General features: G+C 41.3%; 1 protein-coding gene across 2 annotated transcripts; it reads right to left on the reverse strand.

Moving 5' to 3' along the window:
* Positions 1 to 30,517: 30,517 nt before the first annotated feature.
* Positions 30,518 to 106,763, reverse strand: ELOVL5 (ELOVL fatty acid elongase 5). Of its 2 annotated transcripts, XM_054569489.1 has the most exons (9): positions 106,580 to 106,763; positions 60,970 to 61,080; positions 59,033 to 59,098; positions 55,670 to 55,857; positions 39,272 to 39,349; positions 38,232 to 38,403; positions 36,460 to 36,584; positions 34,075 to 34,209; positions 30,518 to 32,683 (listed from the first exon to the last, which is right to left on the reverse strand). In XM_054569489.1, exons 3-9 carry the CDS (start codon positions 59,088 to 59,090, stop codon positions 32,540 to 32,542), a joined length of 900 nt encoding a protein of 299 aa, XP_054425464.1. In that variant the 5' UTR covers positions 59,091 to 59,098; positions 60,970 to 61,080; positions 106,580 to 106,763; the 3' UTR covers positions 30,518 to 32,539. The 2 variants fall into 2 exon arrangements, with proteins under 2 accessions (XP_054425464.1, XP_054425463.1); XM_054569488.1 differs by lacking the exon at positions 60,970 to 61,080.
* Between the last annotated feature and the right edge of the window lie 37,416 nt (positions 106,764 to 144,179).

The raw sequence follows: 144,179 nt of genomic DNA on the forward strand, positions 1-144,179 counted from the left end.
GAGGGGATAGTGATGCGATGTAGCAAATGTTTATAGAACATCACTCAGATTGCCATCTGAGGAAGAGACTGTCAGGAGGGCAAGAACGGGGCGGGAAGAGAAGACGCCAGGAGAGGAAGTTCACGGAAGCCTAGAGAACAAAGAGGTTCCAGGAGGAGGGAGTGTCTGCTCTTGCCAAACGCTCTAGTCCATCCAGTAAGATAAGGACAGAGAATAGATCACTGGCTTTGGGAAGAATTTGGTCTTTGGTGATCTCAGTAAGAACCATTTGAGTAGAGGGGTGGGTTTGGGAGGCCAGTTGAAGTGGATTGAGAGAAAATGGGAGAGAGTGAGAATGTGAACAAAGCAACTTTTTGAGTTGAGCAGAGTCTAGTCTAGTGCCTAGATTAAAAGTCAAGATCCCTAATGAAGAATTTACTTTTCTCAAGCATTGATGGGAGTTAATTACTTCAAAACATATTTTAAAAGATAACTATGTTACAATATTAACAAATTCTGAGGTTGACAATAACCTGACTGGTAGTAATGGCAGTCAGCATTTGGATTAGGAGATCAGGGCTGCTGAGAGAGTTGTCCCCAGTCTCTGTCTCCTTCAAGGAGACATCAGGACTAGAGAAGAAAAGACCAGGTTCTGAGAATAGGTTTGGGGAAGATACTTCCCTGCCCTCAGACCTCTTACCAAAGCTTCAGGGCAGGCTAGGAGTGTGACAGGAATGACTGGGCCCTAAAGCTGGTGGCAAGGGGGCCATCTTAATTAGATTGGGTGAAATCCTCTTATGTAGAGAAGAAAGGAGGTAACACTATGTCTTTTTGACCAGAAATGCCTAAGAGAGCCAGGAAAAGACATTGAAAATGAATATATTTTTATTAGAATTGTGGGCTTAAGAGTACTTTGAAAAATGTCAGTTAATAATCAGTGTAATGGTTTTTAAAAAATCAGCGTTTCAGACATAGGTCAAGACTACAAGGCAGTATTTTTCTGGAAAAGCACTCACCCTACCCAATTCCCATGCCTGGCCCAAACCTCTTGCAGAGTCTGTAGAAGCAGCTTTCTCCAAGAGAGAAGTGCTGGCAGGCGCCATTGCTCTTTTGTTGAACCTCATTCAGCGGCAATTTCTCACAAGCAGCTGGCCTTGGCCCACACTGCAAACTTTCCTAGACTTTCCTATAGGTCCATAAATACCACAAAGTAACAACTAGCCTCAGTGTGCTCTGTATCTTTTGCTAAGAGTCACCAAACCCAGAAGTAGTGGCAGATGGCCTGCGTGTGCAGCATAGCCTCTCTCAGGTGCCTCCAAGCCCAACAAAAGCAGCTACCAACAACAGATCACTCTGTAGCCTGTACTAGGTGGCCCCAGGCCAGGTACAGTTAATGGCTAACCTTGGCTTGCGCCAGATTCTCTCCGAAGAGGCCAGCAAAATCAACACATTTGGTGGCTGGATTCAGACCACACCGGAATACCACCGAATTTGTGCCACAAATGACATGCCCAAAAGATGTACTTGGCAAGCACCAGACACCATCTAAAACAAATCCCACTCCATGGAGTCAGCCTATGCAAAACCGCTTGTCCCTTGAAGTCACAGAGAGTGCTTACAGCCAGTCAACCTGAAGGTGAATCTCACCCTCTGACATACCAACAGCAATCAAGGCTCAACTATAACAGGAGAGAACACACGACTCACACAAGGGACACCGCTAGAGTACCTGGCTCAGGTAAAGAAGGAGATTGCACCGCTAGGTCCCACAGGACACCTACTACATAAGGCCACTCTGCTAAGACTGGGAGACATTGCAGATCTACCTGATACATAGAAATAAACCAGGGAGGCAGCTAAAAGAAAAGGAAAAAGAAACCTGTCCCAATGAAAAGAACAGAACAAAACTCCACAAAAAGAACTAAACAAAATTGAGGCAAACAATCTACCCAATGCAGAGTTCAAAACACTGGTTATAAAAATGCTCAATGAACTTAGGGGAAAAAATAGATTATCTTAGTAAGAACTTAAACAAAGAGAAAATACAAAAAAAAGCAAGAAACATAAAAAAGTTAGAAATAAAGAATACAATAACTAAAATGAAGAATATACTAGATGGAGCCCTGGCTGAATAGCTAAGTTGGTTAAAACATCATCCCAATATGCCAAGGTTGTAGGTTCAATCCCTGGTCAGGGCACATACAAGAAGCAACAATTGAATGCATAAATAACTGGAAAAACAAATGGATGCTTCCTTCTCTCTCTCTCCCTCTCTCTTTAAAATTAAATAAATAAAAAAATAAATAAATCTTATTAATAAAAAAGAATACACTAGATGGAATCAACAGTAAATTTGATGAAGTAGAGAATTAAATCAGCAACTTGGAAGACAAGGTAGTGGAAAATACCCAATTGGGACAGCAAAAAGAAAAAAGAATTTAAAAAAAAAAATGAGGATTGTTTAGGGGACCTCTGGGACAATATCAAGCACACAGACATTTATATCATAAAGTACTACCAAAAGGAGAAGAATAAGAGCAAGGAAATGAAAACCTATTTGAAGAAAAATGATTGAAAACTTCCCTAACCTGGCAAAGGAAGTAAACATACAAGTCCAGGAAGTGCAACGAGTCCCAAACAAGGTGAATTTAAAGAGGTCCACATCAACACACATTATTATTAAAATGCCAAAGGTTAAAGACAAAGAGAATGGTAAAAACCATAAGAGAATAGCAATTAGTTACCTACAAGAGAGCTCTCAGAAGACTGTTAGCTGATTGCTCAACAAAAACTTTGCAGGCCAAGGGAATTGGCATAAAATATTCAAAGGATGAAAAGTAAGTACCTACGATCAAGCCTACTCTACCCAGCAAGGCTATCATTTAGAACTGAAGGAGAGACAACGATTCTCCCATACAAGAAAAAACTGAAGGAGTTTGTCACCACCAAACCAGTATTGCAGGAAAGGTTAAAGGATCTTCTTTAAGAAGAACAAGGAAAACTAAAAATATGAAAAAGAAAATATTGCAAAAAAAATTGTCACTGGTAAAGGCAAACATATATTGTGATAAAAAACAGTGAATCAACCAACACTAAAGCTAGTACAAAGGTTAAAAGGCAAGAGTAGGAAGATCATGTGCAATTATAACAGTAAATTAAGGAATACACATAAACACAAACAAAAAATTATGACAAAAGCATAAACGTGGAGGGGGTGAGTATAAATGGTAGTTATTTTAGAATGTGTGCAAACTTAAGCAACCATTAACTTAAAATAGACTGCTATAAACAGAGCTTGGTATATTAGAAGCATATGGTAACCACAAACAATCTGCAAGGGAGATACAAGAAATAAAGAGAAAGGAATCCAAATATAACACTGCAGAAAGCCATCAACATAAGAGTAGAGAGCAAGAGAATAAAAAAGGAGCAAAGAAGAAAAACAATCAGAAAACAATAAAATGGCAATAACTGCATACCTACCAATAATCAAATGTAAATGGGTTAAATTCTCCAATTAGAAGATGAATGGATAAAAAAGGTGGACATATATTCAATGGACTATTACTTGGCCATTAAACAAAAAAATCTTACCATTTGCAACAACATGGATGGACTTGGAGTGTTATGCTAAGTGAAATAATTCAGAGAAAGACAAATATCATATGATTTCACTTATATGTGGAATCTAAAAAACAAACAAACAGAACAGAAACCAACTCATAGAGGACAAACTGATGGTTGTCAGATGGGAGGAGAGTCTGGGGGATGAGTGAAAACAGTGAAGGGGTTAAGAAGGACAAACTGGTAGTTTCAAAATAGTCATGGGAATGTAAAGCACAGAATGGAGAATATAGTCAATAATATTGTAATAACTATATATGGTGCCAGGTGGATGCAAGACTTATTGGGGGATCACCTTCTAAGTTATATAAATGTGTAACCACTATGCTGTACCCCTGAAATTAACATAATATTGAATATTAACTGTAACTGAAAAATTAAAATTAAAAAAACACATGGATACTGATGAAAATGTATATACTGAGGTGCTTAGGTGGAGCCTACAAGATGTTTTTTTCCACGGTGGGAGGGATTGGAATTAAGAGATTTCTAGGTAGTTCATGAGAGACTTGGTGTCACACAAAACAGATTTCAAAGGCTTGGCACACTGTTTCATGTTTTGTCTCCAAAGGACTATATCATATGAACTACATCATTATGTTGTTCTGACTTTCCCTAAGTGTGTTTATGTTTTTGTTATCCCAATAACATTTTACCCGATTCTTTAAAAAAACATTTTTCATGAGCCTACAATGCACAAGGGACTGCCCTAGGCTGTGGGTATACAGATTCACCTCATTCTCTGCCCTCACTGGCCATAGGCTCCTGTGGGGCAAACAGCTCATCACTTAACTCACCTGTGATAAATGTCATGCAACAGAAACTCAAGCAGCAAGGAGGAGCTACAGGAATTTGAGACTTAAGCTGGAGGTCTGGGAAGACTGCCCTGATTGTGGTAGATTAAAGATGGCTGCAAATTCTTTGCCCATCCCCCCACGGAGAGGTGGGGTCTATTTATCCTCCCTCTGAAGGTCCTGTGACTTGTTTTGAGCAATCGAGGGCAGCAGAAGTGAGACTGTGTAACTGATAAAGCTGGGCCCTAAGAGATCCACAGGTTCTGCCTTTGTTGTTAGGGATGTTTTTCCCCTACATGCCAGCTGTCATATAAGAAGTCTGCTTGCCCAAAGACCACCACGTTGTGCAGAAGCAAAAGTTAGCATGTGGACAGAAAGAAGCCACATGGAAGGGTGCCCATGCACCAGCCATGTGAGTAAAGCCCTCCGGCACCTGCCCGCTCTGGCCAGCCCAGCCACCGGATGAATGCAACTGAGTCAATGGCCCCAGCTGCCCCCACGCAGAGTAGCTGAGCTGTGCCTGAATTCTTGTCTCATAGAATCACGAGCAAATAAAATCAATGTTGTTTTGAACCACTGTGTTTTGAATAGGTTTTTTTTAATATTGCGAGAGCTAACCAAAACATTGAGGAAGTAGTCCTTGACTAAAATAGAAGTGATGTTGGAGCTTTTAGCACATGAACAATATTTGCAACATTGCATCATGTTAGTGATTTTCAAATTGTGCTTTATAGAACCATTTTTGGACCCCTAGCAGGAGTGGGGAACGTAGAAGGGGCCTGGTAGTTTGCAGCTGGATGGGAGTGAAAGGCAGTAGATGAAGTAGTATTTACTCAAGCAATGGAAACTTGCTTTCTCTGAGACTCAGGAGTGTAGTCATGGCGGGATGAATTTGTAACATTTGCGCAAAAAGATTTGAGAGTTGGTCATAAGGGAGTAAATAAACAAACATCAAAGCTTTCTCTAACTTTGTATCACCAGCCTATTTATAAACTTACAAACTTCTCTCCCTTCTGGTGTGTCTCCGGTCTCTGGTATTCATGTCTTCAACTCAAATTCCCTGGTGCTGCGATCCATCTACCTCCAGAAGCCCACCTGCAGGGGGACGCTCCGTTGCGCACCTACAGAAGGATTTCCTGGAAGAACTGAACCTCTGCTTCAACTGCTTCACCAGCCACACCACCTGCAAGATCTTGATCCCTCCAGAAAGGAGGGCCTTGCAGGTGGTGTGGCTGGTGAAACCACTGGCTAGCCAGCCCTTCTCTCTTCACCTTTCTCAGGAAGGGGACTTATAATGAGAAGAGAGGGCAGTCTGCGCACATAGCAACCACGCCCATGTCTTGCATAATTCCTGCGTCCTGTATCCCATTTTAAACATCAAAACCACTTCATGAAAAAGGAAGTATTGTCTCTGTGTCATACATGTGAAACCTGAGGCTCAGAACATGTAAGAACCTTGTCTGCATGCTCACTGTGAGTACGTGTCAGTGCTGGGGGTGCCGCTGAAGAGGGGAAGGGACCTCCCACGCGTGCTCCAAATCGTTGGGTAAGAAAGCACTTGCCTGAGTTCTTTGGGCAGCCTGGCTAGTGGTGGACATGCATACTCTCAAATAAGGTCTTGGTTTAGGAAGTGAGAAGATGAGTTAGTACTTGAAATTCTGCTGTCTTGGCACACATACATAGTCTTCTCTGAAATGGTAAATCTATTTATTGATGGAAGTTATCCGTTCATAAATAGCACATGTTTTGCATGTGGCATTGATCCAAAGGTCTTCATTATGAGTCAGAAGGCATAGTTCTATTTCCCATATGAGTTGGAACTCTGTGAAAAATTGCTGTATTATTCATCATTTTTGGACCTCAATTTCTGTTTCCTTCACTGGGCTGAGAATTCAAGGGCAGGGAGTGTTCTGGTCTTTGTATTATTAGCATCTGGGTCAGGGCCCAAAAATATTTGAGGGCAAAAAGAAATAGGAAGGAGAAGAAAGAAGGAAGGGACTTATCACATAATACCAGTCATGGGGTCAGCGATATGAATTAAAACAATTTATAGGGTTTGTGGAGAGGCATGAGGTCAGTCTGGGCGGCAAGCTTTTGAGGAGAGAGTGGGTTATCAAGGGCCTCTTTTGCCTAATGGCACAGGAAATTAAATTGATGTGTGCATATAATGAATGAAGGCCTTGGCAACTCTCCCCTTCTCTTGCCCCTCCCAGAGCAGCTGATACCACAAGATGACAATGCGCCGGAATGACAGGACGGCTGCCACCATCGATGCTCTCTGGCGGCTTCCTATGTAGCTACCTTGGTGGAGAGCAACATGAATGGAGAGGTTGGAGGGGCCCCTAACACCAATGTGAAATTGAGACTTCGTTTTGTGCCACCAACCTCACCCAGTATATGTTCTTTGGTGTCCTCTATGCTTTTGACCTTTGCAGAGCCAGCTGCCATTTTAGGATTGAAACTGGCACAATCAGCAGCAGAGGGCAAAGGAGTCATGCTAATAAGTTCTCCAATTCTGCTTCTTGCAGACTGTTGCAGCTCTAAAGGAGAAGGCATTATTTTTAGAATTCCTCCTTGCTTTCATCCTGTGCCCTGAATGATCTAGCATCTCCCTTCACATTAACCTGGTTTCCTCTCCAATTCCTCCTGGGGAAGCAAGTGCTTTCAACCCAGACAGGGATTACATGACTTTAAAAAAATTTTTCTTTTTCTTTTCAGCCTGCCTTCCTCTTCTCTAACCTTTCCACCTACTGTCTCCTCCACCCATCCTGACAATAACATCATCTACATTCAATTTCCAGGGCCATGGCCTGTTTGGGAGGTAGTAACCTTGTAAGATAAATCTTTAGTGATGTTTAAAGTTTCCCCTGACCTATGTGCTCAGTGGTTTGGGCATCATCCCGCAAAGTAAAATGTTGCCCGTTGATCCCTGGTCAGGGCACATGCCTGTGATACAAGCTTGGTCCTAGGTCAGGGCAGGTGCATGAGAGAGGCAGCCCACAGCTGTTTCTCTTTCACATTGATATTTCTCTCTCTCTTCTCCCCCTCCCCCGCTTCCCCTCTCTCCAAAAATAAATAAATAATATCTTCAAAAAATAATTATGTTTAAAGTTCAGTTTAACTCTACCGGTGTCCCAAAAGGGCAGCTTCTTTGGATCTTCAAACAGATGATAGCATTATTCAGCTTATGTCATTAAAATGCAGCTCCTGAGGGAAAGGAATAAGGGAAGCACATGGCTCAGCATGTAGGGAGTTTATTTAGTGCTTCCTGTCTTTCACAGGGTAGACAGATAGAGTCACTGTTAATGCACAAATATACAAAGTGCTGGTAAAATGTACCTTCATTCTGTGGTTTGCTTTCGCTAAATTATCCTTTACTAATCCTTAAAAATATTCCCGGCAGAAAATTATAATTTTTTCCATTGAGTTCAAAATCTATGAGCATCTTTCAGATGTTTCCTTAAGAAAGAAATAATGCACAGCTAATTACCTTTGGGGATATTTGGGTCTCAAACAAAAGAACATGCTCTGTGTGTATAGTAAATAGCTCCTAACATTGACTTATCTGATTACATGTATTATTTGTTTTTTTTTTAAGATGTTGATATGGTAACCAGCAAAGGAGCCAAAAATGATGTTTGAGGTTGAATGCAAAATCTGAAGTGAATTTGAACTTGTAAGGATATGGCTGCATCGGGTGACCTGCCTAAATTGGGTATGTTTTTCAAGTTGTGCTGGGTCTGTTTATGGCGGCTCTTGAATTATAATGATTAAAATTTTTAATAAACATAACTTGTCCTTTAATTCTCTAGGACAGGTTTTTTTTTTTTGTTTTGGGTTTTTTTTTTAGATTTATTTATTCATTTTTAGAGAGGGGAAAGGAGGGATAAAGAGGGGGAGAAACATCAATGCATGGTTGCTTGTTATTCGCCTGTACTGGGGACCTGTACAGGCATGTGCCCTAGACTGGGAATTGAACTGGTGACCCTTCGGTTCCCAGGCCAGTACTCAATCTACTGAGCCACACCAGCCAGGGCTAGAACAGGTTTTTAAGAAAACATGAATTTGACAGAAAAACCTTACTGTTCATTCTTTACAAAGTTCCAAGTAGTCAAATCACAAAAAAACATTTCTCAGTTTCTTAGGTATGGCTCAATTGAATAAAAATTGGCATTTGAGATCTAAAGAACACGTGTTGGACTTTGAAATACAAATGCCTTTGGGTAGGAGCACAGAGGAAGGGGGTGATGGGAGACAGAGGGAGAGGCTTCTCTCCTATGACCACATTGACCCCCCCCCAAAAGTGCCTTGTGTACAGCTTTTAAGGTCACAGGTTGACATTATGGTTGTTAGGGCTTTGATGCAAACAAGTTGAGGAAGCCGGTCTGAAATAGAGTGTGAAGCATCAGCAGTGAGGTCTTAGGATATATAGCGAAGGTCATCTAAACTTTTCTTTGTTCTCTCTCCCACTGAAATACGTCCATGCTGTCATGTTAAAGAAGAAGGAAATATTTGTTGAGAATACATTCATCATAAATGTGCCACGTCAATAAAGAGAATGTTGGAATAGTGTATGACAGAATGTACTGGTTCTTTTGATCACAAATGCCTTTTATTGTCCTTTACTAAGCCTAAAGCTTGTCCAAACAAGATTAAGCTCTCCCCTCCTCCCCCTCCACACAAACACATCAACCTCTTCACTCCTCTAGTAAACCCCAAATAAATCTGATCCGATCTGCTTGAAATGATTCTTTCCATTGTTCCCACTGTGCTCAGGGTCTGGTCAGATAGCCCAGCCTGAGCTAGACCCTGGCACTTCTGCACACTCTGCTCCTCCCTCCTCTCCCTGCCCCATCCCCTACACCTCAGCAATATTGACACTGAAGTCCTGGAATCTGCCCTATTCCCTCTTTGCACCACTGAGCCTTTGTTTTTCCTGTTCCCTCTACCTCCATGTCTGCCTAACCCTGACCCACCCTTCCACATTCAGCTCAGATGTCCTCCCCTCCTCAAAACATTCCGGGCTGGATTCTTGCTCAGGTCAGGACTGGCCCCTACTTGCACGTTTACTCCCCTGCTGTCTGTCCATGGGTCTCTCATGGGATGACACCAATGAAAACCCTTCATCTTTTTCTTTTTACTGTTTCCGTCATCATAGCACAGAACATGTTCCATAACAAGTGTCCAATGTACATTGGATGAATATTCCAATCAGAGTTTATTTCTAAGCTTGTGCTTAGCACACATTAACTTACTTGTGTGCCTAAGTGGGTAAGGACAAATATACCTTAGTTTGCTTAGCTAAGAGTATTTCCTGATAGTTGTTTGGCAACTTGAAAATTAGTGAAGGGAATGAATAACAATAGCTACTGAACAGATTGCCTTAGATTATCTTCTGTGAATCATTTATTCAACCTATAAATGGTTTCAATTATTCTTCTGCACATATATTAAAACATCCCTTTTTGTTCCAAGTGCTATAATTTTAACTCCAAAATTTATCTTCTTCCACCCTGTACACTCAACTCTCTCTCTCTCTCTCCCTCCCCCACCCCCAGAGCTACTTTACCAGATTTTTTCTTTATTACACTCCTTTAGGAGAAATGTCAACACATTTCCAAAGTCATAATTGCTCTTGTAAAGGAAAGCTATAGCAAATGATAAGGAGAGCCATTCAGTTGCTAAATGAGATTCCCCTTTGACCTCTTCAATCGAACCAAGAAATTAGGTACAAAAACCATCTTAAGAAGGGAAAATTTGGAATGTTCTCCCAACACCCTTAAGCTTCTCGCACACGGTAATATGGATCTGTGTCCAGTACGTCGGTCCTGCAAGTCAGCTGGCAGAGGGAGTTATTTCAGAAAGATCCTCTCCAGAAGCTTATTTATATACTCTCTTTGAGGTAAGGAGTCCAGTGACTCTTGAACTGGAGACTTGAAGTCCCTAATTTTTGCTGTCACATGGAAAAAAATTACTCTTGATAATTTCCTATGTAATTTATTGAAAAGCAACAAAAGTGGCTGACAAAATTATTTGCCGGCCTTTTGGCCTGTTTCGGTAAACACTAAATGAAATGTTTTAAGCATAAAGCTTCAAAGTCGAATTAGAAAACATTAAAAATGCATGTCTCAATATTAAGCATAGTTTGCTCTTCAAATGGACATGAAGGACTATTGGAACATTTTACCCAGCAATTTTGTATTTCAAAAATAAGGTTATTGATCTATAGAATCTCATTCCACAAGGTGTCATGAGAAAGAGCATTGAAGGAAGAGACTTAAGATTTAGTTGTAGTTTTAGTTCCTGCCCCTGTGATCTTGGCCAAGTCATTTCAACATGAACATGGTGTTCCACGGTCGCTTAATAAAAGAGTTTGACTTTTGGTCCTCTTATATCATTGATGATCCACGTTAAGTTATTCCATATCCAGATAAAGGAGGCCCAATGTTTTTGGCTACACCAACTACCATTTAAGCAAATAGTGTTTTCTTGTCTTAATGGGGGAGGAAGCTATATGTACATCTTGCCTTCTTCCACCCTGGAGAAAGCAGATGAGTTCCAATCAGCAGCCGCCAGCTGCCCCATGTGCCCACTGTCTGTTCCAGGTCTGCAGGTTGAAAAGCTCTGGGAGGCAACGGGGCCATGTCACCTCGACCAAAAATGGCAAAGTGGGAGAGCAGTCCGATGTGCCAAGAGTTTCATAACGCATCCTTGGGCAGGAGAAGGGGGTGAGTGAAAAATGGTTCACAGTGAAAACCTCCTTCAGGTTATTTGTTCTGTAAATAGAGCCCGAGGCCCTTCAAGTGGCCTCCACCTACCTGCCCCTGCTTCCTTCTACTTATCCCCACTCCTCCTCTGCAGCTTTTGTTCCCTTCCCACTAGTGCAGCTGGCTCCTTGCTGATTCATATACAAGATTATGTACCTAAGTTACTTACCACCACCTCAACCCTTCTACTTGTGTAGTCCCTGTGGCCAGGACATTGATTGGTTCAAGAGTGCCCCCAGCTTCATGGCTAAGTGAAGTGTTCCCAAGCCTCAAGGAGAAATCTTAACTGGTGTGAACCAGTCATTTGCTCCCATTGTCCCACTGCCCTCTCCAGCGATTGGTTTAGGTATGGGCATGTACTGCAGTACTGGCCAATGGCAGGAAGTTGGTTGAAAGACTTCCCGGAAAACACATCTTGTCATGTCTGCATGCAATGCCTTAAATGTCACATCTATCTTTGGAAAGGGAACAAGATAAGCTGACAGGCCGAGTCAGCCTGACTGGGTAGAGACGTAGAGAGAATCACCTGGGTCCTTGGAGATGTAGCTGAGTTGCTTGATAAGCCCTGGAATTGAGTTCTCTATCTCTTCAATTTTTGTTATGTGAGATAATTTTTTTTCTTCCTGTTTGAGTCAGAAGTCAAAAGCATCTTAATATGGCTCCTGCTGGCACACTGGATAGGCCATGAGAAAACGCTTGGCTTTAGAACTACAGAGATCTGGTTTCAAATCTCAGTTCCTCCATTTACACATTATTGCTGAGGAACAGATTACTTCAGAACTTAGCAACTTAAAAAAACAAACAAAACACCAACGTACGATCTCTCAGTTTTGTGGGTTGCAGATTTGGGGTGGCTTGGATGGCAGTTTTGGGTTAGAGTCTCCCCCCTCATGAGATTGGAAACAAGTATGGGCATGTAAAGGTTTAACTGGGGCTGGTGCGTCTGCTTCTCAGGGGGCCCACTCACATGGCTGGTGGGAGGCCTTCGTGCATTTCCCCCTGGCCTGCTTGACGGTCCTCTGTTTTAAATGAAGTTTTTATTACTGTTTAGGTAAGGCAAGGCCAACGGATCAGGAGATGACTGCCAATGAAAAGATAGTTTGTTATACTCACAGGTCCCAAGAGGAAAGGGCACGCTCCACCACGGGGGCCACACGGGAAGCATCGGCGCGGTCGGGAGGCAGAGTGTGGGGGGAAATGGGGGCAAGAGCATTTATTGTTTCCTCATGAAGGAACAGGTGAAGCAGGGTAAGCAGGCTTGGGACTGCGTAGTTTGAATGATTTCAGTGGGCTCTGGAGCGTAGGGACTGTCCCTGTTGTCTAGTTCCTGGCTGTGGGGCGATTAGGAACTAGGGGACAATGGGGTTCTGTTAATGAGGAAGAAGGGGAGAATGGATGGCAGCCAGCTCTGTCTCAGCATTCACCTGCTCGGCTCCCAGAGGAGCCCACACAGCGTACCCAGGCCAAGTTCACATCGAGTGCTAAACCAACCACACGGCGGGTGAAGGGCCAAGCAAAGGACACCGGGAGACTATCTACCATAGCGTTTCTTGCTGGCTGACAACGGGCGTTTTATGCAAAGGGCAAACTCTGGGTTAGAGCTTGTTTCCTTCCTTCTGCAGGACTTCTGAGAAATTTGTCTCGCTTAGGTATGCAATGACTTCCCAAGACAAGGATAGACATGCTGCTTTCCCATGCTCATTTGACTGCAGAAGCTTTTACAGATTTTTCTTGGAGTATCTCTCTGAACTAAGTTCCATGGTACTTTCCCCCCATCAAAGGAATAAAGATGATTTATTTTTAATTATCAATGTTATTTATTTAAAATTAAAAAAAATCTCGTTACAGTTTACATTCAATATTATTCTGTTTTAGAGCTCCATGGAACTTTTGCCAGGAAAACTATACAGTATCAACAATCAGTATGTTTTCTGAGCCCCCGTAAGTGGAAAAAGCAAGGGCAATATTTGGGAATCAATGGGCTTGTCTTATTTTTTTCTCAAAGAAATGAGAACAGGTTACACCAGGTGAGTCAGGACTTGGGGCGTGGTGCCGGCCTGCTTTTCAGTGACAGCGTGAACTTGGCGAGCCCCTTGCCCTCTCTGGAGTCTCCTATTCTTATTTGCAAAATGAGATCTGTAGGGGATCACCAGGCTGCACCCCAACAAACTTAAATTCTGCAACTTCACACCTCCTGGAAACGTGAAGAAGGGATGTCTGGATAAATCTTCGCTAGTAGGAGACAAAGGATATAAAGAAAAATATTTAAGATAAATAAGAGCCATGGCTGGTGTGGCTCAGTGGACTGGCCTCCGGTCTGCGAACCAAAGGGTCGCCGATTCCATTCCCAGTCAGGGCACAGGCCTGGGTTGGGGGACAGGTCCCCAGTAGGGGACCCACAAGAAGCAACCAGACATGGATGTTTCTCTCCCTCCCTTTCTCCCTCCCTTCTACTCTCTCTAAAAATAAATAGAATCTTTATAAGAAAAATTAATAGCCACACCATTTAAAAAGCAAGAGTGTATGGGAGAAAGGTTTAAAAAAAATTCGTTTCTTCACCCATAGGCAATAGTAAGTCAGTGAAAGCTGTGGGAAGTGGCCCCAGCTTTTTCTCCCTTGGGATTTTTGTTTGGAAGCTTTGGCCGGGGGACGGGGGGGTGCGGGGAGGCGCGGGGAGGGGAGGGAAAGCAAGAGTATATTAACATTAGGTAGGTTGGTCCTGTAGGGCCTTGCTTGACTTTCAGTAGTGAAAGGTGGTGCTGGGAGCCCCAAGAATGGCCTTATTGCACAGCCCCCAAAAGTGAAGGAATTGGCAGGAACCCGGTGAGGTGAGGGCAGTCTTGCCTTGGTTTAGTGGCTTCTGGATGTGAACAAAAGGAACAAGACATTTGCATCCCAGCTGAGAGTGGGTTCGTGTCCAAGGGAGGCCGACGCATCCCCCCCCCGCCCCCCGCGCCCGAGGGTCAATAATGCGGAAGAACATGATTCAAGTACAGGGATCCAAGTGAAGGGTTGCACTGAGGTTTCTCAGCCTTGGCGCTCTCTTGGCTTTGGTCCAGATCATTCTTTGTTGTGGGAAGCTGTCCCTTGCATTGTAGAAAGGATAGCAGCATCCCTTCCCCCTGTGGTGACAAACAAAAATGTCCCCAGGCATTGCCGAATGTCCCAGGAGAGGCAAAATTGTCCCAGTTGAGCACCACTGGTATAGACTGAGAGCGCGGGAGAGGGGAAGCAGGGAGCCGGCAGGTGGAGCTCACGAGCCTGGAAAGAGTCTCAGGCCGCAGGCGCAGGGCAGGACGGACCCTTTTTTGGAGCGTTTTGCTGGCGCTCCTGGATTGGCAGGGAGCCAGCAGGATGGATGGACTGGTTTGCAAACGGTCTCTAACTTGTTTGTGGCAGCCCACAGGTTAAGAGAGCTCAAGCATAATTTGTTCAGGGATTGCACTCTGGCTCGTGTTCATTTGTTATGCAGGCTTTGAAAGGAATTCACCTGAGCAGGTGATATGCTTGTTAGCAGAATAAACAACTTGGGACCTATATCTTGTTTCACTTTATCTAGGTTAACTGCCAGTCCTTCTGAACCCTAATTTGTAGAGAAAGGAGAAAAGGACTGAGGAGAGATGCCTGCACAAGCTTGTAACAGATGAGTTTATGCAAATTTGACAAGATGCATCCCCACCACCACCCTGCCGCGGATGCGGATGAATTAGAAAAGGGTGTGGCAGGGGGCGGGGAGGAGCGCTAGTCAGGAGCGGGGCTGGCAGAGCAGGTGGCACCTCACCTGCAGCCCTGGCCCCACCTTCACCGTGAGCACCTGCCAAGGCCCTAGGGAAGGTCAAGCTCGGTCTCCCTCATTGCATCTTACATATCACAGGAGACAAAGGTTTATACTTACAAACCGTGGGGGTCGGGTGTACCGCTGGAGAGCCTCTAGCTAGGAGAGGTCCTGAACTTTCTTACCAGCAAAGTTTGAATTTTAAGACAACTTGTGGTCAGAAACAAAGGCACTAGATTCTGTGGAAATGAGTGAAAGGTGGTTTAGAATATTCTAAGGGAGGAAAAGTAAAATAGACCGCTAGGAGAGGTTATACCTGGTTGCTTCTGTGTGCCTGGTCAGAGGGCCCTATATTCATGTATAAATTGAGGACGTAGGTGATAAGAGAGAAGCAGAGAGAAACAAGAGAACTGCACTTCTGCGAGGCAGGGCAGACAGACCTCTGAATTCAGTCCTAAGTTTCAATCCTGAGAGGTCCTGCCAGACCGCTAGTTTAGGAGGTGCTGCTCCCCAGAGCAAATCACGATTTGTCGCGTGGATTCCTGTGAACTTCCTTTATGACCCCGGAACACCAGCAGTGTTCACCCCCTTCCTAGATGGCCTCGGTGTCATCCTGTCAAGGGGCAGAGAATGAGATTCCAAATCAAGAAAACTCTCACGAAGCGCAGATGTTTCCCTGCTATAGATGGAGACCCTGAAGAAGAGTGAGGCGAAACCCTGACATTAGCAGGGCCTGGGCAAGAGGAGCAATGGAGGCCCACACGTCTAATGGCCAACAGTTAAATACAGTTTCTTCATCCTTTTACTTGGGTAAATGTATCTTCATAGGAACAAAGCTGGGGGGGGGGGGAGTAAACTCTATCGTTTTTATATAAGTGCAAGTTGACAAAAATTTTAAAAATAACTGGATTTCATTATTATTGTGCATTCGTGGGTGTTTTGTTAACTAGCTGACATGTTTAAATGAGCAATAAAATACATACACAATTCATGTATTCATAAAATTAATGTTCCTTGCTTTCATTTCAATACAATTACTGATTATGTTGTTATATTTCACATAAATTGTGTCTTATTGATGCTAATGCCAAACTGATTACCTTTCTTAAATCGTAGTTGTTTCTTTTTAAATTTCAATTTAGAGAAATATTGCTCTGTAGAGGCAGCAGCAATTAAAATTGTCAATACAGTTCTTAATGTAAAACTTCACTTTGGAAATGGACCATGAATTTTATGTATCAAACATTGTGATTATGTATCAAACATGGATCACTTAGGGTACATTGCTGTCACAGACAGTGTTACAACTATTTTAATTTCACCCTAAATCACTATTTTTTATACCATGATTTCAAAACCTCTTAAAACAGTATCTTTTAAAAATCTAGATCCACACAATATTGTAAAGAGGTGATGTCATATTTCATGTATACTGTGTGCGCACCTACACATACATATATTTAAGAGTGACATGAACTGTGTAAATACTGTGATAATTCATGAGTAACCCCAGAACCACAAATCGGAACCAGAATCTTCTGCAGTCGGGCCCTGGGAGAGGCGTTTTGCAAAGCTCATTATCTTTCCTCCCTCTGGGAGCTTCTGCTCTCAGCCTCCCTTGCTCTCCAAGGAAGTGTCTGCATCTCCTGTGAACACCAGCACACCCTGCCGCCCTTCCCGCCTTTGGGTGCGGTTGCCTTTTTTTTGGAGAGCACAGGGCAAAAGACAGGATTCTTTGGGAAGTGAATGATGTTAGTCACCAGCAGACAGGTATTCGGGGCTGCATGTTGGACTGAGCCAAGGTTGAGTGCCATGTGCTAGGGGGCCTTCTAAAGTGGGTCCAGGACCCCCTGTTTGGTTCTAGGGCCAGTTCTGCACTATTTGCTAAACAACCACATAAATAGTACTGTTGTTTGTGAGTAAATGATGCCCCCCACCCCCCAAAACAGACCTGCTCATATCCTGATCTCCAGTACCCGTGAATGTGACCTTATTTGAAAAAAGGGTCTTTGCAAATGTGTTACATTAGGCATCTTAAGGACAGGGGATTCTGGATTATCTGGGTGAGCCCTGAGTACAATGACAAGTGTCCCAACCAGAGACAAATAGAGGAAAGACAGAGCAAGAAGTAGAGAAGATCATGTGAACATGGAGGCAGAGATTAGAATTCTGTGGCCACAAGCAAAGGAATGCTGGCAGCCATCAGAAGGTGGGAGGGGCAAGAAAGGGTTCTCCCCTAGAGTCTTCAGAGGGAGCGCTGCCTTGCCGATACCCTGATTTTAGACCTCTAGTCCCCAGACCTCCGACAGAATAAATTTCTGCTGTTTTTAAGCCACCAAATTTGTGGTAATTTGTTATGGCAGTCTTTTGGAAATTAGGGCTAATTACAATAATTACTAACAATGTTAAGCATTTATTAAACTTGATTATGTGCCAGGCACTCTGCTAAGCTCTTTTTATAAGTATTTTCTTCTTTAAACCTCACAATAGCTGCATGAAATAGGTGCCGTTCTTATCCCCATTTTATAGATGAGCAAAGTGTGGTTCAAACAGGCAAAGTAGCCTGCCCAAGGCTATGGCTAATAAGCTGGGATTTGAACCCAGGTCTGCCTGACTTCAAAGATTTCCTTTAAGCACCCAGAAGCTTACCTGCCTAGTCATACATCCAGTTCAACAGAGACAAACCCCATGTTTGGTGGTTTCTAGCTGAATGTTACATGTTCTTTGTCCCCTAGCTTAAAAAGAGGCCTAATTCTTTCAGTAACCTCTCTCCCAACCCTCAGCAATTTACCACCACCTCAGAAGGGAGATATAAATTACAATTGACCATTCTTCTGACTCAGTAGATCATGGGAACACTGTTTCTGTCAGAAAGAAACATTTTAGGAACACAAAAATCACGCAGCGTTCTTTGCATTTATTTAGCCTCTGGGTCATTTCGGGTTTTTTGTGTGTTTTTTTTTTTTTTTTTTTTGCAGATGTTGCCAAGATGAGTCAGAAATCTGGAGAAACTATTTGTCCTTGGGGAAGGACAGTGGTCAGGATGGGTTTTTGTTTCTTTTTGCTGATTTTCAATTTGTGTGAAGACTAGCTCACCGTCCTGGGAGAAATGGTTAGAAAGAAAAGTTTGTTTTCTCAGGACTTAAAATACATTCTCTGAGGTCACTAAGTTACCAGAATATCAACTGGACACTGGTGGTGGCATGATTTAGGCTGTAAGCATTTCTTTCCTTTTCTACTTTTCCTCTCTTTGGGGGAAAAAAATTATTTATTTATAATTAAAAAAATTGTTCAATGACAGCTTACATTCCATGATATAATAGTTTCAGGCTTACAGCATAATGGTTAGGCATTTATACAACTGATGAAGTGATCCCCCTATAAGTGTACCCACTTGGTACCATACATAGGTTATTACAACATTGTTGACTATTTTTGTTTTGTTGTATTTTATATCCCTGTGACTATTTTGTAACGGCCAACTTGTACCTCTTAACCTGGAAGGGATTATTCTTATCTGATAACAAGCCCCAAAACTGTGTGTGGCGGGGGGAGGAAGGGTCTGGATGTGCTGGTTACCTTTAATTTTTCTACTCTTTATTTCTCTTCTTTCAAACAAAATGTACTCCATTTTACAGGAGGAAACATTGAGTCTTGGTGAATCAAAGGATTTTCTTCAGGACAATTCAGCCAGGCAGGCTTCATTACAAATGCTGTGCCTGTACTCTCAAGAAATCATTCCATTTAGCCAAAACGAGAGCTGTTATACAATGAGTTTGGAGGCTAATTTTAAAGCAAGTCATGTGTCCCTCCTGTTGCTCTGACCCAAATATGAGACAGGGACTCAAAGGTGCATGCAGAGAAAACCAGTCAGTCAGGAAGCCCGAAAGGAGCAATTTGATTGATTACCGGAATGCAAGCCTCCTTTTTCAGCCATTGCAAGGCGTCTGCACTTGGGACTCACTTGCTGTTCCAGTTAGGGCACTGCCCAGGAGGCCTCAGTCCGGAGGCAGGCCTGGGGACTGACCTTGGCCATTGTTCTCCCTGTGCCCAGATTTCCAGGGCAGTAAAGAGATGCTAATCTAACTTCTGTCACAAAGATGGCTTTGTGCTGTGCTGCCCGAGGAGAGCCAATAAGGTTTGAGACCAGGACCAAAACCATTCTCTTGTTCTCTTCAGGGGCTGATGATGACAGTGAAGGACAACCGGGGCTGCTGACAGCCCTTAAGGCGGCAGGCCTGAGAAGGCTTAGCGCAGACAGAAGGCACTGGCCTCATAAAATGGAAGTTTGCCCCTGCTTCACTTTTCTGATCTACTTCTTCCCTGGGAGCCTCCGTCTCTCACTTTGCTAAATGAAAACCTGCTCCCAGAAAAGAGTGGTTGGTTCCTTCACGCCATGGACGACGGGCAAACATCATCCTTGGAGCATTTGCGTTTTGAAGACTTGAAGGAAAAGTAATAGGTGTTTGTGCATTTTCAGCTGGCAGCGAAGTTAGGTAAGAGGGGTGGGGCCTGCCCTGGTGGGGCAAGGAGTGCCAGCGGGTAGAAGGGAACTTTTGGGTGAAAGCAAGAGAGGCGTTTCAGAAAGAAAGTTAGAGCCATGAATACGGGTCCCGTGGCAGATGAAGGGGACAGTGGGAGCTGAGGAGGCAGCAAGCCGAAAACCGTGAGCTGAAAACTCACTTTGGAAGTTGTATGCCTTTTCCTTCAAGTAAAAGATTCAGGAAAAGACAGTATGTATATGTAAAATTCACACTTATCCATCCATCCATCCAAATGAAATTGCATTTACCATGTATGTTGCAGGTATCAGATAGATAGCCAGGGACCAGATACATAATGTTACTCAATGCACAGAACCATGGAATTTTCTATGCAACTAGTGGGTAAGCTAACAATAAACATATTATTTCCAGTGGTTGTAAGTTTTCTAAACAAAACAAAACAAAACAAATCAGGGCAAGGAGATAAGCGAGTAGCGTGATGAAACTGAAAGGTGGTTGGGGCGGGGGAGAGCTTTGAATAAGGTCAGTAGGAAAGGCTTCCCATGTAGGATTACCAGATTGAGCAAATAAAAACACAAGACCCTAGTTAAATTTGAGTTTCAGATAAACAATGAATATGTTTTTAGTATAAGCATGTCTCATGCAATATTTGGGACCAAAGTGTACTAAAAAATATTTGTCATTTACCTGAAATTCAGACATAACTGAGTGTGCTACATCTTATCTTGTAACTCCTATGGGTTTCCCTGTACCCCCTCAACCTCCAGTGAATGGGATGCAGGAGAATTCCTGCAGAATAAACAGGAAGTGCAAAGCTTCCCAGGCAGAAATGAGCTTGGCTTGTTCAGGAAGAAGCCCTGTGTGGCTGGTAGAGAGGGAGTGGGGTTGATAGTAGATACATCCCCATAGCGATGGGCAGTGGCCAGATGTAAAGAGTTTGCATTTTGTTCTGACCTGTGGAATTTTAAGGCACACCCTCAGCACTGCAATTACTCATTTCCATGAATATTCCAGTTTAGTATCAATTCCCCCAAAGCAGGTCCACTAATACTGCTTTAAAACCAGAGGTGAGGATGGGAGAGTAGGTGCCCCTGCCCTGGAGGAAATTGAACAGGGTTTTCCCTGAATTCATTTGACCTTCTTCCCCTCTTTCCATCCTCTTCACTGTTACCTTCAGTTTTCCTAGCACTGGACAGAGCCTTTCATTGTACCCAAAGAAATGAGTTTAAAATGCTACTGGGAGAGGACACTTAGGGACACAGATTCTTACTAGTGTATAAATGACTACTAGGAAGTATTTTCAAAGTGAGGAAGAGGAAAGCACACATAGGTCAAGAAAAGTCTGGGACAACAAAAAAATGAAATTTGGGGTGCTGATGTTAAGTGTTGGCAACTTGACCAGTTTGCCTAGCTGTGACTCTAAAGCTGAATGTTGGCTAAATAGAACTGATAACCAATTCTTTTCCCCACCCACTTGTTCTGTGTTCTGTGTTGAGATGGGAGAAGAATCTCTCATGGAATAGAGATGCAGAACCAAGCTGGCTGCAAACTGATACTGCCAGATGGCAGAGCAATCAAAATATTTAGCTGTAAAGCCCACGCCGTGTTTGGGGAGAGGCTGAACTTACATTCCCGCTGCAGACCTTAGTGGGCTCTCATCTGACGGTGTTTCCTGGCTCCTCTCCGCCATTTGCCTCAGTGACTCACAGAGTGACGCACAGCGGGCCACCCACAGTTCGCTCCTTGTGAAGACTTATCTAGCGGAACCAGCCTGCTCTCCAGCTTTCTAGCAAAAGATCTCCTATGTCGAAAAAGGAGTCTTGATTTATTTCTGAGAGAATGGCCCTGCCTTACTTTCCACGTATTGTGGGGTTTTCTGAACCCAATGCTAATTTTGTGAGGTAAACAGAAAAAGCAACTATACCCTCTGTTATATAGATGGGGAAACTGACTGTGAGGGTTGTTGCCCCAGGTTTCAAGAGGCAGAGCATGAACTTGGACCTTTCATCTGTCTTTTCTAACACACCAGGTGTTGTCAATTCATTTCAAAATTAATGATTGTGCAAGACTACACAGCTGCTTGCTGCCCTCTAAAATCAAATTGTTCTTTTTTCTGTAAGAGCAGTTTAGAAACCAAGAACAGCATAAACAAGGCGAAAGAAGGTTCCTCCTCTTGAAAAGTATTTACAAAAGAGAGGTTGAATCATTAATAGACTGATTCTTTCAAAAAAAGTAATGACCCTCCCCATTATACAAATAATAAATGTGCAGAAACTTTGGAAGAGTTAGAAAAACACAAAGGGAAAAATAAAAATCACTTGTAATTCTTCCACTCAGATATAATTGCTGTTGACATTTTGATATGTGCCCTTCCTTTTTCATATACATGCATGAGCATATTTTAACAAATTGGAAAAAATGTGGTATAAACTGATAACTTGCTTTTTCATTTAATGATACTGCCATGGCCATTTTTGTAAATCATTAATAGGTTTCACAGCATGTTTGAACAATAACATACTATCTGTTAAAAAAAAAAAAAGAGCCAAAGTGAAAGGCAAGAAACATTTGAGATTTAAAAAAAAAAAAAATCTAGTTGGGAAGCATTGATTCAAGCAGAAGCCCAAGTACTGTTCCAATTAGGAGGTGAAGGCAAAGGGGTGCTTGTAAGAAAAGGAAGGGGAGCACTTACATCAGGAGAAGGAAGGAATTTCTTTGGGCGCAGATAAGCTAACGTAGTGATGCTAATGCTAAAGAATGTTTTTAATTTTCGGTCCAGTAGTCATCAGTTCAGTAGTTATAATATCTGCTTTCTTGTTATCATTGCAAACAGTTCTTTGGGACACAGTTTTGCTTAGGTCCAGGCCAAGTGTTATTTTGTCCAGTTTTAACATTCCAGAGAATTGAGGCCTACGATGTGCAAGGCAGTTCTTCTGGGCTGGCAGCTCTGGCTGCATCATAAAGTGGCTCTGTTTATATTATTTTTTACATATCTTATGTATGATGTCCCTAATTTATGTCACCTATTGGGGCTTTTAAATTGTTACAATTATTTAAAATACACCACCGCAACATGTTTAGTGATGTTTCCACCCAGTGAGTTGTCCAAGCCTTAGCTTGAGAAAAGTTAAAAAGAGGGAAGAAGCAGAGAACATTAATAGGCATTAGTTTGCTTTTCATCTGTTGAAGGGAGAGAAGCGAGGCTGCTGATGTCAAGTGTCTCCTCCGTAAAGGTCACTTCATTCCCGTGTGCTCTTAATTCCATTCCTTTAACCTGGCTTTTGGACTATTCGTCTCCCGCCCCCCCCCCCCCGCCCCCCAGCTCCTGCCGCCCCTCCGCGCCCGGCCACGCTTTCAGCTGCAGTCCTCTGCAGTCTCCGCCGCCACCTGGGAACCCACCTCAGAATGTTTTCTGTGGCTCACTCAGGGCCTGAAGCGTTATTTCTAAGAGAAGGACTCGAAGAATCCTTGTTATGATAGCTGAAGTTGTGCTTACAAAGCACGTAGTTTGCAAACTACTGCACCATTTTGCTTGTGGGTATGTTGCACACCCATCTGTAACTGCCCCGGAAGTGATAGTAAGTCAAGGTCATTAACGATGGTGTGACCTCTGGGTTTCTTTAATTTATTAACTGGACTAAGCTGCTATCCCTCCATACCTTTCTCATTAGGCACTTTCAGTTTCTTTGTTTTAATAAAAACTAGCAAAATTGGGATGTTCATTATTCTCGGGCTATAAGCCAAGAAACAAATAAAAGAGGTCAAAAAATCAAATAAGGCTCAACTGAGTGCCTTAAAAAAACATCTGATTTGTTGCAGGAGTCCAAGAATAGTTCCTGATGCTGTCTTCCACTTTCACAATTATGTCCGTCTTCAGTTCTAAGTCTGAATGGCAGAGAGTGGCAGAATTTATTCGTTGGTCATAAGCTCACTAATTCTTAACGTGGGTGAGATTTGACTGCTCACCATCATATACTCCATTCCAATATATCTGGGTCCACTTTTCTGAGATGATTGATGTCTTATTAATAAAGTCACAACTATTAAAAAAAGAGTGGTCCTGTGTGTGACAAGGTTACAGCTGCACCCACCCTGCAAGGGAGGGTGTGGGTGGGGGACACGTGCACTTGTCATCTCACGTTCATTCATAAATTCATCTGTTCAAGTATTTGAGACTTTCTTATCTGCCAGGCCAGAGGAGAAGTCCTTGTTTCCCAGGAGGAAAACGTTACTAAGAAAAATAAAGCCAAGTAAGAGAATAGGGTATGTGGGGGAAGGACGCCGTATCGGGGTGATACTTTAGATCTGGTAGTTAGGGAGAGCCTCTTTAGGGAGGTGGCGTTTAAGTGGGGGGACAAGTCATGGAAATAACTCTCTGGGGAGGAGCTGCAGGGACAGAGGCCTCAAGACGGGGAAGGCTCCATGTGAGAGCCTGCAGAGGTGCGGGCCGGGCCGCCGTGGGGGGCCTACAGGTCATGGAAAGATTTAGGATTTTACCTGCTGTAGCAGTTGTCTAGAGGTGGCCCCAAGGCAGAGGGAGGCTAGTGGCCCAAGGGGTCCATGCTCTTTCCCAAGTACCCATTCATTACGGACTCTAAGTCTCTGAACCCTGCCGCGACCGCCATGGGTCCCAACAAACTGGAAGCATGAAGGGATTCTGGGGAGAGGTTCTGGGTCCTGTAAAATGGTCACAGCTGCCAGGCCCATCCTCTTGGTGATTTCACAATTCAGATGAGCTGTTCTGGCATCCTAGGTCTTCTAGCATGAGATTTTTAATGGAAGCTGACTTCATTCCTGCTATGCACCACCGCACATCACCATCAACTGGTACGTGGGGATTATAATGCCTTCTGAGTCCCTCCTGTAGACATGTGATCTAGGTGCGTTTTCTTCAATCTTAGAGAATCATGATGAGTTTTAGAAGGTGGGGAAACTTGATGAGGTCATATCGTGTTATAGTCAGTTCAGGCTGCTATATAACGAAGTACCATACACTACGTGTCTTATAAACAATGAGAATTTATTTTGCACAGTTATGAGATCAGAGTGCCAGCCTGGCCCGGTTCTGGTGAGGCTCTCCTCCGGGCTGCAGGCAGCCGACTCCTCACTGTATCCTCACATGGCAGAGAGCAGGGCGAAGAAGCAAGCTCTTATGACTCTCTTAAAGACACTAATCCCATTCACTGAGGGCTTCACGCTCATGGCTGCCTCCGAACCTAATTACCTCCCCCAAACCCATCTCCTAATACCGTCACGTGGCAGGGGCAGGGTTTCAACATATGAATTTGGAGGGGATGTGAAGATTTAGTCCATGACATGTGGTTTTTGACTGATGGTGGGATTTAAACTCAGATTTAGCTGGCTGGAAAGCCTTTCTTATTCTGTATCACGTTGTATGATCCTTCCCGAGTACTTCCATTTATTCATCAAAACATTTAGTGATAATCCGCCGCGGGTTTTGTGCTGTGCAGAGTATGCATTAGGGACGTAGACACAAATAAGAGATAATTCCTGCACTCAAGTGTCTTAGAATTGAGTGGGCTGTCTAGAATTCTACATTTCCCAGAATGGAGTGAGGTTATAATGCACAGAGACCTCACCCCCCAAACCCCCTGCCTGCGTTTTAGACTTTCTGAAATGGAAACCTGCCTTACTCTTCTCATTAAGGACTCTTGCCAGCTGCCAGGCAGGACCGGCCATTGACACCATGAAAAGCATCCATTGATCCACTGTCCTCGGCTGACAATACTACTGTTCATGGTTGGATTTCACTTATATTTGGATCCTTAGTTGTCACTAAAAATTTTTCAGAGAGTTTCCTGGCTGGTGTGGCTCAGTAGATTGAGCGTCGGCCTGCAAACCAAAGGGTTGCAGGGTTTGATTCCCAGTCAGGCCACATGCCTGGGTTGCAGGCCAGGTCTTCAGTTGGAGGTGTGCAAAAGGCAACCAGACGTTAATGTTTCTCTCCCTTTCTCCCTCCTTTCCCCTCTCTCTAAAAATAAAATCTTTAAAAATTTTTTTCAGAGAGATCACCCCATGACAGCAAATTAACACAAGTTATGAATATAGGAGCCTGCCCATCATGCATGGGCAATGCAACTGAGGGCAGCAGCAATTGTCAAGTCCCTGAGTGCTCGCAGTCGTTAGAGCCAAGTGCAGGACTCACACATGCGTGGTGAGGGACTGTCATTCAGGTGGAAAACAATCGCTCTACCAACAGCTTCCAGATGACTCCCTAGAGAAGGTGTGAAACTCCCAATGATCTTATTCAGAAAGTATTAACTACCAACTTAAAACACACAGAAAAAAACTCCAGTATCCTTCCGTATGCTTCCAAATAGTGTTATCAACAGTGCCTAAGATTATTCTCAATGTCAGTACCCTGGTTGTTTACTTCAGAATAAGTCCTAGAATTTGTAACTATTTTGTCTTTCTTCCAGAATGAGGTTATCTTTTCATTGTTGTCTCCCCAGCAACTGGCAAAGTGCCCAGGACAGGGTATGCCCACATCCTAGAATCAAAGCAGGGGTTGGGGGAAGCAGCGCATTTCTGAGATGCTGTATACCTTACCTGTGGCCCAAATGATTTGGAATGATCTTTCTTTAGTGTTTGGGAGGAGCTTAGGTTAAAAACTTTTATTGTAATGCTGAAAAAAAATAAGTTCTATGTAGTTGTCTAAATTACAGTTGCCTCAATTTATCCAATTAAAAAAAAACTGAATTCCCTTGCCAAAAGCTCATATTAACTGAGCTTCAACCAAAAATAATTTTGGTGGAATAATTTGTGTTGAACAATAGAATTTAAAATCCGATGCAAAAGTGATCAATGTGCACCTTCTTCCTTGCTTACTTACTAATTTGGTCTTTCTTAATAAATGACTGTTACTGGAGAGTACTGTGCTAAACACTTTATATTGCATTTCTGCATTTAACCTCAGACATATGAGCTAAACATGCATATTTCTCTTTACAGTTGAGGAAACTGAGGTTCAGAAAAGTGAGGTTAACTTGCTTTCAGGGCCACAGTAAATATTGGGTTGACCAAATGATGGCTCTAGTGGTACTTAGTTGTCTTTAACTTCATTTGAAACAATTTTGTTAAGATTGTATTGTGACAGCTGTCGAATCAGCTTGCATTTAAAAAAAATAAAAATTCGTGAATTTTCGTGTAGCCATTTTAATATTGAAGATGTAAGGAAATACGCAACATTCCTGCCATATTATGCTTTATTATTTCAGGAAAGGTAAAAATGCAACTGAAACGTGTAAGATTTGTGCAGTGTATGGAGAAGGTGCTGTGACTGATCAGAAGTGTCCAAAGTAGTTTACAAAACTTCTTGGTACCATTGACATTTTGGCCAAATAATTCTTTGCTGTTGGGTGGTCTTGTGCATTGGAAGATGTTAAGCAGCACTCTTGGCCTCTACCCACTAGAAGCCAATAGTGGGAGGTAGCCACCATACTCAAAATATCCAAGTTAGTCAAGTTATTGGTGAAAATGAAAAATATGTTTATTTTACAGAGAAAACTTAACAGACTTTTTGGCCAACTCAGTAGCAAGCCTTTATTCTAACAAGTGTGCTATGTCACCTCCAAACATACACAGACCCTTTAAGGAGATCAGAGTGCTATCTGTGCCCTAAGACACATATCCTATCACACCCAGTTCTAAAATAAGTGTGGAATGTAGGGTCTACTTGGGGCCATAACAATTTCCCCCTTCTGGTGTCCTTTTCAGAAAGGCACTGTATTCTTAAGATTTGTATTCTCATTTTTCTCTTCTAAGGACATGTGTGCCTTTTGGCCTTGGTCTTCAATTACACTTTTCCCAGGACTCCTAGGGCAGAGGGCTGGAGCCCTGCTCCAAGACAGTGAACAAGACAGGGAGCGGGCAGGTGGGTGAGCAACCCCTGGTCACGTGGCTTTCCAAAGGACTGACAAACATAGCATTTTATGAAAGCACAGGAAGGATGAGGCTGTGGGGACCTGGTGTTGATGCTTTGTTACACAGAGCTACCTGTCTGATTGGGAACACTGTCAAGGGGGAAGGTATACAGTTTGCCTTGAGAAGTACTGGCTAACCAAACCATGGCAAAAAACAGCCTGGGAACTGCCTCCCTTTGGGTTTGTACCATAAATAGATTGGAAAAGAGAGAAGATGAAGTTCCTAAAACACTGTCAAATTCATCAATCAAGGGAAAGCCACATTTATATCCGTTATTTGAACAAAGAACACCAGTAGTAACGTGTGTTGATAATAATCACCTATGAATTTATTGTTTACAAACCAATGCAGAACCCCACCTATGATACATTCCTTCATGTGTTGTATTCCAACTTTTCAGACTTCAAATGCCATGTCTGGTCAGGAGGGATTTTTCCGAAGGGCTGAGGTCCCCTTTGAATCTGCCTGACAGCTGATTCCTGTCGATTTATAACTAAGACGTAAGCCCCAAGTCTAAGTACAGTCACCTTCTTGTCCCCCCTTCGCAGGAGGGCACCTGGGCAGGAGGCATAGCTAAGGACCAGTCTTGAGGCACAATTACTACTTTCCCCGGGAACTCCAGGCAACATTCTACTCATTTCATCAATAAGAACACCCAAATTCTACTCTCTTCCCTTCTAATTTTGAAATAAGCAGTTTCCTCCCTCCATTGAGTAGTTCAGTGATGTGTGCTGTCTCACTGGCTCAGCCTTCAACTCATTTGCTCATGCCTTCATCTGTACCTGGAATGCCGTCTCCCAGGCAACCTTCGGTCACCAACTACTGAAATGCAGACTGGCTTTGAGGGCTCCGATGAAGCCTACTCCTTCACAGAGCTCTTCTTCATCACCTTGCTAGACGAGTCCTCTCCCCAGACTCACAGTTGGTTTATATCAATCATATGGCGAGTTCCCACAAACCACCCTGTGTCGAAGTTGTCTGTGTGTATGTCTGATTCCAATCTAGCAAAGGCTCCTGTGGGGACTGAAGTCATTTCCCACAGATGCCCGTTTGTGCGATACACCTGGCTCAGTCCTCTCTATCAAGCACCTTCCCAGCGGAGCGGGCAACATCCCTAAAGGTCTGGTCAACTCGAGAACATAAGCGGGCAACAGGAGGCAGTATGCACCACTCAGGAGAGTCTGGACGATCTGCCACCACTACATCATCAGCTCCCGGGTCCCACTCTGCTTGTTCCTACAACTTCCAGTCTGGAGCCTAAGGTGTCTTCCAGGACCCTGGACCACAGGCCTGGTGCAGATATCCTACACAAACCATGGCAAAAATCAGCCTGGGAACTTCCTCCCTTTGGGTTTGTGCCATAAATAGATTGGAAAAGAGAGAAGATGAAGTTCCTAAAAATGTCAAGGATGACAAAAATGTGTTTTAACTATGTCTGGAATGAGAACTAGAGGCTTGTGGTGCAATGCCATGGGAGCAGAAGACAAAGGCACATACTATCTTCTCCACTGGGGACGATATTCTCCAAATTAAGAGTAAAGCGAAAAGGCGGGTCAGTATTTGAAGTTCCAGACCGATGAGGGGATAGGAGGGAGACATCTGCTTAAAATGATTTCAGATGAAATATACCCAGGCACTAAAACAACCTGTGGGTGTGACTTGCTGTCAGAACTCTGGAGAAACAATGAACAACTGAGGACCAGAGACTGAAAACACAGCCCTATTTCCAAAGGGGAAATAAAGTAGAATGTGGAAACTCCAGAATGGTGAGTTTACTGTAAAACTCGGGCCAAATCTGGAATATAGGTGGTGAACATTTGACTCCTAACAACTGCTGGTTTCAACTCTTGAATCAACAAATAAAGTGTCATACCAAACTAACTTCCTTCCCTTTCTGATAGCATTACTACAGCAGCCAGCCAATGAAATCACAGTGAAATGATAGCTGGTAGTTTGGAGGTGAATTGAGCAGAACACAATCTCGAGGGTAACAGCTACCACTTTAATAGTTGGCTCTGTGCTAGATGTGGTTCAAGGGCTTTTCATATCTTTAAAAATCTTTTTAATCTATCTAATTATCCATAACAACCCTATAATGTAGGTACTAACATTGTTCTGAAGGTCATCCAGGTAGGATTCTCACCAGGCAATGTGGCCCCAACTTCTGCTTCTCACGTGAATGGCAAGGCTGAGAAACAGGGGAAATGGGAACACCCCTCTTCCACGCAGGGGGGCGAACTTGCCCTCTCAGTTCCACACAGGAGAGGGAATTGTGGCCACACATCTCTCCTTGCTCTGCCCTAGTACCTACTCACTTCCCTGAGGGCAGGAGGGTGACCTCTGAGAGCCAAGGCTGAGAGATGCCACTGAGCACACCTTCTTGACATGGTAAGGTCATTAGAGCAGAATCTGGCATTAAAAGGGTAGCTTGTAGTTTAAGAGGATAAATTCCAGGGCTGATATTCAAAACATGTTAATCGCCAGTTCATCACCAGCCCAGCATCAGCACAGAGGCAGGCTGCAAGCCACTGATGTGGCTTGTACCAGCCCTATTATGCTTATGTAAATGGGGTTATTGGCCTGGGTATTTAGGGAGCCCTACTGTGATCTTAGCATCACCCATCTTCTCAGTAGGAGACGCGCTATTTTGATTTCTTTTAGTTTGACTTCTGTGTCCTGTTTTTTCAATTGTTCTGGACTTAAAGAGGAAAAAGACAGGCTATGATTAATCATCACTAACAAAGTTCAACAGTCTTTTGTACTTTTCAGATAACATCCCAAACACTAACTGCAGTTTCTGATGACATTGTAAAGGTGATACTGACAAACTAAAAGGCATCAACAGCCAGGATCAAGCCTACACTAGGGTTCTAGGGCTGTATGGTGCACAGGTGCTAGAAGAAGGGGGCCATTCATGTCATCACTCCTACTGTGGACATGGACAGACCGGACAGTCTGCAATGCGGTGGCCGGATGGGGCCAGGATCTGGGACAGGAAACAGACTGCCAAAAAAGTGCCAGAGCTTTGGGACCAAGGTAGGACCTCATTACTTTAGAGCATAGAGTCAGCAAATTAGGTGTTCTGCCTGGCTCTCTACATTAAAATCTGTGAACCTGTGATCTAGACTTAGGAAAGTAACTCTAACAGCCTGAAGTATGGGGAGAGGGAGGAGGGAGAGAAGGAAGAAAGGAGAATGGAGCATTCTTAGAGCCAGGACCTTTTGTGGAGGAACTGGAAAAAGGCAGAGAGGAAGGAATTAGGGTGCACCACCACCATGCCTTACTGTATGGAGATCCCTCCTCATGTGAACTGAGCAACAACATAATCTTTCAAACTTTATTTACATCTATTTGGTGATTCCCTAGAAGGTGAAGATAATGGATTGTTCTGTCTTTCATAGTTTGCAGCACAAAAACAATGTAAAATGGTAGCACAAGTAATCAAAGATGTTTTAATGATTAATGTTTGGACATTATTTAACAGTATGGGTATATCCAGATGAGCTAAAGCACACTCTGACAGCACACTACTGAATGTTATAGTTTCTGTATTGAAATATGTGAAGACTTCTGCAAACCAGTACCTAGGAAGACATATGTTTACAAATATACACATTCTAGATTTGATAAGGTAAATGTAAACAGATGCTGTGACTCCTTCCAAACAGAAAACCCACAAGACTAATAAGAGAACCAATTGGCTCCCTATAATATGAATGTGCAAAATTAAAGCATGATATTTACATAAATATCAAACCAACAATTAGTTTATACATTGTCAATGACTTTCTAAGATGTGTCATGAGTGGTTCAACGAATATTTTTCCTCCAGTGGAGAAGGTATTTAGAGACTAAATTCTGACACTTTAAAATGACACACACAAATAATAGTCCTTATCTGTTTGACTACTGCCTCACAAGTGTGAGACATGATTTCATAAGTAGTCTATTATTTTTAAACAAGCGATTCTAAACAAATTTTTATATTCTAAGCAGAAAAAGTATAGGTGCTATTAGATTTACATTATATAAATGATCTCTATCCAATTTCCCAGTTCTCTTATGCTGTAGCTATCTGTTTAATTTTACCTTAAATTTTTTTTTTAAAGGAAGGTCCTTTTCCCCCCCTTTGTTAATTTTGGTAAGCTAGGCACATTTTAAAAGGAAGTTTGTGTCAAAACAGATAGCAGTACAGAAATCAATCCACAACATTTGGACCCTGGCAACCACTGCTCATCTATGGGTCTCTGTCAAATAGTAAATAATCCTCCCTCTCGAAAAGTGTATCTCCTCTCTCTCATGAGTGGAAAGCAAAATGGGCTTTGTTTCCCGTATAAAAACACTTAGCAATTCAGAAATTAAAAATGGCCTACTCATCCTACACACTTCCTAAAATCTTGAAGATAAAGAATATATATTTAAGTTTCCTCAAGACTGCTTTAGAGACCCCCCCCTTTTTACATTATTAATAGTGGCACTCAAAATAAAAAAATAAGATCTGTTAAAAAGTTAAACCAACTGTTTGTTCCAGTAGATTGGAGTCTGCCTGATTTAAAGCCAATATTACAAAACTGAAGGTGCCATTTCTGATTTCACATGTACAAGTCACCTGAAATTATGTGTCACACACTAGTTTCATAAATCATGGTCTTTGATTTTTCTAATCAGAGCTATTGAAAACAAATAAAAACTTGAAACATACCCTAATTTAAACTAATAAGCTTTGGGCCCTGCTTTTTTAATTTTAAGGCATGTGTGTTTCTCTACTGTAACATTGTATAAATTTACAATCACATGCATGATCTACAGTAAAAAAAAAGTTTGGATTACAGTGTTTTTATATTGTGAATCACAATTCAGCACCTATCATGTTATAACTAATAAGGCAACAGCAGTGTTGTATACTACGATAACACTCCCTCTGCAGTGTAGTGCAGGGGTCGGTGAGAGCCCAGAAATGTTAAAAATCTTATGCCTACTTGTCTAATCTGTATACATTTTCTATGGGTTTTGAACTGATGAAAGAGGTCCTACATGAATCACACTATTGTAGGCCAGACGAGTTACAGCAGCTGTTAACGTGCATCGGGCACAACTCATATTGTGCTTACAATCAGACGACGTGGTTTGGAGGTTTGTGACTCTTCAACCTCAATCCTTCCTCTGCTTTCTCGGCTTCACATTGTTTCCCAGGGACGAAAAGCTGTTGGTGTGCCCGTTCGCAGCAGCCACGGACCCGTTCTGGTGGTCTTTCAGGTGCTCTTTCCTCCGGGAAGGCCCCTTCTTGTTGTAAGTCTGAAACACAGCAGGGCAGATGGCAGCACGGGACTGGAGGGGGCTGTGTCTCTAATGCTAACGGAAGTCTCCCCTCAGGACCCAGTGCTATCCACGAGGCGCTTTCGTAGGGGAGCAACCATGACATAAACTTTTGTTTGTTTTGTTTCTGTGGGTTTTTTTGTGTTTTGTTTTGTTATTTTGGCAACTGGTTTACTCACTCTTCTGCTTTCTGAGGCTTAGCCTGGACTACATCCACTGAGTCATAGGCTTCAGTATAAAACTATTTTAAAAGTGAAACAGAAAATTTAGTCTATACTTTATTGCTGTGCCCTTTTAGTCTCTTGATGGCAGGACAAGGGTCCTATGGCCCAATTAGTCTCTCTGTCCATAGCCCCTCTCCCAGAACTCATACTCCTTGTCTCAGGATGTGCTCGTTACTCCTGCGGCTATTTTGGCCCTTATGTACAAAGTGCTATGCTGCTCTCAGCAGTTAAGTGAGCATTACTGTACTTTCATGGGGTCCTGTCCTTTAAAACTCCCTTGTAGCTGGTGAATGTCCCAAAGTGTAGTGTAAACTATTAGCCCAGCAGTATATGAACTCAACTCAAACATGCCATGCCCAGGTAGGTATGTGTGAATAGTTACAGGTGGGCAGGGAAGAGGGAACGTGGCTGAGCCCCCAAGTGGCTGGTAGACACGACCCGGCTTTACTGCCTCTGCATCCATGGCCTCTGTCCTTGCTCCTGACCTCCTCTGCCTGCCCTGGAACCGACTCTGCCCACAGGAGCAGGAACACACGCCATCCAGTGCTGACGGGAGGCAGGGGAATCAGCAGTGGCCACAAAGTGGTCAGACACCACCGGTGATAATCTGCCCTAAATGGGCCCTTCTGTGAGCAAAAACCTGCATTACATCATGCACTTGGAAATGAACTGAGCCTCCAAACCTGAGAAGTGGATGCGCAAGAAAACTGGGACAAAAGGACAGATTTCTATCTATAGCTGATAGATGGTGATGGAAATTTCTTTGGACATTTAATTTAGCCATGAGGTTCAGAGCAGCCGGGCTGTGAGGCTCCTGACTGAAAATCATCTATCATGAGTCTGTCAGCCACAGGCCTTGAGGGGAGCAATGCAGGAACCTCCTGAACAGTTTTGCTTTTCCACATAAACCCCAAGTCTCCCTTGCAAAAAAATCTAAAACTCAGGAGGTCTGGGACAGGTTTAGCATCATCTACGTTAGCAGTGACCCTCCCGTCCCGAAGGCAGGGGTTGCCCTGTCACTGTGCTCAATTAGTGCCCGATGCCTGGCACACAGCAGGGCCGCTACACATCCCCTTTAAAGGAACAGATGAGGAATTCTGCTGATAAAGCCCCAAATCCCAACTGCCATAGAAGAGTGAGGCTTACCTGAATATAGAAGTTTGTGAAGAGAACAATCAGAGAGATCATGTATCCAATTTGGAAACATAACCAACCGAGAGGGAACGAACACGGCCAGACGACCCCGCAGCTGGTCTGAATGATTGTCAGCACAAACTGAAGCTGGTGGGAGAAAGGGACACAGCTGAGCCGTGTGGCAACAGCCACGGACAAGGGACCATGCCAGACTGCGCTCTCTACCCTGCACCCCCATTTGTGAATTACACTCATTAGCCTTTCTGTAGGTACCACAAACACGAAGCACATGCTAAATATATCCCAAACTATGTATCTTTTTGTATATATCATATATATATATATATATATTTTCTCCCTCCCTTCCAAGCTACTTAAACCACCTTTCCTGAAATTCATGGAATAGTTAACAATACTGTCTCGTATGTTTGAAAGTTGCTCAAAGTAGATCTTAAAGTTCTCATCACAAGAAAAAAAAAAAAGAAACAACCTGTAACTGTGTGAGGTGATGGATGTGTTAACGAAATTTGCTATGGTAATCATTTCATAATGTCCTAATATATGCATATTATCAAATCATTACATTGTATAGCTTAAACTTATACAATGTCATATGTCAATTATATTTCAATGAAGCTGAAGGCAAAAAGAAAATGTTAAAACAAACAAACCAACCCCAAAACACACACACAAACTTCAGGGACACAGTACAGAGAGAGAGAAGCAAGGTTTTTTTTTTTTTAAATTAAAAGTATTTAATTTTTTTTGAGGGAGGAGGAAAGGGAATGGGAACCAGCGATGTCACTGCGGAGTGTCCAATCCCACTAGACACAAACTACTCCTTATCTGTGTTCCCTCTTGGTTTGAAGGCTGACAAGTAGATTTAAGCTCGTATCAGGACATAATGCGAAGTCCGCTGAATATTCTTGATGAGTAAATCTTGAAAAGCCCATGGAAGTGCTTGGAAAAACAAGGCAAGGGTGTGAAAATAAAGTGTAGCTACTGGAGGGTGCGTCTTCAAGAGGAGTAACAACAGAGGGCTGGTTCTGCCTGCTGGATTTGTGGCCCACCTACCAGTGTTACTATATAAAGAGCTGTTTTTTTCTTTTCTTCTCTTATTTAAGGTAAGTACTCTAGGTTGAGTAATAACTGGGAGCGGTGCCTAACATACGTCCAGGCAAACTGCGTGCTATCTTCTGCCTCAAAGGGCAGAGCCTAATAGGAGACCAACTTCCTCAGTCTGTTCTTTCAAATTCTGTTTCTACAGAGCCCCGGCTGTTGTGTAAATCAATCTCATCACTTCTCCTTGAGTGTAATGAGAAGGTTAAAGAACAATCATCCTTCCTCACGGTGGGTGAGAAAAAATTAACAAGGACTGTGTAGCAGCTGGCAGAAAGACATAATGAAATGTCAAACATATAAGGAGCTCCGATCTTCTTTTTCCCAGATTATTATTTTTAAATACTGAAAAATTGCAATTGACTTGGAGGGATCTGAATCAGCATGGTTTCTTTAGAAAACTGTGTTAATAAGGCAAGGCCAGGACTACGTGCTTAATGTCTGAGCCCCCAGTCAGCTCATTTTGGCCTATTGCTTCAGTGTGCTCTACAAAATGGGAATAACAACATGAAAGCAGGCTATTGGAACAGTTCATGTAAAACTGCTTACTTAGCATGAGTGCCTAACACAGTAAACTCAACAAATGTCAGCACTTACCATTAGTAGCAATAGTAATGATGAGTCTGTGGAAAAATTCATGAGGGGAGAGGAATAGGGATCTATAATATACTGACTAAGGAAAGCTTAAGAAAAGGATGGTGAGAAGTAATCACCAGGTGTAAACAGCTGCTGGGTGGCTCTGGCATGGTGAACGCTGGGAAGAGGGCTTCATGTGAAGCACAGCAAGGATCATTCGCACCAACAGGTGCTCCATCACACATGAGCCGAGAGGTCACACAGCACCTGCCTTAGCAAATATCCTTGCTGCCTAACAAGCTGCAAACACCTTGGACTCAAGCCTTTCTGAAACTCTTAGGAACACAGATAAAAGTTTTCATTTGGATTTTAGATTATAATTAGAAGACATAGGCAGACAGACATACACATATACATGTTCTTTGTGCACAAACTAAGAATAAAGGGCTGAACTTGAAGTGAGGAAATCAGATTCTAGTCCTTGTTCTACAACTCAGCTAGCAGTACGCCCATAGGCATACACTGACTAAAATTAAAATTTCCTGCTCTGCCCACTTCACAGAGTTTTAATTGGATCAAATGGGAAAGGCACATTGTAGATGCTATTAAATAATGAAGCCAGGAAGGCAGCAAGGGCACCCCCAGGAAGAGCTCTGTGTGCCCCCAGCAGCAAGTACTGGGAAAAGAGGACAAGTCACTCACCAGCTGGCCCTGAGTAATGTACTTCTTCCACCAGAGGTATGGACGCATGGAAGGGACAGAAGACAGACCATAGTACGAGTACATGAGGACATGGATGAAGCTGTTCAGTGTGGCACCAAAATAAGCTGCAGGAACAGAGAGCATTTGGAGAGGAGGATGCATCAGTGTTCTATACATAACACGTAAAAACAATAAATAAAATCCAAGGTTTTTTTTAAATCTGAAAGTCCGATGATTTTGAACAGCAGCTGGCCGACACCACAGCAAGTGCTGCATGGGTGTGTAACCAGACTCAGCTTCCACACGGACAGAGAGCCATCAGGAGGCTTTAAGCCCAGGGCCAGCGGTAGCTCCCAGGAGGGCCTCTACCACAGGAGCCAGGAAAGCACTTGCTCTGCTCTTACACTTAAAGGCTTTGCCACCTTACCCACTCCCAGACATAGATGCTTTTCTTTACAAGCCCAGGGCCTCAGACTGCTGCGCTGAATGCGTGCGGAGAACAGTGTGGGGCCCTATGTCAAAGCTGGCCATCTCTGCACATTGGCAGAGGTTTCAAGAGGCCTTTGAAGTCACCTCCTAATTACTCCCTGGGACTGCAGTACTGAGGCCATATACTTCTACTGTGAATGCAGTTCAGAGTCCAGTCCCTTAGAAATGAAAGACCCGCCTTTTATCACATGATTTCTAATTTTCAGTAGGACCACCAATTCTTTTTCTAGACTCTGTCCTCCTCTGCCACCGCAGGCAAGCAAAGCGTCCGGGCTTTTCCACGTGTGGTTGGAGGTGAACAAGGCTGGTGCCAGGGAATGAGTTTGTGCCCCCGGCTATGACAGTAACTGGCTGTGTGACCTTGGACAAGTTATATCCATTCTCTGTTTATTTCTCATGGGCCACGTTAAAATCTGTCACCCAGCAAGTTCTTTGAAAATTTAATGCACTCTTCAATGTAAGGAGGTGCTGTTTCTATAAGTCCGCAGCTATGAGGTGTGACGGTAGGAAGAGAGGGTGCCTGCAGTCCTGACCTGCACCAACCCTTCTACCGTCTCAGTTTTCTCTTAAACTGAAAGGAGCTGTGTTTGGAAGGAGCTCTTTCCTAGTGCTCAAATTCTCTGTGTAAGTCCTGGTGGGCCAGGTTAATTAAGAGCAGTGCTATCCTATGGGGGGCGGGGGATATGAGAATAGACTCAAAAGTTCTCAAACTTGTCAGTGATGGATGAAAGGAATTTTGATTGGACATTTGTGTGAACTCCCAAGTTGAACCTGAAGGTGACAACTTACTCACCTCTGACCATTGTAAGAGAGTTCAGATCGTAAGTTTCCAAAGCTACCCACATCCTGCTAAATATGTTTCATGGAATGTGAGGGACACAATATTAGAAAATGTGTGGATTCCCTGATGCAAGACTTAGCTAAAGCTGTATTTCATAATTAGCCTTGTTCTCCGGCACTCAATCAATGGTGTGATTCCATCTTCCTGACCTGCTCCTGTCAAACATTTTCCAAACTGACAGAGAACATTGCCCCTCTTCCTTAATATGCCCCAGGCTGGGAATTTATTATCTCCCTCATCTTGCCAAAATCAGCACAGGACTAGAAAAAGGTTCACTCACTGTCAGCTCACTGAGTGCATAGGTCACAGAAACTATCATTAGAAGCATCCTGAAAAAGTTCACCTAGAAATCCATAAAAATGGCACCTTTTCTAAAAGCCTTAGTTTCAATTCAGCCTCTTTGCTTACACCCATCCCACATCCCCCCTCACATGAGACTCACAGTGGCCGCAGGGGACCCAGTTCATCACGAACCACCAGATGTTCAGCATGGAGGCGTGGTGGTAGACGTGCAGGACCGTGATCTGGTGGTTGTTCTTACGCAGGATGAAGAAGAAGGTGTCCATGAATTCTATAAGTTTGGAGAAGTAGTACCACCAGAGAACCCGGATAATCTAAGAGGAAGGGAGTACCAATGTTTCTCTGGAGTATCACCCCCGACATGTTCACTAACACCCCAGAATCCCATGTTAGCGCAAAGAAGCCCGAGTGTCCCGCTGGTTGCTTTGCATATAGCTTTGCATATAGCTGGTTGCTTTGCATATAGCTTTAACCAAAGAACATGACTGGGGGTCAAGGAGACGTTTGAATGACAACAGGTAGGGTTTTAAAAGGGCCACTGACATCCTTCAAGACTCTAACAAAACAGAAGGCTCAAAGTTCAAAACCCTGAAGTCGCCCTGTTTCCTCAGGAGCCTACAGAGCCATCAGCAGGGAATAGCCTCCTGAAAGGCACTTTTGATTTCAGGCGCTGGCATGGGGCAGGTGGCAGGCCACGAGGTAAAGAAGAAAGGAACTGGAACTTTCAGTGTCAGTCCTGCCCATCTGAGTATGTCCGACAGGTGCTCTAAGGAAATGGTCACCCGTGCTGAGCTTGCACTGGCCTTTCTTGTAAAGAACAAAACGCTACGGAGTGGAAGTCGGGCTCAGAAGGTCGCCTCTGAGAGAGACTCAGAGGAACGAGTAAAGCATAAGGCGTAATCCTTATGAGCCCGTTTGCATAAATAATGTATAAGTACTGGTAAATGCATGCATTTTGTCCCCCTGGAAACGGTTACTAGGACTTACTTTCGCAAAGAAAATGTTAGTTTTCATTTTATACCTTTTCTTGTTTAAACTTCATATTACGTGCATACATACTACTTTTTAAGATTCTTTTTAAAATGTCAACAGGAATGACATGGACAGTGAGGTTATAAGTCATTTTGTCTTTTGTGCAATTTCTTTATTTAAAAAACTGTTTAAAATAAAGAGAGACAGTACCTTCATATCTGCTTCTCCTGCGCTGCGTGTGCCCTGACAGAAGAAGTTGTATTTGCCTTCCCATACTCCAGTCACTAACTGAAAACAGAACAAAAAAAAAAAAACAGGGAAAATGCCAATTACCAATACTCATCAGAACCATCTAACACTTTAATCAATGAGAAGTTCATTAGTTTCACAATCATTGAAAATTGATCTTGGGCTGTGTAGGGGAACTCACTTTAGATGCAACATGGCTCCAACAGCGAAGGCAGCTGGGAAATGTTGGACTCTAATTCTCCGTGACTGTTTTAACTCCCTGCAGCCCCAGGCTTGGCTGACTACCCAGAAAAGGGGAATGCCCCCCAAAAGGAGTTTAGTGAAATGTATAGAGTGTGATAACTGATGTTATCTATTAACTTAGGAATGCATTGTTCTTTCTGGTGGTCTACAGGACTACCCACCATGTGGTTTTGCAATTAAATCCCTATAAAAGGAGACCGTCCTCGGAGGGGTGTGGATTTTTCCTGACGTGAAAAGTGCAGCTGCTTTCCTGTGTATGTTAAGTTTCTTCCATTAAAGCTCTTATGAATTTGTATAAGGCTATGTGTCAGTTCTTTAGAAATGATCTTCAATTTAGACTTTTGTAGCTTTCCCCCAACAGACTGGCTGAGGCAAGTTTGTTCTGAGCAAAAAAAACATGACAGGGGAGTGTGAACAACATTTAAGTTGAAATGACTTGAGCCTCAATTTCACAAGAGGTGGACCTGGAGGTCACTCCAGGCTGCAGTTCTGAGGTGCTTCTTTATTAAGCTGACCTCCTCCAGAATCCTCAATGCCCGAGCCTGTCACCAGTGGCCTCGGGCTAGATCACCCGCCGGCTCCCCTCAGCCACAGCTTCTCAAACTTGTGTAGAGCACCAGACTCACCTCAGGGGCATATGAAATCACAGGGGACTAGCAGGTGTTTCTGACCCAGAAACAGGCTGCCTGGGGTGGGGCCCTAAGAATTCCCGTTTCTAACGAGGGCCCACACTCAGACACCATTGCTGCAAGCCTCGGTATGATGTAGTCCAGCCTCATCACCTTTGCGATTCCCTGTTGCTGTGTCATCCCACGGATCCATGAATTAGACCTCTGCAGACTAAGAAAATTGCACCCATTCCTCAGAATTCACCTGCAGCAGAGTAAGCACTGTGGTGTCACAGAAAGGGCCCCAGAGGTGCCAGCTCCAGGTTTTGAATCTGCAGTATCAGCAGCTCACTGAGGGGGCCTGTTTCCTCCTGTGTGCACAATGCGGATGCCCGGCCTGCATGAGACCCTCAGACCCATTCTAACAGTCCGGAGGGAAGGCTTGATTTGACCATCCTGTGCATGTCCAGTCTTATGTTCTAGTTAAACACCTTCAAGATGCTATTCTTTATCCATATAAACTGTAGCTCACTGCTTCCTCCTGAAGCCTAGGGGTAACCTTGAATTTTCCTGGTGATGGTCCCTCTGGTGACCAACTGGTACCAGGTGGGGAGAAATTTGAGGTGGCCTCCTTGTGTCTGATCTCATCCTGGTATCCTACTGAAGGACCGGCCCTGGTTTTCAAAGCGTGTTCCCCAGTCCAGATGCATTAGCATCACATGGGGCCTTACAAGACCCACAAATTCTTCAGCCCACCTTGGACCTTCAGAATGAAAACTCTGGGGATGGACCATCAAGGTAGGGGCTCCGAGTCCTACATCACAGGCCCTTAGAGAATCTAATACTGTGCTTTACAAAGTGTGATCCCAACCCAATAGCCTCAGTATCAACCTCAAAATCTGTTAGAATACAAAACTGTGAGCCCCACCCTACACTTACTGAGTCAGAAATTTCTGGGTGTGAAGCTCAGCAGTGTGATAACAGGTTGTTTGTGTGATAACAGGCTGGTTGCTTTCCAAGGTGATCTGATGCAATCAAAGTTTGAGAACCACTAGATGAAAGTTGTGGTTCTCATTCTAGCTGCGTAACAGTATCACCTGGGGGAGCTTTTAAAACTTGCTAATACCTGGCCTCCCCCCATACTTTTAAACCAGAAATCTGAGGAGCCTTTTACAAAGCCCTCAAGGTAATTCTGGTGTGTAACGAGGAGTGATAGCCACTGGTTTCAAGCTCCTTACCTTCAAATAAGAAATGACTCATCTACCAGTGCCTTGAGAAAGATGTAACTTCCCCCACATCTCTGCCCTTGAACAGTTTAGCTGGGTGAGCAACACAGACTCCCTCAGGGAACAAACGATTTCAAGGGTCTAAAGACATTAAACCTCCCCTCAGTCTGACCTCAGAAACAAATATCCGGGCAGTAGGCGTAGTCACTGAGTACCCTGCTTAGAATCTGACTGTTCTATTAACTTCCTTTTTGTTGTTTCCGTCTGCTTTATCATCTTCTATACATAAAAAAGCATTAAGACTTAACACAGTTTTCAGTTTTCGTGGCCAAAGATCAGCCCAGAGATTTAGAGTACACCTGAAGGGAGGCATCATTCTGTGAGGAAAGTACCTGGGATTAGGCAGCAGCAGATGAGTACTAAGGATAGTCAGGCAACCTTCTCCATCTAGGCTGCCTAGGACTTGTTTTTACTGTAAAAAGATGAGGTTGGGCCCTACTCCGCTGGCTCAGTTGGTTGGAGCGCCATCCCACACACCAAAAGGCTGTGGGTTCAGCTTCTGGTCAGGGCACATACTTAGGCTGCAGACCTGATCGCTGGTAGCACCGGAACAGGAGGAAACTGATCGCTGTTTCTTTCTCTTTCTCTCTCTCCCCCCACCCCCTTCTCCTCTCTCTAAAATCAATAAACATATCCTCAGGTGAGGATTAAAGATGAGGTTGGACCAAGTATCTCTAAAGGTTCTGTTCTAATTTTATACCATGTCTCTGTTGGGACTTCCTGATCCAATCTTTGAAAAACTAGAACCCAAAAGACAATTATTAGGAGGTACATTATCTTTTTGATCTTACACAACTCTCTAAAGTTACGGCCAGATAAGCATACCACTTTTAGAAGTTCAAGGAATCAAGATAAAGAGCCTAAGTCCAAAGTGCAGTTCAGAGAAATCCAACAAGTAAGGATATAAAACAGAAGCCACATTGAAGTCGAGGAATGAGGTGGTCCCACATTCATGTGTGGCAGATAAAAATCGGGAGGGATATCTTGGTTGCAGAGGTCCCTTCTTGAGGAATGAGGGGTCCTAGCCCCACACCAAGCCCCCCAGCCCAGGGTTCCAGTGCCAGGAAGTCCCCATAACTTTTGGCTATAAAACCAGCGGGGACTATGGTTGAGGGAGACAGAGGGCTCCTAGAGTCCCAGGCAGTTCCTCTTTAAGGGTCTGTATATGGACTTACTTGGACTTACTTGCTTGGAGCTCTGGCACAAGGACAGCAGCTCAAAAGGCATCAGGAACATACAGGGAGGAAGTGAAGTGTCTGTCATCAGGGTAAGAACTGGAGGGGCAACTTTTTCCTGGACAAAAGTGCTGGCAGAGGCCATTGTTCTTTTGCTGAGCACTCCCCCTAAAGAGCCAGCAGAGAGGCCCCATATCTCAGACTCCATCAACCTGGCTCATCCCACCCTGGTGATTCCCTGAGACCCCCCCCACCAACTTTTGGGACCACCCAAGCTGTTTCCAGTGGCAGCATCTGGCTTCAGGGTGCCCCGTACTACCCACTAAGTGAACCCAGGACTGGCACTAGTGGCGGCCAACCTTGGTTCACAGCTTGGCCTCTACTGGGCGCCTCTAAGCCCAGCATTAAGTAGCAACCACTTGGAGATCATTTTGTAGCTCATGCCAGCTGGCTCTGGGCAGAACACAGGCAGCAACTGACCTTGGCCTATACCTCCCAGAGGGCCCCTTGCCAGTGTACCCAGTGGACAGCTACAGACCATGTCCAAAAACCAACCCAACTACCACAAGTGACACACTCAAGGGGATGTCTCAGTAGGACGAGGGCCCCACTGAAATAGGTCCTGTTCCATGGGGTGGGCCCCTGAACAGCTGGTCCTCCACGGTGGTCACAACCAGTCCTTGCAGCAAACTGGCTAGGAGTAAATCCCTCCCACTGATGTGCCAACAGCAACCCTGGCTCAACTACATCAGGAAAGTGTACACGACCCACATGGGGAAGGCACACCTGGGGTGCCCAGCTCGGGTTAATGGGGAGGTTGTACCACTGGATCCCACAGGACACCTCCTACATAAGGCCACTCTCCCAAGCCCAGAAGATGTAGCAGCATTACCTAATACATAGAAACAAACACAAGGAGGCAACCAAAATGAGGGGGACAAAGAAACATCCCAAATGAAAAACAGAACAAAATTCTGGAAAAACAATTAAACAAAATGGAAGCAAATACCTGATGCGAAGTTGAAAACACTGCTTATAAGGATGCTCAATGAACTTAGGGAAAGAGTAGATGAACTGAGACCTTCAACAGCGAGACTGGAAACATAAAAACAAAACTAGAAAACATAAAAAAGAACAAACAAGTCAGAAATGAAGAATATGTTACAGGGAATCAACAGTGGAGTAGATGAAGCAGAGGATCAAATCACAGACTGGGAAGATAAGGAAGCAGAAAACATCCAATCTGAATAGCAAAAAGAAAAAAGAACCCCTGCCACCACCAAAAAAAATGAGGATAGTGTAAGGAGTCTCTGGGACAACTTCAAGTATACCAACATACACATCACTGGGATGCCAGGAGAAAAGAAAGTACAAGGGACTGAAAACCTTTGTGAAAAAAATGACAGAAAACTTCCCTAACCTGGTGAAGGAAGTAGACATACAAATCCAGGAACTGCAGGGAATGCCAAACATAATGAACTTGAAAGACCCACACCGAGACACATCATAGTTAAAATGCAAAATGTTAAAGACAACAAGAGAACCTTAAAAGCAGCAAGAGAAAGGCAATTAGTTACCTACAAGGGAACTCCCATGAAGACTGTCAGCTGATTTCTCAATAGAAACTTTGCAGGCCAGAAGGGATTGGCGAGATAAAAAGGAAGGAACTACCCAGGATTACCCAGCAAAGCTATCATTAGAATCAAAGGACATAAAGAGTTCCCCAGACAAGAAAAAGCTAAAGGAGTTCATCACTACCAAACAGGTATTACATGAAATGTCTTCTTTAAGAAGAATCAAAGGGAAAAAAAGATAAAAAATATGAATTATAAAATGGCAATAAATACATATCAACAATTGAATCTAAAAAACAAAATAAGCAGAACAGAAACAGACTCATAGATACATACAACATTATGATGGTTCCCAGATGAAAGCAGTGTAAGGAGCTGGATGAAAAAAGTGAAGACATTAAGGAGTACAAATTGGTTATTACAGAATAGTCACAGGGATGTAAAGTATGGCATAGGGAATACAGTCAATAATATTGTAATAACTGTGTTTGGTGGTAGATGGATACGGGATTTATCAGGATGACCACTTAGTAGGTTATATAATGTCTAATCACTGGGTTGTACACTTGAAACTAATATAATGTTATATGTCAATTGTAATTTAAAAATAAATTAAAGTAAAAACAAAAACAAAAAAAACAAAAAACAGTGCTGTTGTGGGTGGGGGTTGCTGGCTTGTGGGTCCTCAGGAGACCTGAGGTGGAGAGAAGGAAGTGCTATCTTGTATGTTCTTCACTGCGCTTCCTTCTACCTCCTGAACAAACAGACGAAATATCTTCCGCAACTAGAGGGTAGAGAACGGGAACTGCTGGTTCTTGATGACATTTTCACAGGACCACCACAAATGAGAATAAGGACAACAAAGCAACGTTTTCATAAAGATAAATTTGTACAATTTAAAATATACCTTTATTTAAAATAGCCATACTTAGCAAAATGAAAAATTTGCTAATATGATTGTTCTTGTGTTTGTTTTCAATTTTATCTTATGAATCTAAAATTCTAGGGCCTACCACCATTGTTTTCCACCTTCTACTTGTGTTTATGGTGCCCTAAGACACCCTGGGTTAGTTCTTTTGCCAATTCTAGAATGAATGATGTGTGTGTGCGCGCGCGCGCATGCGGCAGTCCAGATGACTGCGTTCACCAATGTCTACCGTGGCAGGGCGGTAGCTAGGGACTTCTCTATAGAAGAAGAGGACAAATCTTTCCCATAATCCCACAGACACCCCAACCTCCAGGATGGGTATAAGGCAAGGGGTCTGTTAACTCTAGCAAAAGGTACTCTCTGACACATGCCTTCTTTCTTCTAAAATGCTTTTCAGAAGGGATCCAGGTAGGACTGCCTCAACTCTTTAATTAACCTAAAATTCCATTTGCCTTTCCCACAAAATGACAAAACAAAACAAAACAACTTTGTCTAAAACACCTGATTCTGGAGCCCTAGAGAACTCAAACCTAGGTTTTGGGTGGTGACCTTCCCCGAAACTGAGCATCACGCAAGCACAGGGCTGCCCTACCACCCTGAGCCCACCTTGCAGCAGCCTCAGAGGTTCCTGCCGGAGCTCCACCACGCTTCACGGCCACCCCCCGACCTCCCAATGGATCGCTGCTGCCACTCACCAGTTCTCCTTAGGCCCTCCTCGTGCCTCTGAAACCAGAGAATTGTGTAAAACCCTCCAGCATGGACTTCATGGACTTCAGATTGAAGCCCTAAATCCTAGGCACAGTATTCAGATATACACGTACTTCCACAATGTTCCTCCAAGCTGCTCCCTCCGCCCCTGGCAGCAGCACACTGAACTCACTTTTGTTCTCCAAGTCTGCCTTTCCTTCACCACTACTTGGTGATCAAGGGAAAGGGCGCAGGCGTGGGTGCCAGCCAGAACAAGGTTAAACCCCAGCTTCCAAACTATGTTTAGCTGGGTGAAGAAGGGCAAGGTATTTAATCTCTTTAAGGCTGTTTCCTCACTTCTTCAAATAGGATAAAAATAATACTCTTGCCTCTGAAGTTAAGGAAATGAAGTGTGTAATGCTTCTCTTATCTAAGCCTGGAATGCAGGATACACAAAATAAATGTAAGCAATGACCATTCCTTTCTTCCTTTCAACTGAAATGCTCTCTGCAACCATGTACCCCCACCTCCAGCTCTTAAAATCCTGTCTACCTTTCAAAGTTCAGTTAAAATTCTATTTTCTCCATGACTGCTCCTTTGAGCATTCCAGCCTGAAGTCCATTTTCCTTCCTCGAAGCTCGTACTCCCTCCATGTCTCACACTTACTTGCTCATGTGCTCCCCTTTAAGCACTTTGTTAATGGATGTGTTTGAAGCTCCTCTGCAAGCTCTTGGAGGTGGTGACGGTGGCTCCCACATCCATAGAATGCAGCCCTGGCTCTTCTACACACGGAGGTGCTGAAGAAGTATTTCCTGAACTAAAGACAAAGAGCTTAAGGTACTGCTTTTGCCCTCCAGATCTAGGCCTAATGTTTTATTTGCAGGAAGGCTTTGTTTCTGCTTTGCAAATAGAGGAACTGAAAAACAAGAAAGTATTTTAATGATGTTTGAATGTGATGATATTCATCTAAATCCTGTTCACAAGATGAAAACCAGTCCTCCTGATATATACTGGTGATATGTAAGGACAGTTCAATTCTTAAATATCCCTGGCTTTAGAAGGGATAGAATAATTTAACACGAGGACTAACACCTGAGTGCCAGTGTATACCTCTGAGAGCCTCAGAGCAATCCTCCAGAAAGTGGGCCAGCATCAGAATCATGCCCCTCCTTCCTCTGTCAGAAGAAAAGCCATAGACTTTTGTGTTTTAAAACCCTTTGGTGAGCCCTGGTTGGGGTGGGTCAGTGGATTGAGCGCTGGCCTGGGAACGAAAAGGTCACCAGTTTGATTCCCAGCTGGGTTGCAGGCCACATCCCCTGCTGAGGGCGTAGAGGCAACCAATCAATATTTCTCTCTTACATTGATGCTTCTCTCCCTTTCTCCTTCCCTTCCACTCTCTCTAAAATTAAATAAATAAAACCTTTAAAGAAAAAACCAATACGACCCTTTGGTGACTCATCACTGTGGGAAGCAGACCCCAGAGGCTTTCCCAGCAAAGGCCTGGCCTTCCCTCCAGGCCCACGAGGAGACAGAGCTCTGGTCAGAGACACCTCAGCCACTATTTCCCTACAGGGGCTCAGGCCTGGGTTCTTTCCAAAGAAGCTGCTCCGGTCAGTCCCTGAAGATCCACTGCAGGGGGCGAGGGCCTAGGAGGCTGGACAAAGGTGAGGCACCGAGAGGAACGGCTTCTGGAAACCAGCTCAAAACAGGGTGGGACTATACTTCAGTGAAAAAGCAGTCCGTGATCCACAGCTCCCACTGCCTGCCCAGTTCCCTGAACATGGCCGACTACATACTGCGAGGGAGCATTGTTTACCCTGCTTGGCTTTTTCCAAGTAATTAAAATACAAACAGCATCACTGTAAAACCGCATGTGCTTTGTCCTTCCTTGGAGTAAAGCAAATTTTAATGACACCAGAAGCATGTGAAGAGCTATAATTAAAGCCAAATGAGAAGCTTTCTTCTCTCTTTATGAGACAAATTCAATAACCAAAGGTGGTTTCAGGCACCTTCTCATTTAAACAAAAGTTAGGCGATTATCACTGCTGGGTCGGGGATAACGCAGCTCATGGAGTCATTTCTAATGCTGAGTTGAGTTCTCTCATCTAACACCAACTTTAACCACAAATGAGGTACGCCCTTTAGTCTGATATCCATTTCTATGGTACCTTCTGGAATGCTACCACAGCAGCTCAGGGAACAAGGTCATTTAAAACACTTAAAAAATAAGCAGAAAGATGTCATCCTGGGTGGCCCTTAACAGTCATTCATCCCAACATCCCAAGGTGTCAGAGTAACAGGATAACCCCTTTAGTGACACGGGCTTGATGAGCGTGTGGTTTTAATAACTGAAAGTGTGTGTGTGGGGTTGACATTTTCACAACTTTGTTTCTGTGTGAACCTCCACGTGTATACTTTTTGGACCTGGTAGAAGCTCATGTTTCAATAAGGAAATAAGAAGAAGTTACACAGGTAGCCTAAAGTCATACAGCTTCTTGGAGGCACTGCTGGGACTAGCACCCAGGAATCCCGACTCTCAGTAAAAATATAGCTTCAAACAGCAGTTCCTAGCTCCCTTGGCCTTCTTTGTCTGTTTTTGAATCCTTAATAAAGAGCACAGTGGGAATACTCTACCCATGAAGAATTTTGTAGAAAAGTAGATCTTTAGCTGCATTTTTATCTTCAGCAGATGTTTGGTTTAAAATTAACTATCAGCTATTCCAAAATTAAATATACCTATTCCCTCTAGGGTTTAGCTGGCCAATCTCAACCGTGCCATTACTGAAGAGGGTCAGGTCAAAGCACATGGTTTTGAACTGCAAATCTTTCATGTCCAGAGCATAAGGATGCTCATTGAGATAATTTTACACCTGGGACCTCCAAAAAATTATTCCCCCCCTCCTTCTGACCAGGAATGCCACCGGGTTACAGCTGAATGGAATACTCTCGATTCAGTCATAAGGACCAGAGAATTCTTTAGAACAAAGCACAAAGAAACAGCTTGTCCTCAGCCCAGCCTGAAACAGGTATGTTTGGCATTTCTCCTTGCACTCTAGGCCCCGCCCTCTTACGCTGACAGTCCTTGTCTCTCCATTCAGGCATCCTGAGAAGTGATTTCAGGCAGGTTGCTCCCACACACCAGGTAAACATTCATTTTATATTTCACAGGGGTGTTAGTAGCTGGGGAGAGAAAAACCTCAAGCTAAGACTTAGCATTTTAAGGCAGTGCTTCCCAATGGCTTGGAGCAAAGACGTGGATCCCAGGCCTACCTCGTCACTCTCTCTCTGCTGGAAAAGGATAATAATAGTGTGATTAACATTAAATGAGCCAGCTCAGTACCTAGCATACGGCAGGCACTATATTAGTCTTTGCTATGATTCTAGCCAAATGCTAGCATCTTCTGCTTCCAACGCTCAAAGGCCCATGAGTAGGTCTGAAGTGGTGTTGCTCCTACTGTGCACAGAAGCCCAGCCAGGGCATCCTTTGCATAGTTTAGAGAGATCTCCAACCTACCTACTGACTCTGGCTTTGTAGCCTAAGTCTGCTTCAGCTGAGAATCTGTAGAGTGATGTGCTCCCTGTTAACACCAGTTGCAAAGCCATGTTACCAAAGGTTTGCAGGGTCAGTTTAGAGGAGTCAGGCCAGGCTTTGGACTAACCCTAAAGCTGCCTCTCTACTGGAAGGAATCCCTTCCTCTTCCTCTGGGCGTGGCGGGCGAGGAGAAGGCTGTTTGGGCCACATTTGCTCCACTGTACAGCACTGCCTCAGGGCAGTGCCAGATAAGCCGAGGGGCAAGTAAGAGTGGAGTGCTGCTACTCCCTGAGTTTCTTTTTGAGCAAGCAATTTCTGTAGTAAGGGAATTAAAAGTGAGAAGTATTTTAGGCAATAGTTAGGCCTTATGAGTATCAATCACACCAGGTGTTTCAACTTTTCTGTACCTGTCTTACATGGGAAAAAGGAGAAGAGTTAGTGGCTTTTTCAAAGTATTTTGGCAAGTAAAATAATTTTCTTTTATAAAACTCAATCAATTGCAAGATCTTTTAAAGTGTTTTTCCAAATCTTGTTTTCCCACAATAATATACCTATTTTAGGAAGGGCTGAAGGGAAAGAAAAACAAGACAGTTTAGAATGTAGTGTTTCCAAAGCAACTGCTCTGTGGTTCTATCAAGGACATTCAAAGCCAGAGCCCTGGGAAGAACTGCCTGTCAGGTGCCTGGGGAGATACTTCAACAGCATCCTCCTCACAATTATAGAGAGGTTAGAAAGCACAAGCAAAACACCCATCCCATCAAATGCTTAGTTTCTTTCATCTTTCCAATAATGCAGCATCAGAAACTTTCCAAAGAAGTTTCAAAAATACTGACGTCTGGTTCTGGCAACACAGCAAATTGAACATATGCAGAACCAACTCCCCCACTATTGACACAAACACAGAAAAGCTACATAAACCACACCAAAACATCTCCAATTTCATGATACCTAACTATAAGGTAAGGTTTCCCCCCAAAAAAAATCTTGAAAAGAGTAAGTTAGCTCACATTCAAGTGCTTTTAAATCTTTCTTTTATTTGGGGAAGCCACATTTACCTGAGATGATCCCAGCAATACTCGTTTGGGATGCTTACCAGGATGCCTGACAAACCATTCTTTAAAAGGTAAAGAAATTTACCTAAATATTGAAATGTAGATTCAATATTTATTTCCAGAGGCATGACCCCCCATATGCAGCTGAAAGAAAATTTTTTAAAGAATATTTTTAAAAGCAATAGAGTGAATGGTTAAGTTTGGAGATGACTGTCATGTATTTGTATCATGGAGGAAAAAAGCAATCTTTCATGCCACAGAATGAAAAAAGAATGAGCAGTGAATGTGTAGAAATAAAAGAACCATTGAAACTAAAAATAAATGAAAAGCATGAAACAGCAGATTAGACACCTAAAAGTATGAGTGAATTAGAAGAATGCAGAAGAGAGATATAAAGCTGTAAAAAATAAAAAAGAGAGGATAGGTGGAGTCTGAGAATGTCCAACACATGTCTAACAGGTGCTCTAGTGGGCAACGGAGTTGGAGGAGGAAAGGCCACAGTCAAGGAAATGATGCCAAGTCTTCCTCAAATCAAGAAACTTACAAATTCTCAGATTTCAGGCACACACACTCTGAATGAGATAAATAAAAATAAATGACTAAGCACACTATTTTATTTTTAAATGCAATTTAAAAATACCTGGAAAGAAAAAGATTACCTACAAATGAATAACATTGAGACTGCAACACACCTCTTTATAATAAACCTAGGTGCTGAGAAAAAAGAACTATTAATGTAGAATCAACACGCTGCTAAAATACTATCCAAGCATAAAGGCAAATAAAACGATATTAAACAGTGGCTTATAGAGTTTATCCTTCTGATGAAAGAACTCCTTCTGAAGAAATCTGAACTCCAAAGGAAAGAATGGATTTCACAGATCAATAGTGAGAGGAAAAAATCAGTAAGCATTGATTGTGATAAAGATGACAGTTTAGGACCTTAGGAAAAGATGGAACTAAAACACTTGCTAACAATAACATGGAGGATGGGAAACCAGAGATGAAACCTTCTAAGGTCCTTGTATTATTCAGAAAAATAGAAATGATCACTTCAGACATTACTAAGTCAAGAATGCATGTTAAAACTTATGGGTAACTAATAGAATTGGAATGAATAACATAAATCAGTAAAATGAAAAAACGACTACAGAAAGAAGAAAAAAAGAAAGGACAAATAAATCATGTACACACATAAAAGATTAAAATTATTCCAAATAAACAATATGCTAAATGAAAATGGATTAAATTTTCCTGCTAAAGGGCCAGCAACTGTCAGATTCAGTCATTAAACTCCTGTATGTATATCTAGTAAAAACAAAACACAATCACATCTGCACAAGGAAGACACATCCAAGGACATTCAACCTAACTGTTAATTGGAAACTTCTATGTCTATCCCCTCCCATGACAAAAACCCCAGATAAAATGGTAAAAGAAATTCTAACACTAAAATAACACAGAGAAGTTAAACCTATTAAGTTAAATACTTAAGATTCAACATGGATTCATCTCAAAATATGTTTGTCCAGAAAAAAGTCTAGCCATTGTTAATAGAATGAAAACGATAGTGTGACATTGATGTTACCTGGCAGCCATGGAGAGTGGACCGGAATGTGCATGTGTGAACAATGATGACTTCACTGTACTAGTCAGTGGGGATGGGAGAAGCCATAGAGTTAGCATGTGTACTGTGTGGCCACTGCATTCAAAATGAATGAGTAGAGCAACGAATCTGCACTGAATTTTGCATTAAGCATGAACATTCCTCCATGGAAACTATTTTGATTCAGAAAGCCAAAGCTACGGGTAACTGGTGATTGGCAGCTTCATCACAATAATGCACCTGCTCATGCAGAGTTCTTTGGTGCATAATGGACAGGCTAGGAAAGCTCAGTGCTTGCTCCTAAGGATAGGTTAGGGGGCAGTTCTCTCAGTGCAAAGCCATGTAGACTGTGCAATATTGCCCCCAGCAGCTACTGATGAGTCCCAGCAGCAGTGCGTGGGAGCTCGCTGCTCGACAGGGACGGTGCCTCCTGGAATGTAGCAAATCAAGCACTTCGATTCTCTTTGCTTAGAGTGCTAAGGCCAGAGGTAAAGAGGAGAGAACAGACACACCAAAATGGTTCCACATCAGGACAGAGCAGCTGCCTAAGTGGGAACCCCATGTCTGATATGTTAACACAAGGGAGTCAGAGTGGCTCAGACATCTTGCTGGGTGGGCCAAGGGAAACTTGAGTCCAACCTGGGCATATGCTGCATAATTTGGAAAAGCCACAATTTCACATTGGGAAAGTGGAGATTCTCAGTCTGGAGCTTCGAATCAAGGGGAGAGACATGTGGATAGTTAAAAAAAATACATATATATATAGTGGGGCATTTATTCAGATGAAGTACGTCCTACATCCCTGGGGGTAGAAAGCAACACAAGATTTTTAAGTTTGCTATGAGGAAAGTTTCACAAAGCTGAGTAATGCAAACTAAGTTGTTTCTCTTCTGTAACTTCAAATTTTAGTTCTCGGCCTTCACCATTGACTGTAATCTTAGACAACACCTAATTGAACAGTAAAAACTAAAATGCTTGCCAGAGAGTCCTATACTTTCAATCTAAAACCATCCCACTGTTCAAATATACTTCTATCAGGGATCCACGACCTCTTCCTTGGAAATAAATACAAAGTTAATGAGATAATTACAAGCAATGCCACAATTTCCCTTTTAATTTCTTCCGACCAAATGCATAAACTATGAACAAATCTACTTTTTTCCTACGTTTTAAACTTACTCGATTTTAAAACTGTCATTTACTTTCTTCTAACACTGTGTTAAAGTTTCTGTGCCCCCGCCCCCTCCTTTGGATCTCTCTTCTTTCAGGATTTCTCCTCGTCTGCTTTAGTGACAATTTTATCTCTCTTAAGACAGAACTTGAAAAGGCAGCTGAATTCATGCCAGGAGATTAAATAAACAAAAATATCAATGACTAAATATTTGTTTTTTTCAATTCTTTACAGACCCAAATACATAGATAAGCAAAAGGGTAAACACAGACTACTGATCGTGACCGTGCAGTGACCGTGCCGACTGTGTGACTGCAGACAAACGGCTGTTAACTGTTGGGACACTTCTGGGCAGCAAGGGGCCCAGCTGGGCTCCGCGACTGCCTCGCTTCGCTCTGTTACACAGCTCCGTGACTGCCTCCTATGTTTTAGTGTTCACCGGGATATGAATATTAAGTTCAAAAAGAAAAACCAGTAGCTAAAATGAAGTTAAAAAATGGACAATGTGTTATAACGGTATTCCTGATGAGTTTATGTAAGTATAGAAAAAAAGTCAGAAAAAAACCCCCCATGTGTAAACATCATTTAAGCTGGAGTACCAGGGCTTATTTCCAACTGAGGCACATCTGATCTTGGTAAAGTTCCTAATCTTGATTTAATTTCAGGAATTATTGCCCCTTATCTATTACTTTTATGTACTTTAACCTGTGAGTTTAAAATTTTTGTTTTCCTCCTCTGTATATTTCTTAAATCTCTATAGTAAATGCTTGGGCTCTGCTCAACGCCTGTTATCATTCTCACAAGCTGTCAGAAGAAAATCTATACTCTTTATTATAATGCTTTTGGAACCCCCTAATTCGGTCATTTGGCACAGCTGGAATTTGTACAGCACTTTTCCTCCTCTCTTCACCAAGAAATTATCTGCTTGAGAGGTTAAATTATGAAGTGACGGCTATATCTCTAGGGTTAAAGAAACATTTAAGGCAGGTGCTTCAGTTCTATGACAATTAATAATCTTAAGTATTTTCTTCTCTAGACTATTGCTATGCGTAATAACAAACTCCATAAAAGCTTTCTTAAGGAAAGAGCTTTATCATCTATCAATTATGGGAAAGTAGACAGTTCATTCTGAAAAACCTGACAGCTTGCTGTGGTTTTGTCCCTTGAACACAGACAGATGTGCACAGTGGTGGGCCCAGGAGTCACTCCCGTGCACTGGCCCTGCCTCCGTCCTGCAATATCCATCTTGGAGGCTAATTAAACTGCCTTCGTTCTAGAATAGGACAGAAAAAAGCAAAAAAGGACTTGTAAGCATTTGACAGAGTGTCAAGAATATAAGTAATGATAGAGCATCTTCCGTTCTAGTCACAGAATCTTTATTGTGGTTTCTGAAACACATGGAAGAACAAGACACACATCACCCACAGCTACAATACCTTTGCCAATCAAATGCAATGTTTCCAACAGCTTATACACCCACAGCCACTCTCATACATGCCACATGCACACAGGGAGACATCACAGCCAGAGGCTGATGGCAGATTTATTCTTTCTTTAAACATTACTTTTAAGATTCCCGTCCTCCCCTTATCTTCTTTACTACTCCTTGGAGAATTAAAGCCATTAAAAAAAGGTTAACTATTTAAGTAGGACTGCTTAAAAGTATTCGTTTATGTATGACTTAATTCTGTACCCCAGAGGCATAGCAATAGTTTTGCATTGTAAAACATCTGTGTTGTAAGCCTAAAAGGTGTAGTCCCTTCCACTAAAACTGTACACAAATTGCGTTTACCACTGGGGGGACGCTCCCTCTGTCCTGTAGCTTTAAAGGCTATATTACTATACTTTGCAAAACAGGAAGGACATAGTATTGATTCTGCTTTGTCTTTCACTTTTATTTAAGCTACATTTGCCTTTGAGATCTTTAAAGGTGGTTTTCAACATTTCAGTTATATAGAAGAAATAATAGGGTCTGAACATACACAGGCCATTCAAACCTAAAACACAGATCTCATATCTACTCTTCTTAGCTTATAAAAAATAAAATCTCAAAACTATTTACAGTTATCAGATCAGTATAGAGAGGCTGACTTACCACAAACATCTCAAGTAACACCCACTTCCTTCCTCCCGACCCCCAAACAAGAACTATTTATTAAATGCTTAAAGACAAAATGCTTACAGATCTGTTTTTTATATTTTGTTCATTTTCCACTCTGTATTTTGTTTGCATAAGAGTATTTCTGAAATATTTATTTTATTTCTAAATATAATATGACACATGAGAATCAATAGCAAAAGCTATTTTAGATATTCCAGAAGGCATATTTGTACAAACAGCTCTGGCATTTTGAAAAATCACTTTTAAAACATACTCAAATGGCAAGGACGTACTTCCTCTCTCAGTTCTCTCCCCACCCTTCCTTCTTTTAGGAACACAATTCAGGACAGTGACATGAGTAAAGTGAGACGAAGCCCATGTTAACTTCTAACCTACCTCAGAGAACATGTAGAGAGACAGCAATGTGAGCCCAAGGTTATACACCACTAAAATTCCTCGGCAAGAGAATGGCTGCCTGTTCTTCATGTACTTTGGTCCCAGCCATACAATTAGTAAGTATATGATGGAGCAGATAAAAGTGGGTATATAATTGTCCAGAAGAAACCATCCTTTTACTCTGTTATCTGGAAAAAAATGCAGGAACAATATTTAGTGATTAATACAGTAAATATTAAAAATGACTACAGTTTTCAAATATTAAAAAAAATTTCTCTGACCACAATTTTATAACGGTTACCTAACATTCCTAATACCAGCAAAACAAGAGGAAGCATGAGGTTTTCAGTCTGTGTATCATGCAAGGTGAAGCAAGGCTACATGTTTGGAACAACAACATGTATGTTAACTTATCATTTTTGCTAAGAAAAATAATAAAAAAAAATCCTTTCCAACAAATCTTTAGAAAAAGGAGAAAGCTAAATTTTCCATTAACTGGATTTGTTAGCCTGATTTGTTAAATTATGCATGGGATAATGAAACCCTAGAAATGGCAGTTTTGGAACTCTGAAGTCCTCTATCTCAGCCAAGAGTCAGCAAGTGCTCCTAGCATGTGCGGACTCAGAGAAAATGTGCCATTTAGCCAGCTTACCGATGGTAACTGATAAGATAGGCAGCATCCACTGTCAGCAAAATGGTCAACAGCACAGGGCACAATGATTTTTTTAAGTGAGGGTAAAGCAGCAATGATCAGTATTTAGGGTATGAAAGAACCATGTGAGGAGTAGATGCTTGAGAGAGAAGACCAACATCAGTTCAAAGGAGTTGCTGGTATAGGAGAGACCCCCCCCCCTTGCTCCCATCCCTTTTCCTAGCAGGAATGAGGAAAAGGAAAATTAGTTCTAAGCAGCTGCTGGCAGCAATCTGACAGCTGTCTCCTTGGATAGGAGTAAACTCCCTGGCAGCCAGATCCCCTAGGTGTTATCTGTCCATTCTAAGTCAACTTCTTCTGGCTGGAAACCGCCTCTACAGCGTGTTCCCCTCCACATCCTGCAATAGCGAGGCAGCAAACCTGTGGCTTCTCCAGGGCCCCCTACTCTGGAGCTCAAGGCACATGCAGGTTTCACCTCCTGCATCTTTTGAGAAACAGATGCTAGTGAGAACAGCCTTTGGCCTTTTTTGACCTCCTGGCTGGACCATCTTGCTATTCTCTCCAATGCTTTTTCCCTTGACCTTGTAGGACAGGACTATGTCTACTGGGAGGGCCCACTGTCAGTCTGCTTTCTTGCAGACACCTTAAATTCTTCCTTGGCTCCAAAGGTAGATGGCCTTCACCCTCTCCCTCTAGCTGTGTTTGGGGAGTAGATGGTGTTTCTGTCAGTTCTGCTGAGCTGGTGGTTCTCAGAAGTCCTTCAGGGAAGTGGCTGACCCCAGTGAACATAACAAGAGGATGCTTAACACTTTTTGTTTTCAGCTGTCTATCTGAAAAAAAAAACAAGCTCCCACTTAGCAACTAACATCAGGTGTTTGTATATTATTTATGAGAAACACAGTAAATGCACAAACATCTCCCATTTGTGTCTACTTAAAGCTCTGTTTGCACCCTGCTTTTTAAATTTTATAACAGATCTTCCTCTTTCCATATTAGCAAGTATCCAACCTCCTTCTGCAATGCCTAGTATCTACTGGTACTCCCAACCCCAGCCCCAGGTGGAAAATCCTCAGGGACCTAGCTGATCAAGGTCACCCTAACCCATTCTCTGGTGACTGATTCAGAAAAGGGCATATGAAGCTTTGAGACGATGAGAGCAGGAAAAGAGCCCCCAGGAAGAATTTCCTGGTTCTTAAGCCAATGAAAGTGATAGTTCTCGCTCCTCTGGAAGTACTGCCAGGAGCTGCTGCAGCCATCCTGAAACCATGAAAAGTATGGAGACCTATTCTGAGGACAAAGCTGCAGATGTACTAAGGACGCAAAGTAGAAAATGACAAGAACAGGCATCCTTGCTTAATGACATATAGCCCCTGAAAAGGTTAGGAGTTGCCCAATCTTGTAATGCAAGCTAGTAAGTTTTATTATTACTCCAGCCATTTAACACTGAATTTTTGGGCCCCATAAAGCATCATCCCAACACAAGCATATACAAATATACAGTTGGATCTAACTTGTTATTTTCCATTGGCTGTACACAAATTTATTTAACCTGTCCCCTACTGATGGGCATCCAAGTCATTTCCAGTTTTCACAAGCAATGCTGCAAGGAGCATCCTGATACACATCTTTGTATAACTGATCAAATTAGTTGTAGCATTAATTCTTAGGAGTCAAAGAGCTGAGTCAAAGGGCATGTGCATTTTAATTTCAATAGGAGACACAGATACTTTACAGAGAGGTTACACCAATTTAGACTCTTTCTCCATGTCCTCATTGTTATGAATGGTATCACACATATGATTCATCTCTGCCATACAAATAGTCTTTTGTTACTTTCTTTTGTATTTTAAAAATGAGGGAAACTCAGAATCTCTTAAAAGATCTGTTTTAAAACTACAATTCTTCTGTGAACCTAAAAAGTTCCTTCTTTACAGATAAGACATTAAGAGACAGTCTAGAGCTGGCTGAATGGCTCAGTTGCTTAGAGCATTGCCCTATACACCAAAAGGCTGAGGGTTCAATCCTCGATCAGGGCACATACAGGAAGCAACTGATTGATGTTTCTCTCTTACATAAATGTTTCTCTTTCTGTCTTTCCCTATGTCTCTGTCTCTCTCTCTCTAATCAATAAATATATCTTTGAGCGAACATTTTTTTTTTCTAAAAGGCATTTTAGATGACATTAAAGGAAAGCAAAATGGAGCTGATTTACCTCCTAAAAGATAAGAGAAATATAAAAGGTGAATGCAAGTGTATATTTACTTGCTGACATGACACGACATGAATGGACGGACACTGAAAAGCCCTAAAAATGGTACAAGGCAAAGAGTATTTTTAAACTGCTAGTGCAGCAGTGCATTTTGGGAGCCAGTTTCAGCTGGAGACTCACAGAATTGAGGAAAACATACAGGTGATCATGGTGAAATCTTGGCATTTTCAGGCTACAAGCTTTTACAGCATAATTTGATCTCCAGCTAAAATAAGTAGAGAGTCACAGTAGCTGTTTCTCTGCTCCAACAGCCAGGGGATACTGCACCACTGCAACAACAGCGGAAGACTTACCCAAGCCCCTTGCTATCCAGGACAAAGCATTAGTCTTATCATAGAAAATGCTCATGGTTTCTAGAATCTCATCATGCAACATTTACAAGTGGCTATGTCAGGGAAGGCGGGGCAGAGGGAGAAGTAAGCGAAACCAAAAACCACCTTACCTCGGGGGCCTAGCCATGCCTTGAAATAGGTACTAAGTGATGCATCAAAATTTTCCATTTTAAAACCTATTAAAGGAAAAAAAAAAACCACATTAAGCTCGACTCAAAATGCTTTTTATGCACTATTTTTTCATAAAAGAACAAGAACAAATTCTTTTCAAAGAATATACTATGGACAAGGTTAAATTCCTTATCCTAGAAATTTTTTTTAACTCACAAAAGTAACTTATGTGCTAGTTGAAATTTGAAAATCAAAAGGAAAGACACAATCCTGTGAATTCACTTTAGAAGTGCCAGTCTAAACTTTATTTTTCTCAGTTCCATAAAAACTCTTTCGGTGACACTGAAATCTCAGTGGGGAGAAGAGGAGAACTGGATTTAAAGGCGGCAGACAGGAGTTGATCCCATCAGGGCAAGAAGCAAAGCCTGAGCTAAGACAACAAAGGCAGGAAGAGCTGTATCAAAGAAAGGAATGCCACAGTAAGATGGTTTTCTCTGCTTGTCATGTCTATTATTATTTTTAGTACCTCATTCATGCCCACAGTAAAAAATTCAAATATTAAAAATGAATAGAGGGATAAACCAGGGGCACTTCTGGTCAAGATGGCAGCACAGATGAAGACTTCAGGCTCAGAGAAGATAAGGAACTGGCCTCAGGTCATTCAGCCGGTCAGGGCCAGGCACCTGACTCCCAGCCACACCACTACACCTGTGTGGGCAGGAGCCCTGGGCCCCTGCAGTCAGTCCCAGTCTCTGGGGGAGGGTAGAGGCTGGGGGAGGCGGGGGTTACAGAGTATCTCCTTCCAATCAACAATTGTGCCAATCAACCAATTAAACCCAGAATGCTTAAAAACAAGTAGTGAAAACAGCAGCAGAAAAAAACGAATAGAGGTGGCAAAAAAAAAATCTCATTACTTCCTTTCAACCACAATCCCTAAAGCCCCACTGTCAGAAGGAACCTAATGGTTAAGATCTGTTGGGTATATTTCCCAAGATTTTTCCCTTTTGAGCACAAAAGAAGTCACACCAAATGGATGTTGTTGCAATTTTGGACTGTAGATATAGATTATATATTAGCAGATGATTAAGTTTGTATTAAAATTAATAACCTGATCATAATAAGTGAGGAAGAACAGTTTTTCATAAATCTTTAATGTTACTGTATCATATTTATAAGTATGATGTACTTGGCTGTGTGTAAAATATATTTGTACTCTTGTGGGGATCGGTCACAGTAAAAAAAGCTTAGAAAAGATACTGTTTTACCACGAAATGTACATAGTAAGTCCTCACTTAACATCGTCAATACAAGCTGTGGCAAAACAACGAATAAATGAAACCAATTTTATCATAGGCTAATTGATATAAACGAGAGTTAAGTTTTTATGGCCTCTCATCAACATTATAATGAAATGACGTTATTCCAGGATCTGCTGTATATTACTCGCTTGTTTTCACTTAATAAAACATCTTGAGGATAGTATATCAATAGTTACTGATCTAATTCAATCTTGTAAGATTTCATAAATCCCTACAGTTCCCCTTTATTTAAGACTTACATTTACAGGGTAGCTAGGCATCTTTTCATATACATTAATCAGATTTTCTATATTAACATTAGGAGGCATACACTTTCAGCTTTTCTGGTCATTACTCTTACAGATATAACCACAAACGTTTTACCTTCCAAAAGCAAAGGCAAAAATTAGCTTTATTAACTAAGCTGTTAATCATTTAATGCTACTCCTCTTCCTTGGCTTGCCACACTGAAGGGTATGTATTCTTTGGCTAATTCGTGAAATTATCTAGTGGGCTCTACCAAGCCCACTGAGAGACAGAGATACATGAAGCCATCAATGACAGAAAGAGCAGAAGCTAGCAGGGCCCTGGTCCTGACATCTGTCCAGCCCTGGAAGGGACATCAGGGAAGTACTCACTCCTTCAACCCACGGCTGGAAACCAAGAAGGCACCACACACCCAAGTGCCAACAGTCAGGTGTACCACTTTTGTCCCTGAATAGTTACACAACCAGGCCACGAGGCTGCTTCTGAAATTCAAAAATTAAACAGCTTTTTAACATACCGCATTCTTCAGATCATTCTTATCCTGAGCTATTGTTCTCCCTCAGACTGAGTCTTTTTCAGAGGACAAAATCTTAAGATGTTCTAGCTTTGCATTTGCTCAACAGGATCCTCTTATTTAAGGATTCCACCCTTAAATTAGAAATGCTTTATCTATGAAAGGCTGTAAGAAACCCTGCAGTTTAAAAAAACAATAGCCTTAAAATGCAAATTTTGGGAGACAAACATCACGTTTTTGTGAAATCTAAATCACTAACACAATTTAATGTCATCTGTGATGGATGGTAGGTCATGTATATGGAGGGCACAGGGTCCCCCCCGCACCTCAATCAAAAGCAAATAAACATACTGCTCAACGAGGAACAAGGTAATAAACACTGAGACTACTGAAAGAAAGCATTACGGATGGACAAGCTGATGGACAGACTTACTTACCTTCTTCCAAATCTAGACATTTTAAATCTAGACCGTGCTATTACTTGCTGGGTATTACTAATGGGTCTAATACTCAGGTATTAAGCATGAAGGAGCTAAGAGCAGGCATAACACACTGGCAGGTGCTTAGGTGGTTCAATGTTGGGTTTGAAACTTATTTTTTCCACTTACTAACAATGTGACTTTGGACACTTTACTTAACCTCCCATCTGTAAAATGGGGGAAAGAGTAAAATAATTCCCCCTAAAGGTTGTTAAGAAGGTCAAATAGTGTCCTTAAAGCAGTGCCTAGCATGCAGTAAGCGCTCAGTAAACGCTTCCCACTGTGTGTTTGCCACAGGTTCAGCTCCATAATGAATATGCCAACCATGTGTGGGCACCAGACTTCTCAGCAGAGACTTGGCTGGCACCGTCCCTGGCCTGGTCCACCAAATGCCGTCAGTGTGCCCCCAGTAGTGGTGATAACCCACAATATCCACTTCAAGTTCTAACACACCTCCAGCCACAAAGGTGGAGTTGATAACGCCACAGGAGGGCTGAACTTGTCAGTCGGAGATGACAAGGCTCAAATAAACATACTAATTAAATACACAAATATCAAACATCTATTGTGTACAAGGGACTGCTGAACTGGAATAAATGCAAAGGAGCCTACCTGGAGGCCTAGAACAAACTAGACCTTCACGATGGGGAGAGAAACGGAATGCCATAAACCAAACACAAAATCCAGTTTGCAAAAGAGTAGATGTTAGAAATAATGCGTACTAAAACAAGCTATACATACCCATTTAATACCAAGCTGTAAATAAAGTTCAAATAACAGTATGCTGGAGTCTAACATCAGGAATGTCCCTGACAAAAGGGAATCATTACAATTTTTAACTAAGAGGCCTTCAGAGAGCTGTGACCAGTTTTGGTTTAAGGAGGAGACAAAAAAAGCTGGAAAATAGCTGTAAAGAAATGTTAAAAATGATAGGAAACAGACCTGTGGGATGGAGTTGGGAGGATCATGAGAGGAAAAAAAAATGAGGCCCTTAAGGAAGTGGTATAAATGAGCTATCATTACAAGGACAAAGCTGAACTTGAGAAACTAGGCTAGCATCATGGCAACAGAAAAGCAGCTTGATTAAACATACGGTGAAATTTCAGTCCAAGTGCACTGAACCCAGCAGCGGGCCACCAAAGAGTGTGGAATTTAGTATTTAGAGATACTGAAGAATTGTTACCAGCCATCTGTCCTGAATCACCCAAGTCTAAACCCGTCTTGAATAGACGCCCCATGGAAGCTGGCAAGCCCAGGAGCACTCTTGTCTTTCTCAGATGGAACATCTTTAAGCAAAAGCACACATGAGAGGTGGTTTTGTCAGCCACAGCACATCTGTTCTTAGACTGCATTTCTCCTCGGCTTGAGAATTCTTCTCTTACATCTGCAGAACTTTCCACAAGACTCAAACACATAAAATAGCTAGTGAAACATTCTCTAAAAAGACACACGTAGAAAGTAACCATAATTTTCAGAGAGCTTCTCGTTATTCCTGAAATGTCTGTGTTGAAAAGGAAGGAAGGATGTGCAGAGGTGACCCCTGGAACACAGGCACCTGATGAGTGGAGTCCTGATCTGTGAGTCACAGGCCTGGTGCTGTGCTGGCCTCTGCTGTGGTAAAGGGTTCCCCCGAAGGGCCCCCCACCACACCCACAACCGGACGTGAACTGTAACCTTCTCAGACAGGCTATTTGTTTTTGTACAGGTTACCAAGAGACAGAGTCACCAAAGGTTTGCTTTCACCCTTTACTCTGCACAATGTCATGTTTCTGTCTAGCCAGCCACATATCTAACATCCCTAGCTGCCATGTATTCATTTTTTTCACTCATACTACACACTTACTGAGTGCCTTCTATGGGCTAGCAAGGGAGGCACTAAAGGCCCTGAGGGAACAAAAATTCCAGGCTGGGGTAGAAACACACACACATAAAATATCATGTGACGTAACTGAGGGCAAGAAAAATTAAAGCAGGGGAAAGGGGGTGGGATCACAGAGCAGGAATACACTTTGGAAAATGCAGTTAGAGGGGCCACCCTGAGATGGTGACAACAAAGCAGAAACCTGAAAGCAGAGCACAGGCCACTTATCAGGAGAAAGGGCGTTTCAGTAAGAGGGGCAGGTGGGTGGAATAATGCCCAGGCCAGGGCTGCTTGGCATGCACAAAGACCACAGGCCAGGCCAGGGAGCAACTCGGGAGGCCTGTCCTCCACTCCCTGCAGGGTGCTCAGACCTGGCTCAGAGGTGGTCCACAGACATCAATCACACAGAGCAAATGCAGAGAGCGTGTGGCCAACAGTCTGGGAACAGAAGCGTGCCAATCCTTAACTGCTCTCACTGCCACCATCTCCTGATGCTCCTGGCCTGCCAGCCCTGTGCCCTTTTCCTTCTCGTCTCCCTTGCCGAGCCTATCTGCTGTGCCACAGGAACAGCACAAAAGGTGTCAGCAAATGAATTCTTCACTACCTGGCTGAGGGCAGCCAGCCAGCCCTGCTGGGTGAACTGGGTACTTGCAGAGTGGCCCATGGGCCAAGCCATGCTCTTCTGCACTTTTCTAAAGGAAAGAGAGAGGCACAGGGCCCTGAAAAACCCTTGATACTTTGCCTATTGATCTGAAATCATGGGAACAGCATGACCCACTTTGCACAAGACGTCTAACGACGCTGGCAGGGCTGCAGCCTGCCGGACTGCTGCAGTCCCCACCTTCCAAGCTGCACGTGGACCAGTGACATCACTTCTCAGTAACCCGCGGCACTCTACAGACAGCTTGGGTGAGCTGGGCCAAGTGGGAACACAGCTGCTCTGTACAATTGTACTAGCAGGGACCAAGCCCAGGCGCTGGGCCTGTGGAAGAGGAGCTCTGGTCCTAAATGCAGCAAAAGAATAAGCCATTCTTTGATCTGGCTGGTTCCCCACATGCAGACAGGAACAAGGGCTGGTCAGCACCTCCCAGGAACCAGATCACACTGACACCAAGCCAAGCATGGTGTCCCTACCTCTGTAGATAGGAGTCCCTGGCACCCATTCAACCCATGGGGCCTCCCAGGGTTACAGGTCATGACAAGGAGCCATAGGATCCATTAAAAAAAAAAAAATTGGATGGAACTGGAGAGCATTATGCTAAGCGAAATAAGCCAGGGAGCGAAAGACAAATACCATATGATCTCACCTATAAGGGGAACCTAACCAACAATACAAAGATGCAAGGAAAATATGACCAGCAACACTGAAAGGAAAAGAAATCAACAGAGACAAGAGGGAAGGGGGGGGGGGGGCAGGGAAGGGGAAGGGAAGGGGAAAGTCAAGGAACATATAGCAAGGACTCATGGACAAAACCAAAGGGGAAGAGCTGAGGGAGGGAAGGAGGAAGGGGGCAAGGGAAAGTGGTGCGGGGCGGGGAGGCAGAGACAAATGTATTTAAAAAAAAATAATAAAAAAAAATTGAAATTAAAAAAAAATCCAATCACAACAGTATCCAAAATCTATTAACTCACTAGTTCCAGGGCCAGACACAGAAAATGATGACTATGAAAACAAGAGAAGGGTAGAAAACACAGAGAAGTAAGTATGGAAATTAGAATAGATTTTAAAGAATTCCTCTTTTATGCACATTTTTCAAAAGCCACTTCCCACTATCATATTCAAGAGTATTTTTGGTTACCATGCAGCTGTGTTATAATTGTGCCTAACTGTAAGTCTCTCACTAAGAAAACATATTAATTGGGCTGGTCATTCTCTATAAATTACCCTATATTAAAAGAGGATGTTGGTGAGAATTCAGCAGTCACCTAAAGTAGGTTAATGCATGTGCCCTGGACACAGGACTAAGTGTTTTAGGGTTGAGGTGAGCCTCAGGCCTGAATTCAAAAGAAACATTGGAACATAGCAAATATAACCTGGAAATACTGATGCACAAAAGCTGAATCCCCCAAAGAGCAGTGCGCATGCAGAAAACCCACCTGTCTGTTCGTTAGCTCTCGGCAGGAGCAGAATGACCAGGTGAATCATCTGCATGAGGTTAAGTAAGCATTAGTGTTCACTTTGATCTAATATCAAACAGTTTGCTGGAGGCTTATGGGATAAAAAGACAAGACTATAAGCTTTAGAGCAAACCAGCCCCTCACTTTCCATTTAGCTCCCAAAAGGGACAACAAAATATAAGAGAATGGCGAGGGCGGTCATGGGGAGACACCAATGGAAGAAGCCTGCTGAGGTTACTGAGATGGCAAAGTCAGTTGCTTCCATCACAGTTCTCAAGATGAAGTTGAGAACTGTGATGGAAGCAATTTATGAAGCTATCTGCCTTGTTAAAAATGCAAATGCTAATTATTTTGGCCATTATGTCTGGAGAAGGAGAAAGCCACTCGGCAAATGAAAAGCACCGGGATCTTAAAGCATATCTATTCTAAAGAGTATCAGGATTTTTTAAAATTATTATAGTAAATAAAGTTAATTTCCTAAACCCACGACAAGGGTATTTTCTGACTCCCGAGCAAATGAGAGCTTTAGGGTCAAACCTTGGTTTTTCTTGCTACTAAGGCAACGATAGCAGAGAGCAGTCAGTTTGCTTTGAAAGCCCCGTTTCCTGTGAAATCATGTCAAGCTGCACTGCTTTTAGTTTAAATATGTGTTTATGGCAGATGTTACCTACTGTTTAGCGTAACTTTCTCATCATATCCTGCTTTATTAATTTATTTTTTGAATTGTCACAGTTCCCCTACAGATAGGTCGACTGAGCTGGCCTTACAAGTGACAAGAGGTCAGGATGAAATTTCCTTCTATTTTCTGTTCTCTCCTACCCATCCATCCTTTGTAACAGTCAACTTGTGTTAAGAAGACATGGGAACAGCTTCAGATTGGCTGCCAATAACACAAAAAATTAAATGGCACTTTAACTTGGCAGTCACACGCTGCTTGGATTTAAAAAGGTTTTTCTACGTTGGAGAAAACCTGCTCAAGAATGAGAGGAAGAAAATAACCATACCTTGGTCAGAAATATTAATCTATAAAAACACTGTCATAAAGTCCATAAAGAACATCTTAGTACTAGCACACAGAACTGACAACAGAATCCCTTTAGAATGTTGGCATTTAAATAAATAACTCTGGATTAAATGTTGGTTGGAGAGAACTATCTGCCACATCAATGGTGGAACTGTAATTCCGACAATCCAGAAATCTAGGCTTATTTTATTTCCCTCACAGAATTCCCCTACTTGCTAAAAGCTCAAATTCTAAGGGCATAACAAATTCTTGTTAATAATGACTCTCTGATAATCAGAGTCATTTTTTCCCGTCATAGATTATATAAGCAGAAAAAGAACACAGCCCTATTTGGGGCCTTAGATAAATATTGTAAGTGCAAAATGTGGGCACTTGTATGCACTATGAAATACTGTTACCCAAGCTCCAAGGTTAAAGAAGACTGAACAACTTCTTTAATGGATATTTGAGGGAAATTTTTAAAACTTTACCTTTTACAAAAATAAGATTAGACAGGTTAGGAGATAAGCCCCACCTCCCACTCCTTGGTGGCTATCAGTTAATTAAAAAGTATTATTTTAACCATTCCTGGAGAAGGACCTGTTTAAGAGCAGTAGAGTGGTCTTAAATGGTCTTAAATGAGCCATCTGTAGTTCTTTTTCCCTGTCTTTGACCATTTTCCAAGGCCCAGATTAGGTGTTACAAAGGTACCCTTCGTCCTCTTGAGCCTTCGCTGTCTGGACAACTCAGCATAGAGCAACTTCAATTTTTACATGACTTAAGAGGCTTACATTTTCAGGTACGATGAAACAGTTTGTACCTTCTCGGGTAAAGCCCAAATCCAATTTGTTCTATGTGCATGATAATGATCTAAGGGTGGATGCTATAAATGGGACAATATACCAGTTATTTCAAAATAACAAGGAGGGTTTTTTGACCTTTGCATTAATTCAGATATTTTATTTTTTAGTTTCCAAGGAGTTAGATTTTGTTATCATTAATGTTTGTATCAATATCAGTGTTGCTTGCATTTATAAACATGTGCTTGTAATAAAAATTCTACTTTTAAGAATACAAAAATAAATAAATAATTAAAAAAAAAAAACAAGGAGGGAAAAGTGTGAAGCACTGACACATATGAGCCCACAATGGCAGTTTCCTAAATAAGTCCTAGTTACAGAGGGCATTTCCTCAGAGAAAAGATCCTCCATGCTAGTGGTCTGAAACTCTCAACAAAGACATTCTGCTCCTGTTTATTGTATGATTAGTAAAGGCATTTTATAAGGCGTGAAAGAAACAAGTAGCAAAAGAAAGATGTACACACATACCTCTTAAACATTCAAAAAACATTTCTCCACTCAGAGAGTTGTATTTTTCTATTTTTGGGATAGTAATACATAGATACATGTGACCTAAGAAACTCAGATGTAGATAATTTTTTCAGCAGCAGAAAGAGGCAGAGAAACATGATCTCAGAATGTATTCCAGGGGAATTCTTACAGTTAAAGAACAGAATATACCATCAAATTCAAAATTCTCCCTCCAGTTCTCAGCAGGGGGAATTAAGGGACCCCACACCCCAGTTCATTTAACCAACAAGCATTTGGAGGGGGTTTACTGTAGAAAATTACTCTTGTAGAATTTTATTACCTAAAGATGATGACTTAATTTTTATTTGATACAAGAACAAGTAACAGTGATGATTTTGTTCTGGTTGAAGTGCACTGTCATTTGGAAAAAAACAATGCTAACCCACACTAGAATGCTCCTTGCTGGTGGATGAAGGCCAGCTTGCTGCAGATGGACTTCGTTCTCACAAACAGCCTGCTGACAGTAACTAATTAATCTCCACAAGGCTGCAGTGAGACAAGGTAAAAAATCCATCAAATGCTGGGAGCGGGTCATCTCCATGACTTGTTTTATTTCTATGCTCCCCAAACATCCTCAGAATACTGCCCTTCACTGGTAGAGTGAAAGCAGTTGACGCACTAAATTAACAAAGACCTTATGAGTGACCACTATGTGCCAAGCAGAATATTGCTCATTAGGAAAAGGACAGTGACAGGGTATGACCTCTGTCCTCCTGAGACGTAAACCAGTAACAGTAGTAAGCAAAAGACACCTGTGGTCAATTGCTTGTGCGTAGCAATGGTTAGGAACACCCACTCTGGAGCCTGACAGTGGGCTCAAGTCCCTGCTCCACAACCTACTGTATGTAACGATCTCAGGCCAAGTTACTTCACCTTTTCATGCCTTAATTCCCTCATTTGTAAAATAAGTAATTTTTTACAAGCACCTACCTTCCTCATGCGATTAAGTAAATTAATGTTATGTAAACTACTCAGAATAGTGCATGACACATGGTAAGTGCTGCAAAATGTACTCATCATTACAAAGATCTTTGGCACTGACCAACTTCGCATTCAATGTTTATGAATGAGTTTTTGCTAAGCATAAATCTGAATTCACGGCAAAATTCATGGGCAATGAAACTTGCTCACGCCCATACCTCATGGCTTTGTTATTCTCTATTTTGGATGGAATCACATAATGATACTTGTGAATCAGGGTTTTTTTTTTTAAGAGTCATCAGGTACATTCCTCTAAAACAGTGATTTTCAGCCTTTTTTCATCTCATGGCACATATAAACTAATTACTAAAATTCTGCAGCATGCCAATAAATATATTTTTTGCTGATCTGACAACAAAATAGGTGTAATTTTGATTAATTCACATCAGACATAGTTGTGTTGGCTGTTGTCATTTTCTTATTTGATAATGTAACAGAAAATTGGTACTGCATATTTTAAAACTGGTACTTCATGTTTAAGAATTATTGCAGCACAATAGTCGAAAATCGCTGATCTAGAGCATTGAGGGGATGTGGGTCAATGACTTCTCTGTGAGGTCAGTATCCATAACATCCTTAGGACAGGGCAGAGGTCAGTCTGTATCTGATATGCCTTTTCAGCATTCCCAGAAGCTAGCATAGTATAGTAGAAGTCCAATGAATTCATTCATTTACAACAATTAGAGAAGTGGCTGAATTACCAAAGGCCATGGAGCTTGGGTGGAGCCAAAGTTTGAATCCAGATCTACCCTGTGACCTACCAGTCTTAAAATACCTCATATATGGCTTTTTGAGAAAGCATCTTCACATGGTTATTGTTAAGAAGAATGTGTATTAGTAGTGCTTGAGTTTATATAGCTTTAACCATGAGAATAAGATACAGAAATAACTTAATTTTAAATAAGTTATTTAAAACTAATTTGATAATGGTACTAATGGTAATAGAGGCCTTAGAAATCTCTGTAATTAAGATCTATGGGAAGACAGTGAAAAAATGGGCAGCAGTCCTTCTTGGCCTCGTTTTCACATGTTCCTCATCACTGCCATGATATCTCAATCAGTGATAAAATTATATGTTTATTTGTTAAGTATTATAATTATCAGTTATACTGTAATTATCTGCTCATTTGTTCACAATCCCCATTAAGCTCTAAGCTCTTCCAGGGCAAAACCTCTAATGTTCCCATTTGTATCTCCACAGAGCCTGGATCCACGCCTGACAGAGTGCTGATTACTGGTTGAAACCGCGAATGAATGAGTAAAAGAATGCATGCCGTCATGCCTTTAGTTCCATATCAATGGCTTCTCAAATCTGTCAGCAACTCAAAATTACCTAGGACCCTCAAAAAACAGATTGCTAGAAATTCTGATTCAACAGTCTATAGAGTCTGAGACATTTGTCTTTTTGAAAAGTTCCCTGGGTTATGGTGATGGGCAGCATTCTTTTGGAATGACAGCTGTATATAAATTTCACTTTTGGACTCTAATAAAATTCCCTGCTGTTCTTGAAGTTAAATCACCCATATATTGATACCACTACACTCATAGAGTCTAGACTGGGTTGGTAGTCAAGGACAGAATATATTTCATTCCTACAAATTTGGTTATAATTCCCTCCTTGCTTTAATTCCATTATTTCCTTTCAGACCATCTTTCAAGCTGAAACAAAACCCCATTGAATTACTAATCAGTTCTCCTATCTCTCAAACACTGTGTTACATAGTACATACCACATATAATCAATATGCATTAAGTAGTGTAAGCTCATTCTCCATTCTGGAATGTTGTCAGAAAACATACTATTGTCAGTAGGAGGGATCCCTTAACCTGTCATTTCATCTCAGTGATGGTGGGGAACCTATCTACTCATTCTTTGTAATCCCCAGCTGCTGTTCTTAGTACAGAGGAATTTAGTAACTAGTTGTTTAATCATATGGAACTGGGATGGTGTGGGGTGCCACCAAGTAAATGCCTGCCACCACCAGAAATCATGGCACATACTTGGCCACATCCAATTGTATATACACCTTGGAGGGAGACAAGGTGAACGATGGGAAGAACCTGGACAATGGCTGAGATGTCGGCTCCGGCTTGGGTGCCGTTACCGTCAGTCCTAAAATGAACCACTTTCTATTAGCTTCACTACCTGAACTAGAGGATCAAGGTTTCAGGTTAATCTGGTATCTGTGGAAGGCAGCCTGCAAGATGGTCCCCAACAATCCTCTCCTGAACTGAACCCGGGTTGTTTGAGCAACCAACAGAATGGAGCAAAAAGGATGGCATGTCACTTCTGGGATTAGGTTATCAGACAGTGACTTTCATCTCGGTCAGGCAGTGTGTTTCTGTTTCTCAAATCACGAGCTCTGGGGGAAGCAAGCTGTGCTGTGAGCAGTCCTCTGGGGAGGCAGGCCCCCTGCATGACCACCTGAGTGAGCCTGGAAGCAGATTCTTTGGCCCACCCTCACTCACATGACTTCAGCCACACCGGGAACCTCATCAAAGACCGGAGCCAGAACCACAGGGCAAAGCCTCTCTGCAGTCCCTGACCCTCAGAGCCTGTGTGAGATAATAAATGGTTACTGTTTTAAGCTGCTAAAATTTTGCAGTATTTTGTTACTCAGCAGTGCACAAAAGACCTAGAAACTAATGAGGTCAGTGGTGCTGGAGAAAGAGGTTTTTAAAGTCAACTCTTCTTCCCCTTGCTAGCTTTCCTTTTGGTTACTACACATAACCAAGGCATGGCCTTAAAGAATAAATGCTCCCTTTTTGATTTAATTGAAACTGAGAAGGAAATAAAAAGGCCTGTTATCTAAAGTATAGAATTTGGTTATGAAAACAATATATTTATTACTAGCCTGAAGCTTAACAGACAAGGGAGCTAACATTTATTATCTGTTGCCCACCTAGCTTTCCAAAGACTCAATAAGGAATTATCCTCATTTTATAGATAAGGAAACTAAAGTTCAGAGATTTTAAGTAACTTGGTCAAACAACAAACAAACAGACCCATTTTAGTTAACTGTAGGTTTATATGACTTACGGTGGCCAACTGTCCTGATTTTTTGGAACTTGAGTGTTTCCTGGGATGCAAAAACCAAGGGGAAAAAGTCAGGAAAACTCCCAGGACACTGGTTTACCCTACTATGTCCAAATACCGCACTCTTTGAAAATCACCACACAGTTGTTGGTTTTTTTAACCATACAGTTAATTTTTTAAAAGTACACTTTAAAGCTATCATTTTGGCAGTTTATAATCTGCAATGAATTTTGAAATGTCACTGATGAAAATGAAAACCACAAGTCTTTCTAGTCTTTATCTCACAGTATCCAAGAAAAAGTTTTGTTTTTGTTTTTCTGTGAAGGAGTAAAACAATTACTGTTGTTATGACACAAACTAGCATGGAAATTTTTCAGTGTAAAAATTTCTTCAAACTTGTTTCAAAGCAGCAACCTAGTCACAAAGCACAGACAGGTACACCCTCGGGCCTCCAATGCAGGCCCTTCCAGCAGGGCTGGCTCAGAAGGCCCCAGGCTCTACTGTGTGAGCTTCCAGCAGAACTGTACACCAAGTGAGGTGCTCCGGCAAGAGGGGCAGATGGGCTCACAACTCTCTCTTCTACAGAAATCCAGAGACAAACAGTTAAAACCACTGGGAACTTCTGCATTAGCAGTGCACAAGTGGTTTTCATACCTGGTAGGTCAGCAGGACCAACTATTACCAAGTTGGCATAGCCCAAACAGCCCTGGCCCTTTTTCCTTTAAAAAGAACCACATAACATCCACCAGGATGGCTAAAATCTTAAGGACAGGCAATAACAAATGCTGGCAAGGATATGGAGAAATTGGACAGCTCGAACATTGCTGGTGGGATTGTCAAATGGTACATATACGTGCTGTAGAAAATAGTTTGGTGGGTCCTTGAAAAGTGGAACAGAGCTACCATGTGACCCAGCAATTCTACTCCTGTGTGTGTATGTGTTTGTGTGTGTATGTGCATGTGTGTATCCAAAAGAGAAATGAAAACATATGTCCATGTAAAAACCTGCACAAATATTCACAATGGCACTATTTCTAATAGCCAAAAAATGGAAACAATCCAAATGCCCGTCAACTGATGAATGAATAAACAAAATGTAATATATCCATACAACAGAATGTTATTCAGCCATAAAAAGGAGGGAAGTACTAATACATGTTACAACATGGATAAACCTTGAAAATATTATGATAGCCCTGGCTGGTGTGGCTCAGTACATTGAAGATAGGTCTGCAAACTGAAGGGTTACCAGTTGGATTCCTGGTTGGGGCAAGTGCCTGGGTTGTGGGCTGTGTCCCCCCACCCCCCGAGTTTGAGGAATGCGAGAGGCAACCAGTTGATGTTTCTCTCGCACCTCGATGTTTCTCTCCCTCTCTTCCTTCCTCCCTCTCTCTAAAAATAAATAAAATCTTTTAAAAATATATATTATACTAGAAAAGTCAGTCACAAAAAACACATATTGTATGTTTCCATTTATATGAAGTGTCCATAATAGGCTGACCCACACAGACAGAAAGTACATTAGTGGGTGCCAAGGGCTGGGGGGAGGGGTGATGGGAAGGAAGTAACTGCTGACGTATATGGAATTTTTGAGGTAATGAAAATGTTCTGGAATTAGATCCACTTAAAAAAATAAAAATAAACTTTAAAAATGGAAAGGTACTTTTAAAAAAGCTTTAAAATATTACATACTCAACCCCACTTGTAGAATCTTTATACATCTGCATTAAGGACATAAAAAGCATTAAGACTGACCTGTAAGATTATTATCAGTGGTATACCAGCAGAAAAATGGGGGAGGGAGACATCTATAAATATCTATCTAAAAGTAATCTGATAAATTACAGTGCAGGCATATAAGTAAATATTATGCCATCATTAAAATCGTTGGGCATTTATTCCAGAGAAATGAAAATGTTTGGTCATACAAAAACCTGCACATGAACATTCACAGCAGCTTTATTTGTAATAGTCCCAAACCAGAAACAACCAAGGTGTCCATCATCCTGGTGAATAACTAAACTAACTGGTACATTCATACTACGGAACATCACTCAGCGATAAAAAGGAACACACTACTGATAAACTTAACAGCATGGATGAATCTCCAGAGAATTGTGCTGAGTGAAAAAAAGCCAATCCATCTATACAATAACATTTTCGAAAAGATAAAATTATAGAGATGGAGAAGAGATTAGTGTTTGCCAGGGCTAGAGATGGTATGAAGGCAGGAGGAAAATGGATGTGGCTAGACAGGGCACATGGGCTGACAGAACATGCTGTATCTGGTATCTTGACTATAACAATGTCTGTATCCTGGCTGTGATGTTGAACTGCAGTTCTACAGAATGCTACCACTGGGAGAAACTGAGTAAAGAGTACTTGGAATCTCTGTATTATTTCTTGCAACTGCTTATGAATCTAGAATTATCTCAAAATGAAAAGTTAACATTTTTTAAGATTTACAAAAGTGAGAAAAACAAATCAATGTACAAGACTATGCCTTTGGTTTTTCAAAAAATTCAACTGCCACCCCTACCCCCATGGCCCCCAACCCAATGATACATGGCTGTGATTTTTTGGGGCATCTGTAAGTACTTGCAAAGGAAGCAGGTTGGGGCTGGAAAGGAACAGGATGAACTATGAGTCCATTCATGAAACATTGGCCCTTCCTTCACCTCCATGTTGGTGTTTTCACAGTAATCTAATTAGCTTCCCAGTAAACATTTATCCAGGCTATTCAGGCAATGGGGAATACTGTTTTGATCCATCTAATGTTCTGATTCACTTCAAGGTATCATACATCTTACACAAGCCAGTTTTCAGAGTAAGAAAATCATTGAATACATCAAATAACATCTTCCTGAATAAAATGTAATCTTCGATGATTCAGCGACATTTTGTGATCTTGAAGGGTTTTGGAATCAGAATCATGAATGCCAAATCCTGTTTTACAGAACTGTGGATGAGCAGACATAGATAACTGAAATAAATCTGTAAATTTACTATGTTTCTATACTTGAAATCACAAGTTCCTACTATCAGTTATTCCCTTGCCACTTCCTGTTATCCTCATAAATGGAACAGAGAAAACTTTAGATAAATTTATGGAGCTATCAGATTTGAGATTTTTAAAAAAACTTTTTATTTATTTTTTATTTTTTTCAGAGAGGGAGAGAAACCTCCATGTGTGAGAGATATGCAGCGATCCCCAACGGGGTGGGGAGGCCGGCCTGCAACCCAGGGTTGTGCCCTGATCAGGAACTGGACTGGTGACCTTTCAGTTCATAGGCTGGCGCTCAATCCACTGAGCCACACCAGCCAGGGCTAAAAAAACTTTTTAATTGAGTTTGCTGGGATAATATTGGTTAATAAAAATTATGTGTCAGGTGTGCAATTCCTCAGTATATTGTATTGTGTGTTCTCCACCTGAGATTTTTTTAAATAATGAAATATTAATAAAAGCTTTTTGCAATAATAAAAATAAAAGAAAAAGCAAAACAAGAAATTTTTTAAAAGATTTTGCAGTATGAAAAATAAAAACTGGTGCCCTCTACCTTTTGGATCATTTTCTTGTCAATCCACTGGAAAAAAAAATAGTGGTTTAAGAAGCACTTTCATAATGTGATGGAGCCCTATCATTATGTGATTCCACAGTTTACTGGCGTGAGCACTGTGTTGGAATCACACAGGCTCAGCTGTGGGCCTTTTGCTGCCTCTCGAAAGGAAGGAGCCATTCAACTCCCACTGCTCTCTAAAGGACAGTGGACACTTTCCAGAAAAGGCTGAGATGACTTCTTCTGTAACCCTCACTGGAAGTTCGCCAGCAAGATTAGATCTCTTCCTAGCAATGCTCTTCTTCTTTTCACCAAGTGCTACTTCTAACAAATGTGCCACTGTGCTTAAACCCCCCTTGACAACTATTAAAAATGAAATACTGAGAATTAGGTCCTAAGATGATTATTTTATTGGAAATGCAGGTATTTTAGCAAGTCATATTAATGTAACTGAATATTCTGACTGGCTAATAACAAGATTTTCCCTTCATTTCAATTCTTCCCAAGTACCAATATTCAATTCCAAGCTGTCATAAAAGCCACCTTTCTGTAACAAAATAAAGGGTAGCCAGTGATCAAATTAACATGAAGCCAATCAGGTGCCTTACCTATAGGCAGAACACCAAGGGAGAGACATTAACAGATCCCAAAATGAAAGTGAAGGACACAGTTGAGGGGAAAAAAGCTATTTGCGTATAGACCTTGTAAAAAATTCTTTCTTGGAGAAGTCAATCAGGTGAAAATTTTAGGAAAAAGATTTAGGTTGTGAAGTAGCATACACGATTGTTTAACAACCTGCCTTAACTTAGCACCAAATGTGTTTAGGGCATTAGAGTAGGCAGCAGGGATGGAGAATGTGGTCCTTTCCCTTAATCTCAGAAATCTAGCTGTCATCCTGTTGGAACCCATATTTTTAGCTCACTTCGAAACACAGAAATACAGCACAGCTCCACAACAGCTCAACATCCCCCCCCCCCCCAAGGATATTTTATTGGTGGGGAAGGAAGACAGATACAAAATGACACAAACTATTCTACTTTGATTTGGGAAGGCTGTCACACATTTTCCCATGCAGAACCAAATGAAAACAATTACTTGGAGAAAATTAATGTGACTACAGAAGCAGTAACATGTTTAAAATGTATTATGGTTTCTTCCATAAATTTTTTTTTCCATCTACATGAATAATTTAATATATGCCACCAGTCTGTAGAAGGGAGGGGAGAGTGTTCTAAGTCAGCTCCAGGTTGCTGTAACAAAATACCATAGATTGGGTGGCTTCAACAGAAATTTATTTCCATCGTTCTCAAGGCTGGGAAGTCCAAGACAGGTGCCAGCAGATTCACTTCCTGGTGAGGGCCCTCTTCCTGACTTGCTGACAGCCACCTTCTAGCTGTATCCCCAACCTCACAAAGTAGACAGGGAGGGCTCTGGTCTCTTCCTTCTCCTATAAAGACACTAACCTCATCATGGGGGCTCCATTTTCATGGCCTCATCTAAACCTAATTACCTCCCAAAGGGCTCACCTCAAAATACCAGCACAGTTGGGGTTAAGGCTTCAACACATGAATTCGGGGGGGTACGCAAACATTTGGTTCGTAACAGAGAAGTAGTCTTCCATTTAAGAGGTAAAGGGAGTCACTGTTTACAGATTCCATAGAACACTGCTACTTAAAAAAACCCCAAAAAACTAGTCTCTAAGGTGAATCATTTTTATTCATTCATTCAAATTATCAAAACACATAATCTCTACTTTACAACAGGGTTGTGTTCCAGATGTTACTTTGTAAACTAGTTATTTGGACTTCGAAAAATTGTTTCCTGATTCTATTTTTTATAAAAATTATGTTATGTTAGTTCTTAACCTTTTGGGATTCCCACACTAACTGTAAAAAAAAAAATCAATTAAAGCAAAAGACTGCTCTCTCCCCAAATGACAAAGAGTTTGGATAAAAGTAACATTCAGAGTCCCCCATATCCTAGGGACCCTCAGTCCCCAAATTAAGAACCTACTTATGTGTGGTTTACTAGATCTCCAGATGAGCCCTAAACTAAACATTCATAATGAAGTAGAACATACACAACTATGGATCTTCACTATTTCTATGAGGAAATAGAATCTAGTTTGTGTAATTTGAGCTACAATCCCCTGGGCTCTGAGAGAACACTGTAATATGATCTTTGGTATGTATGCTGCTAAATCTGTATAGACCCCAGTTTCCTGATCTATAAACATGTGCATAATAATGCGTATACCTCATGGGTTGTTGTGAAGATTAAATGAGAGTCTATGAATCATTTGGCACAATTCATAAGCACAATTCAAGACAGCTATTTTTAAAATTACCATCAGCAAATACCCAGTGAACATACATTTAATCCACTGTGGTAGTTACTGGGACACAAAAATTCACAAGACAAACCAGCCTGACAAAGAAACCTAAATCACTAATTTAAAAAGGTATATGCATTCCTGTGTTTATTTTAGCATTATTTACAATAGCCAATATATGGAAGCAACCCAAGTGTCCACCAATAGACAACTGAATAAAGTTGTGGTACATATATACAATGGCATTATTACTTGGCCATAAAGAGAATGAAATTTTATCATTTGCAACTTTGTCATACTTTGGGGCATACTTTGTCACAGCATCTCACTGTATTGTAGTTAACTATAATGCACAGGGGAAAATGGGGATAAAAAAAGAACAGTTGATTTTACATAGGGACAAGATGTTTGCTTCAGAGTAATGCTTGAGTTAAGGCTTGCCAGTGGGGAAGTGGCATGGAGGGGAGAGAAAAATGAGGTTGGAGAAGTGGGTAAGGGCTCTAGTTTCCAAAACAGTGGAGGGTGCTGAGAATAGGGTGTGAAGGAGGCTGGGAAAATGTGAACCAGGTCAAGCCAGTTAAAGACCTACTACAATAGTCCACCATGCAAGATGGAGAACATCCTAAGGCCATGGAGGGGAGGGATGGGCAAGGCGAGGGACAGGAAGGAGTCCAAGCTTCTGGCTTCTTACTCTGTGCCCTGGATAAGGGTGGTATTTGATGAGTCAGAGTGTATAGGGGCAAGTGGGCTGGAATAAGGGAACAAGCAAAGTTCCTATCATCTAGAAATGGACTGCCCTGCTACTAATCTTATCAATCACAGATCCATTATACAGCTTCATATGTGCCTGTTGAATTAGAAGGCAGGCCATGTACTTTGAATTACTGGGCTGCAAACTAGTGAAAATTCACTGTATTGGTATGTTCACTTATAGAGGGAAACTTGTTAAATATAAGTTGTTCAAGTTTAAACTGGGACCTAAGGCATATATTTGTTTAAGGAAACTCTTGTCCTAAGAGAACACTAAGCCAGCTATGTTCTACCATGAATTACACACTTTGAGAGGTTGAATTATTTAGCAAGTTTCTATTTCCCTTCGCTAAATGGTCTGCTAATGACTACTGCTATGAGGAAGCTTTCCAAAGTCATTCTATCACATTAATATCTCTCCAAGAGAATCTAATAACCATTTAGAGCCTCATCCAGCCCACTATTTCAAATGATTTTTTAAATTTTCAAGTCCTTTTCTTTGAAGATCATAATGGTTATAATAACTAATACTCAATCCGTACTATGTGCCCGTAGTTGTTCTGCTATAAATTTACAAGGATAATCTCACTTAATTCTCATACCAGCCCTTCCACATATCCCCGTTCCACACCGAAGTACCTGGAGGCCCAGAGCAATTAAGTCATTTATCCAAGGCTGCACCTCTGGCCGGCAGGCAGAGTGACGCCAGAGTCTGCTTGCTCTTTAACCACTACACCTATTTTCCTTCCCATGGTACTATAAAATTTTAAAAACAGATACTTATTAAAGAAAATCTTGAATGTAGAGAAAAGCTTTATTTCATTTTAAAGTAAAAACAAAAAGCAACCAAGAATGTGGCAGAATCAAATGTGGCAAAATTCCCCCTCAAATGTAGCTCCTTCAACATTTACAAGCAAAGAGATCTTGGACAAATTCCGCTGTGAAAGTCTCAGTCTCCCCTCAACTGCAATATCCCTCACCTTGAAAAGGAAATCACAATAATTTGAGTTTTGGAGCAATATTTATATAAAAGTTTTAATTATTCCTCCATTAGTCATTTAATCTGCTTCCATAATTTTACTATTCTTAAATGTTGTAATATTACAACAAACATCTTTGTATAAACAACTTCAGTTGTATATTAAATTATTTCCTTGGCTGAGAGCCCCAGAAACTGGGCAATTAGGTCCAAGGGTCTTAATATATACCGCAATATTTTTTTTCCAAAACATTTTTACCTATTAATGTTCCCATCAACAGGGTCTATGTGAGTAGTGTATATAACTGCACCCTGGCCAGCAGCAGGTATTTTCATGAAGGAAAAACATTTTTTCCCACTAATTTAGTCTCATATGAAATGTCCTATGCATATATTAAAAATATAAATCATACATGAATCTCAATGGTTGAATAAATGAACACTGAACATACACTGAAAATTTGTATAAATAAGGGGTTATATTAAAAATTTATAAAGAACTCATACAACTCAACATCAAAAAAACACATATAATCCAATTAAAAAAAGGCCAGAGGACCTGAATAGACACTTTTCCAAAACAGACATAAAGATGGCTAATAGAAAAGATGCTCAATGTCACTAGCTCAGAGAAATGCAAATTAAAACCACAATCTGCTATCACCTCACACCTGCCAGAATGGCCATCATCAATAAATCAATAAGAGTTGGCAAGGATCTGGAGAAAAGGGAACCCCTGTACATTGTTGGTGGGGATGCAGATTGATGCAGCCACTGTGGAAAACAGTATGGAGTTTCCTCAAAAACTTAAAAATAAAACTTTTTTTTTTATGACCCAGTGATTCCATTTCTGGGTATATATCCAAAGAACCCAAGTCACTAATTCAAAAAGATGTATGCATTCCTGTGTTTATTTTAGCATTATTTACAATAGCCAATATATGGAAGCAACCCAAGTGCCCACCAAGAGACAACTGAATAAAGTTGTGGTACATATATACAATGGCATTATTACTCAGCCATAAAGAGAATGAAATTTTATCATTTGCAACAGCATGGATAGACCTATAAGGTATTAATGCTAAGTGAAATAAGTCAAAGACAAATACCATATAATTTCACTCATATGTTGAATATAAAAAACTAAATAAATGAACAAAGGAAACAGAAAGACTCAAACAGATAACAAACTGATGGTTGCCAGAGAGGAGAGGGTTGCGGAAAATCAGTGCAAATGGTGAAGGGATTAAGAAGTACAAATTGGTAGTTACGAAACAGTCACAATGATGGGAAGTTTAGAGAAGAGAATATAGTCAATAACATTGTAATAACTATGTACGGTGCCAGCTGGGTACTTGAATTTTGGGGGCGCTCACTTTGTAAATTATATAATTGTCATATACCTGAAACTAATATAAAATATAAATGCCAACTGTAATTGAAAATTAAATTGAGAAAATCTGTATAAATAAAAAACCATTTTTGGCTAATACATGGAACAGTAACATGAGTAATAATTAAATTCTGTGTATCTTACACTTCCTAAAGGATTAATTTGTGTATATAAGCTCATATTTGTTAACTGATCACTTATGTTAACAGTATTTCTTTCACTCAGGTGATTAGTACAGGTGTTCCACGCTTTTTCAAAGTTTGTGTTCCACCACTTCACTTTAAAGTACATCTACTGCACTAACAGGAAGAAATCTGAAGAGGATTTTTGTTTTTATGAAAAAAGTTGAAGTGAAGATAGTGTTCAGGTTTGTTTCGCAGCAACTACATTCAGCATCTCAGCATCAGGCCACCAGAGCTTTGAACTGTTTCTGTGAGCATGTGTGCTTTCTCTCAATTAATTTTGTGCAACTGTTAGCAACATGTATCCTAAGGTATCAGAGAAGCTTAGGAGAGTTCCTAAGGGTGCTATGCTTAGTGTAAAACCAGATGTAAATAAGCATTTCTGTGATTGTGAATGAAATAAAGATGTGTGTGTGTATTAAATTTGGGGTCTGGGAACCAAGTTTTTTCATATAAATCAATAGTGACTGCTTCTTTGCTTTATGCCATCTCAGCGTACCAAAGGTTTCATAGGAACACTAGTTTCGGATGCCGGGGAAACCTGTAAATGGAACTGTCTGCATTCCACAAAAATTCCCCCTCAAATCAAGGAACTAAGTCTAGTTACCAGTGTTTTGCATTTTTTAAAGATTTTATTTATTTTTACAGAGTGGAAAGGGAGGGGGGAGAGAGAAAGAGAGAGAGAGAGAGAAACATCGACGTGTGAACGATATGGATCAGCTGTTTCTCATACACCCTCAGCCAGGGACCCAGGCATGTGTCCTGACTGGGAATGGAACTGGTGGCCTTTCAGTTTGCAGGTCAGCACTCAATCCACTAAGCCACACCAGCCAGGGATAGTTACCAGTTTCTAAAAAACTTTAAGAGAAGCATTGCATCTTACATAAACAACAACAATCCCTAGGAATAAGTATGGATTTTAAAAAGCACAGTTCAAGCATATTTGTTAAGTATCTATTCTGTCTAGGGACATGGACTGTTTTTTTAAATACCAACTCTACACACCCAACCACAAACAGGCCCTATAAAACAGTAAATTCAATTCTATTAAAAGAACCTCAGAAAACTAGCTTTATTTATTTTAATTTAATTTATTTATTTTTAGAGAGGAGGGGGGAGGGAGAAAGAAAGGGAAGGAAACATCAGTGTGTGGTTGCCTCTCATGGGCACCCCACCGGGGACCTGGGCCGCAACCCAGGCATGTGCCCTGACAGGGAATCAAACCGGGGACCCTTTGGTTCAGAGGCTGGTGCTCAATCCACTGAGCTACACCAGCCAGGGCAGAAAACTCGCTTTAGAAGAAAATGTTTTATGAACTTATGAATTTGAAGTAAAAAGACCCTTTCAGTTGGTTTTTTAACTGTGTACATAACATTTTGCAGAAGATAGGCCAGTTTTGCTAATCAGTAGCCAAGTCAGCCAAATTTAGTTTATGTCATTAGTATTATTGTCAATAAAGCATCATAAAACAGCTTGATTTTTCCAATCCCATGTGGAGGCACTGAGTGAGCAGTTAGAAAAATATTTGGCTTCTCAGAGAGAAATTTCATACGTATTTCACAGGACACAAATGAGAAACCCCGGAGTTCCCCTGCCTGCACTTCTCAGCTCAGTGACACACCCAGGATAAATAAGTGGCACAGGACCCAGCAGCTTCAAATTAGGATCAACCAACCCCTACTTGGGTCATAAAAATCCTCATGATGACAAAGTGGCCCACTGCCCAAGAATTAAGTCACACTGAAAGGAAAATGATAGCAAAATGTCGGGCAGGCACTGGGAGAAGCTATCCAAGGTCTAATAGGATAAAATGGCATTAATTCTGGCCTAATTTGTTCCAATATCAAACAAATCTCAATCATTATAGACTGTAACACCTCACAAATGAGTTAGGAGGATTTCATTATGAAACCATAATATTTTTCCTTTAGAGAGTTCCCAGCATCAAGATAACATCATTTAAAAAAGAAAACAGTAATAGTAACTAACAGTGAACATGTAGTATATGCTAAGCATCATATTATGTACTTCACATATACTATTTATTCTTCAGTAAGCCTATAAAGAGTTATTGTGTCCACTTTACAGAGAAAATAAAGGTTCACATACTAGAAGTTACTGCACATGATCACTGAGACTGTACTTGGGGAATCAAACAAGCCCTGGCTGTCTGGCCCTACAACCTGAACTCTTAATTGCCTCTTGGAGTGAAATTACACAGTTTAACTTCACTAGGAAAATAAAAAATGCATCCAAATAGCAACCTACAAATACGTATAACACACTGCTGGGTCCTCAGTAATAATCTCAGGTTTTGTGAGGAACAATTATGTTCAAAGCAACTTAACACCAAGACAACGGGTGTACAAAACAGAGTGTCAGTGAGCCAGTGGTTACTACTAGTTACAGTGCTTCTGTGACACACACTTGATTTGGCTTGTTTTCCCCATTCAAATGAATCATTAGATGGACTTTGTAGGCAGCATAAGAGGTCATATTAATTCTCAGATAGCAGGCCTGCTAAGAAATTGACATAAAAGCAAATAATAGTGTTAAAGTGGTATCGGTGAGGCTATGACTGAAAAAAAATCTCAATGGGAACCTTCTGGTTTGAGTGTACTGGGTGATAACATGATACGGAATGAGAAATGTGTCTACCATGTTTAGCACTGGTCAGTTTTTACAGCCAGGATGAGTAATGAGTTTTTCCCATATCCCTTAGAACTATGGATATGCAGCATATAATAAAATCAGTTATAGATTTACCTCTATCTCTAGATAACTATATGATTTTATATAATTAAAAATACACATTTTTAAAAACATGGGTATATAAACAATTTTTTATAAAATGGGCCTCTGGTGATGAGTTGGGATAACTGGCTAGTCTTACATCAAAACAAAAAGCTGAGAAATGAGCTATCATAAAATAAGAATTTCTCCATCTCCAAAGAAGATCACAAAGGATAAGTATTAGCTTGAGGTATGACTTTCAAAAATATGCCTAGAAAAGGTCTGTGGGTTAATGCATAAATAAGCTCCCAGCTCTCTTCAATGACTGAAGAACAGATTAACCTGAGGCCAAGAACGCTTTTTGGACAATGATAACCCTATGTCACATACACCGGAAAAAGGTAGAAAAATCACTGTGTGAAAAGTCAGCTGGTCTCCTGACTATGCCTCATCCTCTAGGCCTACTTTCTAAAGTGAAAATTCTATCCTATGGTTAAAAGTTCAGGAAGGTTGATTCACAACTTATCCTCCAAAGTGCCATCTGTTCCATCCATATTCCATTTACTACTAACCAACTTCTTGTGTTTAAATGTCCCATGCAAGAACAATTTATGGAAAGATACAGCAAAGTGAACCATTTGGATATTATTCTTCGATCTAAAACACACATTCTAGGTTAAAATATCCATTCTGGTATCATAAGCCAAACTATTACACATATTCAAATGCTTTTATTTTTACATTGCCCTTTTCTATCCTTTATGGGAAATTTTGAAGCTTATGAGCCATCTGTAGATCCTTATGCATGCCAACCATTTACAAGCACTCTTCTCAATGGAGTGCAGCTGAGAGTCTGTTAATTGGCCAATATAACTGGCATCACATATACATAGTGTGGACAAAGAAGGGGTTCTATGGAAGGTGATCTCACAGGTAGCATAATCACTATTTGTAACTGGGCTGGTCGTGGTGGGTAGTCACGCCTGGGGCACGACTTCTTTAGTAAAAGGTGTCTTTGTCTTAAGCAAGCCCTGCCAGTGTTTTTGTGCATCTAGGTTAAACCTACCTTTGAAATAACCACGCTGAAGAGCACAATCTTGTTAACTGTTTGGGCTCAAATAAAACTCATAAAAAATTATTTACAGGTTTGGACGTTACTTCCATCTACAACAGAAAGTTACTAATACCACGCTAGCACCCAGTAAAAGAGAGGGAGAGCCGAAGGAGTGAGGGCTGTGATGGGAGGGAGAGAGCTGGGGCTGGGGCTGGGGCATGGAGAGGCTTCCCCAGAGGAGTGGGGTTTGAACTGACACCGAGAAGACTAGTAGAAGAGGGGAGGCCAAGGAAAGCAGGAGGGGTAGCCCTAATACGGAGGAGTAGAGGCAGGACTCACTGCCATGCTCTGTAAAGAACTGAGATCCTGGGTGGGCCTGCAGAATGTTGCAAATTCTACCTTACCTTTATTAAGCAACCATGTAATCGATTGTCATGTGATCAGCACCTCATTAGAAAACCAAGTCAGCAACAATTTGAAGCACAATAAAACATCCGAATGCTCTATATATATTTGCTAAATGAATTGATTCTGAGCAGTGATCAGGGAAGACTTCACAGCAATGACACGTGGCCAGGTTATTAAGGATTTTACAAGGCAGAATGTTGATGCACATTTCAAGCTGAAGGCACAGTGTGAAAAAGGGCCTGAAGGCATAAAAAGGCAGAGAAAGGAGAAGGGGCAGAGTACCAGAGCAATGCAATCATCCATCTCTTAGTCTGTTGATACTATCTCCCAAGTACCTTATTAATATCCACTTCTTTCTACCACCACCTCAGACCAGGGCCCTCTTTTCTTTCACACGGACTTCCAGCTGGCTTTCAAGCATCCATTCTTGTCCCCTCCTATTCGTACTGCATCAGAGTGATCTTTCTAAACCCACCAGAACTTATTGCGCCACTCCTGCCTGAAGTCTTTCAAATGTGTCCCCTTACTCTTTGGATACAACCTACAATCCCTCACTTTGCCGAGAGCCCCCTTCATGCACTGGCTCAAACCTGCTTCCTGCCCATCTTCTGCCGTCTGCCCCTAATCACTGTCCCCCAGCCACACCTGCTTCCTTCCACCTTCTCCACTACACACTGTACTCAGGCAGGTACAAGCAGGGAAATTCACCTGCCCCACTTCCCTCATATTCACCTTGTTCACCTGCCCCACTTCCCACTTCCCTCATATTCACCTTGTTCACCTGCCCCACTTCCCACTTCCCTCATATTCACCTTGTTCACCTGCCCCACTTCCCACTTCCCTCATATTCACCTTGTTCACCTGCCCCACTTCCCACTTCCCTCATATTTCTGCCATAAACTTCTGCTGAAAGATCACTTACTCCAAAGAAATCCTCACTCCTTCCCCAAAGCGCCAGGCTAGGTTAGTTCCCTCTGTTTATACTCTAATTATACCCCAAATACACAGCAACATTTGGTTGGTATCTAAGTCTTTGAAAAGAAAGGGGCTGTGCCTGCCTGGTTCACCACGTAGCGCATTCTCAGCCCTTGGCACACAATGGTTACCCATTACTTGTATAAGGAATGAATGAAGAGCAAACTGGAGACAAAAAGAGAAGACCCTGAAAGCCAGTGAATGGCCTTTGATCTTTTTCTGTAGGCAGTTGGGAGAAGATAGCTGGGCCTGGCTTTGGCCTTGCTGTGGACACCGCTGGCCTCCAACACTGTTCTTGGCACCAACGAGAGTGGGTGACTCAGTTTTACTAACCTTCATCGAAAGGAAGCCAAGAAGAACTTTCATCAAAAACAATGAAACTCAAGGCCTGCTTTTCACAACCCTTTTTCCAACTAGCACGAAGCCTTCAGAATAGCAGTGCAGCATCATTCACCCAGCAGGGCGAGGTTACAGTCTTCCACCTCACTTGCCTCCTTGGAAAGCTGGTTTGTCCACCTCCAGTAGGAAGCTATGGCTGACCCTCATCTACGAAAGAAGAGTTAGCCCCCACTTTACGTGGGCTCATGTTTCCACATGTATACTCTAATTTGAGAACCCAAATTTACTCCATGATGAAACAGGCATTCCTTCACCTCTTAATGAAAGTTCCTACCCATCCACTCCTCCGCCCCAATCCCCTACTGGCAGTCAGTTTGCCCTTGGTGATGACCAGCACCACATCTAGACCTTGATGTCCCAGCCTTTCCGCTCTGGCCCTTGCTCAGACTGAATCTCCCAGTCAACCATTCCACAAATAGTCAAGATGCCATATCCACCTCTGTAGAGTCCCCAGGTAAATCCAACTGGATGAACTGGCTGTTGTGCTGAGATTCAGGCTGACAATAGGAACTCTCTAAAACTCCCTCTCCTTAAAATGTCATGTCACTTTTTTACATGCTACATGAGTGAACCTCAGAAACATCATATTAAGTGAAAGAAACCAAATACAAAGGTTACATATTCTATGATTCTATTTATATGAAACATGCAGAATAGGCAAATCCATACATAGATTCAAGTGGTTGCCCAGAGGATGCAGGGGAGAGGACAGAGAGTAGCTGCTGATAAGCACCGGGCCTCCTCTGGGAGCAATGAAAATGGTTGCAATTAGATAGAAGTAATGGAAGCACAACACTGTGCATGAACTAAGTGTCACTGAATTGACCATTTTAAAATAAATTTTATACTATGTGAATTTCACTTCAAAACAATTCAAACACTTTAAAAAAGTCTATCTTTCCCTCCCAGTTTATAGAGTGGTTTTCTACCCTCCAACTTGCACTCCGGATCTTCCCCCTTTTATCTTCAATTCCCTCTATCCATAGGATGCTTTTTTTTCCTGCTGACAAATCTGCTCAAGTCTCCCCAACCTAAAAATCTTTCCTTAATCCTGTTTTTCCCTCTAATTTCACCTAGAACTATCTCAAGTGTTCATAAAGAGCAGCCAAAATAAAAAACCTCCACTTTTCAGTGCCAATATTTCCTCCTAGTTCTGTTTCTGGCAATGAGCTATCTAGAACTAGTGAAACCCACCTGCTACAACTTCTAAAATTGATACTCTTGTAAAAATGAATGGATGAAACTTCATGAAATTCAGGCCAAGAATGAGACAGGTATAGTAAGTCTTTTAGAAGATACCAGGCACCCTTAGAGTTATTGTACTGTCCAATAACTAGGATATGAACCATATGTGGTTATTTAAATGTAAATTAATTAGAATTAAATGAAAACTCAGCTTCTCAGTTGCCCTAGGCCACATTTCAGGTGCTCAACAACCACCTGTGGCTAAGTGACTACTGTATTTGGCAATGCAAAATATACCCCACTGAAAAAATCTCAGTATCTATATACACAGCAGCTCAATGTGTAGTGGTACCTGAGTCAGATAACATAGGATGTTCTGAGATCATAAACATCTTATTCCCTTCGCAGGGGTCCCCAACTTTTTTGGCAATAGAGATGGGTTTTGTGGAAGACAACTTTTCCATGGGGGAAGGCAGGAGGCGAGCTCAGGTGGTAATGAGAGCTCCGCCTACTCTACTGCTCACCTCGTGCTGTGCAGCCAGGTTGCTAGTAGGCCACAGACTGATAGTGGGTTCCTGGCAGGGCGCGGGGGGGGGGCGGGGGGGGACCACAGCGCGGGGTGCGGGGCAGTAGTGCACAGAGCCCTGCCCTATAGTGTACTAAAGGGGAGGGGAGGTGCAGTATTTCCTAATCCCCAAAGTAGAGCTCTATATGATCAGATGTTATATAAAAAAGGCCAGAGGAACATTCTTATAACACATGAAATTATAAAGGTTAAATGGTTAAACAGAATAAGGTGGAGACTAAGACATAATGCAGCTAATTTTTATTAAAGCAAAGCACTGTCCAAAATCAACATTTAAAAAAACATATCAAGTAATACGTATAAAGCAGGAATGAACAAAAAAGGATACAGCTATTTTTAAAGCTATTCCAAAAATCAGCCAATATGAAGGCCCAAATAGTACAATGTGTAGATAGCAAAGAGAATGAGATAAATTAAAAAAAAAAAAAATGAAGTGAACATCTGAAACACTGTATGCTACACTGAGACCTCAGTCTGCTAATTACTCACTACTTTCTGGTTTGGATTTTTATTTTAAAAACTGACCACTGACCTCCAATAGAACATCCATTTAAACAACCAATGTTGTTAGAAGACATGAGTTTTCTTTTACATATTATCCTAACTAAGTAGGGTACCCTGCAGATACATTTACTTGGTAAAATGGCCCAAACCAGTCCACCTGATGAAGTTCAAGTATTAAGGTGGCATTCAGGGCTCGTGTGGCATGTATCAAAAAATTTACTCAGGCAGAGGGAGGCAAGAGGCAATGGCTGCTGCAGAAGGGGAAAAAAATGATGTTTTTACAGCTAAGTGGAAGGGTGGCCCTTACTTAAAAATACAATAAACAGGATCTGGTTAGAATAGAGGTTCTCAAAGGGTAGCCTAGATACCTCTGAGGGTCCTTGGATCCTTTTCAGAGGTTCCATAAGATCAACCCTATTTTCATAATACTACTGTGAGATTACTTTTTCAGTATCATCTTTCTCATCACTGCACAGTGTCCCAGAGGCTACAAAATGTGTGACATCAAAAGACTGAATGCAGAGCAGACAGGAGGATCCAGCTGTCTTTCATTAAGCCAGATACATAATATCAACAAAAATGTTAATCTGTTTTCACATTTTTTGTTTTGGAAAATACCTTTTTTGTAAAAGCATAGGTTATTTATGCTATCATATTATTTTTAGATTTATTATTAATTATTTAAAATTTTTATTTAAATAATTTTTAATAGAGTAAATACCAGTCCACATAAACAAATGCTCTCTGAGGTTGTCATAATTTTTATCCTAAAACCAAAAAGTCTGAGAGCTGCTGTATTAAACATTGTGTACAGAATTCTTCCCCTCTATAAGATTTCACTCCTAAATAGACATTATAAATTTAGCCTCCCAACTTAAAGGCAAATATACCTCAAAATATGTTTTTATACTTAACATTAGGAGTTAAATTTAACTTTAAGTACTTCAAGTACAGAGTCTGAAGTAATTCAAATGCAGAGTTTAAAAACCTAACACTTAAATCCCTGAAATTTGTTGCTATATAGTCATTTTAAAAGCAAGCTAACAATTACAAACAAAAATTAACAATAAATATTCTACTCTGTGAAATAATTAAGTTCTTCCTGGTTCCCCACTAACTCATCAAATTATATGTAGTATGTTGTAACTAGAAACAACACTAATGAAACAGGATGAGCTGATTTTCACATTACTATGTGAGCATAAAAACTCTGAAAGTTTCTTTAGCCAAAACATGATATTATTCCCTTTTCAGATGAGGATACTTCTAGTGGAAACTCTTAGTCACCAAAAACTAAAATTCTAACTCATAAATAATGAGTTGACACAAGTTTCCTGTGGCTAACTCACATTAGGTAGTACTGCAGAGTATGTATTCACTCTTATCAAACACTACACAAATGCTCCAGTGCTTATTTATCTAAATAAAGAGAAGGAGAGAGAATGCTAGCTCACAGAATCAAAGTCAAAGTTCGTATTCCTGACTTCAACTTGCCAGGCAAACACCTCTTAAAAAAACACACTTTCCATTTGCCAATCACCTCAGTTGTCCCATTTTCACCAGGTCCTAGTTTCTTTGACTCATTTTGCTAATCAGTTCAAGTGAGCATTGTGTAGGAGGTTTCTTAAAATTCATAATGTGGCCTCCTCAGAAGAAAAAGCCATCTTCCCCACAGGCTGCAGCCGCAGCCACTATCTACTCCCAGCATCAATGGCTGGAGCCTGTGGATTCACCTCCTTTCTTCCTGTAAATGGGGTGGCAGTTGCAGGTGTGGCCCTGACACTGTACTGGAATATAATTACCAGGAGGAAAGCAGAGTCCCAGCTGAAGAAAGAAGCAAAAGAGACAGAATGAATATGAATAAGAGGGAAAAAATTACATGACACTCCCTTCTCCTCCAAATTAAGAATCTAAGTGACATTCCACCTCTCCAAGCATGACTTTCATCATTTAGAAATGAATTCCTTTGAAAAAGAATAGTGTCAAGTATTCTGTGTGAAGCTTAACACTTACTATAATGGTACACTACATACGCCTGCCTGTCGGGAAGACACTCAATGCTTTTAAACTCAGAGCATTTACCCTCTGGTCACAGACAAGGAGCAGGTTATTCGCAGGTTTCTCTCTACAAAATGTCTTCTCTTTGCTTTCTTACTTTGGAAAACATTACAGAGAAATGCCCGCAAGCCAAATAGACTGTCTTTTTAGAGCACACAACTTGATTTCAAGAAGGAAAACAAAAAAAGTCATGACTGTGTGGAAGGTACAGTTAAAATGTACAATAATAAAGGGCACTGAAGTACAGGACTAACACCTTCTCCTCCCCCTCCTTCTAATAGGGTTTAATTTTGTTACACTCAGTTTATGCTTTCTGGGTGTTTAGGGAGCTTTGTCGTATAGTGATACTGACTGACATAAATGAAAACCCAGAATTTTGCACACATAAATCTTATTTTAATCAAACCAAAGGGAAGGGAGAACTGCAAGTTCAGCTGGTCAAGTTAGAATGAATGAGATCTCTTGCTTCAATCACATTTCCTTTTCTGGAGAAGAAATATAAGTATCTCAATGAAACTGAAAGTGAATTTCGCTCTGGCCCAGCAGCTCAGTTAGTTGGAGCGTCATCCCTTACACCAAAAGGTTGTAGGTTCGATCCTCAGTCACGGCACATATGGGAGGCAACTGACCATTGTTTTTCTCTCACACTGATGTTTCTGTTTTTCTCTCTTCTCTCTCCCCCCTCCCTTCCTTCCTCTTTCTTTTAAATCAATAAAAACATATCCTTGGGTGAGGGTTTAAAACAAAAAAGAAAGTGAATTTCATGTGTGGTTTAGAGAAGTCATTACTTCGTTAGGCCTCATATCTTTATAGGCTTTAACATTTTAAAATTATATTCAGTACAATCTTCATTGGAAATCTTTTCACTTGTAAGCTGAATTTACATAGGGCAAATGCCTCATGAAGGACAGTGATCAAAGAGATAAAATAACATCATAGACAAGCAACATGATGTCACAGGAAAAAAACCTCTGAAGTCAATACATTCTACACAGCTGTTCTGAAATGGTTTCTCTCCCATTTTTTAGGAAATGGATTATAATTTCAATCATCACAACCAAGCTTATTATGAAGAACAAAGGAATTCAGAAACCAAGAACTCAAGGATGAAACCATGTCTAAAATGTCTATATATAGTTTGATGGCAAATTGGTATTTTTAAAAAAGATGCGGAAATGTTATAGCAAATAGCATCTATCTTCCTTTTTCCAGCACAAGCCGAGTTTTGTTTAGGGCTCCATCCTCTCTGACTCACTGGGTGAGATGTGACAGTGTCAGGGCTGAGAGGGGAGGAGCATATGACCCTGAGTGACTGGCTGGGTGACAAACAGATCCACCAGAGACAGACAGGCTTCTGGGAAGGGGATCTGCAACACAAGGTACAATATCCAAAGGAAGGAGGGGCTGCAGAATTGTTATTTAGTTTATTTAAATGTGTTAATTATGTAGGATTAACTTATTTTTATTTATTAAAAAATTTTAAAGATATACAGAATTCATATGGCAATAAAAATACAAGGTAGGACCCCCCAAAACTAGGAATTTATTTATAAAGAACTGTATATTTATTCTTACACATTTTAACTTGAGCCATCTTCACAGTACTCTCCATTTGACGCAAAACACCTATGGAGTCATTTTTTTCCCCAGTTTTTGAACTCATCAATTTTGATGCCTTTTAGTGCTTCTGCCACTTTTTGTTTCACCTCCTCCACATCGGCAAAAGGTTCCCCTTTGAGGACTTTTTTCAGCCAGGGGAAACAAACAAGTCGCTTGGGGTGAGATCAGGGAGGGTGGGGCATCGGGGTCATGTCATGTTTTGGTCAAAAACTGCTGAACACTCAGCATGGTGTGGGCAGGTATGCTTGTCAATCACCCATCATGAAACGAGCAAACGCACCTAAAGAGTCTTCAGAAAAAACTCACTGAGGCCTAACACAGCCTCTCACAGATGGTACAGGTACAGATGGGTTCCTATAACACCTAGCGGGAGAAGCCTGTCCTACAAGGTGCCCACTCTCAACAGATAATACCAGTCTTTTAGGGGTCCACTCTTGTAACTTAGGAGAAATACTAGGAAAAGCTTCTTAATTTTAAGGACTGTGACATCTTAGATTCTTAAAAAGGGCTGCTGAGCCTCTTCACTGGAGATATTTAGAGAGTATAGCTACATCATGACCAATGACACCCAATCCTGTATCCCCAATCCCAACCTCAAAGGCTGGTTTTTCATCTGATGTCTCTCCACATACAAACAGGTAGTCCTCCTGAACTGAAACTCAACAAGCCACAAACTGAATTTAGCATACTTTTCTCACACCCTTTTCTTCCTTCTGAATCGCTTATTTCTGTGACGAACACCACAGTCTTCCCAGGAACCCGGGCCTGAAAGCACACATGCTCCATCCCTTGCCCTGCACTGGGTACCTGGCCACCCAGGTTTCATGTCCTTCCTGTTGATGGTGCTGCAATTTCAGCACCACTCCTTTCTACCTCCACCCACCCCCTCCAGTCTCATGTGCATCACCTCTTTGCCAGAACTGTCTTCTAGGGACTCCTTGGCCTCCAGAGCCTCCTCCTATCCAATCCAACTCATAAATGAATCTGTCACATTGATCCCTTACAGCACAGCTCTCATTCACTCAGCAAACAAATATGAACCGCTGCACTAGTTCCCTAAGTCTGCTCTAACAAATTACCACAAACTAGCAGTTTAAATCAGCACACCTGAGTTACTTTCAGATCAGAATTCCCATACAAGTCTCACTGGACTAAAACCACAGTGTCAGCAGGGCTGTGTTCCTTTCCCTGCAGAAGTCATGGCTGATCTGAGACACACAAACTGACCTATGCTGTGATTTTTTTGACTGCAACCTCTGCGAGGTTTTTGGAGGCTCTAAAGGAAAATCCTTTTCCAGCTTCTTGAGGCTGCCTGCATTTCTTGGTTTATAGTACCATTTTCAAAGTCAGCAACACTAGGCCAAGTCTATTCATGATGCCTTCTTTCCAGCCTCTTCTGCCTCTCTCTTCCACATTTAAGGGCCTTTGTGATTACAGTGAGCCCCCCTGGAAAATCTAGGACACTCTCCCTTCTGGAGCACGATCTTATGCTACTTCCTTGATGCATGCTAGTACTTACTGTACTCAAACTGCGGAACCCAGGAGCACCAAACACACCTGGGCTTCTCCTCTACACCGATTCTCACATAACTCACATCTAGCAAGCCCCCTCCAGTCTGCTGTGCAAATTATGCATATAATCTTATCTTTTAAGGCCCAGCTCCAACGCCACCCGCCCCTCTGTATCTCTCTGCCTTCTCTGAATACCCACAGTGCCCTGATCCTCCAAATCTGCACATTCAGCAATAACAAAAGGAAGAAGTTGGGGCACGAAAAATGGTTTCTGGTGTTGCTCTACAGTGAGCTGTGTGACCCTGGGCAAGCCATTTAACATCTCAACCTTGGTTTCATCATCTGTCAAGGGAAATGGCAGACAAATTTCTAAATTCCTTCCCAGTTCTTAAGCCCTATGAAACTGCAAGGATTTTCAGTCACTTCTTTTGATCCCCAAAGCCACTATCTAGTCAAGGCCACCATCATGTCAACTGATAAATGCACTCCCTTCCTAATGGACTCTCCCTGCTTCCAGTCTTGTGTTGCCCCTCTCCCCGCTAAGAAGCATCTTTCTACAGTGGGTGAGTGTGACCAACAGTCTCAAAATCAGTTAAAGGCTCTAGGACAATGTCCAATGTCTTCAGCATGGACCCTAGAACCCATATATGATCAGGCCCGTTTCCCCTTTGGTTTTTCTCACTGACCTTCTCTCAGTTCCTCACGCTCCTCCACCCAACCAGCTGTCTGCCCCTCTCACCTCAGAGCCAGTCCCTGAATGCCTACTTCCTCTTTCCACCAGAGATCCCTGCTTATTCTCCAGGCGGCCCTTCCTGACCCTCCCAAGCTGACTTAGGTGTGCTTCTGTGCTTTCCTTGGCACCTGGGCTTTTCGAGCATTGTGGGTGGGACTGCCAATCTCCTCCCCAACCATTGGCACAGACAGGTGGTTGCTGCCTGAATTCTGCAGCAGGACTTTCAGCTGCCCATGGTCATCCAGAAACAAGGTGAGACTTTCCAGCAATTTTTTGCAGTTTCACACGCCACTTGTTTAAGTTCTGGCCAAGGAGACAAAAACACAACTGTCTATATGGGCAGCTTCTGGCATCTTCCCCTAAGAGAAAGCATGAATGAACCCACTGCCCTTTCTACTTTCTTTGTCTCTTTCTCTTTCCTGCTGCCCAGGAGATGGCACCATACTCTAAACCTGGAATACTCCAAGCTAGGGGGAGCCTATGATTGGTCAAACCAGCCCTGGACCTACCACCCTCTCACCCCTCCTCAGCCTTTTATGGGAGACAGAAACTTCAACCCTGTTCTAAGATACCATTATAGGAGCCACTATTATTTTGAGATCTCCATCACTTGTGCAACACACATGGCCATATCCACAGTACCAATAATTATCTCATGACTCAAGTACCTACGTCCCCTCTTCTACTGGACTATAATCTCTTTGCCAGCAGGTGTATTGTCATGTGTCCCTGTAAGATCCATGCTCCTCAGCAGAGGGTAGCACACAGAAATCCTCAACAGTAGGTGAGTGTGAATGACTGATGAATTAGTGACCATACAGCTGCTGAGGCACACAGGCTCTGTCCAACCTACACGGTCCACTTCCACCGTGTGGCATGCTCTGTGCCATGGCCAACCAAAACAAGGTTTAAAAAAGTGTGTCAGTTTCCACCACTATTTTATCATGGAAGTGTTGTGTGCCTAGACACCAGAGTTGAAGCTACTCCATGCTTGGGCACCATGACACTGGTATGGTCTACGACTGGCATATTCTACCTGAATGCTCTACAAAAGGACATGCAAATAAGTAAGGCCCTTTAAAATAACAGCATGTGTCACCTCTGCTCCTGAGAACATGGGATGTCTAGCAATTTGTATGGTCTGAAGGCTGCTGCTGCTCTATTCCAGAGGGAAGAACGGTGACACTGGGCAGGGAAGCTGGCCTTCCAGCATCCCTGGCCTGGGCAGACTCCCCATCCGTGAAATATTATGTATTCCCAGGCTATCAAGATATCCTCACCTTCACAAGCCATTACCACACATTACCAAATGGATTACACTTAAAAGGTACATATTTAGAGAGACATAATGCAAATAATTGCTAGATATTTACTATATGCCAGATGGTATATAAGTACCAAGGATACAAAGATTAACATGCCAGACACTGAGCAGGAAGAAAAGGAAAGCATTAGTCATTCTCACTTTAAGAATGGGGAAATTAAGAATGGAATATAAAGGGAACAAGAATACAGAGATTAACATGCCAGACACTGAGCAGAGAAAAGTGTTAGTCACTCTCACTTTAAGAGTGGGGAAACTGAAGCACACAAAGGTTAGGTACTAGAACCAAGGTTACAAAAGTAGGAAGGGGGAGAACATCCAAGTCAGTCAAAAGGACCAAAGGTCCTAGGGTGTAAGGGTTTGACTTCTAAAGCATAGGACTTTTTCTCCTGTTTGCTTTGCTTCTGTTTTTGTTTTTGGTGGGAGCAACTGATAAAGCAGCATTCATATATAGCCCATGTGGAATAGAGATGGAGGCAGACAAAAGACATTTAAGGAAATAAAGTCTATGAAATGTTCAGAGTCAAAAGTTCAGACAGAAAGTGGCAGGAAATGAAGCTGGATCAAGGATGGCCCCAAAGGGGGAGTAAATGAAGTTTATAGGGTGGAATGAAATGACCCTATTAACACATCAGAAGACCACTGTGACAGCAGATTAGGGACCAGAACACAGGGGGGACAGACAGGAGCCAGGAAGTCATCCAGGATGGGACTGACGTGCTTCTAGGGGCAGACAATGGAAGGGGAAGGGGGTGACAGAGAGGGACAGAGAGGAGGATGAATGGACAATACATGGTGGATATGGCGGAGGGAGTGGGGGAAGGATGCAGCTGATAGGAGAGGGAAGGATCCGCATACTGCTGCCAGCGTGATGGCATGGGACAACTGGTGGATGGTGGTGCTTCTGACCATGTTAGCCAACATAAAAAGAGGTTCTCAGGGTTTCCAGGTGAAGCTCACTGATGAAAAGTTATGAGGCTGGAGTTTACAAAAAAGAAATGGATTAGAAATAAATATCTGAGACGGATAATCAGTGAGTGAGTACATACTTGAATCCAACTAGATTACCCACTGAAATCGGTCTTCCAACGGTACCTTGCATACTATTCAACTAAGTCTTGAGTTCTGGGAAGCCCTTTAAAATACGCTAGTTATATTTCTTTAAAGGATGAGAAACTCGAGCATGAACTGCATCCGGGTTCAATGAATGGTACCTCCTTCACTGTGCAATGTGCTCATGGCCACCTTCCTTTGGGGTCACTGAGCCAACTCGAAAACCACCACTCCTTGCCAAGTAAACAAAAAGGAGATGCTCCGAAAACCAAGCAAGCACAGTATTTATAGCATTCTCATGGGGACATGGGAGTCCTGAGATAGTCTTTCAGGGGCTCTTTAGAGAAGCTCTGACTGGTTTCACAGGGCAACCACCTTCTTGGCTGAAGCATACTTGTAGAGAAGACAGGCAATGCCAAAGCACTGATCATGGACCTCAAGATCCTCTGCGTTGACTCTACCAGATCCCTTAAGGACCTTAAAGAGGCTAAGCTCTACTTCAATCATATTCTCAACATTAAATCAGACTAATTACAAACAGCCAGGAGCTAAACATCTAAGAGGAGTTTAAGCAACATTTTCTGCTATATGCGACTAATAATTCTTATCTGATTGCAGTCTCTTAACTGGTGTGATTACTTGAATATTCAAAATAAATTATCATGTTCTCCAAGCTCATTTGTACAAAACATACAAAAATATTGCTGTCACCTCAGTAGAAATTAAAAAAGGGGGAGAATAAAATTCAAATCTGTGTAATATAAAGAAGGCATGTGACAAAAAAAATATTTCTTTTTTAAAACTGAAAACATCCATATTTTATAAATGTTGTTTGAGTGTGGCAGTAACTGAGCAGAGGGAGATGCAGAGTTACATGTAGTAAAAAAATAAAATAAAAGCCTGCTACGATGCGACATTTTTTAAAAAAAGATTTTATTTATTTTTCAACAGAAGGGAAGGGAGGGAGAAAGAGAGGGAGAGGAACATCAGTGTGTGGTTGCCTCTAACACCCCTTACTGGGGACCTGGCCTGCAACACAGGCATGTGCCCTGACTGGGAATCAAACTGGCGACCTATTGGTTCACAGACTGGCACTCACCCGCTGAGCCACACTAGCCAGGGCATGATGCGGCATTTTTAAAAGCAAGTACAACCCAGTAGTCATTGCTCTCTTCTATAGAGAGCATCTATATAAGTTGTTTTATCACCTGGTGATGTTCCATGTTAATATATAAGGCACTGTGTGCATTTTGTGATTCTCTTATTTCAGGAATTATGGTACCCATAGCCAACATAATGTTGTCAGACCTACTAATCACACCCAGAAAGAAAAAAGACCTTCTCAAAGAGTCTAACAATCCCAAGAGAACTGAAGGTGGTGGAAAACATGACTATCTTCAGGCTGAACAAATAGCCCTTAGTCCGGCCTGTGTCAGATGATATAGTAGATATTTTCAAAATATACATAACTTATACCTCTACCCAAGGGAAATCAGACAGGCTGGAGACAGAAGCTCCCTGGAAGATCTGGGTGCCCTTCCCTCCCAGCCCACACCTCTCAGATCTTATACACCTTGTAAATTAAACCCAGGTGAGGCCAGGTAAAGAAACCGATGCCACTGTCCTTCACCAGTCATGACAGTGCAGCCAACTGGCAACTGGGATTTGAACACTGATTTTCCTACATCAATAATTACAGAGCTCTTCTGTGCTTGTACTGTTGATTAAACCAACAAGAGGAGGCTTAAGTGCAAAATCTCTAAAAAAGTAATCAGGGAATAAGCAAAAGGTTACCCTCTCAAGGACTGAGCATAAAGGTCATTCTTCTATTAGCTTACTTTTTCTAATGTTTAGTTACTGACAAAAGTTTTATATGGGATACATTGCCAACCTCCCAGAACTGTAATGATAAGAAACTCAACCTTGTTTCCTCTAGCTCTGTATCAAGAGATGCAAATGCAAAAATAACTACTTAGTTCTAAAACACATGCAGCATGCCAGGGTGGCTAAGAGTAGACTGCAGTCAGCCTGCCTGGGTTTGAATCCTTGGCTCTACTGCCTGCTAGCCATGGAGCCTTGAATAAGTCACTTAACCTTTCTGTGCTTTAGGTTCCTCATCTACAAAACTGGGGTACCTACCTCAGGGGGTTTTGAGGCCGAAGTGAACATATGTAAAGGACCTCAGAAAAATGCCTGGCATGTGGTACTGGAAGCTGTATTCAGTACCTACAGATCAGCCTCATTCTTCTTGTAAGTTGCAAAGAATTCCATTGCCCAGCTGTAGAGTAACTGATTCTTCTGGAGGACAATTTACTCTAGCCTCTCAGTCTTTTGCTATTATGAACAATGCTTCACTGAACATCCTACACAACAGAGGAATCTTTTTACCATGACCATCAAATTAAGTCGGTACCCTACTTAGCTTTCTTGTATAATATTGATGGATTGGATACCCTCCAAAGTAGGCCCAGGTGCTCTCACCTCCAAGTTCCAACAGAAGTGTCAAAGAGGTGGATAACATGCCAGAGCCGACACTGCCGTAAGAGTGGGAACCCTATCCAGATGAGTAGTTGCTAACCTGAAAGGTATTTTCTTCAATATGCTTCCAACAGCGTTTCTTAATTAAAAGAGAAACAAAGCACAGTAGATGCTTTTATCAATGCACCTCAGATACACAGTAAAGATAAATATTCAGAAGTTCTATTAAAAAAACCCTTCAGATTTGCAGAGGTGCCTATCAGCTCTTAACTTGGGCTGATGGAGGTGTCAACAACTTCTTTAAATACTAATTTACTTTTTCTGCCATAGACTAACACAGAGGTACCCTGAATATTACCACTGGGGACAGACACCAAATTGCCAAACTCCCGGGGAAGCAAATGAATAATTATTGAATTTGGTATCGTGAGAACTATTCTTTGGGGAAAATGAAATTCATAATAATTGCTTTGTAGAAGTGTTTGCCAAGCCAAGACAAAGGGGACAGGTACTCGAGGGTTCAGTATAACTCAGATAAAATAAAAACCTAAGTAGCCAATTCTCCAACATGACTTTATGAGGTCTGATTAGTACGGGCTTATAAAAGATTCATTCTGACGGACAAAATTGTTGACAATGGGGAAAGGAAAGGGCAAAGATAAAACCTAATAGAGATGGAACCTGTAAATACCATATGCTAACAGGACCATTCCAACCTAGTATTAGGATTACAGTTAGAAATTGGCAGGTATGTTTCAAGAAAAAAGTGTTCTCTAACTAGAGGAAGCATAACAATACCAGCACTAAAAATCTTAAAACAAACAAACTGTTTCCTAAATCCAATCAACAAGAAGACAAAAGTCTACCTTAAGATAGAAGAAATACTAAGACATTGCATACAGCTGTACTTGAAAGAGTAATGTCAGGGGAGGAGGAGGTGGAAGGATGGGAATGTTGTCTTTCTAAACACTCACCAATCATGAATATTTTAAATCCAGGCACCACACAATTCTAAAAGTGAATGCCTGCAAGTCAAATAAAAATGTTCCCATGAAGGAAACATGCCAGTGAGGGAACCCAGCAGGAATCAAACAGTTGGTGTGGGTGGGTGGGGGTTCTTATTACAGAATCTCAAAATTAGGTCAGGTTATCTTCCTAAACAATTCACTTTGTGAGGTCAAAACATCTCCTGAGGTTATGTTCAACCCCTTAAAGAGAAAAGTGTAATTTCCATAATTTCCATCACTAATTCTGACATCTACCTTTCTAAGACCTAAATGATTTCAACTTTCATTCTCTACCCTCAGTCAAACAGAAACAAAGGATTTGCTCGTGGGAAAAGGGAAGATAGATTTAGTTCTGAAAGGGACTTGGAAACCACTTTAGTTTACATCTTTTATTTTTAAAGAAAGAGAGACCAATGCCCAGCATTGATTTTCTTATGGTTGGTGGCAAGTTAGGACAAGAAAGCACGGCAGCTGGGTTCTATACAAGGGTAATGCATCCTACCTTAAAACAACTATGCCTTCCAATCTTCTCAAATTACTTCAGTTGTAATAAACAAAGAAATATGCATGTGCTTTATGTATCCTGAGGCAAACATTTATTTTAATATCTATTCTGTGAGTTGAGGTAACCAACCTAGCTGATGGAAGGAGCTCAGAAGCCTTGGCTCGCTCTTTTGGCTCCACCAGCTACTGGCTGCATGAGCTTTAGCAATACTGGGATCTACTTTTTTTCACCAATGATACTGTATTTTGTAGTGAATAATGCTTTGTATAATGTGCACCCATATTTCTGGCCCAAACTTTCAGGAAAAAAACTTTCATTTTAATTTTTTAATTCAATTTTTTATTTCTATTTAGAAACAAAACCAATGACTGTATTCCAGAATATTATGTTACATACAAATATCATTACTGCTTCCTAGAGTTACACTTTTAATGCATAAGCATAAATAAAAGAATTAAAAATGTTTACACAGATACAGAATTAGTACTGCCCATGTATAATGCACACCCTTATTTTTTCCTCGAAAATTTTGGCGAAAAATGCTTATTATACATGGCAAAATACGGTACCTCATTAAAAGGCAGGAAGCATCCTAGTTACAGTAATACTAAAATGTAGAAAAATGCTTGTAGTGATTTTAAGATGCTACTGATTATAAGCTGCATCTCTACCTAGATATGTTAAAATGTGAAAAACTGTGTCTAAAAGTGGATGAAATGTGGTGGAAACATGTACTTGCATAAGGGCAACAACAACAGAAAAAGGAGCCAAGAGACTGGCTGCAAAGAGGAGGAACTGAGACTCAAGGGGAAGAAATGGGTTGTGCGGACAGGTATCTGGACTATTAGGATATTCCCATCTAATTACAAAGCTTCCTCCTTCTCCCTTTATATTACCATGTCTCCTCCACCACCCAGTAGTAAGAGTACTCTTCCTCTTGTTGGCCCTAGAATTCACTTGGTCTCCAGGTCACAGGGATCTTATCCTAGCAACAAGTTGATTCAATTAGCTCTCTCCAGCCTGTGCTCAGGCCCATGGCTCCAGGTGGGGCTTTATCTCTGCCCTGACCTCCTCTAACAGCCTCCCAGTCCATCTCTACATTCCCAGCCTCTGTCCACGCCAATCCATCCTACGCACTCTGACAAGACATGTATTACTGGAGCACAGCATTTATAATGCACTCTTTCTAGCTCCAAAGCTTCAGTGGTATCATTACCAAACAAACATCTCCAAAGAAAGAACAGGCTAGAAGGTAAAACAACCTGGCTGAAATGCTTTGTGACTGTGGGCAAGAGTCTAAACTTTTCTGAGCCTCCATTTCCTCACCTGTAAAGTGGAAATGCTCACAGTACCAATTACTAGTAATTGAGATAAATCCATGTAAAAAGTGCTCAGTGCCAGATCTGACATATAATAATAGCTCAATGAAAGTTAGCCATTGCTATTACCAACAACCTGCCTTTCTAACCTTTTCTTCCACTTTTGCCTATCAGTTTCAGCCAAAGGGGCTACCTGATTTTTGCTCAATAGTTCTATACCTGTTTGCTCTCCAAACTCCCTTCCTCGTAGAATGCCTGTCCTCCTATCTCTGTAAGATTCCTCTATGAAACCCAAGCTTAAATTCAAATGTTAGTTCAATTCTATTTAGTTTAATCCAATCATCTCTTTTCTACTGACATCCCTGGAGGCCCTTACTCACTTCCCCTGCGTCCACACAGGCCCTTCCTGAAGATGTAGTAGCAGCCAAGTATGTGAAGTGAGATTTAAACCTACTTCCTCAGTTCTAGGATGGATCCCAGATTATCAGGTTTATATTGCTCCAGTTATTACTTCAAGCAAACAAGGCCTATGCCCATCTCTAGGCCAAGGACTTTCTGTGGAACGTGGAGGGAAGGGAAGTTCCCACATGAGAATATGGTAACAGAAGGGTCCAAATTGTTGCTGGCAGTCATCTTGCAAAATCAGACTATCAACATCTGAGAGCACTTCAGAGAAACAAGCAAAAGTTCTGCCATCAGGACTTTTTGGGTCAGGTGGTCATTTAAGCCCATCTGAGTTGGGTTTTCTGTATCATGTACCAAAATCACCCTAACTAATTCAAAATATTAAGCACTGATAGGTCTAACATGGACAGCTCTGCCATAAAGCTTTCTTAGATATAGTTAGACAAGTCCCCCAGAAATCTGCTTCTGATCTCCTTTTAGCTCAAGGTATAGACTAAGTATGGGTATAAAAGGATTAAAGTGTAAGCCAATTCAGGAAGCCCTTTGGAGTCGAGAACGGTATCATTCAGCTTAGTATGCATCCTCCTTGCCATCACACACAGGCACGCACACACAGACACCCCCACCCACATTTAATAACGGACAAGTCAATGAATAAATTAAAAAAAATGAATCAAATACGGGCTAAAAGGAAGGAAACAGATTTTAGGCAGATTTGAAAGATGACAATTTGTTAATCTGGTATGGCTTGAAGACAGACCTTTGAACATAAGGTTAGATTTTCAAGTTACAGAGTAACAGAGTTACATAAACGGCATATAGCCCTCTGAACAACTCCTGGCAGTGTAAGGATACACAAAGGAGCAGGTATGGTACAAGAGACAGAGCTATGGGAATGTGGAAAAATCTCTTGGCATTTCTGGCCTTAGTCCTCATTCCTTAAGAGGAGGTAGGGGTAACACTTCTCACAGGATGGCATAAGAATTATGCATGGCAAGCAACTATTTACAGGAAGGTACTCACATCAAAAATATCTGAAAATGAATGCATGCAAAGACTTAGTTATAGGTAATTAATGGAAAAATTATCCCATCAGGAACAGAAGAGTTGGTAGGCAATTGAGGAGGAAGGCAAATTCAAAATAATTACAAAATGTCCTAGGAGAGAGGATGGGTGTGGCCAAGGCAGAAAGAAGTAAAACCATTACTCACAATCTCTACTATCTACTTAGGCATCAGAGTTAGCCTATAGGAAAGTAACCAGGTTTACCCTGATTTGTGTAACTCAAGTGGGAAACAGGATACCCAAGGAATAATATACTCACTTATAGCAGCAAGATAACAATCAGTAATCATGATGAAAGCAAACGAGAAGGTAATGAAAAAAAGATCCCTGGAAGTTCCCTGTGATCACCCAATATCCAAAAATCAAGGGCTCTAACCAAACACCAGTAACTCTGCTGATCCTAGGAAAATGAGATCTTACCTCATTTTTAAAAGTCACAGGGATACTGAAATTAGGGTTTGTGAAAACCTAGTTTTGAATATTTTCCCAATTATTTGAAATCCTCGGGTTTCAGCCCTGGCCACACCCCTTAAACCCCACTTCCCCTTCCCCAGGGGGGGCGGGAGAAACGAAGCAGCAAACATTTGGTAGACCCACATGCGGCTTTTGCATTTTATCATCTCTTGAAAGCCATATAACAATTATGTAACATGAAATTCCCACTTAGAAACAGACAAGGAAACTGAGTCAAAGGTATGAGGGCAGTATGAAGTTATGAGGTATTTTTCTTGAAAAACACGACAAATTTTAATATGCTTTCTACTTTCACTTTTCAGCAAAGTTCTAGTCTATTTCTGCAAAATTAACCATCACCAATATTTTCCCTTTTGTCTTCAGTTAAAAATGGAAGAGAAAGGAAAATGCAAAAAGAAAAAAACACTGCCAAAAAGTTCCTGGCAAGGAGAAGTTAATAATCTGGGGTAGAAATCTCAAAGGGACATGAGAGACATTTCTCTTGCAAGTGCGGACCCTTCCTGGAAAATCCCAGGCAGCGTCTAAACTGACTAAAGGATCGATCCACTTGTCCCCTACTGCACGCAGATGAAAAATAAAAGTGTTCGTCCATCCCCAGCAAATGCAGAACGGCTGTGTCAGTATCTGTACAGATTCTGTTCCGAATGCTGCTGACTGAGATGTTCAGGCAAAACAAATGCAAACCAACAGGTTATATCTACCAAGGAGTTAGGGAAACAAGCAGCATTAGCTCTTCCGCACAACCCAGTGAAGCACTTCCTGCCACGGGTCCCGCTATTGAAGAATTAAGGCTACTTGCTCCCCACAATTTCCCCGCCCGCACCCCAGGGTTGTCCAGACCAGCTAATATGTCAAGGACTAGATTCATCCATACGTACTCCCACCACCAAGCTGGCCAAATGCATGCGATAAATTTGCAATCAAGAAGTTGGGAGATAAGTCTAACAGTCGTGAGGAGGGGAAACCACCACCCTTAAAGTGCAAAGCACGGAACTGTTACAAGAAACAATTTGCAAGAACTACTCTTCCTCCAGGCAAGACTCCTTCCACCCCAGGGCGGTAAGGTGGTTTGGAGAGTCCGGGGTGGGGATGAGTCTTACTGGCATGGAAACTGTAAAAGAACACTTTTCCTTACAATTCTCAACAGACACGAACCAGGGACCTCCCCATCCCACAGCCGCTCCCCGGCCGCGCGCCTCCCTCCCGGCCCGCTGCTCCCGCCCCTTCCGCGCCTGGACTCCTTAAAGGGCCGCCCGGTCCCCCTCGAGTCTCCGCCCCCTCGCTTTCGCTCCAGGCTCATCCCTCCCCGAGTACTTCGGGCTGCAGTTATCTGGTTTTAATAAACATCAGAGCGGTCCAAGGCTAGCAGGCTTCCCTGGGGGGGGGGGGGGGGGGGGGGGGGGCGCGTATAGGCAAGACAGGAGGGTCCCCGCACCGCCTGCTCGGAGCCGAGCAAAGGCGGGCGCGCCCTGGGTCTCGCGATCCCCGAAGGCTCTTCGAACTCACCCAGGTTTTGTTCTCCACCAAAGAAAGCGCTCTATTTCAGAGGGCGCCTCCCTGGACTTCCCACCCGCGAGTTCATCCCGACCCAGCAGGCGGATCTGAGCGCACAAACCCACCCCTTCTCCCTCAGATTTGGGCACAGCGTGTGTTCCCGCGGCTCCTGTCAGCGCGCAAAACTGTCCGCCTGCTGCTTCCTTGCGCGGAACAGGTGAGGCAGCATCACAGTGCAAACTCCCGAGACGCCCAGAACGAGCCATCTCCCGCCCGCACAGCTCTCCCCGCGCCTTACAGTCCGTCCTTTGGGGGCCGGGCTGGGCCCCCCCCGAGCCGGCCGCCTGGCGGCCGCGGGCCGCCAGGGCTCCTAAGCCACGCCGGGGGAGCGCGGGCCGTGCCGGCAGCTCTTCTTCCTCACCGGGTGCACGACCTAACGGCAGTTCGCAGCTCTCTCGTCCCCGCCGCACGCTCGCGCGAGTGTCATGGCCGAGAGGCGGCCCCAGGCGAAGTTTCCTGGAGCTGACGGCTTACCTCTTAGCCCGAGGGGCAGCAGCAGCTTTGAGAAGCGACTAGGCAGCGGCAGCGGCTCCCGTTACCAGCCGGAGCCGAGGAGGATGTGGGAGGGAAGCACCGGTCGCCTGGAACCGCCGCGAAGGGAAGAGGAAGGCGCCGGGTATCTACAATCAGAACGTGGGCTGACCGTGACGTCACAATGACGCGGCCAGCCAATGGGGGCACCGAGAATGAATCAAGCGCTATGATGTCATGTAGTCCCGGAGCCAATCGCGAGATAATAGAACTTTCGTGATTGTAAATTCCAGAATCCGATGCTGTAGGGAGCCCAGGCCCGAATCGGTCCGTTGTGGTTCACGTGTTTCTGGGCAGCTTTATCTCCTTTCCTCCTAATAAGCCTGCGTGGAACGCAGAGCGTGCGCAATAGCGGCAGTGAGGTTCCCGATGCCCTGAACTCTGATTCTCTCAATGCCCGGAATGGCATGGTTGTGTGGTCGCGTTTGGACGGCAAGAGTCCGCTCTAGTAGCCATCCTTTCTGCGGTTCTGAAAGGAGATCTAGTTCCTTGGTTTTAGCTGAAAGAGTTAAATGCCTACGGAGACCACTGGAACGAAGGTCTGCTAACGCAGTAACAAACCACTCAAAACTGATGTTTATAGCTTCACTCCTTTGGGATACATTTACTGTGCTTGTTCTAAGTGATTCTGATTTTTCCTTTGAAATCAGTCACTACCGAGGCCATTTCTACCCCAGAAATTACTCCAAAAGTTGTAAAAGGAGGAACGGTGGTGGAGTGAGTGACATCTTTTCAGCTATACGAATTTAAGCGCTTAAGACAAAATGCTTTGTGCTCAGAGCACAAATAGAAGATCCTTGCTATTTTTCATTGATGTTTGGATAATTTCAGGTTTTCGTCTTAGTATCCTACGGATTCCCCATATTGAGCCCCAGAAATTGTCTTTCTCCTTGTACCCTCTTGCTGTATCGCTACTACTCAATATCCTTGAATGCAGCTTTGTTAACCATTTAATGTAGCCAATTTTACATTTGCAATGTAATGTTTATCACGTGCCAGCTGTGTTCCAGGTACTGGGCCTTGGTAGTAGGAAAGCAGGTGTACAAACTATATACAAATTAAGTAATTTAAAATACACAAATGAGATTTTTAGCAGTCAATTGCCATTCGACTCCAAAAACACTGAATGATCTCAGTTTGTTAGATGCTATACTAGGTGTCAGGAACAAAAAAAACTCAAGGACCCCTTCCACCTGTAAAGTGATATAGTCAAGAAACAACTGTGCAGAACAGTAAATGCTACTGTGGATGTCAAGATGCACAGATTAACAAATTTTTGTCAAGGGGCATGTGAAAAACATATTAGAGGCACAGGAGAGTTTTGCAAAGGTATCTTCACTCTCCTGCCAGCTGCCCAAGGCCAGAGCTAGTTTGGGTCTCCGTCATCCTGTCCAAGTTCTATCCATCCAGGTTTTAAAAGTTTCAAACTTAACCTGTTATTCCAAAAATCTCGTTTTATTTCAACTCAGTTGTTTTTATTGTGCTCATCTATCAAAATATTTTAAGCCCATATTACCAAAATATCTGTATTTCAAATTATGGATTTATATCAGGGATTTTCAACTTGTGTGCCACACAGCAGCAAGAATTTTTAAAACATGCAATACCTCACTATTCAGTCGGGGGCACTGACATTTTTTCTCTTAGATTGTCAAATTTAAAAAAAGACAGCACACATTACAATAGTTGGAGTATAAATGCCCTGGTTTGAACCATAACTATATGGTCATATAATAGAGTTGCATCTTATTGGTCACATGGTGTAAAGTTGTGTCTGATGGGTTAATTCTTGGTACCAGAAATCCTTATATACAAGCATAGGAACCTGATTTTTTTTTAAAAGATTGTTTACTTATTTATTTATTTTTGGAGAGAGAGGAAGGGAGGGAAAAAGAAAGGGAGAGAAACATCAATCAGTGGCTTCTCCTATGCACACCTGGGGATTGAACCTACAACCCAGGCATGTGCCTAATTGGGAATCAACCAGGGGCCTTTTGCTATGTGGAACAAAGCCCAACCAACTGAGCCACACCAGTCAGGACGGAACCTGATTTTTTTTTTTTTTCCCCCTTGAATCCCATTTATTTAATTAATTACAATATTTAATTTAATTTTATTTTTATTTATGTTATTTTACATTAGACACAGTATGAATTCCCCGATTCTAGCATATATTTGTTTTTTAAAGATATTGTATTTTTATTATTAATTAATGTATGCATGAAATCGAGAGTGTCCAAGAAAGCTGCTGTTATAAAAGTAAGACTTAAACTCACATCCTTATTCCTTCAAACATCATGCTCCTAACTCCACTTTATATTTCATGCCTATAAAACTTGAAGTCTAAGAAGAAAATTGCCAAAATGCATAGCTTTGCCATAATTTGATTGGAGAATAGAGCTGACCTTCAAAAAACTCAAAGGTTAGAGGCACTGACTTCCTGCTCAGTTGAAAATTTATATATCACTTTACTCCTCCATAACTTAATTACTAATAGCCACTTTTAAAAAATCACTTTGCAGGAGAAAAGGTACATAATTAGACTATTCAAATACTTTTGAATACCATTATTTTTTTGCATATCAATCAAAATTATACCTATTTTTTGTCAGATGAGCAAAAAATGTATTTTTTTGGTGTGCAACAGAATTTTAGTAATTAGTTTATGAGTGCCATGAGATGAAAAAGGTTGAGAATCACTGACTTTATAACTGCCAAGTTATACATTAAATTTTAAAAATTTTTCTTATTTTAAAATAAAAGTTCTAATATTTTATTCCTGCCCCCAAAGGATGCCTTTTCACATGCCTCTTGACGATAGCTCTCAGCTGATATATGTATCTTGGTTTTCATTATAGCATTTTCCACTCTTCATTGTAGTTGTTTCCTGACTGTAACTGTTGCTCAATCCATAGGGCACTTGTACCTCCATATCAAAGAGCACTGCTTTAGATTGCACACTCCATGGGGGGAGGAGGGAAATGTTGAATTTTTATCACTATTTAACTGCAGATTTTTTAAAGCATATTTTATTGATTATGCTATGACAGTTGTCCCAATTTTCCCCCTTTGTTCCCCTCTCCCTGGTACCCCACTTCCCTCCAGCAATCCCCCCCTTAGTTCATGTCCATGGGTCATGCATGTAAGTTCTTTGGCTTCTCCATTTCCCATACTATTCTTAGTCTCCCCCTGTCTATTCTGTACCTACAAATTATTCTTCTTAATCCTTGTACCTCTTCCTCATTATCCCCCTCCCCCCTGATAACCCTCCATGTGATCTCCATATCTATGATTCTGTTCCTGTTCTAGTTGTTTGCATAGTTTGTTGCACTGGATGAATTGCTCCATATAGTAGCACCGTTACATTCATGGATAAAATTGCGAGAAAAGCAGAACTGAAATGATTCCTCATTTAAACTCAAATAAAGTCAAAATAACTCAAAATAACTCAAAATAAACTCAAAATAATTAAAAATAAAGCAAAAGAATGCCTAGGATTCAATGCCAGTGTTCAAGGAAAATGTTTTAGTTAGCATCAGAATCAGATTCTTGGCCTCCTGTGCTGGACCCATCCCAGTCCTTATAACCAACCTATGAAAAGTGAACCCATGTTGGGTACAGTAACAAAACGCTGGAACTCTCACTTGTTCCTTTATAGCATCCATTTGGTAGTACTTCTAGAAGGGAGTGTGAATCATCTTCATTAAGTAGTTAACTATTTTCTTCCTACTTCTCTTCCTTCTGTTGTCCTTTATTTAAATGCTTACAGCATTTTTCCTTCTGCTCTTAGTTTTCATCAGTAGTCTCAAACTTCTTCCCACCACACACTTCCAAGTATATTAGAAGGTTGCTTCACTATTGCTCTTGAGAAAGAAAGTATTTAACATCCTGGGAAGTTTATTCTACTGTTACTGCATGTATAAGTGGATTAGAGATACAATAGAAAGTTTCATTAGAATGCAATTCTAATTAGACTGTAGGTTCATTTAAGGATGAAATACTATATGTGCTTAGGAAGTATTTGCATGACATGATGGAATCTGCCTCTGGTTGTAAAATATAAGCCTGTGTTTACCTCTGGACATTTGAAAGTTGACTTTTAAAATATAGGCCAAATATAAGCTAGTTTATGCTAAGGATGCCACTATGCACTCACCACAGGCATCTACGATTTTCCCTCCCTTTCCTGTGATCTTGCTTTCTTCCTTCTTTTAAGTTTGTGTTATCCTGTGACAAGGGGTTCCCACTGGGCTGGCTTGGCTTTGCTGGAGTCACATATAGAGTAAAAGCGGTTTCTTTTCCTCCCCAGGCTTTGGAGTCAATTCCACACTCTCATTGTTACTTTGCTACTATTCCTCTTCATTGCTGTTCAATAATATGTACTGAGGTTGATGTTTATTCCTGTCCTTGAAAGTGCATTTTGGTGGATATGAACTCCTTGAAGGCACTGCACATGGCTGGCCAGCCATACTGTTTTCCCAGTGACTAGCAGAACCTCTGCCAAATAGTGGGGGCTCATAATGGCCGGCTGAGTGAATGAACAGTTTGAACTATTTCTGGAATCTCTAGTCTTTTTTCTTATACTCTTTAGTACTCTAACCAGGAGCGATTGGACTATGAAAGGGAGCCTGTGACCTCAGTACTCTCTTTTTACATTTACTTCCTAGGCGATATTGTCATTCCCTTTCACAGCTTGGATTCCATCTGTACTCTGCAGACTCCAACTGTATTTCTCCAGATCAGACCTTTCTTCTAAATTCCAGGTGTATATACTTAACTGCCTATTAATGACCTCTCCGTGTGGATGTTCAAAGAGCATCTCAAGGTGAGAACAAGAAAAAACAAACTATTGATTTTCTTCCCCACACCTGCTCCTTTCATGGTCTTCCCAGCTAAGTGACAACTCCATTCATCCAGTTTCTCAAGCCAAGTGCCTTAGAGTTACATTTAGCTCCCCTCTTTCTCTACCTCCGGCATCATGCACCAACACAATCCTGCTCGTTTGATCTTCAAAGCATACCCAGAATCTGTTTACTTTTCACAGTCTTTACCAAACTATGAGTTTAAGTCACTGCTAGTCATCCAGAATTTTGTAATAGCCCTGTAACTGGACTTTTACTTTTGCTTTTGTCTCCTGAAATCTATTTCCAACCTGGCCACCTGAGTGATCCTCTTAAAACCAAAGCTAGATCATGTCACCTGTTTGCTTAACACCATCTACCACCCTCTCATCTCAGTAAGAGTACAAATCAAAACCTTTACAATGGTCAGTATAGTCCTTCATGACTTAGCGCCTTACCATTTCTCTGACCTTCTAAAGCTACTATGTCTTGCACCCACAATGGCCTCCTTCTTATTCCTTCAGTACGCAAAGCACTAGACTTGCTTCCAGGCCTGTGTACTTAATCTTTCCCAATGCACAGAATACTCCAGTCCAGAAAGCTCCAAGGCTTATGTCCATGCTTCATTTTGATCTCTATAAATGTCATCATCTTAAAGTCTTCCTTGATCATTCTTTAAATTCGTAACATCTCCATTTTTGCCTCCACATTTAGGAACTCTTTTACTCTGCTTTATTTTACTCCTTAGCACTGTCAATATAAGACTCAATATAAGAACTGTCCAAACCCACAGGGAAGTTTTGTGAGTCTATTTGACCAGAAAGCACAATCTCAACATATTGAGAAAACTGCCAGGAAATGGCAGTTTTGCGTATTATTTTATACATTACAGTCAAAAGAGGAGGCATAAGTAGGTTATGAAATCCATTGGTGATATAGATTAGGGAGGCAGGTGGGAGGAAGCAAAGTGGGGAAACCTCTGGGACTGGATAAAAACTAAAATGATAGATATATACTTCTTTTACACAGGTGGGTATAGAATAGTTAACAATTCACATGATAGAAACAACAAAGAGGAGATGTGTGGTCTCCCCCTGCTGTGGTGTCTGTGCTTTGAGGGGCCCAGAGAAGAGAAATCCAGCACTCCAAAGGTACGCTATCATGGATGCAAGAAGACAATGGGCAGGCTCAGCTAACACATTGAGTATTGCATAGAAATCTCTTAAGACATACGCCAGGGTCGAATGACCAAAATACAATGTAACTGCAGTGCTTTATGGGTTCGTGCAATTATATAGTTTTTCGTAGATTGACCTGCATGGTTTCCACCAATGAGATCGCTTCATTCGAAGTGGACAAGACAGTGTGTTGACATCTAAAGTCCATAACAGATGGCGCGTGAAAAACGAGACAACTCGTGAGCGTTATGAAATGTGTTAAGGTCAAGACCGACCTTTGTTACGGAAAATCACCAGCTAGGACATGACTATCCTCCATGAACTACTTCTTTTTGGAGAGTTTTCATTTCAGGCCATCCTATGTTGTTATGTTAGATCTCTAAGTTTGTAAGGCTGCCACATAGGCCTCCCCTGAGCTTGTCAGGTGTCTCATGGGGCCCCTTTTCTTCGGCAGCACTTATCACTGCCTGACGTCCTATAGGTCTGTTTACTTTTAGTATTTGTTTGTCACCCCATCCCTAACATAAGTTTACTGAGAGCACAGACTTTGTTCTGTTCACCACTGTATCCCCAGCACTTTGAGCACTGCCTGGCACCTGGTAAGAGCTCAATAAATATTTACGCGATGATTAAATGAAAGAACACATGAGTGAAAAAACTGAAATGAAAATCAGTAAGATATATGATTTTACTAGATACACCTTGGCCACAAACTTAGTCTAAGAAGAAGAAACTACCAAGTACAATAATTTAAAAATGCTTATCTATAGGTATTATTTTTCTGCACCCAATTAAAGTCAAAATAATAGGCTTTCCTTTCATTTTTCTGAAATGTTAAAATCTGAAAAATTAACATGGTCCAAAGAATATTTAACAGTTAAAAAAATATTTTGATTGCACTGTTACAGTTGTCCCAGTTCCCCTCTTTGTTCCCCCAGAATATTTAACATTTTTAAAGTTCTATAAAAGAAGGACTATGACTACAGTTATTATGAAGAAGAAATGCTATTGTTTTAAATTGGTATGAATTGGGGATATCTCACTCTTCTATACACGTAACAATTATCTTGAATGTTATGCACTCTCTCTTAAAATAGAAACTGCCATGATATTTATTTCAAGATGAATTAAATTTTGTACCAATTATTTCTCTTTTTCTTACTTATAGATTTCTTAGGCCTTTCCCAATACCGTAAGGCTTTCAGCACCGCAATGGGACGGCAGGGGTTAAGCGGCACACCCAAGGCTTCAACGCTGGTTAGCACAGAATGAAGACTGAATGCAGGCCTCAGTGGTCAACTTCTTCAAAGCTTAGCTATGTTAAAGATAAGATGCTAAACCAGGACAGATTCCCTTTTTTTTTTATATATTTCTTTTTTATTGTTTTAATTTAATCTTTATTGTATTTTTTTAACCATTACCATTTAGTCCCCTGTGCTCCCCCCACAGCAGCCACCACATTATTGTCCATGTCCATGAGCAGGACAGATTCTCAATGTGTCTTTTCCTTTGCTGATTATCAAAAATAAGTTTCATAATTTTCATTCTATAACATATTAAAAGCTAAAGATTTCTGGGAAGTAGACAAAAGCAAATGCTAACCGAACTTCTAGCTAAAAGTCTGCAATTGACAAAGAGGAGCTGTGTGGTTTTGTTGTTGAGGCGTGTGTTCTGGTTAAGCAGTGTATTCTATAAATGCTCTATATGATTTTGGAATTGATGATATCATACAGGATATACTTTGGCTAATTCTATCATTTATAAAACAAGCTCTCCAAATATTAACTGCAGTGATTTAGTCATGTGAAGTTTTAGTTATATGCATAATTTGTCATAAAAGACCTTGCTTTCTGTGTACCTGCAATATTAGACCTGCCCTTACATGTCTGGTAATACATGTAAAAGACTGGTAATACAATTTTTTTTATAACCTCAACTTTACCTTTTGCTGCTAGTGACTGTGGCATTGTAAGGCTCATGAAATCCTACAAGTGTGTTGCAGTTCAATTACTTTTGCAAATTATTGCTTGACATCTGAGTATGAACCATGTCGTCTCCTACCCCACCCAATTCGTATATTCCCTAATGTCAGGTTCACTCAGTCAATTCCATTTAATAGCATTACAGGCTAAATAGCATTACAGTATTATCTTCTAATCTGAATGACCAAATGACACACTGCCCTCTATCAGATGTACTTCAACAGAATAAGCTCAGGTATAAAACTTAAAAAGCTGTCAGATAAATACTCTAAATGCATAAAATTGAGGCAATTTTGGGCTGCTTAAAGTCTACAAAACAAATAGTACGTTATTACTTTACATTTTGCTGATCAGTAAGATTGACTTCTCCCATAGTATTAATCTATATCTAATCTTTAAATTTTTCTTTCCACCTCTTCCCACCCTTTTTACTTCTCTGAATGTTACCAGGAAAGAATGTTTCTTTCCTATTCTCATAACCAGAGCACTCTGTGTAGGCCTTTGTTTTATCACTTATAATATTAACTTTGTAATTATTTGCTTATACTTCTCTTCCTCCACTCAAGGCCAGAAAGTGTATCATTCATCCATCTTTGCTTCTTTACCATTGTGCTATGCTAGATACATAGTAGGCATTCAATAAAAATTTATTAAGCTAAATTCTCAAAGGGTGATTTACTTTCTTTACGATAAAGAAAGCAAATTAAGACATAGTAGGCTGTTTCAGGATATTCAAGAAAGACTTTTATAGCCCCAAATGTACTTCATCGATTCAATATGCTTTGATAACATGGTAGGCAGCTTCTGAATGTGATCCCTGGCACCTGCTATTCACGTCCATGGGCTGGATCTATTGACTTTTCTCCTAAAGGATAGAAAGAACATGGTAAAAACAATGGAATGACAATTCCAAGATTAGGTTAGATAGGAAGTGACTTCTGTGCTACTGGCATTCTCTGTTTAGCTTCTTGGCTTGGATGCTTTGATAAAGCAAGGTACCTTGATGGAGATGCTGGCCTCTGGCTAATAGCTAGTGACTCAGGCTCCCAGCGTGACAGCCCACAAGGGGGCTGAATCCTGCCAATGACCACATGAGTGAGCATGGAAGTGAACTTCCCCAATAAAGCCTTGGGATGGCTCCAAGCCCTAGCTGGTATTTGATTGCCATCTCTGAGAAACACTGAAGCAGAGAATAGCTAACACAGATGGCATCAACAGTTTTACTTTTTAAAAGATAATCAGAGACTGAAGAATTGAAATAGTTTATTTACTTGTCAGAACAATCAAGGTATATCTAGTATTTTGATAACTATGTCAATATTTCAGATATAAGAATTTGTCTTTCCCAGTATGGTTTTCTCGTATCACAGAAAAACATTTACACATATGGGGATAGCTTGACAAACTTCAAAAGGAGGCAGTAGAGATCAAGGCAGACCACTCTGCAAACAAATTAGGCTGCTGCTTCACAGAACGAGGGCTTATTGGGAAGAGACCCTCATTTCCAATCTATCAATAGACATTTTCTCAACTCAAAGAGCTAGTCAGGTGCCTCAAATTTTCATTTTATTTATTACTTTAAATTAAGGCATTGCAGGTAACTGTTAAAACCCCAACATAAAAACAAACACAAGCATTATATGGGAAGAATAATGCATTGTACTTTTCAGTCACTAATGGGTAGACCCAATTAGTTTACTGGATAAGCCAATTAAGAAGTAACAAAGTTCTGAAAGTGTGAAAGCCTAGAACATTGGGATGTGGTTACATAATCAAGAAAAATTCCCACAGACTTGGGATAAATGGTGCCACAGTGGATATATAGGACAATTATAAAAGGGACAAAACTAATACTCAGGAACTATACATGACTGCTCTATTCACTTTTTAAATTATCCTGGACACCTAGCAGGGTATCTAGAAGTCAGTGGGTGGTAAGTATATGTTTACTGAATATTCTTTGGATACTTGCTATGTCCGAGGAATTTAGACAATTAAGCTACAGTACTTGGTAAAAGTCATGTGTGAAAGAGCTTTCTAATGTGAGGTGAGAGGCAAAGGTGAGTCACAGGTAAGGTTGATCAGGAGTACAGGATTTCTTCAGTGTGTTCATGGTGATACTTTCTATCTGCTCTGGCTTCTGCAAAGAAGCTCTAGCTTTGAGGAGTTTTCTGCCAGTGCTACATATTTTATCTTTTATATAAAACTATGAGAAGGCTCGTCCATTATGACTCCCCAATCCAACTATAGAAACCTACTCCTCCAAAATTGCACCATTACCACTTTAAGAATGTTGCTCTTGGAAAACAATTATATTCATGTGCTCAACATTATCCTGCTATTTGTGAGGTTTTCCACCACCCAGAAGCCAAGGAAATACTGACTCAAACTCAGGAATGTGTGCTGAGCCCAAGGACCAGAGGTATGTGAGAAGGTGGTAGGACAATGGCAAGGAACACATTCACCTTAGTCTGATGCTCAGGGAGGCCAGTGTGAGATATATGATACAGAACTGTTCCAGGGTTGGTGTGGGTTCTCAGGAATTTGAGGCACACAGGGCCCTTGGCCCTGGCCCCAGCACCACCTTGCAGTCCTCCACACAGTTTAGGAAACAGAACATGTCTTTGGCCTTGTCCCAGTGTAAGAATGGTCATGGCTGGAGCTAGAGAACCAGGTCTTCCCTGGTTAGAATGATGGATACTTTTCCACAATCAGAGTTTCACTGAAGTGCACTGGAGAAAAATCTATATACCCAGAATATAAATTTAATACTCTACCAAAAAATGAAGAGGCAACCTCTACCCAAATGAATTTGAAGCAGAGTAGAACTGCTAAAATATTTGCACTAAATAAGTTTTTATCTATTTATGTTCATTGCTGTTTTAGATAGTGTAGCTCAGGTTTTGTTTTTTGTTTTTTTTCAAGATCTCCATAAAATCTGAGGTTATGTCCTGGTCTGGCCCTCCCAATGGTTATTGAAAGTCAGTTCCTGGACCAACTGTCCACTGATATGGGATGGAGTATGGCATTGTTAATATTGGGTTGGCCAAAAATTGCATTTGTTTTTTCCCATAAGATGGCTCTAGTAGTGCTTAGTTGTCTTTAACTTCATTCATAGGAGTTTTGTTAGAGTGTATTGTGACAGTTGTCATATCAACATGAATTAAAAAAAAAAAACTTAACAATATTGGTGAATTTTTGTATAGTCATTTTAACATTGAAGATGGAAGAAAATATGCAATATTTTCGGTGTATTATGCTTTATTATTTCAAGAAAGGCAAAAATGCAACCAAAATGCAAAAAAAAAAAAAGAAAGAAAGAAAGAAAAAAAGATTTTGTAGTGTATGGAGAAGGTGCTGTGACGGATCGAAAGTGTCAAAAGTGGTTTGGGAAGTTTCGTGCTGGAGATTTCTCGCTGGATAATACCCCATGGTCAGGTAAACCAAATGAAATTGATGGCAATCAAATCAAGACATTAATGAAGAGCAATCAATGTTATACCATGCAGGAGATAGCAGGTATACTCAAAATACCAAATCAATAAAGTTATTGGTGAAAATGAAAAATGTGTCTTTTATTTTACAGGAAAAAAAAACATGTGGACTTTTTGGCCAACCCAATACCATTTAAATTCCTACATCCCAGTTCTGGTGTAAGTAATATCTTTGGTGTGGCTTTACCCTTAGCTCCTACTGTGATGGACAGATTATGGCTAGAACTCTGCTTTATGTTTCTAGATATCACAAGTAATTGAGTGAGTAAACTGCACTGTAGGGAATACAGAGACGAACGGGCATGGGGCCTCTAGGAACTTCCATTAGGGAAATGTAAACAGCATGTTTAAGACAAGAAGGGACAAAGGATTGTAGAGGGTTTAGTCTACTTTTGTCCTTGATGGTTGGGGAAACTGAGGCCTAGCCTCAAGGATTCCCCACTCAAGTTATTTCAAATAATCCCTCTGGGACTTCTGGGCTATGAGCTCCTCAAGAACAGAGCATAGCTTCCTACCTCGTCAATGTCCCCAGGTTTCATGCACTGCCAGGTACAGGGTGGGCACACATTAAATGACTCTTGACCTCAGTATCTTCCATACAGAATATGCTTCATGATATTTTTCCTCATTCAACAGGTATTTATTTAGTTTCTACTATGTGGCAAGCACTGTTCTAGGCACTTAGGAGATCAGGGACTGAAACAAATAAAAATTCCTGCCCTTCCAGAGTTGCAATATATTACATTCTAGTTTGATATCTAGATAGTATAGGTATATATTAGGGTAATGGTGAGTGTCTCTGCTTCTAGCTTTAGTTCTTCTGTACTTTTATTGCTAAAGAAATACATGATTGCTAAACAAGTTTCAGATACCTCCCTTTTAACTTTTTCTCTTAAACTTGACTCCAAATACATCTGAGCTTCATATAAAATTTTTGAAACTTCAGGGAACTGTTTAGACAAAGACATAAGAGTGATTAAAGTACATGAAATATTGGGAGCTGGTGAATGGCCCATGTGGCTAGAATGTGGAGCTTGCGGGACTGGTTAGCTGGAAATTAGGCAGGGAGTTAGCTTGAGATTAGGGTAGAGGGCCTTGGGAGAAGCCGTTTAGTTTTGGGGTAACTGAGGATGTTTTGAGATTTTTGAGGAAGAAAACATGTAAAATCTCACCTATGTTAGGAAGGTTCCCCTGGCAGCAGTGAGCATGAACCAGATGGGGTAAGACGTATGAGGAGAATCTTACACAAAGTCTGTAATGAAATGATGGCCCTAGAGCAAGACAGAAAAAAAGTGAGAAGAGGAGCCCTTGCTGGTATGGATCAGTTGGTTGGAACATTGTCCTGTACACAAAAAGGTTGGGAGTTCAATTCCAGGTCAGGACACACACCTAGGTTGCAGGTTTACCTCCTGGTCGAGGCATTAATGGGACCCAACCCATAGATGTTTCTCTCCCTCCCTCTCCCCCCTCCCTCCCTCTCTCTCTCTTCCCTTCTCCCTTCCTCTCTCTCTAAAAATCAATAAACATATTTTTAAAAATGAGAAGAGGAAAAAGAAACTGCAGAAGTAGAAACAACAGAATAACGTGACTGATGAAGGAGAGAATTTGTGAAGGTAATAGAGAAGTATCTTGGAGATTGTTGGTGACGTTAAAATGCAGGACAATGAGCAGGCTTTTTGATTGATGGATGTGTGTGTTATGATTCATTTCTGGGCATTGTACTAGTTATCTAGAACAGCATATTGTTTATGCCAAGTAATTATATTCAGTTCAACTCAACACATTTCCTATCACTTCCCAAATGTTAGAGATCAAACAAAGGTAAGACAAATTCTGCCTTAAATAACTTTCAGTCTGATGAAGTAAAAATACACGAACACAAACAATTATAAAATGTTAAATACAACATTTTGTAAGAGGGGTACAGAAGCCATCAAGATCTGAAGAAAGAAAAGATTATAGTCCTTAAGGGGCAAGCTGGAATGGTTAGAATAAAATAGGAAAACAATTTTTTAAATTAAAAATATTTTTAAATGCCAGAAATATCCATTGAAATAATTAAATTCAGAAATATCTAACAAATATTGACTCAGCGTGCACCCAAGTGTAATGAATATATTATGAAAATCAGGGTGAATTCCTTTCCAGTGGATGGCACAAAATGTATGCATGAAAATCCACACGTATAAGCAGCTAAGAAAAAGATTGATAAAGACAGTTTGGGATATTTCAACTTAATGTAGTCTGTATCTGTAAACTAGAGATAGGCACACATTGGTGATTTCTCGCTACTGTTCCCGAATACTTGGAAATATGACAGTGAAGGCTATCTTGGCCGCGGCCCAGTTCCTACGCAATGAGGGCAGCCTCTTTCAGCACTGTAGTGGACATTGTAAGCACTTGTGCAAACCTCTTTTAAGGTTCCTAGGTATTTCCTGGTACTGTTTTTCTGAGTTTATTTGATAAAAACAAATACGAATTTTCTCCTAGACTGTCAGTAGTAAATTCTTCAGAAAGGGGTGTGTGATAACCAGGCTGTCTTATGTGATAACTTGGTGTCTCTCACCTTCCCCGTGCATAGGTGTCTCTGGAAGTTTATGCATTATTGAGTCTGGTACAGTCACAAATACTAGTGTCTTTTAAATATTTTCTTAAAATATTAAGCCATTGCCTCAGAGGAGGCAAACACTTCAGTGAGTATCAAGTATTACATCAGTTCCTGCTCTTTCTGAGCGGGCATGTAAGTTTCAAACTATGTGCTTTCTCCTCCTCTTGTCCTCATTCCTTTGTGTAGTTTCCCATTTTCTTTGTATAATAACAAGTTGCTTCTGGTGTTTCAGCTGGGCAATATTTTTTTTCACATATCTAGTATCAGAAGATTTAGGAGCGTTGTCTATAATTCTATTGGCTTTTTTTCTTTGTTGTAGATAATAAACTTTGTTTTATTTTTCAGACTTTGGTTTTTCTTTTTAATCATTCCGAGGCTGGCTTCAAATGGCACATTGATCAAAAATACAGACTTAGATCCAGCTCTCCAATTCTGTATTCTCTTATTAGAGATAACAAGTCATTGTTTAAAATTTGAGTGTTACTTGACCACCAGAAAGGAGCTGTACTGTCTTTTACCTTTTGTCTCAGGGCTAGGAGGGCTATCAGAACCAGCATCAGACTTCCCAGTATCTCTTAGCCAAAGCCTTTATTGGGTCTCAGGAAGGTGCTAAAAGTGGCCTCAGCCAAGGATCATGCTCAGGTCTCCTCAGCAGGGAGTGCTAATTTTGTCTTTTTTTTTTTTAGGAGAGAGAGGGAGGGAAGGAGGGAGGGAGGGAGAAAAAAAAACCCATCAGTGTCAGACAGAAGCATTTCCCAGGCATGCCCCCCTACCCCAAACCAGAGACCAAACCCAAATCCTAGGCATGTGCCCTGACCAGGAATTGATCTTTTGCTTTGCGTGACAACACTCAACCAACTGAGCCACCTGGATCAGGGCTTAAATCTGCTTTTATATACACAGTGGTTCCAGCTGTTTGTGTTGACCGTCTGTATATTTAAAAAAAATCCTGCTGTCTTTTTGTATGTGTTTTTGTTTATAAAAGTAATACAGATTTATTGTAGAAAACTTGAATTGTAGATTGCTAAAATTTGAAGAAAATAATCCAAACTACCCATCATATCAAGTAAACTTTAAATATTAATAAAACTATTAATGTTTTATTTTATTACCTTCCTGTCTTTTTTGTTTGTTTACAAGAACATAATTTATACATTAGTTATATATACACACATACATATATACATACATGTATGCATACATATACACACATCTGTGTGTATATATATTCCCAGAATACATATTTATATACACATATATATGTACATACATACATAATCTAGGGAGATTATATATATAGTTTCTCACTTTAATTTTGCTTGACAGATTTTGTGGTTTTTTTACTTGAACAATGAATCCTTTGCACCTGAGTTACCGCCTTTGGAGGTGTCTTTGGTTCCCTATGTTACACATTTACTCAAAGATAATAACAACAACAAAATCCTGTGTCCAGTCATCATGAGACCTTTGGCCTCATTTCATTAATACAGCAAATGCCCAGGAGGGGAAATTACACCGCTTGTCCAAAACTGATGAGAGTGTCTTAGTGCACATGCTTTTACTTTTAACAGCCTAGTGAATATAATTTGATTACTCTTATGCAAGGCAGGATAGAAATGAGTGGTCCTAGATTGTGCCAGGAGCTGTGAGTTTCATAAAAAACTTAAGCCTGACCTGTGGCCACTCCTGTAAACGTACCCATACAATCATCTGTGCAGGCCTTAAAAATGATTTTCAGCAAATTTATCATCAATTGATCATAAGCTCAGCATCCTTAATTGCTGCAGGCATATTTATATAAATGCAATGCTCTCTAGGGTTCCTGATTGACTGCAGCTATGCGTGGGGACAAGTACATTTAGGAATTGTGAATTAAGAGAGGGAATCACCCACCGTCTCCTCCACATTTTTTTCTTTTTTGAAACTGCATATGGCCACTTCAGTGGAGCCGAGACCTGAAACTTCAACTGGGTAATTGTGTTTCTAGAAACCACACGTAAGCAGCCACTATGATAAGTTCTTATCAGGTTCAACTGGAAGGAGAGAAATAGTATTTCTGAGCTTTACTGACATCTGTTGAATTCACTAAGAAAGGTGGGTCAATAATTAGAGACAAATATCTGAAAATTCAGGAGATTCCATTTCTGTCCTAGTTCCTTGGAACAGCCTAAGTGGCTGAAACTGTCAGCTCCCACCATTTCCAAATCCATACCTCATGTCAACTCAGTTGCCAATTGTAGGCATTGTATACTTTCACAGTTAATTTAGACAGAAAAGCTTGTGTGTGTTTTCAAATTTCTTGTGTTAATCACTTCTGTTTTTCTGTGTAGTGTTGGCTCAAAGTGCTTCAATTTCTGACAAAGAAAGGTGCTGTAACAAAAAATAGCAAATATCAATGTTTCCTAAATCTGTGGATTTTCTGGGTCAGAATGCCTTACTGGAGTTTGAAGTTGCAACCTGCTCCTTGCACTATGATTAACCAGGGTGGGCCAAAAGATGAAGGCATGAGCATTTCAGTCTAGGGGCACCTACAGCATATGGATTTCAGAGCATTTTCACTTCAGAAGGTTCTAAAGAAGAGTAGCAATAACAAACTATTAACCAATAATAATAACTAAATTAATTGAAATATTTCTGAGAATTCTTCCCAAAGAACCACATGATAGGGTAGTTGTTTTATTTATTTATTTATTTATTTATTTTTAAAAGGAGGGCTTGTTTTTGCTCTTACTGTATATCTTAGCCTAGGTCCTCCAGAAAGTAGAGACTCTAGTAATAAAGAGAAGTAAGGCAAGGAGAATTGTGAAGCAATGCAGTGGTTCCTCACAGGCTACTATTTCACAACAAACTGTGAAGAGACTCTGCAAGTAGCTGGGTGGGGTGGGCATGTTCAACAGGCTGGGTTTATCTGGAGGAGTTTCATGGGAGAACTGGGCTTCTGATTGGTCCACAGAAGGGACATGGTAGGGGAATTTTCTTCTCAGTACTACTTATCTCATTTCTTATAAATTAAGGTTTACTCCATTAGTCTTTATGTCTTTATTGATTAAGGATTCCCACCCTCAGCCCCCCAACACTTGCTGCGACACACACACACTGCTGGGTTGGCTCCTCAATGGCTACCCAAAAGCCAAATTCCATACTCCAAAGTTTGGTGCTTTGAGCCTGACGGTAGAGGCAAACCTGGTGGGTGGTTTCAGCCTAGAGAAAGGAAAAAAAAGGAAACAATTAAGAAACTCAGAGGAGGCAAACAGGGCCTGTTCCTTATGGAAACTAGAAGAGGACACAGTCACAGGCTGCTCCTGACTACAGCAGGCACTCTGGACAATCTCAGAAATGATTTATAGCTGAAGGACTCTGAGAAACCTTTTAACTTAGACCCCAGTGGAGAAGCCAGATCCGTGAAGACACATTCAATCTAGGAGTATTTAGCCTCAGCAAAGTCAGGTCAGCCTGCAGCTACTGAGTGCCATAGTCTCTTCTCAGATGTTCTGAACATCAGTAACTGCTGGCTGGAGAGACACCCTGAACCGCAGGCAGTTGCTATTGCAGCCCTGTTTGCAATAGCAAAAAGCTGGAAACAATCTGTGCAGATAAATTAAACAAGAGAATTCTATCCAAGGGTTGAAAAAAAAGAATGAGGCATCTCTTAATAATCTGACACAAGAATGTATTTGTCTTTTAAAATAAATTTAAAAAGGACATGTGTTATGAGATTGCATTGCGGGGGAGGGGGCAGAGATAATGTTATATATGCTAGTACCTGCATTAAAAATTTCTCTAAGGACACAGGAAAACCAGCTGAAAGATATCATCAGCATGAAAGCTCTCAGGAGAGAAACCATGGGGAGATCTTTACTATCATGCACATCTATACTATTTGAGTATTTTTTAATGCACACATTACTTTTTAAATGAAAAGAAAAAGTAAAATAAAACATTGTTTCTATAGTTAACAATACAGTATTATACACCTAATTTATTTGTTGGGTATATCTCATGTGTTCTTACTACAATAAATTGAAACATTTAAAAAAGTAAAATGAAAAAGAATATGTGAAACATGCTTGAGGTAGAAACTGTTAAAAATATAAAAAGTGTAAGAAGAGTTCTATTTCCCCAAATCCCTTGCCAAGACCTGCTGTCTCTGTTAACTGGGGACAGCCACAGTTAATATTTTGTGCTGTTCCTTCTATTTAGTATACTTTCTGTGCACGTACATTCATAATTATAATTTTAATTTGGATGAGATCATATGTATGTATAGTGTAGGGTAAGTGGAGGCAGTCTGGCTTCCTCACCCAGGTGCCTGGGTAGCTCAGGGAAGCAGTTTCTCACAACCTTGGAGGGGTCTGAAAAAGTGGTGTTCTCATAGCCTTGAGACTGGGTCTCACAGCCTTGACTCTGGGTCCAATAAACGGTTCCCATAACACGGAGTTGGCTCGCATTGCAGCTCATGCTATGTTACTTAACTTTTTGGCCTGAGGCCAGCTTTGTTTGTGCTAGTATTTACGGCAGTAGGGGCTTCTAATTATGACTGAGTGTGCAGATATAGACACACGGGGGGGATGCAAGGGCCCACACTGGGTGCCATGCAGAGACAACAGATGACATGCCGTGTGACATGCGGCTTGCAGCGTGCTTGGGTCGTCCACCGTTGAATAAAGGCATGTCAGACATCTCCACAGCGCCGTGAACATTCTTCTGTCTGCAGGAATCCCATGAACCTGTCCAGCCCCGAATGGTTGCAACACAAGCAGTTTGTGATTCCATATTTTATTGAGTCATCATTTTTCCAGGTTTAAAAAAACACTATAAAGCATTATTTATGATGACTATATAATATATTTTGTGGCTATACCATAATTTGTTTACTCATTCATTTCTTCACGTACCTTCTCAAGCTGTTTGGGGGCTCTAACCACACTGCAATGTGAAAACTGCTAAGATGGGAGGTGGTGGTGGGGGGTGGAGGATGGCCTTGGGGACCACCTGGCAGTGTTTTCTATATATGCTGGCGTCCTCTTAGAGAGACCTCCATGGTGTCATTTTTCAATATTGTTGCCTTTCGTCACTCTCTAGCTCCTTACCCAGCTTTGTATTTTCATTGTTATTGTTAATTGTGGCAGTGTAGTATATTTGGTTCCTAACATTGTTGTCCCCTGACAGTGCCATGTGTCTTGGCTCATTGTCTGTCTCCCTACCTGGGCTGCAAGATCCACAGATGGCAGGGCTTTCGTGTACCCTTGTTGTCCGCTGTGGTCACTGTGCCTAGATTAGTGTCAGGTGCATGGCAGGCTGTCTGTAAACAGGGGTATGCAGGAGGAGGATCCTCCTTGCTTCTATTTCTCCCTTCTATTTTAATAAAAGTAATTATTATTTAATTCCTAAGTATAAATACTACCTAAACGGCTCTTGTGGAATCAGTATGATACATTTCTTGGGTTCCTACTGCGTGCTCTTAGGATTACCAAGTGTTAGACCTAAATAGGGACACTTTAGGTGATCTAACCCCTCCCTTTACAGATAAAAGGATAATTTAGATTTACTGCAATACTAAGGTGTGAAGAAACAAAGATGGGGATGGGGAAAGTATGTAACTCCTCAATAAGTATACAATCTAGATGGAAAGAGAAGATTAAGACATGAGGAAGGAAATGGTAAACAGGTTGAGGCAACATATCATTATTTGTCTAACTGTCTGGGTAATCCCATTTCTACATTTAAGGATTTTATAATCTCATAAAAGACTAAAGTGATACATTTACAGTGTTAAATAAAGACCAAAGCAATGAGGATTACAATAGGGAGGTACACTTTCAGAGTAGACTGGAAGGAAGGACTTGTTTTATTCAGAAAAGTCGAGGTGGTTTCCTGGAGGAAGGAACACTTCAGCGGGTGTTGAAGGATATGTAAAGAATGCGGGCTGGGGTGGGGTATAGGGGTGAAGGCGTTAGAGGCAGAGGGAACTACGCAAATACAGGCTTGGAGAAATGAAGGTGCTTGGCTGATTAAAAAATAGCAACTCACTGGCACCTAGAAGGGAGGTACAGGGGATGAGAGCTGGCCAGGGAGGGAAGGAGTAGTGGGTGGAGAGGCAGAGGGGGTCTTCGACCAGACTGTATCTCCGTGCTGAGGTGTTGGACTTTATTAGGTAATGGGAGACACGGGTGGGTTTTCAGTAGGGATGTGACAAGATAGGATCTGTATTTTAGAGGATTGAGGAGGTGAAGAAAAGAGATAGAAACAATTAAGAAACTTTTGCCTCACCTGATGGACGCAGGGCACACCTGGGCGGCTGGGGCGACGTTCGCCCGCATCTGCAAAATGACGGACGTCTTTGAAGGCAGCATCATCCGCCGCTTGCGGCGCCTGGAGGAGCTGCTGCGGCAGATGGGTCAGGCAGCCCGCGCCATCGGGAACACGGAGCTGGAGAACAAGCTCGCGGAAGGAATCACCAAAAGCAAGAGAGACGCTGTGTTTGCTGCCAGCCTCTCCTTGGAGCAAGCTACGGGGACGTGGGACTTCACACCGTTACCCCCGACGGAGGACGACAGGTGCTCACAGGACCGACTGGCTCTCCCTCCTCACAGCGGTTGTCCTCAGACATTTAATAGGGAGGGTGTGTAAATCAAGCATCATTACAGACATGTTTGTAAATAAGCGTTACATTTTTTAATAAAAATGTACAGGTGGGGCATCGTTTTAGTGAAAAAAAAAAAAGAAACTTTTGCAATTAGAGATTACAGTATGAGTTAGTGAAGATCTGAATTAGGGAATCCTTGGGAATGAAGTAGAGATGATTTAGAGACCCTTCATATGTAAAACAGCGGAAGAGTGGAGGACTTACAAGAGTCCTGGGAGTGTTGATAAGTAAGACTATAAGTAGGATAAATAAAAACTGGGAGACTCTCTAGGTGTTCAGACTGTGGCCTTGGCGAGCAAACTAGAGGAGGAGCAAACAAACAAAAACAATAACAAAACAACAACAATAATAAAGAAAACAAAGTGAATCTCCACCCAACTCCAAGTAATTCAGGTCCTTTGGGATCTAAGAGTCCCAACCCCAAAGCTGCATGTTGAAATGTCCAAGTAGGCCGACTCAGCTTTTCTGAGCTCTCCGCATCCCTCACCCCTGGTTTCCTTCACGGAAGGTGCGCTGAAGGTTCTCTGGGCCTGAGGCAGGACAGCCTTTCCTAGTACAGTCCATAATCCTGTTGCAAAAGGACAGAGCCTTTCCTTGGCCCTACTGGAAAAGAGGCCAGTACAGCTCAACTATTATGGGATGCTCTGTGACTTTCACCCCTCCATTAAACTGTCTTTCACTCTAACAATATCCATGCACACCACTGGTTTCCACCCCTCACAAGACTATCAGGCTGAATGTGGCATTTTGCTCTTTTCTCAACTATGTACACATATACCCTCTTCTTGCTTACTTAAAATTTCTCCCTTCCAGAAAACTTTCTTGATCAAATTCTATCCTTCTACTACAAAATGTCTGACCTACTTTTTTTTGTCAGTGTATTTCCATGGCTGTGCTTAGATTTACTCTATGTGTGCTCTGTCTCTGTTATTAGATTGTTAAGCCCCTTGCAGTCTCTTCTTTGCTCAACCCCTTTTTGGTGACAACTAAACAGGGCCCCCCCCCCAAAAAAAAGACAAAGCTGGACACTAGTTAAAGTACAAAGGGTAGATTTTAATCAGTACTATACTGTTGCAATAGGGAAAAGAGTACATTAACTGAAGTCAATTTTGATTTGTACAGAGGTGAATAGGTGTTTTAAAGAGAGAATGAGGCACTGTAGAGGAGGGCGGGCTTCATGAAATCAGGGAAGTGAAAACTTACATAAGAAGTATGTGGGGGGGAAGGAGTTTGTCCATGTGAAACCCATCTGAGTTTGCTAACTGACACTTAAAAAAAAATTTTAAAATGTCAATTACAGTTGACATACAATATTATATTAGTTTCAGATGTATGTAGAGACTAGACATTTATATAACTTACAAATTGACCCCCCATAAGTCTAGTACTCACCTGGCACCATACAAAGTTATTACAATGTTATGGTCTACATTCCAATATTGTACTTTACATCCCCATGACTATTTTGTAACTGCCAATTTGTACTTCTTAAATCCCTTCACATTTTTCACCCAGCCCCCAACCCTGCTCCCTTCTGACAACCATCAGTTTGTTTTTTGTATCTATGGGTTTGTTTCTGTTTTGTTTGTTCATTTACTTTGCTTTTTAGTTTCCACACATAAGCAAAGTCATATGGTATTTGTGTTTCTCTGTCTGATTTACTTCACTTAGCTCAATACCCTTTTGGCCATCCATGTTGTCCTTAATGGTAAGATTTCATTCTTTTTTATTGCCAAGTGACATTCCCTCGTGTATGTGTACCACATCTTCTTTATCCATTCATCTATCCATGGACATATCTTGGCTATTGTAAATAATGCTGCAATTTACATAGGGGTACATATATCTTTTTGGATTAGTGTTTTGAATTTCTTCAGAGAAATACCTAGAAGTGGGATTGCTGAATCATATGGTAGTTCTACTTCTAATTTTCTGAGGCACTTCCTTACTATTCTCCACAGTGGCTGCACCAATCTGCAATCCCATATACAGCACTTACTGAAGCCAGGATCCTACCCTCCAATAAAGTTTGGGACATGAGGCCTCCCTATCTTCAAGTGTTGGCTGGAACAAACAATAAATGATTACATCAATTTTTTTTCTCTTACAGAACTAAAATAATACAATATGTGCTCTTTTGTGTCTGACTTCTTTCACCCAGTAAAAAGTTTTTGAGATTCATTTATATTGCTGCATGTATCAGTAGTTTGTCACTTTTTATTTTTAAACAGTATCTCATTGTATGAATAATCCAGTTTGTTTATTCTACTGATGGATATCTGGGCTGTTTCCAAATTTTGGATATTATAAATTGAGCTGCTATGAACATTCTTGTACAGGGCTTTTTGTGGACATATGTTTTCATTTCCTTTGGATAAACACTAGGAAGGGCATTACTGGGTCATAAGATTCTTAGATGTGTGTTTAACTCTTTAAGAAACTTCAAAACATTTTTCAAAAATGGTTACATGATTATACCATTTTATATTTCACCAGCAATGCCAAAAGTTCTGTTTCTTCCATGTGCTTGCTAACATTTGTTTTTCAGTCTTTTAAATTTTAACTGTCTTGTGAGTTTACAATGACAGTCTTATTGTAGTTTTAATTTGTGTTTCCCTAACAACCTAATGATCTTGAACACCTTTTTATGTGCTCATTGGACGTTCATATATCTTCTTTGGAAAGTGTTTGTTCACGTCTTTTGCTCACTTAAAAAATTGGTTGTTTGTCATTTTATTGTAGATGTTTTTTATTCTGACTAAAAGACCTTTGTCAGATTTATATGTTGTGAATACTTTCTCCTGGTCTTTAGCTTATCTATTCATTTTCTTATGGTATCTTTTGATGAACAGAAGCTTTTAATCTTGATGAAATCCCAATTTGTCATTTCTTTTTATGGTTAATGCTTTATATCTTCTCTCTAAAAATACTTTCCTATCAAAAGTTGTAAAATATTCTACATTTTCTTCTAGAAGCTCTATAGGTTTAGCTCTTACATTTGTGTTGATGATATATCCTGAATTAACTTTTGTATATCATGTGAGATAGAGGTTAAGCATTTCCCTGTAATTTGGATACCCATTTATTCCAGCACCACATAGTGAAAAAAAATTTATTTTCTCTACTGAGTTGCTTTAGTGCCCTTTAGTGAAAACCATTTGACTATAGTATATGTGTAGCTCTGTTTTATTGAGCTAATTGTCACTCCTTTAGCTAATATTACACTATCTTGATTACTGTATCCTTATGATAAGTCTTAAAGTTAGGTGGTATAATTCCTTAAATTTTGTTTCTTCTTTCAAGATTGTTTTACTCTTCTAGGTACTTTGTATTTCTATATAACTTTTAGACTCAACATATCAGTATCTACAAAAAAAGCATGAAGTTTTGATAGACTTATAAATTATAATCCACTCTCCTTGGAGATATTTAAAGACTGCTATATTAATTTCTCCATGATCTTAATTCCTCAGATTCTAGTTTTTGCTAAAATGTGAAGTTTAATCCTTTCAGTGGCTTCAGGGAAATAGAAGAAAGGAAGATAGTAGAGAGGTGGGAAAACACATGTAAAAAGTGCAGAATGAAGCAGCTGATGGGGGCTGAACTTTTGAGGGGTACGGGAGTGAATTGGGGGTTCTAGCTCTGAGCTCCTGCCTTCTCAACAGAATATGTTAAATGACCTGTGTATAATCTTAATGGGTAGCCATTGGTCTCAATACACCAGCACACCGATATTTCACACAAAATATAGAGTTAATGAAGACATTTTAATGTCTCAACACCATTCTCTGATCAGGTCCAAAATGTAGTATAGACAGACGTTGGAATTTGATTTAAAGACCATAGACAGGGGATCACTTCTGAATAAAGCACAGAAACACTCTTATTACCAGTCATTCACTCTCTCTCTTTAAACTTGCTATTGCTCGTCTGACATGTATTACATACCTCCAGAATGTTTATGTTTCACACCAGTATTGTGATTAATTTTCAAAGGAAAACAAAAGGTTTACAGACAAGTTGGGATAAGTGTTTTCCCAACGGCAACCATTTTCTTTAATTTAACAACAGTTTTTGGTACTTATAGATAATCACACTTTTATTTCCTAAAACTAAAGCATAATATAGCTATTTATTGTATCTTCCACTGTGTGAAGCAGTCACTTCACTTCCTCTTAGAATAGCAAACTGTTTCATGCTAAACCAATTACTGTCCAGACCAAATAACTAAAGTTTGCCTTCCAGCATATCTTTGTTCCTGTATCGTACTGATTTGTCACTTCACAGAGCTGTGCAATTAAGAACACATTTTGTATGTGATGAAACCTTCTATTAAAAAATGGCTAAGTTGCTGTGAGGGAGAAAAGATTTAGGCGGCGCAGTCCCAGTCAATGTGATGGCTCTGTTCTACATAGCCATTCAGGGGTTCGGGTCTTTCTGTCTTGAGGGCCTGCCTTTCTGCAGGGCACTGTCGTCATTTGCATGGTTGAAGTTGTATCACAGACAGCTTCATGCTCCAGCTTACAAATCAGGGTGCACTGATTACCCTGTTCCAGGAGTCGGACACATCACTTCTAGGCCATGTTGGTTCCAAGTGAGACTGGGAAATGTAGTCTAGCTGGGCAGCTATGTATCCAGCTACAATTTAATACAATGGAAGAAGGTGAGAATGGAGGTGAGTAAACAATCATGACTCCAAGTTCCTTGAAGGTTTGGCAGAAATTGTAAAGGACAATTTAGAATATATTTGAACTTTTAACTGGCAATAATCCTGAGCACAAATAATGCGTTGTGGTGTGTAGCATGGATCTCTCTCATGTACTCATGTGTAGCTAATATAAAATACAGACGTCTGTGTTCTGAGTAAAAACAGGTTTTAAAAAAGTGTTAAAATATGAACCTCAGAACAAAAAGCATAGATTAAGAAAAAATAACAAAAGGGAGAAAAGGAAAAAAGGAGAAAAAATATTTTAGGGTAGTATGTATCTAATATAGTACCAATCTTCAACAATGCAGGTGTCCTATGTGATCAATGAAGGCCTTCCCAAATATACCACAGTGAGCCTATCAGAGTCTGGAAACCACTTAATATTTGAAAACATTTTTTTTTTTTTCATTTTGGTCTCTTTTTTATTGTGGTAAAATACTCATTAAAGTTAACTATTTTAACCATTTTAAGTGTACATTTTGGTGGCCAAAGTGCATTGTTGTTCAGCCATCACCATCGTTTTAACACAGAACTCTCTTCATCTTTCAAAACTGAAAAATCTGTATCCATTATCTCCCCATTCTCCCTCCCCCCAGCCCCTGACAACCACCATTTTATTTTCTTTCTCTATATGCTTGACTATTCTAGAAAATTTGTATGAGTGGAATCATACAATATTTATCCTTTAACGGCTGGTTTATTTCACTGAACATTATGTACTCGAGGTTCATCTATGTTGTGACGTGTGTCAGAATTTCATTACTTTTTATTGCTGAATAATATTCCATTGTATGTATATATTACATTTTGTTAATCCATTTATCCATTGGTGGACATTTGGGTTGTTTCCACCTCTTGGGTATTGAAAATTATTGGGCAAGTAGCTGTTCAAGTCCATGCTTTCACTTCTTTTGAGTACATACCCAGAAGTGGAATTGCTGGATCATGTAGTAATTCTACGTTTAACTTTTTGAGGAGCTGCTATATTGTTCTCCATAGTGGCTTCACCATTTTACATTCCCACCAGCAATCAAGAGTTCCAATTTCTCCACATCCTGGACAACATTTGTTTCATTTTTGATAATAGCCACTCTAATGGGTGTGAAGTGCAGTTTCATTGTGGTTTTGATTTTCATATATCTAATAATTAGTAATGTTGAACATCTTTTCATGTGCTTAGCTTCCGCTTATAATCCATATTTCCAACAGCACCTCTTCTCTGTGCTCTGCTTGTTTGCAGGGGGCCACATGAGAGCTGTGGCTCTGGAGTACCTGTCTACCTGTGAATTCCTTGAGGGGCAGTTTGAAGTTGAAAGACAGTCCCCTGTGGCAGAGAGATAGGAGGATTGAGAGCCAGGGTTTCTGGAAAGCTCATGTTAGTGAGCAGAGGTCAGATTGCTGTCTTGTTCTCCTTCCCTCCCTGCTGATGTGTAGTCAGGGGCAGATTCTGGAGCTTTACTGAGTCATACAACATTGCTGGCTTCTCTTACCTCTGCCCCTTCTTGCCAGTTCACCTCCCCTCTCCCTGGGCTCGTGCAAAGGCTGGGGAAGAGCTGGCCAGAGCCGCTGGAGGGGAGACTGGGGAAGGAGGCTGCGGGAGAGAACCGAGAGAGCAGCTGGCGGGGTCCTGGTGCTGACCCACCCCCTACTCAGCAGCTGCCATCCTGCTCAGGCCTAATGTTTGAAATTCTAAGCCCATGCCTTTATCTTGTTAAAATGGCTATGCCTTTCTTATTTCCTTTTATATCTGGTGTATCTCCTCCCTCATCAGCTCTTCATCCTTCTGTCTGATTTTCATTGTAATTGAAATTGTTCTTTCAATTACCTATTCTTTTCTCTTAGTATTCTATTTCCATCCCCTAATTTTCATCCCACAAACAGTATTGTTTTCCCCCCAACTAGACTGTAAGCTCCATGAGGGAAATTACCATGTGTGTTTTCTTCATGACTAGGTTCTATCGAGTGCCTGCCAAGTGAGAGGTTTTTCTGTTTGTTTGTTCGTTCGTTTATTGTTCAAATACGTTTGTCTCCACCTTCCCCCCACCACTTTCCCCTGCCCCACCCAGCCCCACCTCCCACCCTCAGTCCTTCCCCACTTTGGCTTTGTCCCTGGGTGCTTTACATGTTCCTTGACTTGACTCTTCCCCTTCTTTTCCCCATTATCCCCTCCATACTCCCTTCTCATTATTGTCGGTTTGAGTCGGAACTACACGAAGTGGAATTACAGGGTCAAAAGGCAGTTCCATTTTCAGCTTTTGAGGAAATTCCAAACTTTTCCACAGTGGCTGCACCTGTCTGCATTCCCACCAATAGTGTCTAGGGTTCCCTTTGCTCTACAACCTCGCCAGCACTTGGTTTTTGCTGATTTATGATGGCCATTCTGACTGGGGTGAAGTGGTATCTCACTGTGGTTTTAATTGGCATCGCTCTGATGGCTAGTGATGCTGAGCATCCTGTCACATGTCTCTGGGCCCTCTGTATGTTCTCCTTGGAGAAGTGTCTGTTCAGGTCCTTTGCCCATTTTTTTAATTGGATTGTTTGTCTTCCTGGAGTGGAGTCATGTGAGTTCTTTATATATTTTGAAGATCAAACCCTTGTCTGGGTATCATTGGCAAATATATTTTCCCATACAGTTGGTTTCCTTTTCATTTTGCTGTTTTCTTTAGCTGTGCAGAAGCTTCTTATTTTGATGAGGTCCCATTTGTTTATTCTTTCCTTTATGTCCCTTGCTTAGGGAACATATCGGTAAAAATATTGCTGTGTGGAATATCTGAGAGTTTCCTGCCTATGTTCTCTTCTAGGGTTTTATGGTGTCATGACCTATATTTAAGCCTTTTATATATCTCGAGTTTATTTTTGTGTATGGTGTAAGTTGATGGTCGAATTTAATTTTTTTTGCATGTAGCTTTCCAGATCTCCCAACACCATTTGTTGAAGAGGCTATTATTGTTCCATTTTATGCTTCTGCCCCCTTTGTTGAATATTAATTGACTATAGAGACATGGGTTTATTTCTGGGTTCTCTATTCTGTTCCATTGATTTATGTGTCTGTTCTTATGCCAGTACCAGACTGTTTTGATTACAGTGGCCTTGTAATATAGTTTGATGTCAAGTATTGTGATCCTTCCTACTTTGTTCTTCTTTCTCAAAATTGCTGCAGCTATTTGGGGTCATTTATGGTTCCATATAAATTTTTGAAATGTTTGTTCTATATCTGTGAAATACATCATTGGTATTTTAATAGGGATTGCGTTGAATCTATAAATTGCTTTGGGTGGTATGGACATTTTGATGATGTTAATTCTTCCAATCCATGAGTACGGTATATGCTTCCACTTATTTGTGTCTTCCTTAATTTCTTTCTTCAGTGTTGTGTAGTTTTCTGAACACAGGTCTTTTACCTCCTTGGTTAAGTTTATTCCTAGGTACTTTATTTTTCTTGTTGCTATAGCAAATGGGATTCCCCCCCACCCCGATTTCTGATTCTGATCTTTCCTTGTTGGTGTACAAAAATGTCTTCGATTTCTGAATATTGACTTTGTATCCTGCTGTTTTGCAAAATTCACTTATTAAGTCAAGTAGTTTTTTAGTGGAGTCTATAGGGTTTCCTATGTATACTATTATGTCAGCCACAAACAATGACAGTTTTGCTTCCTCCTTTCCAATTTAGATGCCTTTTGTTTCTTTTTCCTGTCTGATCACTGTGGCTGGGACTTCCAAAACTATGTTGAATAGAGGTGGTGAAAGGGGACAACCATATCTTATTCCCAATCTTAGTGGGAAAGTTTTTAGTTTTTGCCTGTTGAGTATGATGTTGGCTGTAGATTTTTCATTTCAAGTGAGAGATTCTTAACAAATCCTTGCTTAGTGAAGGAATGATAGAAAAACAAAATGTAAAATAGGCAGTTTAACTTAAAAGTTTAAATCACACTTCCTAATTTTTATGTGTTAGGTTGGGATCAGAAACTATTTTATCTGAACTTAAGTATACTGTAATGTCTAGCATACCCCCATATGAAAGTGGAGATATATATATATATATATCCATATATATATGTGTGAGTATATATATATTTTTATATATACACATATACTTATAAAATACACACACACATGCACGCATGTATTTGCCTTGTAATACTGACTTAGGAATGATAAATAACTTAAGTTGATGCATATAACTCGTTTGAGGACACACTTTTAAAAGCTGGACAAAGGGAAAGATTATTTCTTCCATCCAGGATTCTTTAATAATTGCCATCCAAGACAGTATATGCCGAAAACAAAAACTTCTGCCATCTGATCTCACTCCTGAAACAGTATGTCTCAGGAGATGTCCCTTGAGCAAACTATGCCTAGAGAATCTGGGCAAGCAAATCATGCTGTGGGTTCTTCTTCTCTCCAAGACACACCAGTTTTGGTACAAAGGAATCAGGTAAAAACAAATGAGAAGGAGAGCATTAAATGGAGGAGAAGAGAAACTTTAAATTGAAGGTCAAAGACAACTGGTGTTTTTCTAGCCTCATACTTTTTCTATGTGAACTAATTCTTGCAAGCTTTCAATATCTCTCAGTGTTGAATACCCTTCCCAACTCTCAGACAAGTTCCCTCTCTCTCTCTGTGGTGCCTGAGATTCAACATGTAAGACAGAGTACCTTCACCTGCAAAAGATACCTCCACTGTGTTCTCTTCTCCCCAGTTACCAAAAAAAAGACATCACTGAGTCACCCTTGATCTGTTCCTGCTCCACTACTACAGCTCTATTGAGTTGCTCTTTAGAATCTCTCAGTCTTTTCTCCTTTGTCCCCTTTCCTGTTTATCTTACCTGAATTTAAGATTTTCTCATCTGGTTAAAATACTTCCCTCATTGATTTGACTGCTTTGCCCTAATCCACCTCACATTTATTCATTCACTTGAAAGAATATTTGATCCTTACTGGGAAGTTGGCCAGGCTGCCCTGTGTGGCTCAGTTGGTTGGAGTGTCATCCTGCAACCCAGCCAGGGCACATACTTAGGTCGTGAACTCAATCCTTGATCCTCGATTCCCTCTCTGGGTACATGCTGGGGGCAACCAATTAATGCTTCTCTTTTTGCATCAATGTTTCTCTCTCTCCTTTCCTCCATTTCTGAAAGCAATGAAAAAAATGTCCTTGGGTGAGGGAGAAGTGGGCCAGGCACTGGACATATCAAGAGCACTAAGACATACCCTCAGCCTCAAAGGGCTCACAGTCTATTACATTAGGTAGACATACAGACAAATGATTGGAAAATAATTTGATAATAGTAGTGACAGAAATATACCTAGGGTATTACGCCAGCGCTGAGGAGGGCACAGAACCCAGCTTGGGTGGTATGTGCAGGTGTGTGTGTGCACTGACACTGCCGGGGCTTAGAGGAGGAAGGCGTGGGTGAAGCTGTGATGACTGATAAGCAAATGGAAGGTTAGAGAGAAGAGATGTTTCAGGCCGAAGAATCTTCCTAGCAGAAGCATGGGAGTGAGAAATAACATGGTGTGTGTGTGTGGGGGGCCAACACATATTTTTGTATTGCTAGTATATCAAGTATCCAGTGGGGGCGGTGAGAGATGAGACTGTGTACGTAGGCAAAGACCAGATCGTAGAGGGCCCTGTATTGCCATTTAAGGAGTTCGGACTTCATCTGGAAAATGAGGGAGATCCATTGATGGTTCTATACTGGGGAGTAACATGGACATATTATCATTTAAGTAGATTATTCTGGTAACAATGTGGCAGATAGATGAGACTATTTCTGCCCTAGTAGAAAACCTGAACTAAGACAGAGATAGGCATGGAACTGGGAAATATATAGGCAATAAAATCAGCAGGACCTGACAATTATCCTGATGTCCAGTTTGAGGAAGAAGGAGAGCAGGGATAATATGATTCTGTGTAGGTAGGAACCATCATTAAAGCTGGAGAATATGACAGGAGAGGCACACTTGGTAGAAAAGACAATGAAGTCACTTGCGGATGATTGTGAGGTGCTTGTGGGATGTTCAGCAGGCAGCTGGATATAAGTATCTGAAAAGGAAGGGACCTGGCCCCAGGTGTCCTAGGTAGCGGTCATCAGTTGTCTGCAATGGCTGTCTCTCTAACATGCCTGGTGGTAGGCAAGTGCACCCCTCAGTGGACAGGTGCAAAGTGAAATACCGATTTCACTCCCAGCCCTACTATGAGATTTGAACTTGGCATCATGACCCCAGCTCTCCAGTCTACCCTGCAAAATGTCAGATCTGTTGACTAGTTAAGAAGGAATTTTCATTGATGATTCTGGTAACTCTGACCTTATGAAGAGTGTGGGTTAATAATTTTAATACCCCTTTTCCCCATTACAAATTTGTTTCTCATGCTTTTTGTCCCTGGCAGCCTTGTCCATTATAATTTGTCCAGACTCTCTGTAGGATGAATGGAATTCTAGGTCCAAATTATAATGGACCTAGAATGAAGACAATTTTCCCTTTGACAGGAGGAGGAGGTTGAGGTGGCCGAGGGAGTGGGTAGTGAAGTTGGTGCCAACGGTTAGGTGGGCTGCAGATTCTCAATTTATTTTATCTGGTCTTCATCTGAGGTTGTAATAGTTCTTCAGTCTTTTTCTCATCCTCCCCAAGTCAGATAAAAAAGGAAAAAAGAATGTTGTCCTTATAAATTCATTAAACATTCAGGCTTATTGAGACTGTATTATGTACCCGGTACTGTTGTTTGTGCTTGGGATTTAAAATGACCGTGACACGGCTCTAGTCCTCAAGATTCAGCCTACGATGGTAGTTCTCAATGCTAGCTAACCCTTGTCGTAGGTAATATTAGAACTGTGTGGAGCTTTAAAACCATCCCAGTGTCCCACTCCAGACCAACTGCGTCAGAGTCCTTGGTGTAGGGTTTGGGTATCAGAAGTTGTTTACTTAACCTTTTTGTTCTGGAAAAGTTAAAGATACAACTTTATTTATCAAAGAGATAAAGATAGATCTTTATCAGACGGATAAAGATATTGAGATGTCCTTCCTCCACGTAGATATCACCCAGATTCAACAATGATCAACAAATGGTCAAGCCTGCCCTGACTGGGTAGCTCAGTTGGTTAGAGCATTGTCCCAATACACCCAGGCTATGGGGTTTGATCCCTGATCAGGACACATACAAGAAGCAACCAATGAATGCATAAATAGGTGGGACAACAAATTGTTGTCCTTTTTTCTCTCTTTCTCCCTTCTCTCTCTAAAACCAATAAATAAAAACTTTTTTTAAAAGGTCAGTCTTACTTCTTTCATAGCCTCCCCCAAACATTCTCACTATTGGGTTGCTTTACAGAAAAATTTCCAAAAGTCTATTAGCTCATCTTTGATTACTTTGGTATGTATCTTTAAAATTATTTATAAAACATAGTATCTTCATCATACCTGACACAATAAATAAAATTCCTTAATCTCATTAAATGTCCAGTAGGTTGTAAAATTTTCCCAGTTGTCTCATAACAACTTTTTGCAGTTGCTTTGTTTGAATTATAATGCAAGCCATGTTTATACATTGTATTTGGTTAATATACCTCTTACATTTACTTTATAGGCGCCTCCTCAATCTTTTTTCTCTTCTTTGCCACTTATTTTTGAAGAAACCTCATCATTTGTCTTGTAAAGTTTCTCACATTTTGGATTTTGCTCATTGCATTTATATGTTCCTGTCATGTTCTTTTGTCTCCTGATTTCATGAAAACCAATAATTAAATCTATTCCATATTCACGTTGGAATTTTTAGAAAAATATTTTTCAGGTGATGGTATATTTCCCATTGTATCACATCAGTAGGCACATCAAATCAGGTTGCCTCTTTGTGATCAGTAGGTATATCTTAAAAAGATAGAGCAAATCACTAATATTATAAAGAACTAAGATTCTCAGCAGAAGGAAAAAAGATATGTAAACATAAAATCAAAATAGGCAAATAAAACCTCTTTAACACTAAATTCAAATTGGAAAGGTCAGAATAAAATCCTAATATATTTTTCCTTTAAAAAATACATATTTTTTAACTGTTCTTTAAAAAGGCCTGTGAAAAATAACCAGTTTAGGAGCAATGGGCACCCTTAAGATCATATTATAGTTTCTAAATATCATTTCTTATGAAAAGGTATCCAAACTCCTTGGAAAATGGCATGGGTCAGGTCTGAAGCAGAAAATATATGAAACGAGACTGGAATTTCCTTGCCTTTCTTTTATGTACTTCAAGACATACAAGGAAAAGTTATTTATGAAAAAAATTTTAATAAATGAAAAAGGAATAAAGGAATTAGTTCTTTTGTGTTGCCTATTTTACCATTTGATTCTAAAAGGAAGGGAGTATAATTTTGGGATTCTCCTCCTGCCATTCTTTAGGATGATCTGTGCCTTGCCCTAACACCCCTCCAACCATGAGTGCTACGTGGTCAGGCTGAGGGGGCACATTCTTCAGTGATCAATGGGAGGTTGTACTGGTATCAGCAGTGCTGGATCCGTCTTTTCAATGGAGCCACCCCTTCCTGGGAAACTCCCTTCCCAGGTCATTAATAACAGCATAGGAATTCTATCCCAGGAGGTCTTACCCACTAGGTTCCCGTTGCTAAGGACTTCCGGGGATTCCCATGAGTACTTAGTAATTAGCCATCCCAACAGCTAGCCACGCTATCCCATGGGGATTTGTCTACCCTCTGTGATTTCTGATAGGATGATTATCTTCCAGAAAGTTACAGTGGCAGCCTGGCCACATGCTCTGCTCACTGCATAGTTGAACGTAAATATCGGCAAGTAGTGTGGATATCAGGCCTGTTAGCATAGTGCTCACTAGGAAAAACTCATGAACACAGGATTGGTCTCCCCTTGTCCATCCTGGGTGGATCAGAACACCAGGCTCCCTCTTCCTGTGAGGTGGGGCATTGAAGCTAAAAGATGGAAGAAGTACTGGTCCCCTTCCTCTCATCGAGACTGGGTGCCCTAGCAATGCAGTGTGGCATCTCCTAGTTTCTCTTCTGTTGCTGCCGGATCTTTTTCCAAGTTGGAGGATGAGCCCTTTCAGAGTGTGATCAGGCAGCTGGAGTCTAGGCCTTGCAGTCTCAGCTCTTTGAGGTGGCATGCTGGTGGCAGATTTTCCATGTGATTGTTCAGGATGCAGGAAGTTGTGGCCGTGGCCCCCAGTCCCGGAATCATCAAGATGAGGGGGATGCTAGGATGAAGTCAACTAGAATTGATCATGTTAAACACAGGGCCACAATGGTTTCCTGGGAAGTTTACCGGAGGCCGACTCGTTTTCTGGGAGACCAGCTTGCAGGGGATCCATCCCGGACACATTAATCCTTTCATCTCTGTACATTTGGGTTGTTTCTGGGCTTTTGCTGTTGGAAATGGGGCAGCAATAGGTAGCCTTGTGCCCGCCACCTCTTGGAAATTTCCCATCCTGTAATAAGAGTCCTGGAGGCGGGATTGCTGCGTCGAAAGCCATTTGCAATTTTTAAAGCTATTACTTAGTCTCTCTTTTAGGGGTTGTGCTACTTTATCAGCATTTTAAAACGTTCCCTAAGCCAGGGGTCCACAACCCTAGAGCCACTGACCGGTTCCTGTCCATGGCCTGCTAGGAACCGGGCTGCCGGCAGGGTCGCCTGAGCTCCGCCTCCTGTCTTCGCTGCCCCTCCCCCGCCCCTTGGAAAAACCTGTCCCTGGTGCCAGAAAGGTTGGGGACCGCTGCTCTAAGCAATCCTCATGCCCAGGCAGTATTGGAAAACACTGGTCTCGAACAGGTTTCTGAGACTATCTTATATCACTTATAAATTATTTAGGTTCTTCCATTTCTTGGTAAATCTCTGATCAGTTATTCTGTTTAAAAAAATCCCATCAAGAAACAGGTGAAACTGATTTGAATAATATATTTTATTTCATCCAATATGTCTAAAATATTGCAACATGTAATCAATATAAAATTACGATTGGGATATTTTACATTTTTTTTTGTACTACTCTTCAAAATCCAGTGTGTATTTTAGACCTATGACTCATTTCAATGTGAACTAGCCATATTTCAAATACTCATAGACACATGGAGGCAAGTGGCTACCATGACGGACAACCCAGGGCAAAGTAGCACCCTCCTGCTCACAAGGCCTCTTTTATTACTTTCATAGCACTTATCATAATCTAAAATTGTCTTATTTATTCATTTTTTATGTGCTTACTATTTGTCTTCCTTTCTACAATGTGAGCTCCATGAGACCAGGGTCTGTATCCAGTTCACTGCTGCATGCCTGGCCATTAGTACTAAAAAATATTTTTTAAATTGGATAAATGTTTACTTGTTAAATAGATGATTGAACCAAGGATTGAAAAACATGGCTGAGGTTGCCTGGTGTCTAGAGACATTTGAATATGTGATCCCTGCCTTAGCCAATCATGTTACTTTTCTGAGCCTGTATAAGTTACAGGTAAATTTATCAACTTCATGGGGTTGTAAGAATTAAATAATAATGTGTGTAAAATTATTTCATAAAGTATGAAGCCCTCTGTGAATGGTAGTTATTAAATGACTTCTCTTGATGGATATTGTTAATAATTTGGGAATATAAGAGTAGAGAAGGGAGCGCAGTCTAACTGGTAAGGAGCGCGGTAGAGACTCGAGAAGGCGAGCGGGGCACCCATGGGTGGCAGCACCAGAAGGTACTGAAACAGCCAGTTGGATCCCCCTGAGAAGAGCAGGGTCTAAACCAAAAGCGGGGCTCTCCAGTCTACAGCACAAGAGCCCAAAAAGTGCACAGAAAACAACCAGCTGCAAAAAGTCGGCAGGGTTGCTCTCTGTCAGAGACAGGCAGCTGGAAACACAAAGAACTGTTTAAAAAACCAACACATACATTTTTATTTGCAGCCACTTACTGTGGTCTCCAGCAAAGGGCGGGGGGCAGGGTGGGCTAGAGACCCTGAGGAGAGACTGCGGAAGGAGGCTTTGGGGAGAGAATGGATAGAGTAGCCGGCGGGATCCCAGTGCAGACTCCTCCCCCATATGGCCCCAGGGAGAGAGGACCCAATAACCCCACCCCAAGGAAGGACTCCGCCCCACCCTGAGCTGTCTAAGGTGTCCTGCTGAGTGCAGAGTGACTAGATTAAGAGCTGAAGGAGACAGCCACAAACAGTAGATTACTGGAAGTCTCGAACAGATTGCCTAAGGTCAGACAGGGACGACATCTGGCATCATCAGAGGCAGATCCAGAAAGTAAAAAGTGTGGTCTCCAACCATAGAAGTTCACACCACAGGGTCAGGAAATCAAGAGAGATCAACTTAAGAATCAGAAGCAAAAGAGAAGAGTCTCACAAATAATGGGAAGACGAAGAAATACGCCCCACTCGAAGGGAAAGGAGCAATCCCCAGAAAGAGAATTAAATGAAATAGAGGCAAGTAACCTATCAGATATTGAGTTCCAAACAACAGTTATAAAGAAGCTCAGTGAGCTCAGAGAGCTCAGAGAGAATTACAAAAAAACTACAGGGAAACTATGAGAAACTTACTGCAAACTATATCAACATGAAAAAGGACATAGAAAATATCAGTAAGAGACAGGAGGAAATGAAGAATACAATTTCTGAATTGAAGAACACAGTAGAAGGAATCAGAAGCAGGTTCGATGAAGCTGAGGACTGAATCAGTGAGCTGGAGGACAAGGTAGAAAAAATCTCCCAGAAAGAGCAAGGAAATGAAAAAAAGACTCAAAAAGAACGAAGAGGCATTGAGGGAAATGCAGGACAACCTGAAACGTAATAATATCCACATAATAGAGGTCAAACAGAAGCCCCTGGAACTCTTTCCATCCTGACCTTTAACCTAAGGTAGTAAACCAAAAGCAACAGCACATCCCTGGAGGAATTACAGAGATTCATGACTCAATCAAAGACTTAAAAAACACAAAATAGGTAATTCCTACCATAAATCATTTACCTCACCTATACGGATAGTGCAAAAGCCAGAAGGTCTTGGAAGACAAGTAGATTATTTGACATTTTTTCAGGAGCAGTTCCCATCTTGAGTTGAGGCTCTGGATACATAGCATCTTTACTGGCACG

Source organism: Pteronotus mesoamericanus, unplaced genomic scaffold (assembly GCF_021234165.1).
Source record: "Pteronotus mesoamericanus isolate MK-2021 breed Mesoamerican mustached bat unplaced genomic scaffold, CSHL_Meso_final contig_20, whole genome shotgun sequence".
Classification (NCBI taxonomy): Eukaryota; Metazoa; Chordata; class Mammalia; order Chiroptera; family Mormoopidae; genus Pteronotus; species Pteronotus mesoamericanus.

Excerpts from the sequence above, each read along its gene's own strand:
- ELOVL5 (XM_054569488.1), bottom strand. The coding sequence starts at position 59,090 with ATGGAAAATTTTGATGCATCACTTAGTACCTATTTCAAGGCATGGCTA. Across the intron at positions 55,858-59,032 it reads GGCATGGCTAGGCCCCCGAG|ATAACAGAGTAAAAGGATGG; the intron begins GTAAGGTGGTTT and ends ATTTTTTTCCAG. Across the intron at positions 38,404-39,271 it reads CAGGAGAAGCAGATATGAAG|ATTATCCGGGTTCTCTGGTG; the intron begins GTACTGTCTCTC and ends CCTTCCTCTTAG.